At 38.2% G+C, this 144,179-nt stretch overlaps 2 protein-coding genes across 4 annotated transcripts; one reads left to right on the top strand and one right to left on the bottom strand.

The window, feature by feature from the left end:
* Window positions 1–25,754: 25,754 nt before the first annotated feature.
* On the top strand, window positions 25,755–93,197 carry LOC103761350 (protein FAM189A1). Of its 2 annotated transcripts, XM_018081510.1 has the most exons (12): window positions 25,755–25,806; window positions 46,540–46,650; window positions 53,625–53,756; window positions 65,518–65,625; window positions 72,314–72,376; window positions 74,998–75,158; window positions 75,799–75,934; window positions 81,359–81,434; window positions 84,195–84,776; window positions 88,790–88,864; window positions 89,548–89,876; window positions 91,780–93,197. In XM_018081510.1, exons 2-12 carry the CDS (start codon window positions 46,552–46,554, stop codon window positions 91,963–91,965), a joined length of 1,947 nt encoding a protein of 648 aa, XP_017936999.1. In that variant the 5' UTR covers window positions 25,755–25,806; window positions 46,540–46,551; the 3' UTR covers window positions 91,966–93,197. The 2 variants fall into 2 exon arrangements, with proteins under 2 accessions (XP_017936999.1, XP_008926193.1); XM_008927945.2 differs by lacking the exon at window positions 72,314–72,376.
* Window positions 93,198–93,468: 271 nt separating this feature from the next.
* On the bottom strand, window positions 93,469–135,445 carry APBA2 (amyloid beta precursor protein binding family A member 2). 2 transcript variants are annotated; one of them, XM_008927943.2, is made up of 12 exons: window positions 134,434–135,445; window positions 123,727–123,807; window positions 122,536–122,572; window positions 117,521–117,666; window positions 115,854–115,889; window positions 114,449–114,535; window positions 107,952–108,137; window positions 104,624–104,803; window positions 103,355–103,567; window positions 102,434–102,553; window positions 96,167–96,307; window positions 93,469–94,716 (listed from the first exon to the last, which is right to left on the bottom strand). In XM_008927943.2, the coding sequence occupies exons 1-12, from the start codon at window positions 135,400–135,402 to the stop codon at window positions 94,645–94,647; spliced, it is 2,268 nt and encodes a 755-aa protein (XP_008926191.2). In that variant the 5' UTR covers window positions 135,403–135,445; the 3' UTR covers window positions 93,469–94,644. The 2 variants fall into 2 exon arrangements, with proteins under 2 accessions (XP_008926191.2, XP_008926192.2); XM_008927944.2 differs by lacking the exon at window positions 115,854–115,889.
* Between the last annotated feature and the right edge of the window lie 8,734 nt (window positions 135,446–144,179).

Here is a 144,179-nt window from a genome sequence, read left to right as displayed (position 1 = left end):
ACGTTTGCTCCCCCAGCTGCCAGTTGAAATGCTTGAGGAGTAGGAAGATAAGGATAAGCAAATAGTGTGTTCTCAGACAGGATTCACACCTCCTCAATCCCAAAAGTACTTTCTCAAGAAATGTGCTGTCTGATCCTTCTGTATTTCAGCATCTGACAAGTGATGATCTGTTACTTCAGGAAGCTATAAATATGCAGTACCATTGGATAACAAGGTTGTACAAATGTGCGGAGAGAACTGTAATAAACATAATACTGATGAGTTCTTGCCCTTCTTTGCCTGGGAAATTAAAAGTTTTTTAGCATAACCCACCCATGTCATTTAAAAATAACTGTAACATGTTGCAGGGACAATAAATTTCGTTGTTTCACTGACCCAGTGATCTGTAGCAAGGCTTTAAGGAATGTGTTGACAGATAATGCAAGGAACATTTTCATTGAAATCTGAGATGAAAGTAGTGTTAGATGTACAGCTTCACAGTTTATAATCTTGTGGAATAGCAAATATATATAAGCAACCCTCTTAAATATAAAAGAAAATTCTCTATGGATATTTACTTTTTTGTTGTTGCTGGATTTGATTTGGGTTTTGTTGTTTTGTTGTTTCATTTGGACTTTTGTTTTGTCTGGATTTTTTGTTTGTTTTTTTTTGGTTGCTGGGATTTTGTGTTTTGTTTGTTGAGGTTTTTTTATATATATAGAGGGGATTCCTAGAACATGGTGTTGGAACAAACTAGAACAAGGTAAGCTGACAGCTGATCTTTCAAGAATGCATTACTCATAGGTGCTTGATTTGTTTGTTTGTTTGCTTTCCCTCAAATTAGCAATTAATTGTTCAGGAAGAAAAACCGAGGAGAGCCAGAAAATGCTTATGCTCGATGAGGTAATGATGTCATGGTTTTGGCATAACTTTTCTGTTTAGGAGCTGTGTCCTGATGCTTTTGTCAGGTTGCCTTGGCTGCCAGGTCGTGGTAACCTTTGTGTTTGAAGGCAGCTACCGATGTCCCTTCCTTCAGTAAACTGAACACCTGCTGGTTTTGTCATGTTCTGTGGACCTGGGATCCCTTCCATTACTCTCTTTTTCATCGTTTTGCTCCTTCATAGAAATTGTTGATCAGACAAAAGTCTGCACTATCTGATGTGATAAGTCTTGACTGTTTGATAGTAAAAGCTTGTTAAATATGGTTCTGTGCATAGTTTTTCAACGAGTTATACATTCACCATAGGGAAAAAACCAAAACAAAAAACCCGAAACAGAAAGTGTTTAACATGTAATTGATCTTAATGATATTCCTATTTCAATTATATGAGGAAGGGAAGAAACATCAGAGTCATAAAGTTAGTGCTTACAGTGTATGATGAAAAGAACAGGGTTCTTTAGAGGCCAAAATTGTCTTCTACCAATAGAATTATTTCCTTCTGCACCAACAGAGATAAAAGGCTGACTTCCACATGACACAGTTTTGCTAAGGGCATAAAAATAATGGCCTAAATAAAAATGAAACCAAGCTAGAGAAAAAGCACTGCTGAGGTGATGTTTGTGATTAGGAAGATATTTCGAGTTTTCTCCGAGTTTGTTCAATAGTGCAGTGGTGGTACCTGGGCTGGCTGGCTTGCTTAAGAGTAAATGTAGGTTTGGATTTGGAAGCTGCAAATCATGAGTGTGATCAGTGATGAAAGAATTAGGAAAAGGCTGGTTGTATAATCTCATAGAAACTGCCAGAAACTCAAAAGAAATTTTTTGAGCAGTGATCACATACTAAATAGCATTATCTTCATAGGCTCTCATCTGACTGATAATCTAAATTATCATCCATTCTGACAGTTTTTTCCATTTGCCCCTGTTGACACACAGAAGCAGCATCTCCTTCTGATCCTTATCAAGTAATTTATTTTACAAAAACTAAAATTCACACATCAAAAATAGATGTCATAACAATAAAAACTTACCTACATTATAGCAAAACCAGGCCAAAGTAAGTTAACAGGGCAATTAAAGATAGCGTGGACTCTAAAACAGCACCAAAGGCTAATTGTTTTCCTCTGTATATCATTTGATCGTGGACACAAGCTATATTGTACTTCATAGACTCAGAGGGTAAGATTTGACTTTTGAGTTTTACCGGTATAAAAATGCATTTTGAGTGCAGGTTTTTTGTTTCTGTCTTTTTTTTTCCTTTTTTTTTTTTTTTTTATTTTTCCTACAGACCAGTGGCCTGCATGAATTAAATACCTAATGGTGTGTAACTAACTGGGCAGCAGCAGTAGCTTAGCAACATCAGCTAGTGCTGATGCCAAAGAACACTTGGCTTTCATCATTTTAAAATGCCAGCTGGTCCTTTAATAATCTTTCTATATTTAGAGATTAATTGATAATTGTATTTTAGCTTGTAGACGTAGATTGGATTTCACCACCAAATTGTTTGATAAAGAATTTTGGAGGCTCCAAAGTTTTTCGGTGTAGGCATCGATATAAGATATAGGAAGGGCATGGTAGTGACTATAAATCCCCAAGTGAGATACTTGGTGATGGAGATTACAAAGAAACCTTCCTTGCTTCCTATTCACTGTAAGTTCACAAGCAAAGCTGCTTAAGTGTATTAAAGGAGTGGTAAACTGCCTTCTCTGAGAATTATGGTGTTTGCTTTATAAACAGTAATGGTCGATAAAATATGTCACACTTTCGACATATATACTTTTGAAAATAAATTCATATTGCAAACATATTTTCTGTGTGTGTTTATATACACACAGAGTAAAATTAAACATGAATAATGGACAAAAATTATAAAATTATAGACGTGTACCTGGAATGGGTCTCAATAGCTCATCTATTCTGTTTTCATTGTGAGATCGATCTATAAACAGCAGCTTCTCTATTTGAGTGTTTATTTAGATGTTCCCAAAGTTAGGTGCTAAAGGAAAACTTGTAACCTGTTAGTCAACTCCTTTCAGCATTTGGCTACTTCTGTGCTAGTTTGAATCTCTTATGCTAACTGTATATATCCTGATATGTAATGTAACTTTTTGCTGCAAGTTAAGCCTCCTGTTTATTTTTTTTTACATGTATGTGATGGATACAAGGACAAATGATTTTGTTGTTATTTATTATTTGAGGCTTTTTAACCTACCAGAAAACTTTCACTATTCTTTAACTTGATGTCCTAGTTATGGGGGCCGGGACCAGTTTATCACTGTGTGAGTATAACCAGAACTGTGTATTCTACACCCTCCATGTCATTTCTGATGGACTGTTAATAAATGAATCGTTTGCAGCAGCTGCCCAGGGCACACCTGACACATCAGGCTTACTCCTTAGTAAATTGTAGCTCTGACTTGTCATCTCTCTTGAGTTGGATTCATCTCTCCCACTGGTTTACTTTTAAACAAGCATACCTGGCTAAAGAAAACCAGAACTTTCTAACTTCACTTATAAGTAATTCGATAAATCTCTTGGCATCTTTATTTCTGACCTGCATTCTCTACATTATCTGGGCATGTTTACTGAAATATAATGGCCAAGTTGGGCAGAGTATTCTTGCTGAGAATCTTCACCAGTGCCTATTGCAGTGGAATGGATATTGTTCAATTTGTACCTATAACACTCCTCCTAATTTTTTTCCTAGATGCTGTCTGTCGTTCACTGTTCCCCTGTCCCTTTTTTATTTATGTTTTGATTCCTGGTTAAACTAATCTTCAAGTCCTGCAGTTTTCCCATTTTCTGACATTTGGGGCCCCTTCATACTTCAGTGTTAATATCTTCTTTCTCTTGAGCATGTTACTTTTCAGCAATGTTAGGACTCCCTCATTTGCAAGCATCTTTTAGTTTCCTGTTTGAAGTACTTACTCTTAATTTACCAAGGTTCTTAGGTGGTTGTACCAGCATGTCTCCCAGCTGAGGTCATGTGTGCGTGGGTATCTCACTGTTCCTCTGCAGTAATGTGTTGGTTCAGATGTGTGGTTTCAAAGTGGATTGTGCAATTGTTCCCACAACCGTGCTTTGATTCACCTTCTGGAGCTCTCTGAGCATGCAGACTGGATAACACTAGACTGGAAAGCTGTGCTCCAGCAGCGTCTCTAATACTAACTGCTGATGGGTATGTAATCCATGGGCTCAGACTAGAGCTAGGTCTGTGTTTAAAAAAAACCCAACAAAAGAAACAAAAACCACCCCAACAAACAACCAAAAAACCCAACAAAATCCTCCCTCCCCCCCCAAACAAATGAAAACACCCCATATACAAACAAAACCAAAACAAAGCCACCCACCGCCAACCTCCCCAAGCAAACAGTGCTGCTGAATTGTGGCTGGTGTGGATGTCAGCTTCCCAACAGCATCTGCTCGCTGGGAGCTCAGTTCCCAGCTTGTTGGCCCAGAATACTTGTGGATGTAGACACTGTTGTTATGAACATGGTGTTTTGGTAAGCTCTACACACTCCCTATCCTAATCTCCCAGAACAAGTTTTTTTGAGTGGTAGAAACTCTTAGGTGGTAGCTGATGGTTTGGGTCTTGTCTGTGTCACTCTGAGGTGTTCTCTGTGTTTCTATAGGCCATACTTAGTTGAAAGACTCAAATTTATCTCAGTATTTTTTTTTAAATTCTGATTTGCATTCATACCCTGGAATTGTTAATAGTATTGAATATCTGGTCATAACTATCTTTTTTGAAAAAACCATCTTTTTTGTAGAAAAGATTGGAGAATTTTTCATGAAAGAAGCTTTTGCATTAGCTAATGGACTAGTATTTTCACTTTGTGTTGATAGGACAAGCTTTACATGTCTGTCTTCAGCTTTAGCCGGTTTCATCTTTTTAGTTTAGCAGTGTTCCTCTTGCTATCCTGTAGTAATCTAACTTTCTCTAGTTCATTAGAGCTGCTCTTGGTAGTAGGTGTAACAGCTGTCACTGAAATGATTTTTAATAAGTATGTGGGATGTTTCATGTTTGTAAATCTGCCAGTTATGAATACTTGTGCGTGTTTTCTGGTTCTATTCTCTCTCTTATTGTTCCTCAGGGGAATTACTGTACAAATACTTGGAGAAAATTACTTTCTCTTGTGATTATGTTACACCACTAACTGGATTTATAAAGTGGAAGCTGGCACTATGCAACTTAAGTCATGTTTAACTCAACCTATAGCAGAAAATGACTTTGAATATTTAATAATCTTCCAGTTAAAAGTCTTCTGCTTTGATTTTAAAGATATTTGGTGTGCAACAGAGAACAAATTACAGCCTTTTACTGAAGTATTGTAAATTCATATATGTATATAGTTTTGTCATTTTTGGGATACAGAAAAAGGAAGATTCAAATTTTCAGAATAGTTTAGAAGTATTACTTATATGATTTCCTTTCAGTGTTGAATCTTATTTCTTTCGTCTCTTCAAAAATTCCAGGCTTTGACTGTATTCCAACTAATATCAAGGTTTGATAAATTAGTAGGGATTTTTTTCATTCAAAACGGGGAGGTGAATTTTATGACTTAAAAATGACGAACCATAACAGCATGCAGAAAGACAGTGTACTTGCCTCCCTAAAGAATCACTGAATGCACAGTAAAAAACACGTTTTTAGTTTCTAAATATTGACAGTGACTTCTAGGAGAGCACTTTGATGTCCTGCACAGACTGACTCACTAAAATACTCACTATGAAGGCTTAACTAGAGCTCAGGCTTTCTTTGTTTTTAAAAGTACTCCTGCAGACTGCAAAGAAATAAGGAAAGGCAAGCAATTAGGAGAGAAAATGTAATTGAGAGGGTGTATATTTGGGAAACCTGAAATTATGTCAGTGACCGATTTGGGAAAGCTTCGCTTCCTGATCACCTGTCTTGAGGCAGAAAAGACTGGATTTCTTTGGCTTACCCAATTTGTAAATCAATTTGAATGAGCTTTTCAAACCATATTTAAGGAATTTCGTTGTGTCACTACTTACAGAATTGGTTGATGGATTAGAGAGTGATTAAGAATATGACAAACTGCTTTTTCTTTGAGTATTTGTAAAGCAGCATTGTTAGTTTTTTTTTCTCCCTAGGTTATGATTGCTAAATAGGAAGCTTACTGCCAATTTCAATTGTACATATGATTTTATTAAATTTTTTGAGTACTCATAACCTTTCTGTCAGGGAGACAAGAACTTCAGTGAATACAAGAGTAACTGTGATAGGGGAACATGAGTACCAGATACTGATTTTTAACTCTTATATTTCAGGAAGATATGTTAAAGAAAATAATGATTTTTTTTATATGAGTTTGCTATCAGTGGTATAGCAAGAAATCATGGGTTCTGGAGCACAATGTATATCACAAAAATAGAACTTCATTGTAGTTCATTTTAAACTCTTTTGTCATCTGAGAGTTTTCACCATGGCAAGAGACTTAAAAATAATTTCCCTAGGGTGTTGTTGCTCAATGCTTGTTTTAATTCAGTTTGTGATACTGTAAGTACTTGTAAACACTGTTCTACCAGAGGACATAGCAGATAATGTGAGAACTGGGTGACCTTGTCAAAAGCCTGTCTGTTCATAGTGTAAGGGTCTGTAAGTGTAACAGTGAGAAATAATGGGAAAATAGCTAATATTTCAGGACAACTACCTAAGTAATTTTGGTTATGTTTTGTGTTTGTATGGTATGCCTACTTTTTAATACTGAAATGTTTTCAGTAGCATAGGTATCCATCCATGTTAGAAGCCTGTTAATCATGTATTTCAGGTGGTGTTTCCCAGACTCTCTCCAGGGACAGTGCCAAAATGCAGAGGTTTTATGTTTGCAGAGATGAGGTTTAGCCTCTGGAAAAATTTCCTGTAGATTTGAATTTTCCTGTAGGTCTACAGTCACTGACCCTGCCACCCCACCCCACCAGATTCTGTACTTGCAGTCCAGCAGAGCAGAGAAGGAATACTTGGTTAATATTTTATCTGTACTGAAGTAGAAGACTTTGTTGCTGTTTATCTGAAGTCGGCTGGCCCAGCAGATGAGATTTCATTTGGCTTTCATAAGTGCAGGGAAGTACCATTTATAACTAAAACTTATGTTTTCAGATAGCTCTTCCTTTACATTGAAGAAACTGAAATTTTAGGTAGACTGTGTTAATATGAAATACTTCTTTGATTGCTGTAGACTAGAACTGCACTCAAGTCTCAAAAATACGTTACATAATTTAAGACTCTAGAAGCTGCTTGTGTTAAAATAAAACCAAACAAAACCCCCTGGAATATATTATAATCATTTCCAAGCCTACTTCCTCATGCCATACAGGAACACAATCCATTCTTTAATATTCAAGTCGTGTTTATTTTTGTTGCCCTTCTTTCAGAGCCTCTCTGTTACTTACACATTCTCAGACAGACATTTGACATTTGGATTCATCAGAGTACATGATATGTCTTAACAAATAAATTCCTTTTTTGCATTACATGAATTGTGATATTTCTCTAAAGAGAAACATTGCACATGTGATGTAGAAAATGAATAGTTTACAAAATGAAGTCTTTTGGGTACAAACAACAGTAAGTGGTGTGTGTTGGAACAATTTATGCTTTACTGTTTCATGGGGTGTGGCAGGAATTCTCCTGTACTGGTGACAGATCTCAAATAGTTACCAAGTAAACAGGTAAGTTATAAGACATGGTAAGATATTTTTCTTAGACATGGTCAACATTGTAATATTGGTACCATGTCTTTGCAAGTCCAGATGTAGCATAATGGTAAGGGAGGGTTAGTGGGAGGGGAGTGAGGAGTGTTCACCCTGTTTAATGTCAGGGATTTAATTTAGATATCTGTTTTCTAAACCTATTGCCTCCATAGGTAGTGAAATGTCCAGAAGCATCCTAAAGAAAAAAAATGGCTTATTAGCTTTGAATATGTAGTGGTCGAGCATTTTGACATGTAATTTAAAATTTTGGAATGCCCTTTATTATATGTGGTAATAACCTGAGTAATAAACTGTTGTAAATTTTTATCATATCTTGAGATGTAGCAAGGGATTACTTCTGTGCTTTAGGAGCAGCGCTGTAGTGGTTTTTTTCTCTGCTGAGACGGTAGAATAAGATGTTAATTGGAGAGGCAGCAGTGCCAGGTTTCAGTGAACATGGTCTGCATAACTGCTAGAACAGGAACAAGAAAGTTTTGGAGTCTGCATCACTTGACATAAATTATTCCTCTGTGAATTGTGCATTCTGTCATGCAGAATCTCTGTTGCTTCTCCCTGGTTTCACTGAGCATTCAGGTGTATTTTCTGAAGTTTTCAGAATATGTCTGCATAAGACATGGCTTAGCTTTCATGTCAAATTTCTGGCCTCAAAGGGGATAAATTTTCAGCTATGCAAAAGAATATTTTAAATTTTGTTACAGTCTTTTTTTTATCTCAAGTACATTATTATTTTTTGGCCGATTGCTGGAAAAAAATCGATGCATTTAACTGAACTTATATTAATAGTTACAGAATAGCTTTTACTTTTAATAATGTTTTTAATTTGGGTTTTCATTACATATTTCTGACTTTGCCACTGAAGTTTTATGGCTTCACTGCTTTGGTCCTCTGTTTTTTATATCCCATTTCCCCAGTCCCTGTCTGCTGCAGAACTCACTGTTTAAGCAGCTATTTGCTTTTACTCTTTGTGTGTGCATGTAAAAGCAAACAAAAACTTAGCAACACCAAAACCAAACCCTACCATGAACTGACAGTGCTGTGTACCTTCTGTCTTGATAATCCACTTTTATTCTGCTACTGTTGCTGATTTCCGTGTCTCAAGATGGGAAGTAGGCTAGGGAGTCTAGAAGGAAGAGACAGGAGAGGTTGTCTATTTTTCTTATTATGAGCAGCAGTAGCAATTTTGCTGCCTCTCCTGCAGGTGTGCTGTGCTCTGAGTGCAGCTGATCTGCAAAATGATCAATAATATTCATCAGTACTGTTTCTTATAAAGCTACATTGGAATTTTAGAGCAACTTGGTTTTGAGATCTTTCTGTAAAATAAAGACTGAAAAAATGATGATCACTTCACTGTGTTTCTCACTTGTTTGGCTCTGTTTACCAGTGTATGCATAAAGAAGTTCTCTGTCCTTGAAAGCAGTTATTATAATTGAGAAAAGGCAATGAAAACACATTAGAACATGAGTGAGGGTCTACCTATCACCACCAAATTTCTGTGGCAGTTTCCATAAGAGGGATATCAGGATACAGATTAAGAATAGTTTTATGTAACTACAACTGGGATGAATTATTAATCTATAAAGGTGTCTTTTCTGAACTTATTTTGAAAAAGTACAGTAAAACTTGTTTATTACAACATATTAAGAGCAGAATCTGACATGTTGTGTAAGAAAAAATGTGTTCTAAGTTCAATAAATTTTGCAGCATTACAGTGAATTAGCAAAGAGCTATCTTAATTTGCAGAGAGTCTGAAGCACGGAAAGGTGAGACAATCTACTTAAGTGACAAAGATTTGTGTTTTTCAGAATTGGGACACCTACTATTAGCAAAAAGACCTAAGCTTTCCAGCTTTTTCCTTTGTATTTTTCTCTGGTTCTCTCTCTGATTTTTATTTTTTTTTCATGCCATTAGACCTTCCAGTAGTTTAAGAATGTCTTTAGTCATTAACTGTCTGACTGTTCATAACCCTATGAAAAACAGCATATGGCATTATGGTGTGTGATATTGGTTTTTCCATTACAAGGTTAAAGCAGTGTTTAATGCTGTGTGGCGTTACAAAGAATCTGTACTGTCTGGGAACGCTTTTACCATGAGTAGGAAAGAAAATTTTGAAGAAAGTGGGATGAGAAGACATAGGTAAAAGTTCCTTTATATACTGAATTATAAAAATGATTGAGGATATAATGATTTTTTCTACCTCTGGAAACAAAAGTAGTGTCATTTTAAGAGAGTAATTGAAGTTTCTTTACTAGAACTATTTATTGAGGGAATTGTTAAAATGAAAAAGATTCCCAATCCACTTTAATACTGACTGAATGCTGGATATCACCGTCTTTTGTTCCTGACAACCCTCATCATTCTTTACTATTCAGTTTATTCCTTTTTCTGTGAGGGGTATTTCATGAAGCAGAACCTGTGATTAATTGATGATGTCCATGCCATCTTAGATCAAATTGGATTTCTGTTATAATTCCCTGTTTCTGTGTGTTCCAGGTCTCTTCTACTGACCCTTTTGACTCCAGAATCAGCCAAATGTATTTTGTTTGGTCTTTGATAATCTGATCTCATGGTCTTGGCTAATCTTGTCTCTAGTCCTGCAGCTGAGAAGTGCTGCTGTTGCTGGACTGGCTTAGGATAACAGGGCTCTGAGTGCACGCAGATACTGTCGCTCTCGCATTTAGTTTCTCAGCTGGGACTCAAGTGGCTGCAACCAGTTTGGGTTCCTGGGGAATGTACCGAGTCCTTAAAAGTGGTTTTGCACTGAGAGACTCTTAAAATTTCTTCATGTTCCCCTGGCACTCTGTCAGGGTGTGTCATCAGGACTGACATGTTCCAGGTCTGGCGCTTTGGTGCAGTTCACTCATGTTTTGGTTATTGGTTATTGTGGAATGAGTTGCTTGATATTCACGACCGTGTTGTAGTCAGGCCAATTTAGCACTTGTCAGCTTTGCAAAATGCATTTAACAGAAACTAAATACCAATGCCAAATTATCCATCTGTACCCATGGACTGGTTTGAGGCTCATTTGTTGGAGTTTTCTGTAGTCTCCTTTTTGTACTCTTCTAAGGATAAGAGCCGGATGAGTTTTTTACAAATTGATTTACAGATTGCTTTACTGTTGTTATGTTTCATTCCGTCTGCACTAAGATAATTTCCCTGTGACCTACTCAGTATGCTGTATAAATAAAGATGAGTTTTAGGGGGGAAATTTCTCAGAATAATGTGTTGGACAAGTCATTTGTTTTCTGGCACTCAGATCATGTAGCTAAATACTGCTTACCAGGATCTCTGCTTTCCTTTCTACAGATTAGATTTACAGTGTAACAGTAGTGGTACATAGCATGGCATAAAGTCTGCAAAAGATTTTTGATGAGATGAAGAACTTAACTTTAGTGACCTGAGCTCAGAAGTTCTTCTCACTTCTAAATTTTTCTACTATCAGATTTGGCAATAATTTCTTTCTTTTGGTGTAGAAATACATTTCCTTGAAGTATTAGTTATGATCCTTGTTTTGGTGTTCAGCTCCATTATGAAAAGCATATTGTAGTTGTGAATGATTCACGTTCACTGTTGTCACCTGTTTTCCCTATAGAAAAAGACCTCTGAAAGATTCGATCAGTTGAGACTACTGTTACCCTAAAATGTTTCTACTTACTGAAAATCAGAATGAAATATTGAGATGTGGGGGCTGACTTGGATGTTTTCGTGGTAGTTAATACAGATTTGAGAGGTTTTAGGGAATAGTATTTCTAAATCATTGAATTCATCTGCTTAAAGGATCCCCTTCATTTTTTTTTTTTTAAAGAAGTGTCCTCCAAGTTCTTGACCAGGTATTTGTGAATACTCATCATAGACTATTGAATGAATGAAGACTCAAAAGAGAATTGTATTTAAATATTTTATGTATTTTTAGGCAGAAACCAGAAAAAGCAATCTCTTCCTTTAGTTGGAACCTGTACATTTTACTGCATCTGTTATATGCATTATTTTTTCCTGCAGTCTGAACTTTTATATGTTAGGGCTCATTAAAGTTTGAAGAACTATTCTTTTCTTTTGAAGTGTGAATGACTTAAAGGGAATAAGGAAGTAATCCTTTATTTTCATGAATTGTTATTCCTTGTCTCTTTGAGATTATTTGATAGTTATATTCACATTGAAGATGTGACCAAAATTTTCCTTCTGGATGCTGAAAGACACAAAGACACTGACAAAGCAGAAGCCTCACTTGTTTGTACATTTGTGTAGCATTTTTTGCAACTTCAGTAAAATCATACTACACTTAGTTTATGCTTTTGTTCCTTAGCAGCATGAGAAGAAGAAAGTTAAGAAATTATTTCAAAGAAAAACAAAGAGATGTGTGTTGTTCTGGACACCCTGTTTTATTCCATCCATGGTGACAGTGCAGAAAGTCTGTTCAGATTGAAAGCCAGACTGAAAGCATGAAAAGCAAAGTAATTTGTACTAGGGGCTGTCGTTGAAGTGTATCAAATAAACAGAATACATTTTTTTTTGTTTGGTCTTGGGAAAAGCTGAGAGGAGTTTCCCTGGAGGAAAAACAAAACACAAACAGTTCTTAGTCCTAGAAGTTCCTTTGTCTCTGGGGGGAAAAAAGTCATTAGAGAAATTCCCAACTATTGATGATAAAGTTTACTGGTAAGTAACCTCTGAAAGGAAATCACACATTTGTTTTGGTGGATTGGATTTCTTTTTTTGTTGTGGATTTGAGTTCTTTTTTTTTTTTTTTAATAGCAGGAAGACTAAACCTGTGTCCTGGGCAAATCTGGCCTGGTTGTCTAGTGTTCCTCTGTATTGTACAAAGATTTTGATATTGCTACTCTCCCAGTTCAGTAGTTCCATACAATAATACTAAATGTTATTGGTGATTATTTCCTAAGTCCCTTTTTGGTCTGCCTGCTTATTTAAAATGTGACTGCCACACTCAGAACTGCTGTGTCCAGTTCAGAGGAGAGGACCTGGAGTATGGAGAGGGTGACTTGACACCACGATAACAGGAGACAGACACTTCAACTGATCTTCTGAATCCTGCATTGCTACTGTAGGCATGAGACAAGGTGAGGAACACGTGTCTTGTGACGAGCATGGAGAGTGAGAGTGAAAAACCAAGACCTGTGCAGTTTTACTTGTGGAATGCTCTAAGAAAAGTCCCTTTCATTTCTGTTGCATCAAGGATGGATGTTTACAGTAATGCTACTGTCAAAGTAATGTTCTGGTTTACAGTAAGGCTACTGTTGACAGAAAAGATAAGAAATGTTTGTGTCTCCTCTTAAAGGCTGGAAAATTTCCTTATGAAATGGTGAGAACATTGATTTTTGATGCATTACGCTGGCATACTCTCACAGTTCATTTGCAGTGAATTTGAATGGAATGCTAAAACAGTTTTACAGCAATTTCACATCTGTTTCTTGTGCCACAAAATAACTGCAAATGAATAATTGAGATAGTGTTGTCCCTTATTTCACTGTATCTGCATAAAGATGATAACACCCCAAATGCAATGTTATCTTTAGCCTCTCTTTTGTAGCTCAAGCTATCAGACAATCGAAAGGAGGTGTTTAGGTAGCTATTTTCAAATGGAAAACTGATAAGCTTTCTTTTTTGAGGATAACAGAAAATGCAGTGAAGGCTTAATTTTAATTGTGTTGAGGTTCTTTTGTATTTAGGTTGCTGTTTTTAAAGTCTGACCCTTTTTATGATGCTGTGAGAAAATACTGTGAATTCAAAGGTATAAGTTTGTAATGCTCTCTAGGTCAGAATGGCATTCTTTTAAGCAGTTTATGTTCTAGGATTCATGGACAGGGAAAGGGATACTGAAAAACCAAAGGCATTCATCCCTTTCCATTTTATAATAGCAAATTCCTTTGTTATTCTGTCATTTATTATAAAATATTGTAATTTTATTATGGAGTTAAAGAAACTGATATCCCCAGTGAATTGTTGTGGTTATCTGTTAACCAACTAAATAATCTTTCCTTTGTGTTTGTAAGGTGAGCAAGGTTTTCTTAAAATAATACTATTCTGTTGCTGTTCCTGCCTAAACCTAAGTAGAGTATTCAAACGTGCTTTGTCATAAAAATGATCCCAAGAAAATTTAGCAAAAATTACCTTAAGAAGGTGCATCAAATTGCAGACTGTATTAGATGCTAGAAGTAACAGTTACTTTGACATTGTATAAGCATAGTGATACAAAAAAATTCCATTTTCAGCTGTTGTTCTAGCTATGTGTTTTGTAATACTGCATATAACTTTGAAGTAACAAATAAGTAAAATTGAGGTTTGTTTTCTGCTGTTCTTGCGTCGCTGCCCTGCACCTGGTGGCTCTGTATAGCTACACAGAAACAGTATGAGCACTGTTTTGGTTAGCTTTAGAAAATTGATTAAATTGATTGCTGTAAAATCAGTTATTAAGTTTGAAGAACCATGATTTTACTATAAGCCATAAGGAACAATACCCATAAGGTATTCTGAAAGTGCAAAATGCCTAAGGAATTGGGTGTAGCTCTGGTTTAACCCTTGTTCAGTGGTAATGAAATACCAAGAGGCTTGAAATGGTTATGGCCTTAGTATGGACACGCTGCAGGAAGGGATTATTTTTATTTTCCATGCTTAATTTATTCCAGTTTTTCCCACCTCATCGTCTACCCTGCTGTTTATGTTCATATCTTCTTTTGAACCGTTTGACTCAACAAGCAGCTGAGGGAGGAGGGGAAGGAGAAGGCGGAATGTACTGGCTGCATCGACTTAATTTTCGTTTCTGGTGCCTGGATGGTCTGTAACCTTGTGGCTGCATCTCCTTGATCTGTAACCTGTAGCCATCCAGTTGTCTCAGCTGCGTGGATATGTAGTGCACATACACCTGCAGAGTGCAAAGCTCGTGCTTGTGCACATGAGTTTTAGACTCACCTTGTGCTGGGATTTCTGGGAGGAGAGGAGGAGAGTTTCAGCTCTAGATTTCTAGTCTGGATGGCATATGTGTGAGCTGTCTCAGCTGAGTCTGTTTTGAGTTGGGATCTGGTAGATACCTATATGTGGAAAACCTTTCTGAAATAAAAGCTGTAGAAGCTATAGGAAAACTTCATTCTATTTAGTAATCTTTGAATCCTTTATTTGACCTTTTGTTTAATGAAAATCAGTAATGTTCCAAAAGCACAACAGAAAACACCCCCCCAAAACCAACCAAACAAACCCCCACCAACCCCAAAACATTGTCGTTCTGCTAATTTTGTAGTTGATTGTCACAGTTCTGTCAGCTTTGTGTTTTATCATTATGTGCTTGCTATGGTATAAGACAGGGTATATTTTGTGTTACAAATTAACCTGTAGAAAATTTTGCCTAGTTAAGATACCAGTATCTGCTGTACCCGCTAACCAGAGATTCCTTGAAACACGACACACAGCTCATCACATTCCTACAAATCAATAGCAATAACTTGAGAGAATCCTCCTTGACAGCACTGAAGTACTGAGGCTGATTTTCCTCCCATTAGCTGCCAGGTTGGTGTTTGAGATGAGCTCCATTTGAATGTCACTTATCAGTTATCAGCAGGCTTCAGTGTGGTCCTTGGTCTCTTGGGCTAGAAAGCCAAGTTTCTCTGTTAAGTGGTTTTGATACTTGAAGGCTTTATGTCACAACAACCATTCTTGTCATTGTTTTCCTGTCAACTTTCTCCAAGTGTACAAAAGAAAAAAAAGCTGCTGGCCAGAACAGCATTTGAAGAGGTCCATCTCTCTCTGCATTCTTCAGCTTAAAAACCACAACTTATGCTTCTCAGATGGTGATTCTAGACAGTTAACTTGGCAAGATAGCGAGAAGATGGTTCTAGAAACAGATACTGCGTGCAAAGTTACCAGCCCGTTCTATTATAAACTCTTAACTTCACTAAAATCAAGCATGGTTTTTTGAAAAGACAAATGACACCTTATGTCCTGGAATAACATCTCATCCTGGTTTGGGTTTTGAGAGCTAATTTTCAAAACTGTCTAATTTAGGTAGAATCTAAATGCCAGAGTTTCAAGTTGTACTGATTTTTAGGCTGTGTGTAAAATGTGACAGTCCTAAATCATTTGCAAGTACTTATTACTCTCTCTGTGTTGTTTTCATTTAATCTGTTTTAGTGAATAAAGTGTCTCCAGACAAGTGAAGTAGGCACATGGCTGCTTTTATGAAAATCAGTATGTTATGCTTTTGTTGAGTCTGTGGTCAGCCAGGCTGCAGTAACACAAACATTGAGAGTGTGGGAATCTTACTGGGACAGTAATTTAAAAGCTTCTTTGTGAGTTTTTTTGCAGGCAATCAGAGACAAGTAGAACAAACCAAAGAGGCTCTGTCTTTGAAATATAATTGAGTTTGATGTACTGAGTACTCAGTTTTCTTTGCCTCTGACTCTGTGGAATTTTTTGAAATGAAGACATCCAACTGTGTGATGAAGTGGGAAAATGGTCACATTTGAGCTTAATCCATTTAATATTAGATAAAGTTATAGTAGTTTCTTAGGAGCCACTTAAGCAAGTGTTTTAAAGAGAGCATAATGCTACTCAGCCTACTGCTCACGTGCACTGTGTGAAATTACTGTAACTGTAATTTTTGGTCACCGTAGTGGATCCACCAGTAAAGGTCGGACCCAATGCTAGTTAATCTGTAATCCTTGTTAAACAAGCATGCTTCACGTGGCCAGGTGAATCACTTTGCTGGAGTTTTGCTTCCTCCACAGGTGACAATATAGGTGTATCTTGTGTAGTGTAGTTTTTATTTGCCTGTTAGTGATGCAGTAAGGAACTGCTGTTTCTGCATGTCTGGGTTTCTTCTTCTGAAGAATGATTCTGTGTAACCCTGGGAACAATTTTTTAGAATAAAGTGTTTTAATCTAGTGGTACTGTAAAAATACGGAACAGCTCTTTTAGACTATAAGCTATTTTTCCTCTTAATCTTGACACAAAGTGCCTGTTATATTTACCAGAAGTCCTGACCTTAGTTGAAATAAGCCTTTGGACTCCTTGAACTTAATTTTTCTTGGAGAAAGGGTTTCTGTAGAGTAAGTGAATGTGGTTTGTGACTGAATAGCCATTAAATAATCCTAGAAGGCAGACCACAAGATCTGGCAAATGGGTTTGGTGTTAGGTGAGGTCTCATGAAAATTGGTGGTTTATTCTTGCTTTTTTTCTGAAATCAAGATGGAAAACACTTGAATTTGATGATCCACTTTGGCTTTGTAACCAGTATTGTACAGGATGTTTTTCTGTCTGTGATGTTTCAGAGTTTGTGTATTTTGACTTTGGTTATTATATATTACAACTTGCTGTTCAAGTGAGTTTAGTGTTATGCATCAGTAATCTCTTTGAATCTCTTATGGAGAGAAAGTAGACATAGTTTTAATTACTCTGCAATGTTTACAGGATTTCCATTCCCCTTGCACTAGAAATAGCTCTAGGCTTTGATTTTGGAAGTAAGGTTATGGTTTTATTCATTCACTGTTTGAACTGGTATTGCCCAAATAATCCATTGCATTAAAACTCCTAAAATAGCATGTCATGTGCTCCCCAAATCTATTGCCTGCTAACAGCTTAGGGAGCCTATACATCAGAATTAGACTTTGATTAGAGGGGGTTTGTTGCTGGGTTTTAATGCTTGCCTAATGTTTGCCTTGAATTTTTGGGGCATGTCATATGTCAGCTTTGACTAGGAAACAACTCTGCTTTTGCAAAGTGGTTCTGCAGCCTTAAGCTCCAAGTCGCTGTCAGTGTGCGACCCAAGATCTTGGGGAAGCTCTCTCCTAGACAGATCTATCCCTAGACCATTCCAGTACGTGCCTTCTCTGCTGTAAAGCTCTATGGTTTCCATTGCACCACGGGATGGCATTGAAAACTTATTTCCTTGTGGCTGCATTGTAGAACTAATGGATGATTTGTGGTGCTGAAGTGATACCCCCTCTGCTACTTACCCAAGTCCTTTGCTCTTTCTTTCCAGACCAATTAGGGATTTTTATAAGTTAGTCTCAAGGTTGTCATACAACCGATATCTTATGACTTGTATGCAGCATGTCTAAAATAACGTATTTTAAGGCTTTAATAATAACTAATGAGATTATTATAATCAAGAATAGAGTTAATGCTCTAAATTATTCTAAGCACATTACATTCTTTGTTCAGTCTGTTTTGACTCTGCATCAACATGATTTCGTTCTTGCACTTTGCTGCTGACAGGCTTTTATTTAAGAATGAGGTGGAGGTATTTCCTGATCTTGAGACATTCTGTGAACCTTAAGTTTATCCTTAAAAAAATGTAACCATTTCAAACAGAAGCCATAGTGACAAAAGACAGTGCATTACTGAGAGGCTCAGTGCAGTTACTGCACTGTGGCTCCAGAGCAACAAAAATGAAATTATTGTATCAGGTTTTTGACATGGGACAGAGTTATCCTGGAGGTCAGAGAGGACCGGTGGCTTGTACTATGCAGCTAGTAAAACGCAGGGAGGTTGGTAACATTAAAAAAGAAAAAAAAAATTTACTTTGCTTCAGGGAAAGTATGTTAATTTGTATCTTTAAATCCTATTAAGTTGCAGTTGATTCTCTGTTATCTTGTTAGAGAAGAAATTGTAATACATAAACTTGATGATCTTGGAGCAAAGTCTTTGGACTGAGTCTTACTAATGTCCTTGCTACCTGCCATTTAAAGCATTTTCTTGCCTTACCATGTTTTATTTAACGGCTTAACTTTGAGGTGCATGTTGGTTGAGTTTCTGATACTCAAAAAGACTTCCTGTTGTTAATATGTAATTTCATTAAGTATTAGTTATACTAGTTGTTTTCGTAAGAGCAGAAATTTTAAGTCCAAATGAGAAATGGTGTAGGCTTTGGATATACTAATTCTGCTAATTAGTAGTAATAAACTACCTTGTCTATGCAGTCCTTTGAGAAAAATAACTTTAAAAATTACCGGGTAGATACATGATGTCAGAGATATAAAATTCACCTTTAGAACCCTTGGATTGCTGGGGTGTTTGGAAGACAAACCTGTGTTTGATCCATGGAACTGGAGGACTAGAGAAGAGGCACTGCATTTTACGTGCATTTGGAAGCTCTTCTGAGTTTGAGGCAAAGAAAATGCTGTTGTTATCGATATTTAGATCACTTCATGATATACCTCAGTTTTCATCCCTTGAGAAATTGTGTCAGTAATTGAAAGAGCCATTGTCTCATTTCAGTTATCTAAAGCAATCTCAGTCTTCATTCTTATAATTATTGGAAGAGCCCAGCAGCAGAATTCTGATTAGTGATTTCCTAACGCTACTGGAAAACAATATTTATAGAATAATTTTCTGTACTGAGTCAGTGATACAAGTCAAGATTGATGTGGAAACAAATTAGGGAATGTCTAAAGAAATTTATCACGGTATTTTTCTTTGTCACAGCAACATTATGGATATATTTTGGGGTTTTTTTTTTGGTGACATAGAATGAAAGTTCTGGAAGTGAAGTAGCTGGGTGATACCTTTGCCTTAGGATTCCATATATTTCCATTACTTTGATACTCGAGTTAATAGTGTTTTCACATTTTTAGCCCTTGAAGAAATTTAACTATATGAAATGACAAAGAATTTAAAATGTACCAGTATTTTTGGAAAGGAAATTCAATATACTTTTAGATGCAGAGATTTTTTCCCCTATTAAAAATCATCTTTGTAATCTATAGTATAGAATGCACATAAAGACCAAGAAAATAAATATTGAGATGAGGAAAGCATTAACACTTGAGTGTACAATACCTGAATACAGATCTATCATACTGGACGAACTGCTTCTAATTTCACTGTTTTCATTGGTTCAGTGCATTTTAATTAAGCTTTTGACTGCTGCCTCAGTAAACCCTTCCTGCCTCAAAGGATCAATAAGCTATCCACACTCGATCTGAGCTACTGTAGGCATGCTGAATAGCATATATGGGCAGCATATTTCTTCAATCAATTTTTGAGAGAATTGCTTGGTTTAGCTTTCATTTTGAACATTGTGAGACATACAACTGGTTCTGCAGCAGTGTTTCTGGTGATGTTAGTCAAAAAAGTGGTATATTCTTTTGGTTCAATCATAGGTCATTCTTGAGAAGGAAAGAAGCTTCATTTCTGTGGGAAACCTCCTTTAAATTTGACAGAATTGTCCGAAATGGAAATTGCCACAAAAGCATCTTATTCATCTCTTACAATATCTCCAAAAACCTTACTCTGAGTTAAGCTCTTCACCTGTGAAACAACATGCATTGAGCCAGGTCTTCAGTCATCTGTTTATTTCAAGTTTGTTCATAAACACTCTAATAAATTTGAAAGCCTGGGGGAATTGGTTCTGAATTGCTTAGTTTCCTTTCTGTTTAAATATTTTTATGTTAATGGCTATGTGCCTTATTAATACTCATGGATTACATTATGGGGCGTATAAGATAATGTAAGAGTGTGTTCTGTGAATGTGTTTAATAAAAAACAGATTAGAATTAAGACTGTATTGTGAGACTGACATATCAGCTCTGTGGTCAATATCTTATCTAAATCCCTGTCCATTGCTTTTAATGCAGTCTTCATATTTTAGTGAAGTTGAGCATAACTGTTCTGAACCACTTGGAATAGTAACAAATACAGAACATGTGAAGTTTCTTCATAATTGGAAAATATGTTGTTCTGATGTATATGTGCTCCATCAACCCTTGTTTTTCTCTGTATGTCAATTGTTTCCTTCTAGAAGCAAATAACAGATGTGTAACAAGCAGATTTCTGATGGGTATGGAGAATATTTCATAGGAATACAAAGACAAAACAAGAAAAGCTCACCCTAGAGCTTAAAATGAGATCAAAATTATGTGCTGTTAATACATTCTGGTAGCTGTGTCAATGTATAGGTGATTTTACTGTCCTGTTCTTGTGGGGCACCAAGGGATTTTGTTTCTCTGCTTCTGTTTCCATGGCAATTAGAATTAACTTAGTTTTAGATTCACAGTGGGTAAATGAGAGACTAAGCTATGATGCAGTGTTTGTGAGTCAGGAACATACTGAGTCTTTATATAAAATAGCTCAAAACTGCTGAAATTATTGTGTTTTTTGGTCACTGATGGCTTGCTTGTATTTATCTTGGAGTGTCTGGACCTTTGGTTCTGTGTAGGCAGTCTGGTGGTACTTGTGCTCTTTGTGTTCATAGTGATGTACTACTTAAATAAGAGGGTGGTCCCTGGATTTTAGTGATAGCTGTGTGTTGAACAGTCAGTTTGCATATAGGAATATAAACAGCTATATTAACTGTTACAAAAATTCTTTAGCCTGTGACTGGTTTTTGCAGTGTTTTGAATGTGGTGGAACGGTATGACTTTCAACAGCATCTGTTTAGGATGACTGTTTTGAAAGACCATTCCAAAATCATGCCACTGTTCTCTATTTGTCCATACAGTTTTCACATGTGTACATATGCATATAGAAATATATCTAACTGTTTTTCCTCATCTTACTTGCTAATACGTTCACACCACCACCTCCCCAAGAGATTTTCATCCTTACTGTTTTTCCAGGAATTGGAATGGAGAGTAATATTACTGGTGGATTATTCCAGTCCCTTTTCAGCTAATTCCCATGCTGCACAGTTCTTTCCTATAGTTCTTTCCTATAGCTTGTGTTTAGCTTACCAGCATTTTGCACTAATGGATTGCAGATGCTGCAGAGAGTACTAATACCAGAAGATTTTGTACTCTGGTAGTAACATGTCATGCTTTTATAGTCTCTGAGTATGTGATAGTTGTGACATTTAATTTAATTTAATAATTGCATTTTGTAAATAATTATCTACCTGTTACAGGAGCAACTATAGATTTCACGGAAACACCCCCCTTGAAGATATTTCAGCTGTTAATTTAGTCTCTCTGGGAGGCACACCTAGACTTGAGGACAGTTGGGGATATCAATGCTTTTTAGTTGCTCAGGTACAATAGAACTTCACCGTGTCTGGAACATGTGAGTTGGCAAAATGAAACCTTGCAGTAGTCTGTGCTCCTGCAGCCCAGAGAGGGGGAACCTTGGGCAGTGTCAGTGGCTTCAGAAAGCTCTGCAGAGCAGCAGTTGTTGTTGTGCTTTGCTGCCAGAAGGCACTGTGGGGCTGGTGCTGTGCGTGCTGGGATTTGCCACCTTAGCTGGTGAATCAGGCAGCCCGTTCCCTGCCCTGCCCTCTGCACTCAGCAGCCTCGTGCATCTGCCTGGGCCACCATGAGGGATGTTTGTCTGATGTGTTGGTACAAACAGGCTGTTTGGGTTTTAGCTTATCTGGAGACACACATTTTTGCCATCATATGCATACTGTACATGCCTATCTGTAAACACATAAATTTAGTTCTTAGAAGAGGCCTGAGAAGGAATCTCTGCAATTAATGTGAAGACTTGTATGCTTATTTTAATGCAACTGAATCCATTGACTGGAGAATTTGTCTCGTGTTTACAAGCTGAAAAAGCGAGGAACCCATACATTTGTAAAAGAGGACCAAGCGACTTGACATATGTTGCATCAACCTGAGCAAGTAAGCAGGAATAAAAATAAGTACTAAAACTTGGAGTTTCCTGTAACTCATGTGCTCTAGACTAGAAAAGCATTGCTAAAACCCAAGTTGTACTGAGGAAAAAAAAAAAGATAATTCATTTTATTAAACAAATTAATACTTAGACATCAGTAATTTACATGTCTGTAATGTTTTTTTACCTTGATAGTGTTTCACTACATTTTAGGTTGTTTTAAGTAATATTTATATAAATATACATTTTATGTATTTCAGAAAAAAGCTTAAAGGAAGCATACTAGAGATTGTTTAGCATACAACAATCATTTTGGAGATAAAGGCTTGGAAAACACATGGTTTAAGATACATTGAAAGACTGCATCATCTGATCTGTCCCATATTCAAAGTCAAAGCCCTTTAGATTTCTAGAGACTGACTGGAGTGTGGAGGGTTGAAAATGCTGGAAAAGACACCATCAAGGGCAAATCCTTTGTTTGCAGTCCCTGTAATGGAAAGTAATTTTACCTTCTGGTCCGATCCTGCCTCAATATGTGCCTGTTATAGTAAATGCATCTTTGTCATGCACGAGCACCACTTGCATTAACGATAATGGAGTTTTCATATGCATTTGAAAGATGTTCATACCCTCTGTTATTGCATGTCTAATGCTGCTGAAGCCAATGCTGATATATTCTGTTTTTTCCTCTGTGAATCAGCACTGTTACAGTCAGCAGGTACATATATTTTTAGGAATTCTGCTTAAGGAATCTGGCAAACCTACATTTTTGAACATGTTTTTAGTAGCTTTGATTTATTTTGATTATTATGTGCTAGGGAGTTTCACTACAATTCAGCAGATAGAATTTAGGTCCAAGATAGTAGATAAATATGCTGTCCAGGTTCTGAAATCAAACCATGTTTTCAAACTTAAGTGGGCAAGTTGTTAAAATAATCAAACTCCAATTTACTTTTTATTTAAGAAAGAAAAAACCTGTGCACAGCATATATATGGTGTAGTGATTTTTGAAAAACATAAGAAGATGAATAGATTGTGATCTTGAGGAATGGGTTTTTAGGAAATGATAATGCTTTAGTTACCGGTGTAAAACTAACTCACTTATCTTGTGCCTGTGTTTCTTGGTCAAACCTGGGAGAACCAAATAAGTGTTTTGCATATTGCTTCAAGTGGAGTAAGGATTGAATATTTGGAGCCATTATTGTAAGATCTTTGGGGCCTGTAAATTACATACTACTTTTCAAATAATTCCTACTTTTGTATATAAACCAAGTGTGGTTCTACTCACTTTATTCAATGTTAACATTGTATTGGTAAGAAGTACAAACTGAAGAGAAAACAAAATGCCAAGGCTGGGTTTTTCTAGTTTGGGGGGTTTTGTGTTCTTAAATTCTTGGTTGTCTTCAATTTCAAGGTAAATCTTCTTTAGTTTTCTATTTAGATAGTCATTTGGTGTATTCTACCCAAATGCTGGAGACTAATGGGGTTTGGAAAATTACATGATGGGACTGTTGAGGTGAACTCTTATAATGACAATATTAAAGACACAGGTGGAACAGTGAGTTCTAAAGTCCATCATCAGTGCAAGTTCATCAGCTGGCCTGACTGTGCTTGACCTTTTGCATGGTGAGCTGGTACAGCGAGTGCCACAAAGCTCTCCTTTTCCAAACAAAAACACATGTACCTCTTTCATCTTGCAAGGCCTCTGTAAAGGTCAAACACAGCTGTAGTTCAGCTGAACAAAAAGGATCAGCTCCATTCTTGCATCTTGTGCAATGCCACAAATAAAGACAGGACGGGGAGAGGTTTAACTTGTGGAAGGGAGTTCTCACAGTAAATGAAAGTAAAGGTTTGCTACTCCAAAGGGTTTTCTTTAATAACCTCACAGTTTTAGCCACCCTATTTATTTAATTGAGAGCATGTTGCTGTCTAGCCTGCAGATAAACTAGCTAACCCTGTCATTTTACCTTCCTGAGTGCAGTTTCACATTACAGGACTATCAGTCCACAGACAAGTTATCATACAGTAATACTAAGCTAACATGGCTGTGTGAGTAAATTTAATTGACTGCAAAGATGGAATTCTCAGCTTTTCCTTCACTTGGCCAACATCCAGAAGAATGTAGCTTCTATGCTGTAGGAAACGCTGTAGAATACAAAATATGCACATTTGCATGTAAGCATTATCTGCACAGTCTGATATCCACATCCTGATTTTGGTTCACTTTTACTGTGCATTTGTGCCTTCTCATTTGTTGCATTTGTACTTCACTTAAAAACTAACACTGAGATGTTACTAAAAATCTTAATTTGAGGTTTTTTTTTTAATGGTGTAGCTGCTAAAGAAAACACCAAAAGGTGCCTTTTACAATGTATTGTCTTTCTGAATAATGTTTTCAACAGCTGCAGCAACTGTGGATATTGTCAATTGTGGAATATGTTTGAAATATGCCCACTGTATGAATGTCCACAAATTAGGCTTTGTGAAAACCTAAAACGAGTGCTCTACAGTCCAACTGCATCAGTAGATGGATTGTTCCCAGCCTGGTTCCCAGTACAGTGTACATTGCTTCTGTACTGGCTAGATATAGGGGCATTTTTATTTATTGTGCTCTGTTTTTATACCTAAAAGATTGCTAGGAAACTAGGACACAGTGGCAACAGTGACTAGTTGAGTGTATAAGTTACTGTTACACAAGTTCTTGGCACAAGCCGAGATGAGAAAAAATGACACCACGGACCCAGGAAATAAATACATTATTCATTCTTTTCTCTGCATTTCTTTTGTGTTCTACTTTACTATTTCTGTTAATTAAATGTTCTCATGAAAAGCTTCCTCTCCACCTTTTTCCCCCCACCCCAGGGTCAATATCCCTGACCTCATTGCTCCAGTTTCTCTCACTGATTTTAACTGAGAGAAATGTAAAGCTTGCATATTATTTTAAAATACCTAAGATCAGCTTAGGTGTATAAAGGTCTGAATCCTGCTTGCTTTTGGTCTGCAGAGTAGAGAGTAATGTATCTGTATGTTAAATACAGGTTTTAAATGAATGTATGGGTCCTTTTTCAATCACAAGATTGAGTAAAGAAGTTGTTTGGGCGGGTGAAACAAAACAAAAAGACCCTTTTGCTAATTTATCTGGATACCCTGGATGATTTTGTGATTTTCCTGTCATTACTCCCCTTTTTGTAGGCTAATTTTCAATTAGCTAAGAGACCACAAGAAAATTTCTCTTAAACATTTATTCTTCTTCAGAGTTGATAACATTTGGGACTGAGAGAGAAGAAATGTTTTAAGACATATTGTGATCTGATCAGAACTAGGTGGATCTGGCAGCTGGATAGAAATCTCTTTACAAACAGCTTAGTGGTAGTTCTGTGTATTTGTTACTGAGAATAAAAGGAAAGCATTACATTTTTAGCACTTGGTTTCCAGCATTCAGGAAATACACATCATGAATGTGTATTAAGCTTCATTTTATTGCTTACTAGTTCTTTTAATGACACTGGTATAAAACCTCATGTCCCTTTAGTGACTCTGCTTTCCCTATTACAGGTGCTGTTGTCCGGATTGATCGGTGTTGTTTCTTGGAAGAGACCACTTTCACTTGTGGTGAGTGATTTTGTCTTTATATAGAAGCCTAATAGTCATTGGGGATGATTTTCCAGTGCTGTTATGTATCCTAATATTTATAAACCCTTAGTACAAAAATTTTGTGACTTTGAAGTTGTATTACATAAAATACCTAAGTGACAATGATATTTTTCTTCTGTCTGACAAATGGACTATTGGTCTGCCCTTAGCTTTGCATTTAACTTAATTTTGCAAAAATTGCACCGCAGAGTAATCTTTTTAACAAGGAGAGGAAAAAAACTTATTCCAAATTAGTTGCTGTTCATCTTCCTCTGCAGAATGATTTTCAGATACATTATTTCTGTTGTGAGATCCATGTAGTGACTTAATAATGAAAAATTATATATTCTTTATATGTGCATGATAATAGAGTTTTAGATAACCTATTAACACAAAGTAGTATTAGATTCAAATCAATCTTATTTAAAAGGTGCGATGATTGTGTCAATAAGGACATGTTAGCAGATAAATATTGCCTTTGAAAAAGTGTGCATCTGTAACAGAGTAACAGAAAACATTTGTAGCAGTTTGTAACAGTAAAGGTAGCCCCCGGGGAAAAAAGAATATAATGGAAAGTATAAAATGCTGTATTATTGACAATAAGCTTAATTAGAACTTGGAAGTGTATCTTTCAGTATTATGAACTAAATCAGAGCTTACATCATTAGAATAGACAATATTCATGCAGAAATGTTATTCAGGCCTATTGAGACTTGGCTTCTTTGATTCCTGAACACTTACTCACACGTTGTAAGTTCAGCTGGGCTCTCAGCTATCAATCCACTCAGTGAAATATGAATAGGCAGTCATGTTAGCATCATTCAAGGAAATAAAGATAAAAGGGAAGAAACAGTAAATGGCAACATTAATGCTTGCAGAACAGCTCACCTTCCTAAAATATGCTCTAGGAAATTATTTCTTTCCAAGAGTAAGCTTAGTGCTCATGTGTTAGATCCTGATTTTCTCCTGTATTTCTGTATTGGCACTTGGTGGTGATACAATAATCGGCTGGAAGAGCAGGAGACAGGGATGATGTTTTTCACCGCTGTGTGTGATTAAGCTGTGTAACAGCCGGGCTAATAGTTTTGCAGTGGCTACATAATATCTTGTTTTTCTTGTTGAATTGTAAATACCTTTTAGCAGTTGGAACCCAGGAGTGCAGTATGACGGTTCTGATTAGCAATCAGTACTGTGTAACTTTGCAACCTCATATCAACATGCTTACGAGTTGTATTTCTTGTGACCTGTTTATACAACACATGCCAAATACATATGGTCAATGATTACCTTTTACCCTATTTTATAGTATTACAAACAACTATATAATTGATTACAGTACATGTGGGTTTTGTTGCAAATCGTTACAAAATCTGTCATTTCCAAAAGTGATTCCAGAAACATAGATATCTTTATCATTTGAAGCTATGAATAAAGGTATAAAATTAAACCATACACCTTCTGTGATTCCTGAAAACTGGTGAAACTGTTATATTTTAAGGTGCCAGTTTTCTGCATATCTTGGATTTTTGGCTAAAACAGAGTTGATAACAACCTGTGTTTTGACTATTGCTGAGCAGTACCTGTGCAGTATCCAGGCTCTCTGTTGTTCCCACACTGCATCATTTGCTTTGGCTTTTTCCTTCCTCTTTCCTTTGCCTATTAAACTATCTCCACGCACAACTTTTTTCACTTAGGCTTTTCTAATTCTCTTCCAGTCCTGCTGCAAGGGGCAGAGATGGAGCAGGTGTGTGTGTGATGCTCAGCCTCTGGCCAGGGTCAGCCCCTCACGCTGCTGATTCGGATTGACTCATCAGTATAATTGTATGGATTTTTTCCTCAGATGTCTTTTCTTTGCAAATATATTATTTTCTGCAGGCAGAAAGAGGAAGTTGAAGAAGCATTAAAAACAAACAGTAGTTCACCAACCATTAATTTCTGTCCGTATCATACCAGAAATGTGTTATGTAGTATTGGTGTAGAAATAAGTGGGTTATTGGATAGTTTAAAAGCTTGGAAACAAAGTTAAAACTGAGAATAGTTGTGTATTTACAAGATATTAGTACAAATGTTTATGTACTAAAGACATTTTACTGTGATATTAATGTGCAGAAATTAATTAGAAAAATGTCTGTATTGAAAAAAGAAATTACTAATAATTTTAAATGAATATATCCGCATACATTCTTGCCCCATAAGGTAAATGAATATGTAAAACTGGTCCAAATGTTTTTCCTCATTGATTGTCTTCTATCACTAGATATCTTTGCTGAGTGTGGTAGAAATAACCAAGCTCCAGGAAACAGATGAAACATAAAATGAGTAGAAATAAATTATGAGTAAGTTTCCTATTTTCTTCTCAGTGAGGTGGGGTATTGACACGTTCCTGGCCATGCTGCTGAACCTGAAGTCCTAGAGTACCTTAGCTGATGAGTCGTGGTATTTTTAAACTCTCGTAAGAGAATTTACGTCTGCTTTTCAGATGAAATCCAATTGAAATTTTTGAATTAAAAAAATAAGGTGGTTGTCCTCCGTCCAAACCCCACTCTTCCCCCCAAGGAGAGATTTGGTTTTGGTTACTGGAATAAAAGAGTGATCTCTGTAGTGGAGAGACAATGTCAGCATAATTGGGTCAAGACTGTAGGAGGAAAATGAGTGAAAAAATGTCCCCTGTGGGAGAAGGGCAGAGTCTAAAGGCACCCATCACCTCGTGTGTCATTGTTGACTTTGATACTTGTGTGATGTGGAGATGAGATGCAGAACATTCCTCTGCTTTAACAGATCCCTTCATCAGTCTGCAGTATCACTTCAGCGTGAGTATTCTTTGAATTCGTTGATCAAAATGTTCATTAGGAACACTTGTCTTTGGGGCTGGGGTGTCAGTTTAAAGGTTAACAAAACACTGTGAAAACACTGTGAAAACAACTGCATCTTACGTAATAGAATTTTTCTAAGTTTCTGATAAACTAGGAGATGGCTGAATGCTGAGTATTGCTTGCTTTCAGAAAGAGACTTGGAAAACTGTAGTCACTTCTACGTGGAAAGCAAATCCAGTGCTGGTTCACAAAGTAGCTCTTCTAGTATAGAGTTGTAAATTTTGCTCAGAACTGATGTGAATCCAGGCTTTGAAATTGAGAACAGAGTGTTTTTCTTTGACCTCTTTTCTGGGAGCATGGAAGGAAAATGCTCAAATTTAGAGGAGCTGAATGATAAATCAAGGGGCAGAGAATTGTGGAGAACTAGGAAAGGAAGAGGGAATTGAAATGTGAGTCTGAGGACATGAGGGAGATAGAGATCAAAAGCTGTGCAGAAGAACAAGATCTGGATGAATAGAGAAGAGTGAACCAAAACCATGTCAGTAAGAAGTCACACAATGGAATCTCTGATTTTTCAGTATGATTTTTAAAAACAGTACTACAAGCACCATAAATAACTGACTTGCAGTATATTTGGATCCTAGGTTTGAATGATTTCAGTGAAGAAAATGTAAGCTGTAAATAATCTTTTCCTATAGTTGGGACATAGTTAAGTTTTCTTTGCCTCTTCCCTTGCTCTTCTCCCTTCACTGAGGATTAGTTGTATAAAGCACTTTGGTAACCAAACTAGATCAACCATGTCTGCACACTACTGCAGCATGACTGGAGTTGTACCAACAGTCTGTGAGGCAAGTCTAAAAATGAGATTAATGTATCTATTGGTAACTGTACTCCAGGTTACATCAGTTTGAAAGCAGATTTAAAATAGATTTCTATCGAAGCTGCTTCTTTTTTATAGTTATTTCCAGAAGATTCTCAAACAGAGTAGTTAAACTGGAATGATCTTGGGGTTTTGGTAGTAAATTATCTTTCCTTATTTAAAAAATACCCAACCACTAAAGGAGGCCAGTGAATGTGGGGCCTTTTCAATCATTGTCATTATTTCATTCCTGCTCCTTCCTTACTTGCTTCCAGGGATGTATGTTCCCTTCCTACCCAGCTTCTGGTAAGAGCCAGTGGTGTGTAGGACACCTCTTGAGAGAAGTACGAGAACCTGGCTGCATTCCACACTTTATGGGAAGTGCATGGCAGAAGCTGTGGATCTCTTTTGTGTCTTCTAATGACAAATTTGGGATAGTAAGTGGTCAGATGCTTCAAGAAGGGCAATTTTAATTTACTGGGTAGTGTTCTTGGACAGGAGACCTTAGTGGAAAGAACAGCTGAAGAGGAATAGGAGAGAATAGGAACAGAACTGCAACTGATGACAGGTCTGCTTTAGGCATCCTTAGATGCATCCTGATTTAGTCATTCCCAATAAAGCTTGCAGATCTTTCTAATTTTTTTTGTTTCCTCAGCTTCTGACAGCAGTTAAAGTGTCAGTAGAAGCAGGATAACCACAGCATTCATCCTTCCCTTTTCATTAGAGTGTCTTTATGCTATAGCATAAATTTTCAGTTTCAAATACTTTAAGAAATAACCAACCGTATGAGAAATGAATGGGGATTTCTTAGGAAAGAAATTCTTTGTTACACAAAATACCTTAATGAATAACATAAATAGGTAAAAATATAAATATTTTATAGACGTTATATTTAGTGACTAGTTTTGGTTGTACTTGTGCTGACGTTTGTGTTTTGTTTTTCTGTGAAGATTCAAAGGATCAGATTTTACTGAAGTGCTTCTCGGAAAGTAGATTTCAAAGATGCTTGTAAAAGATGGATATGATTTTAGATGTGCATATACAGAAATGTGCCCTAGTCATGTTTACACAGTTATTCAGAAAATAGAAGTTATCTGATCAACCACACTTGCCAAGTCTAATTTGAACTTTGATGTTTGTGATCAGTCTGTGGAAATTAATAGCATGGAGTATTTTATTTACTATGCATTAACACAGTGCATTTCTTTAAAACTGATAGTGCGATTAAAAGTTTAAGTTTATTCTTAGGTTAAAGTGCTACAACCTCTGGATGCTCTTTCAGGCTTTTTCTGATGACTTTCTGAGGCCTTTCCTGGTGCTATGCATGGGTCATAAGTGAAGTTTCTCCTAGACAGGGAGTCACTTTGGGTGACTAAAAAGAAGTCTGTTAAATATGATGAGCTTTCCTATCTGAATCCTCTTGATAGAAGTTTGTGCTTTAAATCTGAGAGGTTTGACAGTTTTGTTTTCTTTTCTTTTCTTTCTAGATTGGGCCTTTTCTGAATTTTTGTTAGTCTGGAGCACTAACAAAAATTTTGTTAAAAATTTTGTTAGTTTGGATTTATTGACTAATCTCTTGTTATTTAAGCTGTTGGTCTTGAATTTCTTGTCTTCCTCTGTATTACCAAGTGTATGTGTTGAGCTCTAGTGCAGCTTACCACCTAAGAGTCTTTCTGCTGTGCCTTTTACAACCAGACTTGTCTATCTTGCGTTGGCCTCTTTAGCCACCAGCGCGCTTGGAGCACATGTGGGCAGAGTCCTTCCCAACTGTTCGTTCGCGAAGCCCGGCCCCAATGATGGTTGCAAAACAGAAGAGCTTTTACGTGTCTGTACGTGTGTGTGGGAAGTGGGTAAGTCAGAGATTGGCTGCAATTTTCACCTGTGTCCCTGCTCTGAGAGATGCTTTCCCAGTGTGTGAACTGCTGGTTTAGGCCACGAAATCATGTCTCCTGGTGGATTGAGTAGGGAATCTGAAAACTATGGTCTTGAAAGGTTGTAATTAGAGTGTGTGTAAACTCTGATTACATTCATGTTCCATAGTTTTTATTTGCAGGTGGATGAATGTAAGCATAAACATTTAGCTTTTTAAAAGTGTACTGTCTTGCCTATTGCTGGTTTGGGGTTTTTAATTAGACTGCTAGTTCCCTTCTTTCTTCTTTAGTATAATGAAGCAACTGGCAAAAAAACCTACCCCTAGTGCCATTTTATTAGAATATACCTGGCAGAAGAGGAAGAGGGGAAAAATGGAGAATGATCCAGTAAAGTTGTGAACTGGGAGAGAAAGAAATAACACTTGAGATAAAAACAGAGGAAGTGAACCAGAGAAATCTTTGTAATGGTGGAGAAAGCATGTCACAGAGTGAAACATGTCTTTAGAATGAATATTCTGGGACCCCTTTTACAGCTTTTTCCTGCCTAGGTCTCTCTGCATCTCTCTGATACCCTTTTGACAAAGGCTGCCTGTTCCTGGGCCCAGCTGCCACCAGCTGTCACTCGGGAGAATCTGGACTCCTCTGTTGAGCATCCATCTGCTCATTAGTTATCCCCAGTCGCAAAGCCTAAAAAGAATCACAAGCAGCTTTTCCTGAAGAGCAGACAGAGCCTGCTGGGGCACAACACTTGCCCCTTCCTAAACAGGCCCATTACCTTACAGTCTTCATTACCTTAAAGGGCACCTTCTCCCCACGTGCTCCCGCGGCATCGTGTTGCCATGGCAGCCGTTCCTCTGGCACAGCAGGGCCGGAGGAGACTGTCCCAGTTCCAGTGGCAGGGCTCTGCTCCTAAGGGAGGGTGTCGGTGAGTGCTGCACTTGCCTCTCTTCTGTCCATCTAATGCTCTTGTTCTCACATGCTTTCTAAATATATCTGCTAATGTTTTTTTCATCTCATTTACTCCTTCTTTTAGAAATGCAAGCTGCATCCCATCTGCCATTTGGCAGCCTTTGCACAGTGTAATTTCTTCAACTCTTTCTTGGTGTGAGTCTAGTTTCCTTCAGCATTTCTTCTTCCTTCAGGGTAAATTAATCTGGTATCTGGTATCACTGGAGCCTGGATAGTTTGGCAACACGGAAACTATTTATCAAACTTTGTATTTGGTTTCAAGGGGTCAGGAAACAGTAGCTGCAAAAATTTATTTTAGACAAGATAAACTGCATTTGAAATGTTTTTATTTAAAAGTAGAATAAATACTTGCATGAACTAATTAAAGCATTTTGGGGGGTGATGGAGTTGGGGATTAATACTTCATTCTTTGTGTAATCAGAACGCATGTGACTTCAGTATTGTTTTTGTGACAGATGGAAAGAAATGCGCTGTTACCCAAAGAGAATCTAATTATCCTGTGCTTGTTGAAGAAAAATACTTTCAGTGGAGTTTGTTTGTCAGGTGAATTGCAGTTTAGATCCTGAGCTAGAGATGTCTGCAATTGAGTGTTTGGGTTTCCTTGCTACAGACGCTGTAAAATCAACAACATTATGTATTCAGTTCTACTTCAGATATATGAGTAGAGGTCTTAGAAATCTTAAAGTTCACGTACTGATGATCTCCATCAAATTATTCTTGTGAGTCTTCCTTAGAGATGTGTGTGTGCTTTTTCTTTAAACAGTCAAAATTACAATGAGGTTACATTAGAATCAAACTGGGAAAAAACCCTGTCCACATTGCAGCCTTGCCTCAGAAACTGCCTGACTGAGAATGCTCATGTCCTCTTCTGGAGCTGAGCAGTCGTGGCTTGCTGACCTCGCTTACCTGACAGGAGCCTTCTTCCTTAATGAGGAAAGGAGAAGTGTTCTGGTGTGCTGGGTTTCAGAGAGACAACACAGTTGTTCATTAATGAGAATAATTGCACATGAGTAGTTAATTACTATTAATATTTTGGGACAGACAGATGCAAAGCATTGGTGTATGTGACCTTTCCTATCTGCTTCTCTCTAAGGATGTTTCTGCCAGGAAGGGCTGCTTGGGAGCTGTGTGATGCCTGTCCTTGTCAGCTGGACAACACGAGCTTTTATTTCCTCAGGGAATTTTGCTACAGATGCTGTGGAAAGTTAATTTATATGGAGTAGCATTTCACCAACACTTGCATGAATCCCTCCAGCAATGTGACACTTGCAAAAAGTAATGTATTACTTAGATGGATGAACCTATTATGCAGTTGCTATGGAAGTATAAATTAAGTCTTACGGAGATTTGTTTTAAAGTTACTAGACTACTCACACTATTAAAAAAATATAATAATTTCTATTTACTGGTTTAGCTGGCTGTTTTGTTTAAATAAGGATTGTTTCGTTATATACAAAGCTAATTTAGAAAAATGTTGTCTTTCCTAATGTCCTAAATTTCTAATGTCCTAAATGTTATCTTCCTTTTCCTCTTCTGCTGTTGTCATGGAACATTTTTGAGAAATAATGTTTTATTAGGCAACTTTAAAAAAATTTCAGTTTTTACTTCCACGGAGAGAATGTTTGAAAGAAAATTAAAGTTCTATGGCTGAGGTAGTTACAAGTTTAAAACCTGACTTATGTGGTAAAAATTCTATTCAGTAAGCATTTATATTTGAAGTGTTTATGATCACACTGGATATCAACTCCAGTTTTTTCATCTGACTGTAGAGCTGGAGCAGTCATTTTTGAAGCATTTCAAATGGACAGAGTTTTGAGTAGCGTTAAAATAGGTTAGTACTGTTTGATTTCTTTCTCTTTCAAAATAAGACTTTTAACTTACATTTCATGTGTATGGATTTTTTTATTTAGGGAAGCACTGGTGCATAAATGGAAATGTAGTGATAAAAATTAGACAGCATGAACTACTATATAAAAAAAGCAATCTTTTTGTCAAAATTACTTCTTTTGACTGCCTGCACATATAGTAGAGATTTTCTGATTAGTTTTGTTGCAGTATTAATTACAGGTCATTGGAGGATTCTTTTGAGTGCTTACTTTCATGTAGCAAACTTTGAATGAGGTTCTGTAGTGCCCTGTCTGGTTATTCCCCGTTACCCTTTTAATAGAATATTTGACAAAACTTCAGCTTGTTCTCTGCTATGAAAATAATTACCAGCAAACTTTGTTTTGTTAAAATTACTGTTGGAAGTGTGTTACATTACTTGAATACTTCAAGAGATAGCTTGAATCTTATCTGAAAAAAAAGTATAGCTCCTCTTTTGCACAGTAGTAGTCGGTAGGCCACTGAGGTTAAGTTCAGTATAAAATGCACTTCTTAAGTGAGTGAAGCTGAAAAGTTGTGTCATGTTGTCTATTTTAAATTTTAAATAAATTTAATAGCATAATACAAGGTATTGAAATACAATATATATACAATATGTATTGTGTAATTAGATAATTTATATTCTATACCATAATTTTTTGTTGTATATTTCTGTATGTGTATGGATTTGTGTATTTATTGGAAGTCCTGAAAGTTTGGTTACTTTGTAGTGAGGGATAATATACATTGGAATCTTGAGGGAGCATTTAAGGGAGCCGATTCCTGCATGTAAACATCGCAGGGGTAAGGGGGTGTATAGGTCATTTGTGAAGTAGATTGTCACAATCAAACCCCAGTGGGCCTAAGGATTCCAGCAGGCACACAAAATCTACTCATTTCAGGAACCTTTGGTGCAAAGGTCTTGAAAGCAAATGGCAAGATTTTCAGTATGAATTGGCATGAAGCAGTGGTAATGCCTTTGCCAGATCTGTGTTTGTCCTCATTCTCACATGGCAAATTGATGTTAAAACAAAGCAGAGAATATAAGGCTCCTTTTGGAAAGGATCCTGCTGCCATGTGACTGTAAAGTCCTTTTACTTTCTGCTTTCTCAGAATTTCCTCAGCTGTTGCTGTGGTCAGCAGCATAGCAAAGAATGAAAAATAGAAGCAAATATACTTGAAACCTGCAAGTTTAACTTGTGTTGCTGCTCACTGGGATGGGGGAAAAGGGAGTGGATGAGACAAAAATGGATTATTGTTAGGGCATGAAGGGGTTTGAAACAGGCTGAAGAGGCTTTTAGGTAGCAAAATGAATTACTGCAGATCTGGGTCTAGAAGTGTTTGCTGCCCTGCTAGGAATAATAGGGAAATGATATAACCTGCAGAACAACTAATAAAATAGTTGGTTTGGACTGAGTTTTTAATTTTCAAATAGGATTGAAAGTTATCTGGTACTTCATTCTCCAATTACAGCTCAAGTATTCCATGAGCTGTAAGATTGTCTGTAGTAGCTTTTGTTTAGGCTTTCAGGGGAAAAGGATAGTCACCAAGCTTCCTAGAAATTACTGCTTGTTTCTTTGAATGTACTTCAGAAAGGTGTAGATGCTAAAAGAGTTAATTAGAATCAAAATAACAGAAAATTAATAGATGCTGAAATGTCTACGTTTGACAAATTTCTACTCAGTGTTTCTAAGCTGAGAGCACAGGTCTTTATTACTAAATAAGACCCCCTCTTACACTTTCCTAAAAAATACTAAAGTAAATAGTGTAATTGCTCTTGCTTTAATACAGCATTACAGGAATAATAAACAAGTGTAGAATACAACAATACTGAACTCACTGTTGTTTTACAGTCTTTTAATCTGAGCATGATTGAGGAAATAATCTGTATGGCCATTGTTAGTACAGGGAATTTCTTGGAGGTTTTGAATGGAATACTCTTGTTATGAGATAATGGAGATTTATTTTGATACAGACAGATCTTTGCCTTTATCTCACTTTGTACTCCTGAATGTGGAGACAAGGTTGTGGTTTGGATTCCAGGTTCCTGAAAAGCCTGGGCAGCAACTACCAAATCCCCAACTTTGTTGTTGTTACTGCACAGTGATACAGGAGGAATCAAAACTACTACTGCTGGTCTTTAAATAGATGTTATTCTTTGTGATGCAAATCCTGCTGCAAACACACCTGTCTGTTGTGCACTGTGCTGTTCTCAACAGCTTTCACACAGTTACTTTGAAGATACAACTTTACTGACTCTTGGTGGAAGCTGATTGCTACTCTGACAATAAACAGTCAGAGAGAGGCATCATTTTCCCCTGTAAATTAAAACCAATATAATTGTTTATAATCTTAAATAGAATAATATTCGAAGATACAGTTGAATTTTTCCACAGAAGTTTTTTAATGAAAATATAGAAATGAAGATACAACCAAGCAACTAATAACAATTAAATTCCAAGATCTATTTGAATGAAAACGAGTTAATAGGACCAGAGTGTGGTCAATAAAATCATGTACACCAAGGTTAAGTTCAGAAATCTGAGCTATTTAGCTTTGAAATTAGAAATAGTTGCATGGATTTTAATGTTTACACCAAGGTTTCAGCTTTCTCTTACAAAGTTAGATATCCTCATTAAAGCTAGTCAAAAGAAATTTTATCTGGAGAAAATGTAATTTAATTTAATAATTTCTGGGTTCATATAATTTAGGATAAAACAAAATATAATTTATGGTTCTTAACATAAAAACCTTAAACTCTTTAACCTGATGCTGTGCCACACAACAAGGAATATTTCTGCCTATTTAATATAGAACATTGCTTTGGACCTAGAGAAAATATTTTCGTTCAAACCTTTATTTTAGTTTAGGCAAAGGACGTGGAATACTGAGTTAAGCAGATCTGAAATGCCAACACTTTTTCATTCAGTCTGTTCTTGGCAAGTATTGAGAAATAATTTTAAAAGCGTTGTAATTTAATCATGAAAAAGAAATCTATTACGAGGCAAATAACAGGAAGATAAATTTTGTTGTTTCTTCTACACTTGCAAACCGTTAGTCAACAGTTTTGGTTTGAGTGCCATTTCTGTTTAGTAAGTTTTTAAAATGGGCTTATTTAAAATTATATGTGCATTATGTATTTAATTCTATAATCTGTTAAATGAGTTTTATCTGCCAATATTTTTTTGTTGTACGCTTTATAGTTGAATGAATTACAAGGGCAGAAGGCATCAATAAAATCACGTACTATGATCAGGAGCATAAAACAGCCTTGATAAGGAGCTTCAAAACTTACCTTGGAGTTGTGGCATATAGTCCAAAATATTTCAGTATTTTTAAAATTGCTATCTGGTGATGTCTCTGTGATGCCCACTCCATCGTGCTAATAGATACAATATTCCAGTACTTAAATAAGTTTACTAAAAATCCACATTTTAGTATAAATTTGGCTAGTTTTGGCTTCCCACTGTTACTAGCTGGGTATGCTTCTTTTTACTTACCTGAAGAGCTGAATTTTGGTTTTTGTTCATGGTAGTACCTTGTGTGGGCCAGGAATTTGAGGCAGAGCTGTGTAGGCATTTTATTATAGTTGACTAGATAGAGAAGATCAGTATGCTTTTAAAGCCCTTTTTTCTTGGATTAAAAAATATAAGTTATCTCCTATAATGCAACTAGAGAAGAGGGGATAGACATTTTTAAGGGGTTTTTACATTTTTAACTACATGAAGGCAAAATTTCAGTGTTTATTGCAAACTCTTTTTTCCTGGATAAATGACTGGGGAATAGGAAAAAAAAATCATGTTACATATATTGAAAAATAAAAATATCAATTAGATAATTAAGATAAAAATAATAGTAATAATTAAAATTATTATAATAATAGAAATAAAATATAATTACTACAGCTTGATTTAGTTAGAAGTAATCTTGTTTTGAAGGGACTGTTTGGAGTATATATATAGCCTGTTATCTGTCACTCAGTGTAACAGATCAAAGCTTCGTACTTATTATTAGGGATGTGATTATTTAGGGGAATAGACAGAAAATGTTAGTCTGAAAGCAGGTAAGGAATTGTCTCAGTCTGAGGAGACTGGACTGTTTGCTAAAGAGGATGAGTTTTAAAATAGACCAAACTCCTCTCTCTCAGCAATTGTAAATTCAAAATTAAGGGGCTTTAATCGAGGAAGTGTGGAAAAAACAGAAGAAATAACAACCCTTTATTAAAAGATATATGTATGTTGGCAAAAACAGTAACAGAACACAAAAAAACCCCAACTAGACAGTAGTCCTAGAAAAAAAAAGTCGGAATGAATACTGCTCTGTCCTTCAGCGCAGTCCTGATCACGGCCGGCAGGGGGCGCTGTGGGGGCGCTGAAGGGGCAGAGCCTGCAGTACCCGTCATGGCCGGCAGGGGGCGCTGAAGGGGCAGAGCCTGCAGTACCCGTCATGGCCGGCAGGGGGCGCTGAAGGGGCAGAGCCTGCAGTACCCGTCATGGCCGGCAGGGGGCGCTGAAGGGGCAGAGCCTGCAGTACCCGTCATGGCCGGCAGGGGGCGCTGAAGGGGCAGAGCCTGCAGTACCCGTCATGGCCGGCCCGGGGCGCTGTGGGCTCCGGGGGGAGCGGTCCCGGACCGCGGGAGAAGCCGAGAAGGAGATGGGGGAGCCTCCCCTCAGTGGGAGGAAAAAGGGAAGGGAAGCAGTCCACTCCTGCGGGACTCACCGCTGTCCCAGGTGACTGTGTCTCAAAACTCCTCCCTTCTCTCCCGCCGGCATGCAACTCTCCGATGAAACACAGCAGATCCGGGCTGGAGACAAGAGACAGCTCCCAGGCAAGTCAAAGTCAGCAGTCCGAGCTGACCAGGATGAGAAGCCAAAAAACCAGATCCCCAGTCCCTCTCCCCAAATGCCTGCACGTAGACCCCCATCTCCCTCTGAGAGCCAAATCCACAGTCTGCTCTGTCCTCAGTCCGGCAGCCAGCTCCCCCCAGCCTCTGATGGGCCGTTAGTCAGGAATGTAGCTCGGCTGGCTACATCCTTTGTAAAGCTAATGACCTCCCTTCCCCCCCACTCACTCCGTTTTTCCTTGGAGTGGAGCAGGGGAAGAAAAATTCTCCTGAATGTCTAACCTATAACAGGAATGAATGTACAGTGCTTTGGCTACTCACATAAATTTCCCTTGACCACACTGTTGGCCATAAAAATGTGATGTAGCCCTTGGTGAGATGAGATGAGCTGCTTGTCTGCATTTCTGGGAAAGAGAATGCATGTCTGTTTGTGGTGGGACACTGACTTGACAGAAAACTCAGAAATCTTCACCTTAAATTCAGCATCTGGCTGATCCAACAGGTAGCCTGTGTCTGTACCCCTGACAATCTTGAATTAACTTAGTACTGGTGCAGTTACAGATCTCACTGTTCATGATGTGTGATGGCCATAAATGTTCAGATTTGCTTCTGGATTTTTCCTTCTGCATTGACAATAAGTGTTGCTGTCTGTATTCCATGTAAGCCAAAGCTTTGTGAGCAAGATACCATACAGCAGGTTTTTAAATCTGCTTATACAGTGGTTTACAGAGACAAACACATTTACCTCTGCTTCTCAAATCATAAATGTGTGTTAAAATGTATTTATTATAAAGCCCGGGCCCCCTGGTGGTCTAGTGGTCAGGATGCAGCACTCTCACCGCCGCGGCCCGGGTTCGATTCCCGGTCAGGGGACTCCCCCGGGCAGATGGAGCTCGTCAGCCCTGTAAGGCCATCCATCTCAGAGAAGGTCACTAAACAAACCTACGTTCTGGGGACCTCGCTACCACCGTCCGAGCTCGCTCAGCCCCGGCAGAGGAACCTCAGGATTAAAGGGTGGGCTCAGTTCAGCACACACTGGGTCTCACCTAAAAAATCCACTGCACAGGCTCGAAGGGTAAAGACCTTTCCCAAATCTTCGCTCATGAAGACTGGCCATGATGAAAAATTATAAAGCCCATTGACTGTATGCATACATAATTAATGTGATTGGAAAAGTCTGTGGTATCTAGTGTCAAACTTCAGCGTTTCTACAAAATTCTTCAATAATGTAAAACTAAGTTCATTCAAGGATGATTTTATGACTTTTCAGAAAACTGCAGGACAGGAATTAAGACGGAAAAACACATAGACACAGTATTACAGGTACAGAGGATTGGCAGATTTGCAGAAGCAAGCTTACCATGGCAATGCCTGTTTTTTCTCCAAGTACACTTGTAATAGGGAGAGTTTGAAGGATGCTGAAACTACAACCGTAACACCGTTGAAAGCTCAACAAAACTGATATTTATTACCAGGAGGTGGCCAACAAAACAAACAAACTTGAGAGAGAGAGAGAGGAAAATAAGCCTTCAGTATGACTCCCTAGTCACCCAGGTGTGGCTTATGAAGTTATCTTACCAACCCAGAATGCCTAAAATTCCCCAGAGCAGAAGCTGCATTCTCAGTGTCGGCAGGCTCACGAGATAGTGGGCGTCCCACAAAAGGCAACGTTGTCCTTTGATGTGAAGCTTGCTCCATCCAGAATGAGCTGTCTGCTTTTTATACAATTAACTGAATGACGTCTACCTGGGCAGGTGTGGCCAGCACCGCCCAGCTAGAGGCCCTCAGTCCCACCCCTTGGTTATGCAAGTGGGATCTCTTCTGCGCATGCGTGAGTAACTCAGGATTCCCCTTGAGCCGGCATGTTATACCTCAGGAGTCTTTTCTAATTGAGTCTGGGGGTTTACTTCATCTTTCTCCTCTTCAGTTTCTCCTTCAAGTGTCCTTGGAAGGTGATGGGCCAATCATAAGACAGCAATTAAATATAATTTATACCAGAAGCTCTCTTCAAGGACGAAGTTCCCGTTTATCAGTGCTTGTTTTCTCATAACTTGACAGGAAAAAGATAAACTGATAGGTGGCTGGGCCAAACACAGACCGAAAGTATTAACGTCTAATTAAGCCCTGATACAACACTGCACAGAAGGTAACATTTTTTCTAAGTGTGTCTTGACTATCAAACCACTGAAAACTACTTGTAGTAGTAAGTCATTCTTCAAACTGTAGTTAATATGTGCCATTCCTTTTTACTGTGTTCCTGGTGGATAAATATGATATTTATCCATATATTTATAAATATGATAAATAGTGTCATGAATCTGTGGTTTGGGTCACTTAAAGAAACACCATCAAAGGTACTGGCAAAAAGCAGGGTTTAATATAAATTTGTGAAAGAGTAACTTAACTGAGTTTGACGTCAAGGTTCACTCTATTACTTACTACACAGTTGAAACATACATAGGAAAATAGAATTAAAATCAATTTAGAATGTTTTACACAGAGACCAGAGATGCACATTATCATTGTAATGAAATTTGAAATTCTCCGGTTATTAAATTTTTCTCCTCTTGCATAAGAAATTGTGCCATCTTTTACTTCTTTAGAGTAGTACTGTCACACTGTAGCTTCTGCAATCTGTTTTTTGCTTTTATATACAGCTTCATAGAATCACAGTATAGAATGGGTTAGAAGGGACCCTAAAGGTCATGTAGGTCCACCCCCTGCCACGGGCAGGGACACCTTCCACTAGCCCAGGTTGCTCCAAGCCCCGTCCAACCTGGCCTTGGACACTTCCAGGGATGGGGCAACCACAGCTTCTCTGGGCAACCTGTGCCAGGGCCTCCCCACCTTCCCAGGGAAGAATTTCTTCCTAATATCTAGTTGGAAGCCATTCCTCCTTGTCCTATCACCACATGCCCTTGCCCCAAGTCCCTCTCCAGCTCTCTTGGGGCTCCTTTAGGCACGGGAACGTGCTCAAAGGTCCCCACAGAGTCTTCTCTTCTTCAGTCTGAACAGCCCCAGCTCTCCCCACCTGTCTCCAGAGCAGTGGTGCTCCAGCCCTGGGATCATCTCGGTGGCCTCCTCTGGACTTGCTCCATCAGGGTCACATCCTTCCTGGGGGGAGGGGGGGCCCAGACCTGGATGCAGCTCTCCAGGTCTCTTGTGAGAGTGGAGTAGAGGGGCAGAATGCCCTCCCTCGACCTGCTGCCCACACTGCTTGGGATGTAGCCCAGGACGTGATTGGCTTCTGGGCTACAAACACACATTGCCGGGTCATATTGTGCTTCTTATTCTCCAGCATCCCCAAGTCCTTCTTCTCAGGGCTGCTCTCACTCCATATTTTGGTAGAAAGTTGTATATTTACAGGAAATCAAAAATTTTAATGTTTTCTGTTGCAAATCACAAACTCTAGTGTTTGCTAAAGTTGGTTGTTCTTTTGTTTTTCCCCTTTTACCTCCTAACAATTCAAGAACAAATTGTGAAAGACACAGTAAGAGTAAAGATTAAAGATTTCAGTTTTTCAGGTAATACAATTTTAACTGTGCCTTTGGGAAATAAGATGAAAGGAAGTCTAAAGGTTATAAAAAAATTGTAAATACAAAAGAGAATAAATTACTTGAGGCTAACTGTGAAGAAAAAAGCAATAGTGAGAAACAAAAATGAAAGTGATGGAAAAGAATGGGTGGGGAGAATACATCAACTTTTGTAAATCCTTTTGATTTTTTTTGGTGGCATCCATAAATTTAAGATTATCTACTTTGGGACATTCTGACAGCAAGTGTATGGTTATATCTATTTAAGAAATGTGCAGTGAAAATTTTTCACAAATAATCTGAGAATACTGATAATTTTCTAAAAAGTCAAGTTTTACTAAAGAGAGAACGACAAATAACTTCTGTTATAGTGGAAAGATAACCTGTTAGGATTAGGGCTTACTTTATTTTTTTTTCAGTAAAGAAGGTCACTTATTTTGAGCTGTCCCTTGTAAAAGCGTGGGGGAACTGATTTTTTCATTCTGTGCAGATTTGTGTGGTGCGGTCTCTTCAGTGTGCATGTTGGGACTGCAAGGATGAAAACTCACTCTTGATATACTCTACATAATTAAAGTAGTTCTCAGAAATGGAGTGAAAAGGGGAGCTTCGTGTGGCTCTGCCCTTCCTTAGTTTCTGCCATAGCACAGGGCCAGTGCAGCCTTTTTTCTGTTGCTACATTCTGCCAGCTTTCAGAAGAAACAGAGAGGAATCAGTTGAGAAATTGATTGAACTATACATTTGTTTCGACTCTTCTCCAAAGTTTTGGAAAGTATAACTCTTCCAGCACAGCAGGGAAAGATACCTACATCCAATGTTTGGATATAGCCACAGAATAGTTGGAGTTGGATGTAGAGATGTCTTCTAAGAAACTGTGTGATTGAGGATTAAATAGAAACTGGTAAGTTGTTTGCTGTTGCCATGTATTCCTGCAATCAGATGTCCATCATCCCTGTCGTTTGGAAGTACAGCAAATATATTCCATTAAGCCTCAGCCCCCCTTTGCATTAGAATTTTTCTTCTCTTTTGGTAGAGAGCCGATGTGAAGACTTTAAATAGTTTTATTTGTAAAGACAGAAGTTATGGGAAGGCCAGGAGAACCTCTTTCTTGTAACCTGAACCTCAGAATTATGGAAACAATGAAATAGAAGCAGCAGATTAGGGTCATGAAGAGAATTAACTAGTTTATAATTACAGGTGTGAGATGACACCTCAAATTATGAGTTGTTACTTCATTTTAAATAATTGCATCTGAGCAGAGCTAATTAGTTTTGTAGAATTAGTTTAGGACTATGGTAACATTTAAGTAGGAAGTCCGTTAACATTTCTTCTATAGAGTACTTTGTGTAGAATATCAGCTGTGACTTCTCCAGTTAGTTCTGCTAAGACCATGTCATAATAAATCAATTGGTTTCACTTTTTGTTCGTGTAGTAATTCTTGGTGGCTTTGAGAGCTTAGTGATATTGATGCATCTTCCTGAATTCTAGGAATATTTTAACTTGCTTATGTGTTTAACTAGAAAGGTGGAAAACATACTGTAGTGTTAAAACAGCATTAAGATGTCATAGCCCTTCAGTATCTGACACACTGTGTTTTCTTCAGCGTAATTTTTTTCCCTTGATCACTGGGTTAACTGCATCACACACTCTTTCCTAATAATTCCGTGCTACTCCTGCCAGGATGTTGCACCGAGCTCTCAGAGCAAACATTTCGTAGCTTGCTTTGTGAGGAAAATTTTAATGTGGAACTTAGATAAATTGACTTCATGAATAATGTATATCTAACTTCATCTATGGCATTTCATAGTGTCACAATCCACAATGACCACTCTTTCACAAGGTTGCAGATACATTGGTTTTTACTGCGTACATGTACCAGTGTTAGAAAAGAGTGATTTGTGATAAAAACATTAAGCACACTGAAGATATTGTTTAATGCTTGTTAATGTGGTAATTGATACTTTTATGCCTCCTTTTCTCTGTTGTGGCTTCCAACGTGGTGGTAATGTGTCAAGTTGTGATAACAGTGGTACAAGTCTGCCCTAGGCCATCAGTACAAGGCTTTTTTGGTATTTAGCTGAGAAGCATTAAGGAAGGAGATTGGAAATACTTCAGTTACTTTTATTAGGATCTTTGTGCTCTGCAAAAGGCAAGGTAGTTACAACAGACTTGCAAAGGAACTGAGTTTTCCCTTCTAACTCCGTGCCCAGCTTAGGAAGTTCCTTGCCTGAGACACTGAGAAGTGAAACGTAAACCAATCAAATTGGGAAGACAAGTGTGAGAGAGAACTTCAGTGTTTGATATGGGACCACGTGGTGGCTGCCACCCTTAAATGCAACTTCTACAGAGAACATAATACTTAGACCCACTGAGAAGAGCAGGAGTTGTAAGAGCCTGTTACGTGATTTTGGCAGTGCTGGGTTCTTCTCTCTTGTCTTTGCCAGTGGCAAGAGGAAGAGGTTACCTTGGAAACTCTAGCAGAGGTTTCTTCATTAGTGAATGCTGATATGGAGAAAGTACTGCAGATAGATGAACCTGATGTAGGTTGCAGCCCTTGTTGTCAGATGTGATGCTTGGAAGAATCTGAAGCTGGCAACTTAAATTTTTTAAAACAAATTCTTGTCTTTTGGTTAATACTGTGGAGGTTACAGGGTGGGGTTTTTTGCCTGAAAACGCTAAAAAAACCCCCCAACAACCATTTTGGATGCAAGGTTGCAAAAAATACTCATAGCACGTGCATTGACACAAGATAACATCTTGTGAGAACAGTGAAGGGTTGTAGACTCTGGCCATGCATATGGAAAAAGATGCAACAGAATTTCTTACTAATTTCAGATAATACACTCCTGCTCCCACTGAGTTATGGCAGTGTCAACACTGAATATTTAAGGTGGCCACACACTGGGCACATGTTTATTCTTGGCCTCTTATTGCTTGTGCCATTCCCATTCCCTACATAGATTTCTGTCTGCCCACACTGGGCCAGGTTTTTTATATTTAAAGCAATAAAATTGTAATTAAGCTGATGGAATTGAGTTAATTATTGTTTTGACATGTTTTGACATATTTTGAAGTGAGGCAAAAGGAGTAATTAACACAATGGGTAATTAATATGGAAGATACTGCGTAAATTGTCATCATCATGGCCGGGCTTCGCGAACGAAGATTTGGGAAGGGCTCTGCCCACGTCTGTTGCAAGTGCGTTGGTGGCTAAAAAGGCCAATATGAGACAGGCATGTCCAGTTGCAAAAGGCACAGCAGAAAGAGTCCTTAGGTGGTAAATTCTGCAGGGCACAATTCTTTCTGTGTTGTCTTTTCCCCTCGAGAGTGATCCTGCGTGTGTTCTCAAAGGCATCAGCAGCGTTGTAGATGGTGTGTCTCCAGACCTCCTGGTTTGAGGCCAGAGTAGACCAGTTATGTTGATCATTTAATATGGAAGATGCTGCATAAATTGTAATTGTTGTTTAAATACCAAGTAATTATATGTATCCAGAATTTTATTCACCTTTTTCCCCTAACTTGTTGGAACTCATGATATGTGATATTGACAAATACTTTTCCTGTCTAGGATACCCATATCCTCATCAAAAGGGATTTAAATTGTTTCAAGATTACTTCTGTTTAAAAAAAAAACAAACAACTTTTTCAATTCCTATATTTTAGCAATGCTCATTAATAATACCCATTAAATTTTCAGAGTGTGTTATAAAAGTGGGAGATAAGTGGATTACTTTGAAATGGCTGGAAGAAAAGCATATGATAGTCAAGCTTAGTTTTGATTTAGTTTTCTCCTATAGTGCGAGACTGAAGATGTTGTGAGATTAAATACCCTATTCTAAATTATATAACATGTTGCCATCCATATAATTGTACGACAGGCTGGAAGTTCTTGAACATCTAAATTATATTTTTCCTTATTTGCCTCTAGCAGTGAATAATAATGGACTGCTTGGTTTTTTCCCAGATCACCTTTTTCATGCTGCTGTCTGCAGTGTGTGTCATGCTGAACTTGGCCGGCTCCATCCTCTCCTGCCAGAACGCTCAGCTGGTGAGGTCCCTGGAAGGCTGTCAGCTGGTGAGTAATGAAAAACAAGTCTCTTACAAAGGGCAAGGATTTTATTTTGCATTTTGTTAGGGTTTTATGCACATATTCCTTTGACTTCCTGAACATTTAGTAGAGCAATCTATAGGTATTACAACAGGAAAAATCATTTTGAGAAAAGCTTGAGGGTTGAAGTGCTTTGTCACCTCAAAAAATAAGTTTTAGTATTAGAAATGCTTGCTTCTTAATGTCATGGTAACAATAGTGCTTCAGCAAATAGGTGGAATACAGGGCACATCAGAGCAATGCAGTGATTACCATTTGGTGTCAGCAGTATCAGGATTTCATCCAATAGCTCCTTGTAGAGGCACTGTATTTCACAGATGCACTAATAGTAATGTTCTGATGTGTGTATGCTAATATTTTATTTGCCAACCTAAATTAATCTTTTTTTTCAATTTCCAAAGTAAATGTATGTTATTTTTATTAAATAAAATACAGAGTAATACAAATTATCATGATGTGGCATGCTATGGTCTAAGTTACTAAAAGTTACAGTTTACCTAGAGCCTTTATGTTTTGATCTCAGGAAAAAAGTACATATACTTTGAACTCCAACGTATTTTATCATTCAAACTTACAAAGATGTCTACAGAAGTAAACTCATTACTGAAATCCTTGATGTAAAGTAAATAATAAAACAATTATACACCCCTCCAACTTCAGGAAACAAATGACGTTGAATTATAAAATTGATAAATGGATTGGAGAATGTTTATAAATGTGCACCAGTGCTATTTTTATTATAATCTGTTAACAGACCAATCAATCTGTTTAAATCCTGCACTCACAGGACTCATTAAAAATTAGAAAGACATACACATATGCACCCCAAGACATTGATCTAAATGTTAAAGAAAAAAGACATTTTCCATTTAATGCCAACAGATGACTCCATGAAATGCTCGTGCACCTCTTAAGTCATTGTTTGATTCCTTTGTTCTGTTTGGACACAATATGTTTAGTAAAACTGAGTTCAAATAATACAAAATGTTTTAGGAAATATTTCAAAAGGCACGTGACACAGAACACCATTTGGGTGTAACCTGTCCCATGCCTTCCCCTTCTTTAGTCAGCTTGGAAGCTCGTGGTCCACGTTACTGTGGCTCCTCCTGTGTTAGGGCTGCATGTGCAGCTCCCTGAGCCAGGCAGGAGGAGCTTGGCTGCTCTGCTGGGAATTGTTCTGCTAAGAATGTTCTGCAGACATTTGCACAATGTCTGAGTTTTCCAGCTGTGATTGGAGTAAAGGCTTTATAGCCTATGGAGAAATCAACTGGTGGAACCTGGAGCTCTGCTGTAAGATGTGTGCTGCACATTGCAGAGTGATGGAAAAATAGTTTTTATTTTGAGGGGTTTGTTGGGGGTTTTTTGGTCTCTTTTTTTTTTCATTAAAAAAGAGTTGTCATAGGTATTTTTTTGTGGAAAACCTTTGAAGTGAGTTTTACAAATTTGTATTGAGATCCTTGCTTTGATATTAGGACTATTTAGAAGTACTTTGAGGGGCTACATTTGTATCAGAACTTCCCATGAAGACTTACCAAAAAAGCCTTGTATCTGTGTGGAAGAAGGAATAAATAACCTCTCAAAATGAATGCTTTCCTGACTATGTAATGCAACTATGTAACTGTATTTTGGGACCTACATGCTATAATTTTCAAACGCGGTATTTTGACCTGGAGTGTCACTGTGATGAATAGCTTAGTCTTGTGTCTAGACATCATGCTCTGCTGGTTGGTTTTCCACGTTCTTAAGCAGTGCTTCTTGCCACATCTCTCATGTAGGATTGTATCAAAACCCTAAAGAGAAACAGGAAGGAACACTGGGATTTTGGAAACATGTATTTACTTCTTCCTTGCTCAATAGCTCAAAACCGGTGTACTTGGCTCATAAATTAAAAGGAAACAGTTACATTTCATTTGTATTTCCCTGGCCTTTCCCTTCCTACTGCAGATGGAATGTGCAGATTTTCCTCTGGACTACTGAAACATTGATCTGGCTAAAGAAGATAAAACAAGGGTTCAAACTGTAGTTTCAATTTTCAGAGCATGCTGAGATACTAACTGGCTTTGCCACAGTGTGTTATACTATGTAAGGGCAATTTAATTTCATTGTGGCTGTTTATCATAACTGTATCAAAAAAAATACAGTTTCTTCTGCCCAGACCTTATTTTTAGGTTTTCCTTATTTTTAGGTTTTCCTTATTTTTAGGTTTTCCTTTCTCAAAATCACATTTCAGTCACTTTGGGGACTTGCATGTAAATATTGCCATGTTGAAATGCTCATATATATGAAATTCTAGAGTTCTGTTCTCATAGCCCACCTGCTGAGAGGGATGCTCTGCAGTGAGCAGCACTGCTTTATGAGCAGGTGCAGGGTGTGACTCAGAAGCTGGTGATATGTTATGGCGAACATATCTCATTGCTTTATTACCTTTTATCACTTTAAAAATCCCAGTTTCTTAACAACTTGTTCTAAGTGTATATTTAATTTTAATGCCTTAGCTGGCTCACTTTAGTGTTGTAGGTCTGTGCATTCCCTCACTGTGTGACTGGTTGTACATTATCAAATCTAAATCCTCTGGTTGCCTTCTAGGATACAAATGTACTGTACGGTGGTGCAGCTCTAGGAGTGAAAACTCAGCTTTTGCAGACATGTGCTTTGAGATGTAGTCAACATCCCATATAACTGCAACAGTAAATTTCCAAGCACAGTATAGTGAAACAGTCAAACTCAAAGTAAATTCTGTTTTAGTTGTGGTATTTCTGTCAAACTCATTCATGTTGATGTGTGGCTTTAAAAATTATAATAGTACCTACTGTATTGTGGAGTTTAAATTCAGCAGCATTTCACACATAGAGTAGTTATTTGAAGAAAAAGAACAGGGCACAATGGTCTTATTTTGCTTTAAACACTGGGGATTTATTGTACATTCCATAATGTATATTTTTGTGTGAATATGAGAAATGTGTTCACCATATGTTAGCATTTTGAATGTGTAATTTGTGAAGTCAGTGTTTGTGCTCTTTATCCTGCAGCTTAGCAACATACAACACTGAGGAACAAAAAAATGCCAGTAGCTTTAATGGCTTGTTAAGAGAAATTAATTGGAATTTTTTCCCCGTGATTAGCTGCATATCCTGCAGCCATAACCTCAAGATACTGATTTAAGTCCCTGATAGTAGGATGTGTACAGAGCAGTTATACACTCAAACTGTTCATTACTGTGTGTATCAGAAACATTCCTGTGTGGGAATTTCTTTTTCAAGTAATTGATCTCTAAAATTTGTGCTTAACATATATGGCTAGAGCAATTAATATATTTTAATTTATATTCTATTACTGCACAAGATAGAATATGTTTTATTTCTTCATCTTGTAAGTCACTTATTTGTTTAAAAATAAATGCTGTAGTTTTAATCAAATATACAGCTGGTTATTACTCAGAAAAGTAGTGATAGAGTTAAGCTCTGTATAAAAAGTTTGCTTATAAATTTTTTTTTGTTTGTACAGCTGAAATTGGCCAGTGGTTATAGTAACATATAAAGGAAGACTCTTTTTTCCCTCAATTATCTGTAGCTGGAATAGACAAAGCAAGGAAAAGCAGACCAAGGGCAAGTTCGCGTAGAGGTGAATGGCACTGCCCAGGTGCAGAGATTTCTTTGTGTTCCGTTTTGTGTTGTACCTGCATTCAGGTCTGTGCATATTGAAAACCAAGTTTTAGAATTCCAGGAAAAAATATATACTTTTTTTTGTTCTTATTTGTATGTCAGTTTTTAATCTTGATATTTCCCTACCATGCAACTTTATTCCTTACTGGATTTTCCAATTCTTTCTCTTTGCATAAGTTACTCTAATTCACTGAAGTTCCTTCCCATAAGCACACCAGTGAGGCTTTCTTGTACTTCACTGCCTTGTTATCAACTTTGGAATTTTTATATTTTATTTTGAAATTTTCCTTCCTTTTATGTTCCCTATAAAAAACCCTAAACTGAGAAAAAGTAAAATCTATTACTACCTTTACTGGAAGACTTGATTTGCATTTGTAATAGGGAAATGGTAGAATGTGACATAACACTGTTAATTGCTCCCTACCTTAACCTTTTGGTGAAGTGTATGCACACTCAGAGTCATTTCTTCTTTGTAAGGCACCTCTAATGCCTTGACAGAATTTGATGAATGTGTGTGTAGGTATTTGTAATGAATCTAGAGCGTCCTTTCGTTTTTTTGATCCTCTGCTACATAGAAGTCAGATTGTAATGAGTTTTATCACTTTAGAAGTAACAGTACTGTTTTTTGGCAAGACAGAATAAACTTAAAAGACAGTTTATGCATATAGGTAGCTCAGGCTGATGTTTGAAATCTTAACCGTGGGTTGGATGAGAGTGTACTTTGCAACTGTCATAAATATGAAAGTACCCAAACTCTACTATGATTACTGACTGTGCTCACTAGCATGAGTAAGACTCACAGTGTGGAACTCAAATATATGCAGGATGATAGGGGTTTGGGCAGGGGATGAAGTGAATCATGCTTTATTCTTGAGCCCTGCCAACCAAATAGAGATTTAAACACAGACAGCTTTGGAGGCACTGCTGATGTAATTGTGTCTGAGGTTGGCAAACACCAGCCCAGCAGCTGGAACAAGTATTCCCAACTCCTCCCTTGTTCCAATGCAGCTTTACTGTTAGTGCTGCTGTCTCTGTTTATGAAGCCACATAGTGAATGGCATTTGAGGTCTGATCTGGACTAAAAATAAATTACTTCTTCCCCCTCCTCCCTAGAAGAAAAAAAAAAAAAACAAACCCCGTATTAATTTTGACCCTGTTTAGGGCACAGAATAGCTGTATGAACTCTTGATCTTGCCTGTGCAAGTGTGAGACAGCAGTGGGGCAGGGATGAGCATCATGGAGCAGGGATGAGCATCGTGGAGCATGGGGGCTCAGAAGTGCTCTCAGGGGCTGTGTTGTTGAGGTCACATATGCAATGACACGTTCAACCTCTTGTCCTGCTCCCTGTTACAAAAACACAACTCACAAAGATGTCACTTCAGGAACATTGGAAGGAAAAAGTGTGTGATAGGGCAAGTTAAAACCTCCAAAAATAGTATGCTTCCAGTCTGGTTGTGAATCTTAAGTGGTTTTGAATATGCTGTGATTCTTAAGATTGTCCCTGTGTTTTGCAGGAACTTTCACTTAAACAATTAGCTTTTAAGTAATTTTAAGAATTAAATTAAAAGGAGAGTTACTGGGCAGTACAAAGTTATGGCACAGCTTTCTGAATGAATTGAGAATGTCTCATAAATGGGGAATCTTGACTGAGCCTTTTTAGCCTTATTTCTGTGACACGTGTTCATTACGTGTGATAAAAGTAGACCTAAGATCTGTATTTCATATTAGAAGTGTCAAGTACATACCACCATGAGTCAGTGACTGTCCTTCATTGAGCAGGGACAGCATGAATCAGAATAGATGATCTTGCAATAGAAAGCTTTGCCCATATTCCTCATTATAAAAACTTTTTTGCAGCTGAAGCTTGCCAGAGCAAATCAATACAGGCTTCAGTGTCAAACTTCATCAGTAGCATTTATCTGACAGCAGAACCATTTCAGGAGAGGTTTGGGAGCAAGACCTCCCCACTGACATTTACTGGTTTGACTTGAGGAGCTGAGGTCATGTGATCGTAAACCATGTACTTGGGTTTTCTCCAGATGTCTCACTTTTTAAAAGAAAGTATTAAAGATTACAGGAGTTGAAGATAAAACCCCAGTCTGAAATTGTTAAAACAGCTTTGTGAATTAAATTGTATGTTAATTAGAAATAAACCCCACAGCTATCATAGAGGTGCACAGTGTATTTTTTCTTTATTTCTTTTGCAGTGTCTATGGCATAGAGTATGACCAGTTTCTGTGAGCTGCCATAGACAATGATTTCCAGTGCTGCCTTTGAGAATATGGGAAATGGTGTCATTTACATACCTAGGTTTTTTAAAAGCCTTTTACAAATTGTACTGGGTAGAGGGCAATCTGGAGTCTCAGGCATTGAAGTCCCCTGAGACAGCATCCTGCTGTGAGCATGCTTCCTCCCAGTACACGGCAAACATTTGCACCTCATCTGCAAAAGTTTATTGTGGTTTTCAATTGACTCTTATTTTTGCTCTTCCATGTGTCCTGGTGACCAGCATGTAAGGAGAGAGTATTAGATAAGCCTGATAGGGGTGGCATTAAAACTACATATAATTAAATACGTAACTTTTAAGATCATAGGAACAATTTAAACATTTATTGAGGTCTTAAGCAGTAAGTACTTACTGCTCTGCTTAAGCAGTAAGTAAATACTCTGTTGAAATGATTGTAGGTATCTGGCTATGCAAGGTAATTCTACAAGGAATGCTGCTACCCGTCTTTGTTCAGGAAACTGGCAACATCTTAGGGAGAATTTGAATTTAAAATAGTAAACACGTATTTGCATTATAAAATTTTTTTGTGGCTTTGTATCTGTAAATCTTAATTTTTTTTAATGTAAAAGAGTGATTCAGATCTCCTACCACCCAGCCACTGTACTTCTTTACTTTGAGAAATAAAGAACTGATTGGTGACTCCTTCATATGTTTTCTGACCTCTTTCTGTTATTTTTTGGTTTTCCCCATTGGGTATGATTCTGTGTTTATTCAGTTCAGTTACTCTGGTTTCAACTGCCATTGGAAAGCAAATTTTTTTCAAAATGAGTCATGCAAGGTAGCACTCTTTGCTATTGTGTCCTCTTTCTGTATTTTACCTTGTTTTATACCTTATATTAACTAACGGAAAATATTCTGCTCCAAGATTTCTGCATAGATATTTTTATTTTGCATTTATTAGTCATCACTGTCACTGTAACTGCAAATACATGATTTGGGATGTGTGTTTCCCTTGATTTATACTTTTTCTGACCTTTTTTTTTTCTCCACAGATTAAATTCGACAGTGACGGTGTCTGTGTTTGCTGTGAAATGCAGCACCAGACATCAGGCTGCAGTAACTTGGGAGAAACCCTGAAGCTGAACCCTCTGCAGGAGTGTAACACAGTAAGGCTGACCCTAAAGGTGAGGCCCAAAGGAGAGGATAACAGTGTATTGCAGTTTTAACTCAGCAAGGCAGAAGTGTCTGATGGAAGAAGTAGCAGTTGGTGTTCTCTGTGTTCATCCACTTTTACATGCAAAAAAAGTACCTTTATCCAGCAGAATGTAGTGCTTCTATGCATGAACCATTTTACACACAATATCTGCATTTGTGTGGGTAACTCTCTTGTTAGAGATTATTTAAGAAACAGAAGTTAGAATGGGTTAGGACTGATGCTGGAAGGGGCAAGAACAGGGATCTGTCATGTTGCTGTTCAAGGAAGGTAGGATCAGAGGTGGTGGTGTTTATTCATGTTGTGGTAGACTAAAGAAACAAATCACTGCAGAATGATGAGCTATTTCATGCTGTACTGCTAACTCAGAAGTAGATTACAAAAGGACATTACTTTGGGAGAGGATAGTAAGTGTTCTTTCTGGATAATGCTGGAAACATGCTTATAGACTGCTTTGCAATATTATAAGAAGTTTAAATCTTGCATTTTGTGTTACACCTACCCAGATAAAAAATTGAGAGCAAATATTAAGAATACTGTATGTGTGCATTAAAGTTCAATGTAACTGCCCACATCATTGTTTTGCTTTGTTGACACCAAACGTGGTGTTGTTTTGAAAATTAGTAAGAATTCAGTGAAAGAACTGGTCAGAAAAAGGAACCCCAGCCTAAGAGGCAGATATTGATTCATTCTAGGTTTAATTTAGTGATGAACAGAACTATTCTACATCTGGGACTCTCAATTCAAAGTATGTATTTTAATAAAATTAACAGAAAATACTGGAGTAAAGTAGAGAAAATCAATATGAGAAGGATCTTAGGGAGGTAGTTTATAGGGTGGGGCCTGAAAAAGCTAAGTTATATTGATATTTGAAGATACAGTTTAAATTTCAGAATAGGTAGAAATCTTTTAAGAGGTATGCAGTAAATACCTAAATGTTCTTTAGCTTTGTTAAGAAAAAGAAAAAAGCTACCACCGAGTAATAGAATCAGGTAGAAGTTAAAGTGTTTTTTTTATGGCCCCAAAATTAAGGAAGAACTCAGCTTCAGGTTTTGATGAGGATGATAAAGGAGACAGAGCAAGAACCTACTGGGTAGCAGGAATTTACTAAGTGGAAAAGAAGCATAACTTGACACAGCTGGTCAAAACATAATAATAAAGTGCTGCTCAGGATGCTAAATTCAGGGCTGTGTTCTGTCGTGCAGTCTCAGTGAAATGTGTTACGAGAAGGTAACTTCTCAGAAGGACATTCCTCAAAATATGACAGATGCAGAAATATGAACCTGTCATGCAGGAAAAGCTGACTGGCTAATTCCATAAAAATAAAGATTGAGGGAGCATATGGTTGCTTCCTGTAAATATGTTAGTAACTTAAACTTTAATGAGAGAGAAAACAACCATTTACCTTTGAGGACATTGTCAACATATGAAGTGAGTAGAAGTGACATATGCTGAAAATCAGGGTAAGGTTTCTAACCAATACAGCTATTAGAATACAAACAGAAAATGTAACATCTTTTACAGTGTAACTCAGTCATTTATAAAGGGAGTTGCCATGTCTGCTTATGCTAGAAGAGAATGGATTTAAACACAGGAGTTCCCATGAACATCACCTGAGTTCAGTTTTAATTACGTTTAGAAGTTTTCATCTAAGAGTAGTTAGGAAATAACTTTTTCAGAAAGTTTCTTGCATCTTTTTCAGTTTTAATTCTAGATTTGCTTTCTGTTTGTCTTAGTGAGCTCTCTATAGCTGTCTGTAAATTTAAGTACAGCATTCTACTAAGCCCATACGAAAGAAAGTTACAGCTCATAAGGTAAACAGCTGAGAGTGATACAGCTCACCCTCTTTAATTGCAATTAACAACTGCAATGTGATTTTAGGGGAACAGATGTTTAGTACCAAAAGCTCAATTGTGTTCATTGTTTGGGGAGCCAGAGGGAGAGAAAATCTAGAGAACCAGAGTTAAGATTATACCCCTTTCTGTATAACATTATGTAGGTTTCATGTTCCTTCTCTTTATTAAGAGTGAGGTAAAAAGCTCACATTTCCGTTAAGCCATCTCTGTTTTTTAGTGGGAGCAGCTGTGGAGCTGCATTGTGAACAGAACAATTGTGCATGTATCACCTGTCTGATCTTGTTCCCAGGCAGCCAAACAGGACAAGGAAAAACAACAGTGGCTACTGATCTTGTGTATGTTAAATTGTGCTGGGATCATGCCTTGCATGATATTGAGTAGGGGCTTTTATAGTTGCTTTGAAAAATCTCTAAATTTTTTTTATTTTTTGTTGTTTCTGTTCTGAACCATCTCTTCACGCTCCTTTGTAAATCAATCCTTCTTCCTTTCAAACCCTGAATAAGTTACTGAAACCAATATCTATAGTCACAACTATATACGTATGAGTATACATATATACATAGATATGAGTACTGATTGCAAGTGCTGACTGATCTATAAGATGAGTGCTAATTTCTGTGATTGTTTGAGTAGTGGAATTTCAGCACAAAATTGTATGTTACAGTAAAACGGACAAAAACACTGCCATTTCACTGTTGTAAAGGTTGGGGACTCAACCCATTTCAAGGATGGTGAATTGGTGGGGTTGGGGTTTTATTTAGAAGGTATCATACTTGTAGTCTGGTCTGCACACCTCCAGTTCCAATAGCACAGTTACATGATGTGCTGAACTCCCCAGCTCTGCAGGCACCCAAGTGTGACCCATCTGCCCTGGTTTGTGATGGAGAGACTTTCTGGTTACTGGTTTTCACTAGAAGGTGCGTTTGCTACACAGTTTCCTGCAATTAAGTAGTCCTAAACTGCCCCAGAAAATAAGATTCCTTGCTTTCCTCTGGATACTCAGGGTCAACGATCTGTGCTGCTGAAGAATGTCGATGTCTCAGTATCTGGATTTTTTACAATAATCAGACTTCTAGAACAGTTCTGTCCTGTGTTAGGAAGTTACTTGATTTATTTCAAGCCAAATGAAAGCAAAAGCAAGTCCTACATATTTACAAAATTAGTTAAGAAGGTTTATTAAGAGTCAGATATACAGAAATGAAGTGATGGCTCAGATGGGATGGCTTTCATTAACATCAACGTAATCTGTTTTTCCACAGTAAATGTCTTGGTTTATGGATGAAATTTTAAGGAATTGAGTTTTTATTGTAAAGTTAATTGAAGTGTGAAGACTGAATTTTTCTGACAGCTTTCATCTGTGTCATGGTTTGAGAGCCCCAAAATCTAATTCTCGAGTCCAAGCCCCCCTCCTACATCTCAGCCCAGTGTGAGATGGGTTTTCCAGACAACACATGAGACTCAAAATGGGGAGAAAGGATTATATTACAATGACTGTACTCTGTACAAATGAATATTATAACACATTACACACAAAATCTCAACTATCTCTACCATGATAAAACAGTATTTACAATGGATCAAATCTCTTCTCTCTCCAAATAAAAGTCGAGGAGGGAAGAAGGAAGAGATCCTTTCCACTTGGAAGTGTCTCTAGGGCAGCAGGCTCTCTTCTTTCATGCAGCAGCTGTAGCTGGATCTCTGCCAGTACACACGAGGGGGGTATCTAAGCTCCTCTCGGCCCTTTGACTCCAAGCGAGGGTCTTCTCTTCCGTGGGCTGCGTTTACCAGGACAAAAGTTGCTTCACCACGTCATATCAATGAAGTACAGGAGCCTTCGTGACGGTCCTTATCCTCAGGGGATTCAAATTCCCTTACAGAGCTTCTGTGCTCTGTCTCAAGGCAGCGGGGGGGCAAAACCCTCCTCTGCATTCCTTTGGCCTTCCCGGTCCAGCTCCGGGATGCCTTGAGCTTCTCTGCTCCTTTCTTTTCGGTGCTGTAGCACTCTAAGACTCTTCTCAAGTAGGAGTCCATCATCATCCTCCTCTCTAGGAGGTCTCAGAGGGGTTTGGGGAGTTTGTTTCAGTTCTTACCCAAACTCTCTCTCTCTCTCTGTAGAGTTTAGTTCTCTCTCTGCTGCTGGCTCTCTCTCTCAGACAACTCTGTGTCTTCCTTGGCTGCATACTGTCTCTGCTGCTTCTCTCTTTATCTCTTGGCTCTCTGCCACTGTCTTCTGTATGCTGCTGCCTCTGCCGCTGCTCCGGTGGAGGAGAAAAACTTCCAGCTTCTCAGCTACAGATGCTTAGTCCAGTCTAACACTGTTCCAAGTCCCTGTAGCCCCCCAGCCGGGTCTGGGGGCACTCAGCCCCCAGTGGGGCTGGGGGCCCCTTCTCGTGGCCTCAGAACATGGCCACCTCTCCAACAACAACTACAATTACCCTTCTTTTGCGGTCTGGCGATATGTTTATATTTTGCAGAAGCACTCATTGGTTCAACCCCCAAGGGTAACCACCCCCTGGGGGTTTACCATTTTATAACTTTAGGGAGAAAACTGTTTTTCCCCTCACCACAATCTGTGACAATTATTTCTTCTTTCTAAACTCAGAGTATTCTGAACTTGTTAAAGACATACGTGCAATATTTTGAGAGGGTGAAGTTAGGTATTTGGAAGTTTCAATTATTTTGTAATGTACTATTGCTGTCTAATACTTGCATGTAAGAAGAGAATGGTATGCTGCTTTGGTTTAGTAATGATCCAACTGAGTCTTTTCAATTACTTTTAACAGCTTACTCAGTCCAGAATACCTGCAGACATTTGCTATTTAAAGAATTGCTTTCTCTTTTACTTAAAGTGCATCTTTAGAATGGTTTTGTGACTACAGAAGCAAAGAGAAAAGCTGATTCACTCCTCTCTGTTCAGCATAAGTATTTGGCTTGGAGCTGCTGAAATTCAAGTACAATATAAATATTAAATGCCTTTTCCAGGTTACTGATTCTATTTGTAAGCTAGGCATCATTATTAGAGATTTATGTACCTCACAGTTCTTGAAGTCTTCTGTGTGAATCTTCCCTTTCTTCTCCTTTGAATCCAAGTTAATTGTTACTGAGTTTGTTGATAACCAATCCTACTCATATATATAATTTTTTTTCCATTCGGAACATACTTTCACTTGCACAGCAGAGAAGGATGACTCCTAACATGTTCCTTGGAGTTATGAGAACAGGCTTTCCTCAGATTTGCTGTATGACCAAATGTAATATTTTAATTTTGGTGAATGACTTACCTGAAAGACTTCATAATCTACTTAACCTTGGATAAAGCTCAGTGTAGAATGAGTAATTTCCTGTCAGATTTTTAAATGCTGGATTTGTTTCCCGTTACTTTACAGGTAACTGAAAATACTCCCTACACTCAAGTGTATTTCCCACACTAGATACCATCAGAAATAGAGAGCTTCACAGTGGGCTTTGCAGTCTGAAGAGTTGCACTACTTTTCCTTCCTCCAAAGTTTTGTTCCTTGCTTGGGCAACAAGTGTACATGGATGTAAACCTATTCCGTGGCTGAAAAGCTGCCTCTGTGAATGACTGAAATCTGTTTATTACATTCTTGTTATTTTGTGGAACCTTAGTCTTTCAGGAGTCTCCAACTCTCGCGTCTCCAATACTAAATTTATTGCAGACACCTGAGTTCAAAGACATGCAAACTCTCATGCAGGCAGAGCAAACCTTTTTGAGTTTACTTTTCTTAAGTAGCAGCTATGCACTGCTCCCTTAAAAATATAGTAAATATTTTAGATGCAGGTGAAATAAGGAATTATATTATACTTCCGTACCTGAAATCTATTTTTTGAAGTGTTCTCCATGTCTCCATTTACAGTTCAATGTGCGTTTGAGACCTGTATGGTTCAGAATTGATTCTTGAGTCTTCTCCGTAGTAGAGCAGCTATTTTTTCTGGTGTTTTTCAGACGTATCCAATGAGAACAACTGAAGTTATAATTTGAGTTAAAGGATTGTTGTCCTTGAATTCATGAATAAAAGAGGTACAGTGACACTAATTTCATGGATGAAAAAGCTTTACTGCTCATTATGTCTTCTCAGGATACAGTAGTATGGGAAACGAAGCACCATAATTGAAGTCAATCAAGGAGAAAAGAAATCATCTCACAGAATTGCAGAAGTGAAGCTGGTTTTAGCCATTGATTGGTGTGGATGTTTAGATCCATGTGTTCAGGGCTACTGATTACACAGTGTTCCTTTTACACATCAGTGAGCTTATTTTGCTCCTTTTATTGTATATTGACTGAGGTCTCAAAAGTGCAAAGAACTTAAGAACCTTAAAGATTACAAACCTTTTATTTCCACAGGAAAATAATCTATTGAGCCAGCAAAATATGAGTGTGTTGTAAAGGGAGTTGCCAGTTCAATACTGTTGCACAGACTGGAGCTCATAAGTAATGGATTTGTGTTATGTAACTTTTTTTTTTTTTGGTAATATGAACCTAAGGAACACATTTCAGAAAACATAATAAGTAATTTAAATGTTGTAAGTAAATGTGGAGACAGAGGAGTAAGTGGGGACAAAAGGCAGTTATATGTACTTTATCTCCTTCTAGAGCAAAATAGGTTTAAAAACAGTTTGTGAATTCTCTGTAAGCAGCACAGCTGGTTAATTTTCTGTATAATACTTGACAGAGTGAATATTTTGTGGTAATAGTGGTTCATCTGTGTGGTAGGGTCAGTGTTGAATGTCAGATTCCCTGGTTTGATGTTCATGCCTGTAACTTAATTGACAGTACAGTTCATTGCTATGATATGAAGAAGCAAGGGAGTGATTAAATATTTACCAATATCTTCATTTGAGTTGTGAATATGTCCAGAGATTCCTGTTTTAGTTTGGCTTACTTGATGCTTCTGAAAGGCACCTGATTTTAGAGAGAATTCAGCTCTAAGTTTGTTTTCTAAGATGAAGGAACTCTGTGGGTATGGCCCACCATTAGAGCCAATTGATCGTATTCCAGTTTTGCTTTATATTTTTTGTGACAGGAAGTTCAAATTAGGTCTTGAAGGGCAAAATTTCAGAGGGGTGAACACGCTTGCAGTGGGTGTTCTTTGGTTATAAAGGACCCAGCTCTGCCACTGCTCCCATCATGAATGGAGGACTCATGCCATTGTAATTTTTCATTTTAGATTCTATCTCATTCCAGAGATTTTCTTTGCTTCTATCAGGTGCTAACAGCTGTTTTAAATTGCTTTGTTAAATGATTGTTTCTGCAGTTGAGTTGTCAAAGTGACAAATCAATCAGCAATTTTTTAACTTATTCCAGTTTAATACCATCTGACTGCCTTATTAGCCACCAGTTTGATGGAAAACAAAGAAAATCAGTGTTAAGGAGAAACTGCTTTTTAACTATATTACAATATGGTTTTTTTCATATGATGTTCTTACCTAATTATATCCTAAAATTACATTTTTTTAATATGAAATAGTAAAAAAAGTATTTCAATTAAACATTGAGATTTTCAAATATACTCGGGTTTTGTATTACAGCTCCTATTATATTGTATTCTGTAGGCTTTTGGGCTGCACATTTAGAGAACACAGATTTTTTTATATATTTATATATTATTTTAATTCTGCTAATAAGGAAGAACTTTAAGATGCAGTAGCAAAGAAATAGTGTCCAAAAAATAATACTGAAAACAGCTTAAATCAGGAAAAGAAAAAGAAAAACTAGATGTTCTCTCCTGAAGTTATGGGTGGACATATGAATGAATGATAGTGTGAAGAAGATTTGAGAATCACAAGTATCCTCTGGAACCACAGCATAAGTCAAAGGTGTCTGTTACTATGGAGGGAAAACATAATGACACAGTTAATTTAGTAACTGTTTAACTGTGATAGGAAAGGAATACTGCAACCATGAAATCTTGATTTTTCACATATCAGTATTAAATTTTAATTCAGCTTTTGAGGTTTACTGAGAGAGCTACTTGGGAAAATAACTGGCCACAGAGAAACAGCTCCCAGTGCTGTCTGCCTCCAGTGGGTATGTGTCTGGATGGATCTAGGCATGCTTCCAGGCAATTCCGACAGCTGCTTCCACTCTGGAGGGGATTTGTGTCCTCTGCAGTTAGAGTTGAGGTGTATCAAGAAGATTGTATACGTAACCTGTAGAAGAATAATTCTACCTAGTACCTTATACCTATCAGAGCATTAATTATCATATAAACATGCTGAAGAATCAGATTTTTGTTTTAAAAATGCAAAAGTACCCAGAAAATTCCATGTAAGAGAAGATTGGTTCAGCCAGTTCTCAGGAGCAAATAATCATATTTCATACCATTACAGATTCATGTGTTGTATTTTCTGATTAGTGTTGTTGCAGATGTCAATCAAAAATCTGTCACTAAATCTCCTTGATTTTGTGTTTAGTATAGATTTCCTGCTCCTTTAGACACCTATAAATGTAGCTGTCTGTGGCCGGGTGCTGTGGAGAATTAAGATTGTCCCTGTTGTGGTTACTGCTTTTTCAGAGAGATTTCCTAGAGGACATGGTGTCCATTTGTCACTGTGTTTCAGCTGCAATCCGTGGAAGCACCTCCACTGCCCCTCTGGTAGTGTTTGGCCATGGAGGGCTTTAGATCTTAAAAGCCTGTTCCTGCTAATTTTTTATCTATAGTTGAATAAATGGGTGTCATGAATTACCTAATTATTTTTTCTCCAGGGCACAGGAAGTAAATTCCTTGAAAATGGTAAAATGCCTGAGGCTGAATAATGTTTGCAGGGTGTGGGGGGGAGTGGGGAACAGAGGAGAAGGGATTGGTTGTGTGTTGATTCTTGTTTGAGTTGAAACAGATGTTAGGAAAAGAAACCAAAACAAATAAAGAAGTACTATTGCTTTAAGAAATATCTAGTGATGGTAAGGATACCACTGTCATTGCTCAGTTGTTACAATTTTGGCTGATAGATGTCTGCTCTCTATGAATCTTTGAGATACATAAAATTCTGCATCAATGCATTTGAAACATCCTAGTTGTATCTTCATCTTCCAAAAGGTTGCATTGGGAACAATAACTTGTATGCTTCGTGTGAAAAGGGAGTGTGTGGAGAGAGGCTGTTCCTGTGGACAGTGATCCCTGCCCTGCATCCAAACAATGATGCTGAACAGCAAACAGGGAGCAGTGACCTGAGGGAAAAGTCCCAAACCACAAAGGAGTTGTGATCATTGTGAGTGTCCAACCTGGGACACTATTGCACCTCAGGGTGCTTGCAGAGTCTTACTTTATGTCTTGTTTCACGACAGTTAGCAGGGAATAAAAATTAAAGCAGTCTGACACTGTCAGGAGAGGTTTTCTGGGATTACTGGTAAAGAAAAATAACTGAAAATGAAAACATTACTTGGTTTTACTCTGTGCTTTGCAATATGGGAGGAAGTAATTATGAGGGGACATTTTGTCCTTTTGAAATGGATTAGGTTTATTCCTTATTTTTATAAATGAAAGATAAGTGTAATTGAAAATGAGCCTTGCTTTTAGCTTTTCTCTGATAAAAACAGTTGTTTTTTTATGATGTTGCTTCTGTTCTTACCTAGTAGCAGGATGAAGAGGGTAGTATTTCCGTAGGAAAGGATCTGGGGTTATGTTGGACAAAAGATGAATCACTGATGTGCTGTTGCAGAAAACCTCGTTCACCACTGCAGGATGTGTAAGGGTGAGTGTAGCTTTTAAGGCACTCGAAATAATCCTTATGCTACAGTCAGCATTTGCAAGGCCTTCAGTTGTGCCCAGTTTAGGATTCTGCATTTGAGGAAGAATGTGAACTAAGATGAGGTGAACCAAATGAAATTAATGAAAACAATCAGAGCCCTAGGAAGGTGATTTCACTTGAGGATTGGAGGAAATGAGGTTAATAGGTAATGAAGTAAAAGTGGAAAAGACTTAAAGAACTATAATAGAGTTTAGAGGTATAAAAGTCTGCTGTGTAATAGCCTGCTCTCAAAAGCTAGAGAAGAAAAGGAGCAATGATTTTCAGCTGTGAGATGGACATAAGGAGGACACGGATGGTAAAGATAATCATTGGAATAGTGGGATGAAGCTGTAGGATCTTTAGGAACAGATCAAAGAAACATCTGTCATGAGTGTTAGAGGCACAGTTGAGTCTGTCCCAAAGCTTGTAAAGTTTTATGAGGGTCTTGGAGACACTTCAGATCCTAATTTGGAGCTTCGATGTAGATTTTATTATTTGGCATAAATGGTATTAAGTTATGCACTCAGATTAGCTAAATCTAAATCTTTTGGATCTAAATGACTGTATTAAGCAATGAATGAAGTTTCTTACTGCCAGGAAATAGTCCTATTTCTACCCTAGATCTTGTCTCTGTCTTGGTGTTCTTTCTGTAGGTCTGCGTATGAACATATGAACGTGTAGGGTCTCTTTTTGTGCCATGGTTAACTAACTGAGTCTCTAGGGATCACCTTGCCTTTTACCTCCATTTGAATGCTCTAAGTGGGTCTGTATTTGAATGAGTCCTCTGTATCACCTTCTATATGTGAGTTAGAGATTGGCCCTTCCAGTGTTTGCTGTTGATGCTGATGATTCATTATTCCCTGGCTGAGGGGCTGGCCAACAAGACAAGACTGACCAGATCAGCAAGAGCAGATCTGGCTCAGTGTAAGCTATTAAATGACCGAAACTTGTTGGCCCATTTATTGCCTGCCTGGTTCCCATGGCTGGCATTTTCATCTTCAAATGAAGGTCACTCAAGGAGCATGCAATTACAGTGGTAGAAGTAAATCTGCAGCTTTCTATCATTTTTTTCAGTATTGTTGGGAAAAAGCGAGCAGTGCATTGATTTTTATAGCATGGAGGTTATTTTATGCAGTGGCAGTGACTGAAATACTCTTTTAACTTAGATCCTATGGAATGTTCTTTACACGGTGAGTGTTTTTGCTTATGGTATTGTAACAATTTTGATTTTGTTTTTCATCTGTTCCCTCTGCTGCTTTTTCTCAAATGCTTTTTACTGACTGTTCAGAATACTAACTGAGCCACATAATTGCCACAAGTACAACAGCTATGCAATTGCTGTACAACGATTGTAGCAGCTTTGAAATGTAGTCAGCATGCTAAATCAGTGTTTCTTTTCACTGGCTGTTGGGAAAGTAAATACAAATCCAGTGATTGGAAGAGAGATGAATGGTTTGTTTTTAATTATGCCATTGCTAAAAAAATGTTTCCATTTTAATTCAGATGTTTCTTTTATTTTATTCTACTTAGTAAACAAATGCTATATGTTCTATTTTAAATGTCTTGGGTTTTTTAAAAAAACATGGGCCATATGCCCTCAATTCATCAGCAGAAGGTAGAATGCCCAGGTGTAATCACTGCTTTTCTGTAAATCTAAAAATGTTTCAGGTGCCTGAAGTATGTGACACAGGATAACAGTCTCTATTTCATACTAAAGTTGATTTTTTTTTAACCCACAACTCCAAGTTGTAGATTTCAACTACTGAAAACAATGACATTTCTGTGTTGTTTTTAATCAGATGTCTCCTTCATAGTATCTTTCTTGTGATGGCTGTAGCTTGGAGTCCACTGTGAAAGCAGTAATTTGTCCTTTCTTTCTGGGAACTGGAAAATTGAATATCAATATTTCTGAGGAAATATAGCAAAGAAGGGGAGGGAAGATAGTTTTTTCTGTAACTGTTCTCTTTGCAGATTGCTTTAAAAAATATTACAAGCTAAATGAGTTCTACAGTTATTTGAGACCACATTAATTGATAGCAGTTGACAGTGATTATTATCACATTCCTAAAAACTTTGTGTCCTTCGTGTCCCTGAGTGGAGAGATGATATTCTGCTGCCTGTCTCTTGCAGGACCTGTTGTTCAGTGTGTGCGCTCTCAATATCATCTCCACCATTGTCTGTGCTTTGGCAACAGCAATGTGTTGCATGCAGATGGTTTCTTCTGATCTTCTGCAAATGGTGAGTATGTTTCAGTGACAGCACAGGATATTGTCCAACATAACATATTGTCCTTATCTGTCTCTATTCATTTGCACCTACTCTTTGCTTGTAAACTTAAGCCTATTTGTGTGTCTTTTTGTGCTGTTAGAACATGCGTGCACATGGGTGTATTTTTTTATCTGCATATATCTGTATAATATAGCATATAGATGTATGCAGTATGAATAGTTACTGTGTTTAAAATGTTTATGGATTATATTAGAGGGTTTTAATCAGGATTTTGCAATTGGGAAGATGTTATTTTTGTTAATGAGGTTATTAATGAGGTGCAGTTATATATGCACATTAAATTTTCTCTCATTACTTGTATATTATCTCCAGTTTCCTCACTATCCAGTACCATTACTTAGCTCTGAGATATTAGTTTTCATTACTATCTCGATGTGAGAATTCTAGAGAATGAGATGTATAAGTTCAAAGCTGGAACTTTTCACAACCCTGTACCAATAACAGTATTTTCATAAGGAAAACGTATTCAGCTTCAGAATAGCACTTGTGTTCAAAACAAGAGGGAAAAGAATCATTAGTCTTCTGCACAGTTAGCTACATCCCAGGATACTCTCTTGTTTTGGTGGACAAAGACAGCTTTCCTATCCCAAATGAGTACTGTAGTTTACAAGGTTTCAATGTGATGTTGAGACGCAAAAAAAGAAGAAAAATTTAAAACCTTTGTATTTTGCAGTCCAGCTGTACTGCTTCTAACCTCTCTCTATTGCTGGCTAATCTAGGAAATCATCCTGTTTAGTAAGTGAGGGCAAGCACACAAACCTGATAGCAGTCATTTGTGCATCAAGTATTTTAAAAGTTTGCATGGATGGAAGACTGGCCCAGCAAATTGTCTTCAAACCACTTAAACAACACAGAAAGGTTGTATGACCTGCCATGAAGGCATGTGATTGCTTTAAAAATAAATAAATAAATAAACAAATATAAATACAGTAGGTGCCATGGGTATTGATTTAAGTGCATGAGTCACAGAGATAAGACTGTCCTTTCTGGACAAGTATTCCAGTCCCTGGGTTACAAACTCAGTTAAAGAATATCTTTGGTGTGTGATCTGGTGTTCGCTTCGTATAGTAATGGATATAGCAAGTTAAGCACATGTGTCTATATAATGACTACAGGTAGTGCTTAAATGCATTTTTTCTTATAGCACTCCGTGTGTGCATATTGTGCATGTTGGTAGAGACTGGTAAATGGTGCTTATTTAATAACTTTGGATATCAAACGATTGACAAAATCGTTTCAGCTGATGACACGTACTTTAAATGTTAAAGGATTTTTTTCATATTCTGGGTATTTTTTCTTTTCATACAGTCTCCCCCTCCATGATATTTGCTGCAAGAATGCCCATTGACTAAAGAACTTTTTCACCTTGCAGTGGTGATGAGGAGATGAAGAGATCATCACAACTTCAAAAATATGTCCAATGTAAAATGATAGCAGTGATCCAGAACCGTAGCCATATATATCCCAGGAATCTTAACCTCCATTTAATTTAATGGTATTTAGCAGTGTAAGAGGAATAAAAATGTATAGATAACAATGAACCAAAACCAATGTTAAATGCTTCTGAGGGACATATGCAAGAAGCAGTAATCTCAATAGGAAGTCGAATTCCTTAAAAGCACATTATTTTTCTCTCTGCCACCTCATTCTTGGCGTCTTTTAAACTCTTTCTTTACCACCTGGCATTATGTTCATTTGCTTTTGCTTCCCATGCTTTGTCCTTCCAGCTTTTTTTCTTCCTGCTTAGTTGTCCGTGCTCCCACCCTTTCAGCTCCATCGACAAGAATTTTCTTCCCTCTACACAGAAGAAGGGAAATATGTATATATCTTTCTGCTCAATCCCAGTCTTTTCTTGTTTCTCAGTTTTTCCCTTTCTTTTTTCAGGTTGCTGAGCCAGATTCCTACCAGGCCTAAGTGAGCGTAACTTCCCTGGGGCTACGCTGACTTAGACCGGCTGAGATTTGACCTGAAGATTTCTTTTTCTTTCACTATTTTCAGCCTGTTGTCCCATGACCTGCATTTCCCTTTTGCTCTACTGCACCCAGAAATCTGATCGACTTCCTTTTTTCTTGCTTGTTAATGCTCGATTTGTGCTTTTCCCTGTCGCTTTTCCCTGATGTGTGCATCTGCTCTTAGCCCGGTTGTACCATGCTGGAAATTTAAGACAAGCAGCAGCAAGAGATACCACCCCTTAGATGAAAAAGTTTTAATTATTCTACTGATGCTTTTACTCTTGTTCTACAGTATTCAAGAGCTATGAAGGCTCTCCTGTAGCAAAAGCAAGAAGAGGCAATGGGGAACACCCTCCTTGGCCATCGCTGGGTTATCATTAGAGCGTCAGTTCTGTGGGTCACGTGCTGTATTAGTGTTCTTGGCTCAGAATTTAATCAGTTAGGATGGTGAATTTTTGCAAATGTCAAACAATTTCAATTTATTGCTTAACAGCATAAATTAGGTGTATAATACAGTCTCAAGGAAATCTACAGCAGTGATTCTGTGAGTACATGCTTTGTTGCTGAGTTTTGCATACAGTGAGGGTCTGATTCATACAGGCAAGCTGACAGTGTTTTATTGGAAACTACTATCTTCTGACATACTGATCTGTAGTAAAAATGTCCTAAAAATGTAAACACAAGCTCTCCAGTAGTAAGCACAGATTAAATTTTCCAATGAATTCAAAAAGGGGGTTTTGGTTTAAAAACAATTCTACCTAACAAACCTTTGGTTTCAAGTGTTAAGGAAAAAATACTGCAAAATATTTTAAACTATTTCTTTGCTTTATATTTTATTTTATATTTTATTCTAGATTGTTCCTTATTTACCTTGACTGTTTCAGAAAGTATCCCAAATTTTTCACTTCACTTTAACCTTTCTCACTGTGTTGCTCAGGCCAAAAACCCCATACCAATTGTACTGAAGGTGCAAGAGTAAGCAATACCATAATTAAATATTGAAATAACATTTGTTACGTGTTTCACGAGACAGTTTAAGGCTGCACTGCATTACAGAGCTTCCCAGAATTGTTTATTCTATGTACTCACCCCTCCAGGAAATAAATGTGAATCAAATGAGATTATATCAAAGTTCTGTAATGTGAAGAAACCTCTCTTAATAACCAGACTGTCACTTCCATGATATTTGATTTGTTGCCTAAGGCAGTTTCAGTTTGCATTTTGTCTGATGAATGGCTACTGCAAAAATGCACCCTGCATTCTTCAAAAGGTAGCTGCCTGAACTAAACAAATGAATACAAGAAATGATGCCCACTGTGGCCAAGCTAAATCATGAAGTATTACACCTATTCCACTCCTCCTTCCACTCCACATATGTTCATACAGTACTTATCCTAGAAGTACTGGCACTGATATAATTGAGTGTGTTCTGATTTTATCACCATCACTGTTAGTAGCTGTTCATGTTATTTGATACCTAAAACCATCTGTTATTTTGTAAAGGAAATAAGGTAATGATGACACATGCAAGCTGTAACATTTAATTACTGTTTTCATCAGTCATAATGATAATTCAGCATGTGATTAACTTAATAGGCTCTAGTTAATATTTCTACTCAAACACCTCACATAAAGCACCTCTGCATGAGGATAACATCTTGCTGGTATTGTTTAACCCCCACATGCTGATGAAATAGTAATAAACCCTTCAGGGTGAAGCTTCACATTAAGTGAGAATTGATTGTACATTATTACATATTATTATTTAATCTAATTACATCAAAACCTAAATATTAGGGGGTTTTGGCACAAAGTTCACTTACAGGTACTGTAAAGCCCAGAGGACAGTACCTTTAGAAATGTGCATTGCGAATTATGTACATCCATAGAAAGATCCTAAATGTAAATATGGTTGGGTAAATATTCCCTTCACATCCACGACAAATAAAATGGTAAACCTTTGGTTCAGGAAAGCTTTTGACATCTTTAACAAATATGCCATTTTTTATTAAACATTTTTTGGTAGAATAAGTATATTTAATATTTAAGACTATTTAAAATATGGTCACTACTTTGAGAACAATTACGTTGTCGCAGACCAATCCCCCTGAGACTACAGAGCTAGTGGTTTGTGATGGTTGTAGGAACAGCAACTGGAAACAATGGAGCACAAAAATTTGAATCTGTTTGCCTTATCAAAATACCTGCAGTGTTGCAATTTCCCTTTAAGATCAGGAACAAATTAGAAGAGTCAACAATGGTCCTTCTATTCTTGCAGACAGTTAGAAGCTACATTTCCCTTTAGGAGATACTGATTCCAGTGTTTCAGAAAAGGAAAACAGCAACCTGTCCAGGAGGAGGACAGTTAATTGAAGACAGAATTATAGACCCGAGTGTATTGCAAAGAGCTTCTACTCAAGATAACGTGCCAGTATTTAATTATATGCAATTAGAAATTTTTATTTCCTATTCTCAAGAATTAGCAGATTTTTATAAATGATATATAGAGACTGAAATGAAAATAATGAATTTAGGGTCTCCAAAGGATGCATTTTGAAGTTATACAGTACATTTATTAAATATGATGTAGAAGGCAGAGGTAATTATATGCAGATATGGGAAAGATTCCAGATAAGAAGATTCCCTCAGAGCACTAGTCGTGCACTTGCTGGTTTAGATAAGTCATAATTGCTGAGCAGTGAATCCCAGCAGTGTCATTTCCACGGGCCAGTAGTGCTGATCAGCTGCAGGATACATAGACTAGAGAATGTCTGTTGATGTTCGGGGGGAGTGTCCCATGTCTGGGAATACTGATGAAGAGTTCCTAATCTCACAGACCTTGGGCAGAAGGATGTACACATGGTACCACATGAGTAACTGTTTCATTAGAGAATTGTATTTACAGGTCTTACCTGCTGTTTCTTCAGCTCCTTAACTGGGGCTCCTCCATCAGCTCTTACTTCAATGTACAAAATATTCAGAACATAAATAATAAACTCCAATCATTCTCGTCACTTCAGTGACTGACTTTTAGATGACCTGTCAGTGAAGAGCTTGATATTCAGTCTGGCAAAAAGAGAATGAGTTTTCCAATCTTATTCATCTCTATCTAATGGTGTTCATTTCACCTTGCTGGGCACAGAGCTGTGTAATCGTGCCCAGCACTGCCTTCCTTGCCGGGAAGAGGCAGCTGCAGTGCCTTGCTGCAGGCTGAAAGGAGCAGAGGGGTCACTGGTGTCCAGCCTGCGGCGTTCTCTGTGTCCAGTTCTCAGTGCTATAGTACACGGACCTGGGAGCAAACCTACCTTTTCAAAAAACTTTTGCCTCTTCTGGAAGTGGGGTACTTCTAACATTTGTGTTTCTGATTCTCTGCTTGCTAACAACTTGCTGCTGAGGACTAATTTCTGTTTTGAATAAGAATTGGGTACAAAACCACAGTGTTATACAACTTTCTTGTTTGCTCTGCTGCAACCGGATGTTTTATCCTTCCCTCATAACTGCAAACCAAATAACCAAATAAGTGGTCCTATTATCAGAGCTGTTTAAATAAGGCTGTTCCACTCCTTCCAAGTTAGAGGTGCCCAATTAAAACACAGAGAATTCCGTGTGCAATGTGTGCACTACATTACACATCATTTAACACATGCTCCGATCTGTGTAACGGCCTCTTGGGTATCAGACGTGTTTCACAGACTAAAGTAAGGCCTTCTTTTGACCAAGGATGAGAGGACACCTGCATGAGTGTAATAGTTTGAATGCCAAGCTTCAGACATAAGATTAGTGATTTCCTAAAAGAGCATGAATTCTAGATCTGTATTTCATTGCCTGTGAGATTTCTGAAAGCTCTTAGCATCCAACAGCTCCAGGAGGTCAACAGAAATGGTGGAGTCTCTCACATTTCCAGAGCTGGGGGGTTTCTATTTATGCCTAGTAAATATGTTTGTAATATTAATTGATAACTACAAAGTTTTGCAAAGCTTTTTAACACTGTTGGGTATTTAGTGTTTACCAGTGGCGGTGTTTGCTGTTTATCCTTGTCTGCAACCATTTTCTGTCTGTTGCTTCTGCAGTGGTTATTAATTTAATCCCAAAAGCCTATCTAGGAGACCTGCTTGTGAGAATCGTTTCATAGTGTGTGAGTTGTGTCATAGTGTGAGCTGCAGTTTTTGAAATGACATTGAGTGCAACTTGATCTTGTTTGTACTGGTGACTGAACAGGCCAACTCCATTTTCTGTCTGGCAGTTCTTATTATTATCTGTCCTACTTGCCATCAGCATTTTGAGACTGATTATTTAGTTATAGATGTCTTATAATACCAGTGATGTGTGTTTCCTTGTGAAAGTATTTGTCAGTGTTTCTTCACCTAGTCTAGCTTTCTCAGCCCTTTGCATTTTCTTCCTGTGTCTTTTTCTTCCTGTGTCTTTTTCTGACCTGTGGAATTTGCATTAACTCTGTGCTGAGCCCCTGACAACCTTCACTATTTAAGACTAACCCTTACAGATTTTTGAAATACATTTTATTGCAGAAAGAATAAGCTTTTGCAGGCTCGTAGAGATTAGTAGGTAGGGTAGTATGGAATAAGATATGATTTAACTCCCACTTACTAGCTTTCCAATTGTTTTCTCAAGGGTGTCTGTTCTTTGTGGTAATCCCTTATATTTGCTATTGTTTCATTTCCTGCTAGTTTCCCTCTTACAGCCTTTTTCACTTTAATTTCTGTGCCTTCCAGCAGGATGATATCACACAGGTAAACTGTTGTTTATAACCCCCCCCAAACATGTGCCTTTTCATGTCCATTCTGCTTCTCACTGTCGGTGTTGGTCACAGTTCGCTGCCATGGTTTGTATTCCCAGTGGCGGTTCTTGAAAGGGATGCAAATGGTCCTGCTGTTCAACTGAACTGCACCTAAACATTAGGGCTTTTCCTTCTTGAACCACAGCCCCTTCTGCCCTGTGTAAAACCTCTCCCTTCTGTCACATTCCCCAAAATGTGTGCTGATGGTTCCCTTGCTGTCAAAGTGCCGTGTGTTTAATTGCCGTGTTCTGACCTGTGTTAAGAGCATCACTCCCAATACGTGACTGAATGAAACCAGCTCCAGGGAACTCCAGAATTGAAGGGATGGAGCTCCATGTTCTCTGGTGCCAACCAAAACTTGGGTTCCATGGCAGTATATGGAAGCAGTCTGGGAGAGAGTCAGGAAAGAAAATTGTATGGTTTCCAGAGAGCGAAAATGACCCCAGATTACCAACTCTTCTAGGAAAATGAGTGCAGTCCTGAGTCTGATGGAATCAAGTAGGGTACAAAATGTGACCTAGAGTATACAGATATTTGTCTTCATTATGATAAATTTTTATGCAGATTTTCAGTAGTTAAATTGAAGTTTGTCTTGCTTCCTTTTTTTCCTAAAAGATTCTTCCATGTATTTGGGACAGTGACAGAATGATGATTGCAGAACTTAGGGCAGAAGTTTGGAGTTTAATGGTTAATGTTAATGTAATATTACAGTTTGGGAAATGGCTGTTTAAAGATTAGGTGAGTTTAGACCAAATGACTGCAAGAATGTTTTTTTCTGTAAGACAAATAGAGAAATGTCTTATTGTACCTGGGATAACAGCATCCTACCTCATATGAAAGATGAAAGAGCATCAGACATTTCATGTAACAAAGAGTAAATCAAGTGGATGTCTCATGTCTTTTTTTCTATGCTGTGCCATCAGTAGAACACAATGGTTGAGAGTCCTTGGTTTGCTGTAAGATGTAATGATATAATGATATAATATACTCTGCAGAAGAGGTTCTCTATTAATAGTTACATGTGAAAATGTCTCTGGAGAGCTGATTAGTAAGCAGCTAATAGTTCATTTTCACAAATGGTTGAAGTTGGTCCTCCTGACTCTCTGTTGTGTTGTGTTACTACAGCTTTGACCTTTGAAACAACATACATGGAGTTTAATAGAATTAAGATGTAACTCAACCTTTTAAACATCAAAGACCAGTATTATTTCTTTCGTAATGTAAATTCAGCAGAACTACACAAAGTTAAATTTAAAAAAAACAGTGATAATAAAATTGAAGGTAATTTACCTTCTATTTGCTGGATCTCCTAAGTTATAAGCATTTTCCCTTTTGTTTCACTGCTTCCTAAATTTTTATCACAGGTTTAAACAAATAATAATGTAATGAGTGAACCTACAAAGACATGTTGTCTTGTTCCAGTATAAAAAAGGAATGTGCCTCCAGCAAAGTTTCTTAGCTGACTTGTTTTAAAATGCAGGAGATAAAGATCAAGTCAGCTACTGATCCAAGAAAAGTGATATGACAGCAGAAGCTTGCCTAGAGAAAAAAAAATTCTTTTACGGTTTTGGATTGTCTTTTGATCCCCTTTTATCCATGGGGACCACAAAGAGCCAGGTCAAGGTGGCTGTATTCCATGTGATCTGCAGCATGGTCCATATTTGATCTTGAATTAGCTTAAGCCTTTCCTAGGACACTTGTTTACAGTGTTTCTGAGATCAAAGGTATTGGAATGGCTTCCTTAAATCCCTGCTCTGCTAGAAGCTGATGAGGTTGCTGTCATAAATGTTGACAGTAATTCTCAGTATTATTAATTTTTATTGTTCAGTGTAGTTGTTTTCTTTTTGGTTTTGAGATGTTTATGTGGAATGTGTTTTTCTTACTTTCATACCAGGATTTAAAACCTTTATACCACATTTAAGTGTGCAGTGTATCACCAAACACAGACAACTATTAAGTATATATTTTTTTACAAGAATAATAAAGAATAGTTATAAATCACCCTTTTGTTGGAAGGGAAAAATAGGTGGGCTATTTTTAGTTGTTTTATTCAAAATTCAATGAATATGTGGTAGCCTATTTCTAGTTAGTTTTATTTGGGTTTGTTTTGGAGGGTGACATTTGGGGTTTTTTCCCCTGTAAGCGCAGGGCACTTCAGATGGGGAAAAAAAACATCCATGTTGTTATTTTAGTAGTTTTTTTCTATTGTTCATCAGTTATGAAAATACAGCTGATTATGTGGTACTATCATAAAATTGTATACAATGTAGAATTATTTCTTGAAAAGCTATTTGATTTCAAATGTCTGTGTTCTGCATCCTAAGAGTGACTCACTTGGAGGCCCAAGGCCTCTCTGTCTTTAGTCAAACCTTGTGTTGTATTTTGGCAATCTGACTTACCCTTCTCAACTGATCCCGAGTATTCTTATGGTTCCAGAAGTGCCTCTGATTTCAGTGTGGTTATTAATGAAATTGGATATTGGTCAGGGATGGTAATACTGAAATTTTATGGACATTTTTATTGTTAGTGATGATGTTTCTGCCATCTGAAGGAACTTGACCTGTTCATTTTCAGTTTCTGCCCCAGAGGCCGCATTCTACCAATCCTGACTGCATGACTCCACACGGGACTGTCCTGCATCAAACCTTGGATTTTGATGAGTTCATACCACCAATCCCACCTCCACCCTACTACCCCCCAGAATACACCTGCACACCAGTGGTAGAGGCACAGAGGTGATTCTTCTTCTCTTTCTTACAGTCAGGGTGTAGTTCTGAGACTAAGAAGCAGACCAGTGGTTCTGCAGACTAAGAAGATCTTTCAAAGAATATAAAGGCAAATCATGCCCTTCACTTACATTGAGTGCTTTTTTCCAGAGAGATTACAAATGGTTTGTTTGCAAACTTGTCAGGCTACATCTGGAAATATTTGTGTTAAAGCTTTGCTGTAAAAGAGAAATGATTGAACTTAGCTAAGACAAGAATAACCATATCTGAACTTAAAACAGAGATCATCTTATAGCTGACCCTTTCACAATTAACATTATACACTTGAAGTTGAATATGAGATTTAATTCTTTAAGGAAGTCATTGTAGTTTAAATGTATTAATGTGGAATAGTGAAGGACATTAATGATGACACAACAGGCTGGTGGAGATGGCTGGCATCCTAAATGAAATAGAGTTTTTAAAGCTACCCCGTGAACTAGGACTTCATTTTGGTTGTCTAATAAATTTCTTCAATTTAATTCTCTGTAGTGTATTGGCTTTGAATTCAGAGAAGGCTTTACATCACTGTGGTGTAGGTAATAGTTTACCAAACAAATCCAATGCCATTTCTTAATTATTAAGTTTGCTTGTTTGTGTTTTTATGCAGAGGTCTCCATTTGGACTTTCCTCATTCCCCGTTCGGTGCTTTGTACGAAGTAACCATTAATAGCCCGGGAATGCTGTATCCAAGTGAACTGCCCCCTCCTTATGAGGCAGTGATGGGAGAGATGCCTGCCAGTCAGGTAAGGAAAGCCAAAAGAAATAGTCTTCAGATTTCCATGATGCAAAACAATTCTAGATAAATTTTGAGGAACAACCATTAGAAAATACTTATATTCTTTAAAAACATTTTTCAGACCATTTTCTTTAAAAAGGTTTAACTAACACTTAATGTGTATTTTCTTTGTGTTCTTGTGCATGATTTCATCCATTAAAAAAGTTGAATGATACTGGACTGTCAGTAACAAAAACCTAGAAGAATGGATTGGAATCACAGAAACATGGTGTTTTTCCTTATTTGAGGATAATAGTGTTTTAAAATAACATTACACTTCTCAATTCCTGTAGATAATAAGTAGTATTGATTAGGGAGCAAGCAGGTTTATTTTCTTAAAAACCCTTAAAGTTGTAAAATATTTTTTATTCCAGCTGCTGCTAATATTGAATTTGCCTCGCTGTAATATACTCCATTTCGTGGTAGCTCAACACAACAGTGTAGGTTTAGTAAGGAAAAAGGTAACTGTGTGTCTTGTGACATGCAATGCTAATAACTTGTGGGTTTTGGGTATGTGTATATATAGCACAGTGCTCATGAACACTTGGATTTGCCTTGCGTGTGATCCAAGCCAAGATAATTATGAATTGCCATTTTACACTTTGTGTGAAACTAGAATGTGGTCTTGAAAATTTCTAAAATAAAAATCTCTGTAAATAGCCTCAGATTAACACAGTTAATATTTTCAGTTCCCTGCTTTTGTCAGATTTCAGGTCATGTCCTGGAAAAATCCTAGAATGGTATAGATCTATACCTATAATGGTATAGATTGTCAAAATGCTGTGCTCTAGTGTTGACAGGATGCCTTGAACCCAGTGCCAAATTTATGCTTTAGTAGTTGCAAAGTTGCAAAGATTTGAATGATAAAGAGATAGGGACTTATTCTTCCTATGAAACAGCAGTGAGTAGTTCCCTATTTATTGATTAACCTTTTGACTTTACAGCTTCTAATAAACAGTTGTTATGTGGCAGAAATGCTACTCCTGAGAGTGCAGAACACCTTTATCCTGAACTTCGAGAAAGGATCCAGTATACTTCAGACAAATATTGATATTACACTTTTTGCCTTATTTTGTACTGTACAGTATGGACTCAGCTAAAACTGGAATTATAATGTATCTGCATATACAGCCAAAGCTAAGTTTTGCTTGAAGTGATTTGTGGTAATTGAATCATCTATCACAAAAGGAAAATACTTAAAATTGCTTTTAGAAGCTGTAATTTCTTGCAGGCTCCAGGAGTCAAACACTCTAGATAGCGCTTATGAGTGGTTAGTAGTGCACTGTGGAAATACTTATGTTCAGGTTGCCAAATTGTACCCACATTTCAGAGGGGACTACCTTTTCTTTCCCCAGAATATAACACTGAAAAGTTTGCTAGTGATTTATTTCACACTGGGGGAAACACAATTGAAACTCAAACCGAAAAAAATCACATGAATTTTTACTATTATAAACAAGAAGATTATTAAAATAATTAGTACAAATGTCTGAGAAAAAAGAAGACTGAGATGCAAAGCCCACAACAAAAACGCAATTAAATACCTCCAAGACATGCCTAACTTTGTATTGTACCCTCCACCTGCCACGATAAACATAGCACTAATTTTCATTTATTTGGCTATAGTTAAATGAATCAGCATAAACTGAGTGTGATCACTGTGAGTGTTGTTTTTTGCTGAACAACAAAATCGGAGTTTTCAAGGCCATCTCCTTTCTAAAATATTTTTATCCAAGTTCCATCCTTTTTCTTCTGCAGTAACTTAGATAAACCTGCAAGTCTTGGAGAAATTGATATTTTTTGGTGATAAAAAAACCTGGCAAAAGTGATATGAATCATGCATGGTCTAGAGGGAAAGAGAAGGATCATATCTGTGATGAGAATTTATATGTGGTACTAAGTAAGAATTAGGAAAGTGTCTATTAATAGTTAAGCACAAAATAATTTTAAGCACTCTTGTAATTGAGACTACTCTTTGCATGAGCATTAACATCTAGCAGCACAGTAACACCAGCATGTAACAGAAATATAATTTAACATCAGTAATTTGAAGATGCACTGTCATGCCCTTGCAAGAAGAGTTTGAGCCTTAATAAGTAGATGTATTCACTGTTAGGTGTTTGTTTGTTTGTTGTTGTTGGTTGGTTGGTTGTTTTTGTTTTGTGGGGGTTTTTTGTGTTTTTTTTTTTTTTGACATCTGGGGTCAGTCTCAGCATCTTGTCTGTTCATCTCTGGTCACCTGAGTTCCAGAAGTGTTTCTTCTCCTCGCCAGTGAAAATGAGTGGTGACTTTTCTTTTGGAATGGTGATAATTGTCCGGTTTCGGGCCCCCTGGTGGTCTGGTGGTCAGGATGCAGCGCTCTCACCGCCGCGGCCCGGGTTCGATTCCCGGTCAGGGGACTTCCCCGGGCAGATGGAGCTCGTCAGCCCTGTAAGGCCATCCATCTCAGAGAAGGTCACTAAACAAACCTACGTTCTGGGGACCTCGCTGCCACCGTCCGAGCTCGCTCGGCCCCGGCAGAGGAACCTCAGGATTAAAGGGTGGGCTCAGTTCAGCGCACACTGGGTCTCACCTAAAAAATCCACTGCACAGGATCAAAGGGGAAAGACCTTTCCCAAATCTGCGCTCACGAAGACTGGCCATGCATACAATTGTACAGTTTCTTACCAGCAGGGAGTTTATGTATGTCTGGTAGTTGCTGGTTCGGAGAGCTTGTAGGAGCAAACTGATCCCAGGTGCTGCTCAGCAGTGAGGTTCCCTGGCAGTGATAACCAGAGCCCACACAGTGATGCTGGAGCCATGGACTTTTCTTGACAGCAGAAGCTCTAATGTAGTTTTGCAGTTAGTGTCCCAGTTAAGCTGTAGATGGAGAATGGAGCCAAAGTCTAAAACAGTTTTAGGTCTACAAGGGGAACAAAATGGAGACCTGAATTCTTACATAATGGAAGTGCTCTCCTAGAACATGCACCAAGCACAGCACAGTATGAACTGAAATAATGAGATTTATAAATCCTTCAAAGGCAGACTTTGCCATGGAAATCATGGCAGATTTAGCTATAAAAGTGCTTCTGGGAACCATTATGTAATAATGTCATAACTGTAAACCTTTTACAAATAGTTTTTATTTGTTTTTAAATGGATTGAGGTCCTTAGAATTTTATTAAATTATATCAAATTAGACTCAGTAGTTCATTAATTTCATGAGCAACAAATGTCAGTGCTAATTTATGTGACTGCATCAATATAAAAACTACTGTTGTCATCTGTACTGATTAAGAATTCCCATTCCATGACTATGAAAAAAAGTGGTTTTCACACACAGTTTTCCATGCAAAGTATCGACTAGGATATAAAAAAGATGAGAACAAACAGATCAGAGTTCAGTGACTTGTTTTTGTAAGGTTTACTCACCAGTAGGCTCTGCAGGCTTGTTAAAAGCACCAGTTTTCTTGCATTTTCCTGTTGAAAGCTCAGTGACTGTCTTTACCACCTTTGTGTCTTAGGATGTGCAGTCAATAAGGTTTTATTACCCCTGGCTGTGTAGGAACCTGTATGAAACCATGTGCCTTTTCTATGTGAACCACAACTTGGACCTGGCTTAAAAATTGTCAGTGTTACCTCCTACAATTAAAATTGTGGTTCTCCTTCCCCCCCAGGCAAGAAGTTCAATCAACCAAATGCATATAAAATACATTCAGCAGTTACCCTGAGAGAATCTAGTGTCAATAAATGTTTCAGCACAAATATTCAGTAGATATTTTTCAGTCAGCAATCAGGTTTATGAAAGCACCTGGGTTAAGAATTTATGAAAGTGCCTAGAACCCCTAGATTTTTAAAAAGAAACAAACGCCCTTAAAACATTATACTGTTTCTTCCAAAATGTAGTTAGTCTGAATTTTCTCCAACAACAAAGAGAATTTGAGAACACTTCTTACTTTTCCAGTTAGTTCCCAGGAACGATCTGCAGCTTGAAGGGACACCACATTTTACTTTTTACCACTGATGCGATACTCTGCTACAAAAAGATCTTTAAGAAATTTCCAAGGGAATTGTTTAAAAATATGAATGGTTACACATTTTCTTCCCAGTCCTCTATCCATCTATTGCTGAGTTTAAGTATTTCTGGCACTGTTCTTTATTTAGAGTTGTATTTACTAACACTTAAAATCACTTTTAAAAACTGAACTTGTATCACAAAAATTTCCCTAATCACTTGCTCATAGTAAGCTATAGATAGGTAGGTAGGTAGGTAGATAGATAGATACATACATAGATAGATAGACAGGAAAAAATAAAATATTGAGCACAGTTAGTTATGTGTATATATGTGTGCTGTATCTACACTGGCATGTGAAATGGAAGCTCTTTCCATAATAGCTTCAGACTAATCGTGTCACAGCCAGTTTTTAGAAGACCAGATACAAATTAAGTGCTTGACACAAAGGTGCACACAGAAGGGACTGATGCTTATTTCTAGACTGTCACCAACCATAAATAGTTTTACTAGTTGATTGTGGCCCTACAGACAGAAGGAGATAGGATGCTTTCTGCTAAAGATGGTATCAATCTCATTCCTTTTGACCTTTTTTGTTGTTACCAGCTATTTATTGGAATAATTTTTTTATAATCACATTCCCAAAGAACTGCCAAAAATCTATTGAGATTGGTGGCAAGGTCCAATCCAAAATCTATTCAAATCAATAGAAATAAAATTTCCTAAATTTCAGGTGTTTATGGGTGCAGTATTTCCAGGAGAACTGATTCTGTATTTTGTTCACATGATTCTCAAAAGCGAAGGGCAGTTACCCACTTATGTCCATCCCTTCAGAAAAAAGGTGAGTTATAATATTATCAGCATTCTGGAGAGCACTCTGCACCAGCCCCTTGGGTGGCACCGACGTTATAGGGCTTAAAAAACACCAGGAGTTAACATCCCTGCATATAACCAAAGAGAAATACTTCTCTTGTGCTCGGTTTTGTGGTTTCTGTTTTCCTCTGTCCTATTTTAGGGTGATATGGTGTGAAAATAACCCAAACATAATATGGAAAAATGCAGACTGTAGAAACAGAATTTACTTGTAATAAATGCATTAGTTTTAAGCATTGCAGTCATCAAGTTTTGTAATGTGGGCCTGCAGCTGCCTGTGAATTCAAGATTAATTTACCTTGTAGATTCTCGAAAAGTGAAAATTGTGTTAAGTACATTCCTTTGCCCTGCATTTGGTTCCTGACCCAAAGATGTTGTAAAATAATTTAAATCATTTTCAATCTGAATAGCCACTGATACGAAAGCTATTCGATGTTGTCAGGTGTATTCTGCAGATCAACAGTGCCACACTTTGTTTGGTACAATCCAGATTAACATGCTGTTTCACTAAAAATGTTCATTTAGGTCTCTGGTACCGCCCAGCAAGTGTCTGACTCAGCCCTGGGGGAGAGGAACGTGACCCCGGACTTCAGCACACAAGGTGATCGTGGCACTGCTTTTGTCTACTTAAAGATGGAGTAGGAGTTTTGAGTGGACTTTTCCTTTTCCTCTGCCCTTCCCAGTGGAGACAGAAGGATTTGCTTTCAGATTATTCATGGCACGATGAACCTTTTCACAGTCAGGAGACTGATGCAGCTGGAAATGCAGAGCAGAGTTTTGCTAAACCAAGCGTGGTCTCTAAAGCCCTTCGAGGCAGATATGGCGACTGGCCTTTCTCTTTGAAGAGTCCTGCCCATACCTGCAGCTTGTTTCTCATTGTCAGCAGCCACAGGTGCCTTCCTGATAGTCCCCCCAGGCCTTCTCCATATGGTAGTTTCATGCATGGCTTCCAGAAGCCTGAATGGAAGCTTGCTGCCTGAAGCATAGATGTTGGGAATGCAAGTAGATGAGCAGTAGCAGTATAGAGCCTGTTTGTTCAAAGTTTAAAAGTCAGTACCCTTGCCATGTCTGTTGCTGCAGAGAGGCTTTTTAAACACTGCAGCCTCAGTTTGTATGAAACAATTATTGTAGTTAAATTTCCATTAAATGCTTTTCCTCTTCATATTCATATTGCATTAATAAGCAGACTGGCACGTGTTCTCAGTACACTCTGGGCAGAGAGGTGGTGGCAGAGTGGTCCAGGAAACAGAAATGGTGCTCTCTTGCCTGACCTCCAGCATGGGACTGACAAGCCTGGCAGATCAGCGCAGAGCATCTGTTCCTACATGCACAGAGTATCTGTTTTGTGGAGTAGGATTTCAGTTTCCAGATCCACCCCACCAGTGATCACCTTTAACCACTGCTAATTTATTTTTTTTAATTTTTAAATAATGTTTGAAAACTGCAAGTGTGTGTGTTATAACTGAGGGAGACTGAAGGTGTTTTGTAAGAGCTGCTGTGAACAAGGGCTTTGTCTAGAGAGCTAGTCCCTAAAGTTTTACGTCCATCTGGACTTCACATCCACAAATGACAGTCTAAATTTTAAGGCCAATTCTAGAGGTTTGACCATTGGGAAGCAGTGGACCAGCTCTCAAGCCAGGGTTTTGACATTATGTATCATGCTGTGTGCACATGAAAGGGAACTAAGGAGGTCTTCAGCATGTTTTATTCGTGTAAAATCAGTCAGGTACTACCATTCCATGTCTTCTGAGCAGTGATTGCGTCTCATCTGCTTCAGACCCTTCTTTCTGCTCTCCGTAGTACCAGAAAAATCATGTCAATGGAAGAGCAGAATAGTTAGAAGCCGAAAATACAGTTTAAGGCCCTTAAGTCCAGATAGCAAATAGTACAAACAACCACACTCCTGGTTATTAATTAAATTGAATCATACCAGAGTGTGTTTGGATAGTGCAGATCTGTGCCCTGAAAACAGGCACAGACTACTGGATGCTTTCATTTATCCATACAGACTTTATAAATATTTCAAAGCTCTAGTTAAGGGAATATGTTGCAAAGAATTATCTATGTAAAAATGTTTGTGGACACATCACAAATATAAATAGTCCAATAAACCACTGCAGCTTTACACCTAACACATAATAAATGGAGCATATTATGCATTTTTGGCACAATGTAGATGTGTAAATGTATTTTCACTATTGATTATTATGCCCTTTTTGACAGTGTAAGTGTTAGAAATTTATTTCCTGGAAACCCCAAAAGAAAATCGTGATTCATTTTGTGTACGAAGAAAATGTTCTTCACAAAATCTAACCTCAGGAATATTTGATTTTTCTTGTGATAGTTAATTTTCTTATACTGTAGAAAGCTTTCTGCTTTCTAGACCTCAAAACACAGGAACACATAACAAAAGTTCTGTAATTCTGTAATTCAGAAAGATCCTATTATTCTATTCCTGAAGGAAATAGGTAAAATACATTTGTCTCATCAATATGATTAGTAACAGCTGTCATGCAAAAAGAACAGATCAGAACCTGCTGAGCTGAATAGAATTAGGTGATTTTTATTTTGTAAATATTTTGATTTTAGATACAGGACTTTCAGGAATTCCAGTCTGATATGGGAAATGTTGTCTACACTATTGGAACTTGGAGACTGGGTTATCTAGTTTTATTTTCTTTATTTTTCTCATGACTTTAGGAATAATGCAGAACCAAATATTTGTTTTCATAGGGTATTTGTAGACACGACAGAGAAAATGACAACAAGCTCAGTTTTTAATACAAAGGGTTCAAAGATGATGTGACCTTATGTAGAATATTTAGCTTGTACCTGAATCATCTGTCACAAATGTTGTGTGCCAGAGATGTTCTATGATGGTGAATGCTTATTTGTAAAGACCTTTATGCTTCAAGGAAATGTTGGTTGATTGAATAGTTAGGTGCAGAGCTAACACTGACAGGAGCAATAGGTTTAAAAGTGATCAGAGCCGTGTTTTCTCAGCATTTGTATAAAGTTTTACTTTCCCTGCCACAGGCAATCTCTCTTTGTTTACCAGAGAAACCAGTAGTGAAAGAGCTACTCCTGTCCAGATGTAGTTGCAGATAACACTTTCATACCAGGTGCTCAAACATGCTTATACTGGAGGACAGCACAAAATTGTCTTTGCTGAAGGACATGAGAAAGAAGGAAATTACTTCAGTGTTTTTTGCTTTGGCATTCTGTCATCTGAGAGTTTTTGAATAATTATTGATGTACCTGCTGATTACTGAATTTAAATCAGTACATTGAAAATGGGGCAGGAGAGGAGTGGGAGGAAGGCAAGAAGTTTTTATTAGTCTCTGAACCTCTTGTTTTGCAGTTTCTGTTGAGAGCACCTCTCTGTTGGTCTCTGAGGCTGTTGATATCCCCGACCGCAGCTACTCCTCTGAAGATCTTTGTTCGCTGGAAGTTCAAGGATCTCTCCACTCTGCAGATCTTTCTCCCTACTGTATAACCCCCAAAGGGGCTGCAGACCAGAGCTGCAGCCCCCTGGATTACCACACTCACTGCAGGTTCCACAGAACTCGCTCAGAGGGTTTTCCTGAGGATGACAGTTCCCACAGCCGAGCCTCCACAGACAGGGCTCACAGACAGGAAAAGAACCGTGCCCATGGCAGGCCCTTGGACTGTTCCTCAGGGAATTACAGCCCCTCAGAAAGAGAACTGCAGAGTTCTGCTCAAGAGAGCAATGCCACGGCACCTTTGAAGGAAAAGAAAACCTGCTGTGTGGACTTCAGCCAGCCTGTCCCTTTGCAGACCTCTCCCTGTTTTGGACCTGCAAATACTTCATCATACACAAGTGGCCATGAGACTGCTGTGCAGCAGCACATTAGAAAACACCCAATTTCAAACATAGTCCGATCAAACAGTGCCCCCGTGTCATGGTCGTTTGTGACAGAAGGTAGGTGTAGAACAACAGGGCTGCAAACATGGAACAAATGAGTGGTGTGTGATTTATGCAGCAAATGGTGCTACTGGGAATTATATACAACGTTCCAATGAGGACTGACTTATGTGTGAAGGCTTTAGTTCCATGCATATTTTCTAAATATGAAAATTTTTAAGAATGGAAATGCAAAAATTGACAGTGAAATTAATTTTGGCTTTTCTAAATTTCCCCGTTCTTTCTGTAATGCTCAGAAAACCATGTGTTGGGTAGCTGTCTCCACCTCTCAATTACTGTTACATTGAGAGACTGAACTAAGAAGTTGAATGGTAGCTGGTGTCTCTTTAGGAAACTGTTACCTGAGCTGTCACACGTGTAATACAGCAGGTTGTATTTCCCAAAGGTGACACTGACATTGAGAGTATTGGGGCATGTCAGGGCAGTCAATGTGACCAGTGGCAAGTTGGAGTGTAGGGTGGAAAGTTTTAAGGACAAAGAAATGAAAATGAGGCACATGACAAGATGATAAATGGAAAGGAAAGCTTTTGGCTGTGGAGGATAAGTATCTTGTGCTATAAATCTCCTTTTAGACAAGTAGGGAAGACAAGAGTAGATGCTGACTGGACGGTGTATTTTCATTAAAAAAATCTGCTTTTTAGTGAAAAAGAAAGGGTTGATTTAGTAGAGAATAATAGCAGGAATGTAGAACTGTCTAAACCATGTGGAAAGAGCAGGTTTTACAAAAGGATGTAACCTGTTCAGAGAGGTTCAGAAGGGTAACCTGGAGAAGTGCCTTGAAAGTAAAGATTTTAAAGCTTTGTAAGATGTCAGAGATTATGCTGTTACAAGATCTGTTCCTTGGGCTTTCTAAGGGATCTACAGGAAGAATCATGTGACTAGCTCAGCAAAAGTAGACAAAATGTTGAAATAACTAGTTTCCTTTAGTATGACATGTTGGTTCTGTTACACTCCTTGCATCATTACTCTGTAGATTTCAGACCCCTCATACTTAGCTCAACAGTTGAATGTGGTTTACCTTTAGAAATCTAGCCCCCAGATCTGGGCCAGGAAAAGCAAATCTTTAATCTAGAAGTCTGCTTTTATTTTATGACATTCTGCTAGGATGTATGTGCTATGAAACTGCTGTGCAGACATTAAATAAGAATTTCTGAATCCTTTCTACTGTGCCAAAGACAAGAACAGCCCTTTCTCTTCTGGATGAGGCTCTGCAGCTTTCCAATATTGTGCTCCCTGTGCTGGGTGAACAGTGTTTGAGAGGTTGCTGTAGGCAGCCCTATCCACGTGTTCTTGCTGCCTGCTGGGACACCTGGTACAACAGATGCTCTGCCTTCTTTTTCAATGTATCCTAAATACATTCATCATCTTTTCTGGAGAAGTGGCATGGGGGGACACCAGTTGAACATCACTGAGATGTAACTGGGCTCACCAAAAATTGTAACAGAGACAGAGAAGGTCCTAGAAATAGGTATATACGAGGGAGGGGGAGTCAAGAAGTGACTGTGCTGACCTCATTTGCTGTTCTTTCACTGCCCACAAAAGACTCTTTAAAATGAAATCCTTAAGAGAAGCCGTTGAGTCTAGATATGCGTATTTCTTTCATGTATATGTTTGGCAAACTACAGTTTGCAAAATTTTAGTCTGTGAAGATTTTTAAAACTTCACATTGCTTCCTCTTCCTTTTATTGAACTTTATTTGGAAATCATAATAGATCAGAAGCAGCCCTATTCTAATATCATTACTGACTGTGTTTGTAGCAGCCGTGAAGCATATTTTTCCTAAGCTGTGACAAACAGCTGAAGTTCTTTACAGTCCTAGTAACTTTAAAAAGGCATTTGATCCAGATTTTTCACAACTGGCTATTGGTTCTACTCACTGTAGAATTTTAAAATATATCCACGGAGTTGACCAATAGGCAAAAGTTAAAGAGAACCACTGAGCTCCCTCCATCAACCCAGAAGAAAAAGGGTTTTCAGATTTTTTTCAGTAACATACACTTTTCTTTTAAAATTGTCCTGGAGTAGAAGAACTGGTCAAACAGACTGACTCTATGAAAGACAGAGCTGGAACCTACATATTGTTAATACTAATGACTCATGTAAGGGACTGTGGATTTTGGAGAACTGAGGCTGGAGGAGCTTCAGCCATGTTCACAAAAGGCAGAAAACAGTGGGCAGATTATACTTGTGGTTTGGGTTTATCTAAAGACCCAGTCTTTCTACTTTAAGAAAAAATTATTAATTTATCTTCTGACTCACCTCCACATACAAGCCAATGTGAAGAGATTCAGAAGCACAACCTTGATATTTACTGTGTAGACGTTTGTTAAATGGGTTTTGCACAATGGTGTGATTGCACTGCCCACAGTTTGGAACATAAATTATTTGACATGCAGATGTGGCACATGTGCGACACAACAGCAATGAGATTTAAGAAATAAATAATCTGGACATTTTAGTGCTGGCATAAAACTGTGAGCTTTTTGGTCAATAAAACACAATTCATGTGCTTCAAGCACATCTTGACGTGATGGGGTCTTTGTGGTATGTACAGTCAAATAATTCTCCCATTAATACTTTAATGTGAGCTTGATTATTTTTTAAAATATCTGTCACTTCTAGTGGAGAAATTATAAGTGAAAGTTTAATAGGTGCCATTATAGTCCCTGTATAGTCCCTGGACAACACAAGTATGGTGGGTTCACATACCATCTCTGTCAGACATAGTTCCCACTTAAAAAAATTATTTAAAAGTTAATAGTTTGCATGTTTTTTCTGTCCTTTCCCTGTAAAGTTTATCATAGCAAAGTAAGACAAAATCAACCTCTAACACAGAGGTTAACAAACCTAACCTAACAAACACAGATGTTTGCTACAATAAATTTAATTTATAATCAGCTATGTTAGACTGTGTGACTGTATCAGTTTGATTACTGTAGCGTTTGTGTTCCACATAATTCAGGGTAATGTCTAGTGGTGTAGTTTTGACTCGCTGTAAGTACATTAAGCAGTATAGTAATGGATGGGAAGACAGAACCTCTGAAGTGTCTCTCTTAATAAGCATGCTATGATTCATGTGCAGCAGTACTTCAGCATAATAGAGCAAATTAAAGACAGAGTAGAAGCTGTCTCTCCTAATTTCTTACAGATTTTCTATGTTTGTAGCACCTTAACATCTGTTTCCTTCATTTAATTATTCACTCTACCAGAGAGGATTATATGGGCTTTTCATTATAAACTGTCCCTGGAGATATGGAAGAAAACCTCTTCTAATCCACCTAGAAGTTCAGTAGAGTTTTCAGTCTTGGAAGCAGATGTAAACAGCCATAGCATAAAACTGAAAGCTTGTTCCATCTTGACTGTCAGAAATGGAAAAGAGTACAGTGTTAATTATAATACAGGGTGATCTCATAGGTGTTGATCCTTGTGTTGGCATCCCAGAAACTATCCTTGGCAACTGTGTCCAAAGCTGTTTGCAGATGCTCCATAGCCCCCTGGTATTGACTGGCTCATCAGGTACCACAGTGGTCACCTACCCATTAATCTAATCAGGGGTGTATGACACTCATCCTGCAAAGAATGAGAATATAAAAAAGGAGGTAGAAATACTGAATAAAAGACTGATTTTGTAGAAATAAGAGGGATCCATCTTTCTCGGTTTTCCTATTTTCCAGTATAAACTCTGTCTGCCAAGGAAGTATAGAAAAATCTGAGGGTTGCCCCTAGTAGGGAACCTTCCAGAGCTTCAGTGCTTAGGCCTGAAATATTTAGGATTACAGAGGAAACCATCAAGCAGGAGCTTTATCTTCCTATTTGTATCTATTTAAGAGCTCATAGGACATTTCTGTGTGTAGTATCTTCTCTTTATGAATATTGAAAGCAGTATTTCCTCTGAGTAGTTTCATTCTGTAAAGGAGATAGTAAAAGATTCCAGTGTATTTTAACTTGTTTTGGGCAGAGGACAGCACAGGTTGACTTTGCTCCTTCTGTCTCTCTCTCTTTGGTTAAAGGTGATAATTGTGCCTGGACTCCTGTATGCAGCCAGTGTCAAGATGCAGGATTATCTCCAGCTACAGTAGAAACAGGTGAGGATCAGTTTTCTAAAGCAGGATATTTGCTTCTTTTCTTTTAACAATAATTAAAAGCTTGTGATAGAGAAATGAGCTTTAGAAAATTTGGGGCAGAAAAGCCACTTAGCTAACAGCATACATATATGGTGTACAATGCTGATGGAACCAGCCTTGAATGAAAATAAATGCTGCTCTCTTTTAGATTAGTATTTTTGCTTTCCTTATGTTTCTTACTAATGTCTCTTCTATTATTCACTGCATATAATTTTCTAGGCCTAGAAACAAGCAGAATTTTAGACTTATTTGGGGAAGGGGGGAGCTGGGCCTAAAACTTTACGAATTACATATGTAATACAGAGTAGGTCATGTTTCTCCTTATCAGTAATACCAACTGAATTCTCTGAAGGTAGAGGTAACAAAAACATCTGTGATTTATGAAATACTTTACTGCGCACTCACTCATTCTCAAGGCAGTCCTCCTTGGTCATGGGAAAGTCTTAGTCTTGACTCCTGGTTAAACTTACCCATTTTGCAGTGTTTCCTTGATTGCATGTTTTTGCTACTCTTCAAACAAAACAGACATTTTATGACAAAATAAAAACTTTGTGACAATATTTGTTTTGCCTTTTTTCTTTTCTTTTTTTCTTTTTCTTTTTTTAAACTATTACTTTAAAGATATTCTTCCCCCCCTTTTTTAGTTGCTGTTTCTGGTTCTCATATGGCTGCCTCTGCCTGTCAGCATTCTTTGAGCAGTTTCCTACCAACTGGAAAACAGAGGGATACACGGAAAATTGACCTGCACCTAAAGCCAAAGGCTTTTCACACAGTCTCAAAAGAGCGGCCACACTCCTTAGTGGACCTTAAGGCCTATAAAGACACAAAAATTTTAGTGGCAAAATTTTTGGAACATTCAAACTGTAATCTCCCTCCAGAAGTACGTCACGTAGTGAACAGCATCCGTTCAGTAATTAAATCTGATGAGAGACACATGGAAGAAGCCATCTTCAGTGCCAATATTATAGACCAGGTAGGCCACCTGTGATGTGTTCAACTTTGATAGACAAGCCTTATTTAAATGTTTCTGCCGTTTTAACTACTTCAGACAATTGCTACAGAAGTTCTTTTATAGTAACATGGTATATTTTCGTAGTAAGGAATAGTTTATATTTACTGGGCAGCAGTGCATTTTTACAGTGAAGCATTATAAATGCATTTAAAATCACTCAGCTTGGCTTAGTAAGAACCTAGGAGATCTGTAGGGAACTGATTTACATGTTGATAATCGTCCTCTCCTATCTCCAATGTCTTTCTGGACCTGTGACTGTTCCATACATCAATTTGGGATGTATATATATGGAGATAGCCAGAAGTGACTTGGATCTGTTGTTTTTTGAGGCAAATGTATTTGTGCAGCATAAGCTACTGGCTGAAAAGAATGGGTAGGTATCCAAGCAGGGCCACATCCATCTCAAAAAACAGTGCAGACCAGAAGAATTATAATGGTCCTTGCTGGTTTTAAGAAAAAGAATTGAGAAATTGTGCTTTTCCAAATGAAAGAATAATGCTGCTACTCACCCTGAGTGACAATAAAACAGACATAAGGTGTGGAAGGAATCCTATAAACTGAGGGAATTAGTGGAAGCACCTTTTAATATCTCATGCATATTTAATAATACATCATCTTTTGCAGGAAGAAAGGTGGTGAATCACCTCTTGCAAGTATTGTTACCAGAATGACAGAAATTATGTTCTTTTACCTTGTCCAATTGGAAAAGCAGAATTCTCTTAGCAGGATGCCTGTAGAGTTTCCAGAGCTTGACAGATGACTAAGGATACACCCCGGGGGGCTGTTTCTCTCCCTTCTGAGACATTGTAATTTCTGGGATATTAGTCAGCTGATCCCGAAATGAGGGAAATTGTCTAAGTGTTGAACTAGGATGTGGTAACACTTGAAAAGCACATGAGAGAGTTTGATGTGCAGCAGGAACCATGCAGCACTTAAAGCTTGCTGCAAGACTGCTTTTGCTCCCTGTGAAGCAGAACACAGAAGCAGCACTGGATCAGTGCCTGTGCAGTCACACGGACACAAAAGCTGCACTGTCATGATGTCCTTAGTGCTGGCAGTATAGGGGGAAACTGTAATGATTTTATTGCTTTACAAAATGCATAGCCCATTAAATCCCCAAGGTTAGAAAGCTGAAAACAATTTTCTTTACATGAAAAAAACCAGTTGCTCACACTTTGAGTGCTTATGTAGATCACAGAGCCAGAACTAGAAATCAGTAGCCCAATTTTTATCCTGTATGGATTTCTTAGATCCAGGGAGACATACCTTTTTTCCCATTAAAGAAATTGTTTTAGTAGTTATATTTTTTCAGACAAAAAACATTATTAATTCGTGAAGGCCCAGGGCATCCCAGCAATCTACTTAAGAAGTCACAAAATTTTTGGTGAAAGAGTTGTGTAATTCAGAATTGTGAGGTAGCTTAACAATTCTATTAAAACTAAAATGCTTGTTTACCAGGCTTGCAAGGTTTCAGTTGTCTATTACCCTCACAAAGCTAGTGAAGTATCTATCTCCTAAAAGAAACAGCATAATTTGCTCCAAACTTCTATTTTCCAATTACAAGAGAGCGCTGCTACCTTTTCCGCAGATTTCCTTGCAAATACTTGTTTGCACCTGTGTGGACAGCACCCTGCAGTGCAGGCAGAAGCCTGGCTGTGCCTTCCAGCCCTTAGCCCTGAGCAGGTGGAAGGACAGAAGTGGAAGGGGCTCTGGAGGGCTGCACAAACCCCCATCTCCTCTGGAAGAGTTCCATCACTGGATAGCTTAAATGAAATATTATTCAGAGACTGAACCTTTTAAATGAAAACCTTTCTTACCCTGTTTCCCCCATTTGTTCCTTCTCCACTCCTGCCCTTTCAAACAGGTCATTACGAGTTCCCAGCAGAATGTGAAAACCTGCAGAAAGCGCCTTCGGGAAGATCTTCACCTTCAGAGCTGTGGTGCTCTGAGCTCGCCAGTTGCCTTCTCACATAGGTCCCACATCTCCCGAAGTTTAGAGCGGGACAGGCCCCACAGTTTAATTGGAGTTTGCCGGGAGACCATCCTTTGATAACATTCATAGGTACGTGATTCCAGCAGAGAGAATTGTGGAAGAAACCAGGACTGGGAGAAATACAAATAGTGGATGACTTAAAAAGGAAAAAGTGTCTTTCCTTGGAATTCCACTTCTTTCCAACAGCAGGATGAGAACACCTGTTTTTCTGAATGTAAATTTCAGCCTTGATTTTTGCAAAATTTTAATTGATTTATTAGTTAAGTCATAACAAGTGTTTTCCCAACTGGAAATGCATTTATGTCACTGTACTTACAGAAATGCTACTGATGCTGCCCAGCATTTCTTGAAAACCATTGGAAACCCACCAGAGACTGACTGTACAACTTTAAAGTTGTATTTAGTTTATGTACCTCAAAGTGTTTTAACTATCGTCAGTGTTTTAATAAAAAGTATTTCTGGACTTTGCTTTTTCAACAACTGATTTGGATAGAAATGTAAAGGGGATCCACACACACATAACAGTGCTGCTTCTAATCCATTTTCCCAGTGTCCTTCATTCCAGACTAACTGATCTGTCAGATTAAAACTCCTCCCCCCCCAGTGTTGCCCTCTTAACCTACAGGACTGGCTGCAGTGTGGTTTATTTTTGCTTCGTTCTGAATGCCCGTGAGTTTATTCCAGCAGTAGCATCTGGTACTGAGAAATGAGGTTTAATTACTCTGCAATGTGTGGCCAAAAGATGCATTAGGGAAGAAGACTTTGAAATTCTGCATTTCCAAAAAGCACCTTTCGCAAACTTTTTACCAACACCAATAGCAAGTTAGATGAATTTTTATCTAGCAGAGCCTTGAACGTTTTTTCAAAAAGAATTTTTACTCCAATTAGTAGTTTTGACAATTTTATTACTAAAACATGTCCTTATGGTTCTGCTGTGTTTATGATTTATTTAACATTGATCTTAAAAAAAATATCAGAAAGTAAATATCATCAACACTAATTTGATTACCAGCATAAACACAGGTCTGCCAGCAACGTCTTCCAGTGCAAGCTTCATCCTGGCTCTCTCAGAGGAAATTGGAAAGGCTTTAAACAAAAGGTTCTCATAAAGAACCTACCCCAGGTTGGTGTTTCGGGGGGTTAATTGTTTTGCAGCAGTGCTTGGCAGGAGCGTTACTTTCCATTTGAGGTTTAATCATATACTGGTTTCATTTGTGTCACTCTGAGCTGGGCAGACATCCTGTGAAAAGGTCACAAAGGAATGTAGCTGAAGATGGGTAGTTTAAGTCTTACAGAATCATCCATTTTAATGTATTTTAATTATAGCATGCTCCTATATTGATGTGAAGTTACAGTGACATCCAGTGGCAACAAGGTTTGCTAATTGAAAGCATCTACTCTCAAGATAATAATGATATACAAATTCCTAATTCAAGAGATTAATTCCCTTTTAAAAATTAATCTGTGACCTTTGCAACTGCACTTAGATGAAGAATTAAATGATCTTCCACTTGGATTTTTTTACTATGTAAACTTATAAAACAAACAAAATAAGCAAGCTTCCTTTCTTAGTTCAGATTTATTAGTGATAGGTTAATTCTTTCCTAAGGTCAGTTGCATGCAACACACTACTCCTTAAAGTACAGTCATCTAAAACTCTTTAGTTACTGCATGGTAAGGCTTCTTAAGTCACAGTGTATTTTCTTCAAGGCCTTGGCCGAAAGAAAAAGTATTAGACAAAGTTACACCAATTAACATTTATCTCATAAGGAATACAACTTTACTACTAGGTTTGTTATCTACACACATTCTAATACTGCTGATGGTGCTAGGTTATTTGTCAAAACAATTTACATTCAGAACACATTGCCTTAGGAATAAGAATGCTTTATAAAAGACAGAAACAGGTAAGCATGGCTTTCCCATTTTGAGCTAATATGAACAAAAAAGTAATATGCAAAAATTAAAGGGAAAAAAACCCAGCCCAACACATACAGTACACAGTCTGTGCAATAAGTTATCCATGAAATAACTCTGTTAAATCATAAAAATCACAAGCATTAAAAATAAATATGTATCTAAATAAATATTTTGATTTTAATCTTGTGGCAATTATTCTTTATTTAGCATATGAAACACTTGTTACATGTTCACACCTTGCCAAACAGGTTACACTTGTCATAACAATACCAAGTACTACAGTGGTTTTCTTTACATTAGAATCTAAAAGTTTTAACTGCACGCATTCCTTCCCACTGAAATACCACCTATTCAGCACCAGTTTTAAAATTATGCAAAGTCATCAGTATTGGACCACTTTATGGGACTGGGATTTTTTTTTAACTTGAGGCAGCCAGAACTTTCTCTAATTGCTTCTCTTTGCCATTTCCTGCAGTCTCATTCATCAAATATTCACATTCACTGTGTTATCAAACAAGACAGACATACATCACTCCACATAAAGGTTACAAATAAATATGTTTTAACTTCTATGAGAAAAGAGTTTAGAAGATGTTGCAAAATACTTAAATGTTTACAAAGATTTTTGTCAGTGATTATTGTCCTTGACCATCCTTCTCAACACTTTTTGTCAAAGAAATAGAAAGGAAGGAGAGAAAAGCAGAGACACCTGTCTGTTCCTTGTTCTGGAGTCCTCGGGTCAGCTTCCAAGCCTTTCATTCATACAAAATACAAAATTCTCTTCAGCTATGACAGCTTCAGCTTGGATGGAAAATGCTAAATGTACAGGGGGGTCTCCTGCCCAGTTAGAAGCCTGAACATGGCTGCTGGCATAGTCTTCATGTGTATCTGTCAATTAATTACACATAAATTAACACAGTTGGTACTAGTTTAAAATAATCCATAAGGCCCCCATCTCTCTCCTTGTGCTCTAAGTGCATTTTTTGTCCTGGTTTCTACAGATGTGAGTGTTAGCAGAGTTTCTAGTTCAAAGTTCTCCAATTTCAAGATGCTGGTTCACTGTCTTTGATTTTTTGTGGGGGTACTTTTATTATTTATTGATGACAATGACAGGATGCAACATTGTATGACACCTAAACACTTTCTGTTGTTACACTCTACTCCGATTACAGCCCTTAAAAAAGAAGCAGCACACAAACCTCTGAAAATTCATTCTGCTGTTCTGGTATTAACTGAACTTAAGATTTTTTATTCTACCTTCCTTCCCTGTGGGAATGTCATTTCTTATGTATTTTCTCCTAATTGAATTATGACCCTCTGAACACAACACTTGGACTTTACCACCTGATGTTTAAATGCCAGGCAAGAGTTTGGTGGAGCAGGTTCTCTTGTGGCTCCTGTACTTCAGTTCTTTCTACAAGGAGTGCTGTGCTCAGTGCCAGAGGGATTTTACAGATGGGAAGGCTAAAGGCTCAGTTAACGAGGGTTCTGTCAGAACTGTACGAACGGCTGTGAGTACCTATCAGACAACACAAGAGGAAGGAAAGGAAACTTTACTGATAACATGGACCCTCACCAGCCACGTGCTGCCTTGACATCTTGTTCTCTTCATGCTGTAAAGAAGTTCCATGCTGTCCTCTAGTGAGGAATTACCCAGCACAGAGGGACACGAAGGCACGGTGGGGCTGCTGAAAGGTGCGGCTTTGCTCCTGGCAACGGGCACGTTCTCTGGGTTATCTGTCAACTATCACTTCCCACAAGGAAACCAGCTTGCTTTAATTTTTGGCAAAGGAACTAGTGGGAGATCTGGCCAGGGTTGTGTATGAGACTACCACTAAATTCAGAAGGGATTTTGATAAACTGGAGGATCTTGCTCATTTGTTGCTGATTTCTCTAGAAAAGAGAACTCTTTCTCTGGAAAGAGGTGTCTTAGCTTATTCCCAAAGTTTGGAAAATAAATTATTAAAATGTCTATCAATTTACGTCTCTCAGCCCTTTGAATATTCATTTATTTCTATGGCAGATACTGTAGTGATAAGCCAAAAGACATTTCATAGCCAACATGCTTGAGAGTTTTATTCTTTTAATCAACTGGTTTAATTCAAACAGTAGGTTGAAAGTACAGAATTATGCCAGGAGCTTTTGAAAATGAGTGAAAAAAGTGCAGTGAATGTGCATCTAATTGTTCAAAAAATGTTTTGTTCATTGTTTCTCATTAGGGCCTAACTCCAGTTTACTGAGGTGGTGGCTTTAATGCTATGTTAAGACATTCTTTTCAACTGAAACATACATATTTTCCAACTCTTTTAATTCCTTGATAAAATACTTGCTTCCTTACCTCTCCTACTGAATTAGACAATGCTTGTACAATCTTCTCATGAGCTGTAGCAACGACGCTTTGGCCATTGATCTCGATAATACGATGTCCTACCCTGACCCCTCCCCTCTCTGCTATTCCACCTCGCATCAAGCTGCAAATCTGCCAAGAGAAAGCAAAGTTTACTGAAGGTCAGAAATATCATAATGTAACAGTTACTGGGATTTAATACATAATAAAAAATGGTGACACCGTAAGGATTCCAGAGGATGCCTGTGGAAAGTATTCATCAATACTGTGACTTTTTAAATGTTGGGCTACTGGCTTGTTAGGGTTTGGTTTATTTTCAAGATTTCTGCTAATTACAGTTTTCATTTTCATTCTCTTGGGCTGAGAACATAAAAATATCTGTCACAGTGACACAGGTAGTAGCCCTGCAATAGTGGGGAAAAGTTTTATCCACTCCCGGAACAGGAGAAGAAAGTGATTTTTAAATATTTCTGACTGTATACTGGAAAACATAAAAAATGATAAAGTAAAATCTAACCTACAACAGCAATTTTTTTCACATGGAAAAAAATTATGACATAAAGCTTAATCTTTAACCCTGTGCAAATGCAGACTTAGGCTGAAGGAAGCTGCCATACAGACATTCTATCCTGAAAGCTGGAGGTCTGTTAAAAGGGTCACAAAGACATAAGGAAGATACAAGGAAAGATCTACCTCAAAGATCTAAAGAAGAAATTTTTTATGATGAGGGTGGTGAGGCCCTGGCACAGGTTGCCCAGAGAAGCTGTGGCTGCTCCATCCCTGGAAGTGTCCAAGGCCAGGTTGGACGGGGCTTGGAGCAACCTGGGCTGGTGGAAGGTGTCCCTGCCCATGGCAGGGGGTGGAACAAGGTGATCTTCATGGTCCCTTTCAACCCAAATCATTCTGTGAGTCTATGAAATGTGCAAATTCTGTTTCTTTTTACAGGCTGCCCTCAGCATTGTGAAGTATGACATCTTGTTTTCTGGGCCTCTGCAGAATGGAAATGGGGCTCTGCTCTCCAGGGTCACTGCTTTCCTCCACAGCCATGGGGAGCTCAGGAGGAAGAAGGCAAGTTAGGCCACTCTCAGCTGGCAGCTGAGGTACCAATAAAGAACAGCACAGAAGTGTTGAATTTTATGCCCTGTACAACAGGGTAATAATTCTACAAGAAGAGTTACATTCACCAGACACAAGTCCCAGCAGACACTTCTACTTAAATTATTCTGAGGTTGCAATGTGTGTAGTGTGCAGGAAGAAAGAAAAATCTCATTCCAGTATGGGGAATTTAAAAGACTGTTCCCTCCTCAGCAGTGGTATCTGTGCTGCAACAGGATCCTCCCTGGCACACTGGACAGATGTGTATTAGACAGAAATTGTTGGTAAATTACTTAAGAAGACTAAGCTCATGCATCACATAAGGCATATAATGTATAGCTTGAGTCTCTGGAACTAAGCAGAGTTTAGCAGTGCTGAGATTTACCTTTTGTTTACCGAGAAAAACGTATTCTTGAAGGGAAAGAAATGAGTGCTGGAGCATCCAATAATGGATGTTTCTGCAGTTACTGTCAATGATTAGAATTATATCCCAAGAATTATGATTTGCAGTCATTTGCTCAGAGCTAAACACAAGTATAAGATGTGGCTTGTGTCCCAGTGAGTTTGTCATCTAATTCAGAAACACAGGATGTGGGGAGATGGCCAATCTGGAATGTATTGAAGGTGAAACATTTTCTGTATTTGAATGGAATCCTTTTCTGCATGTCACTAGCAGTTTTCTTTAAATTCCTCTTCACAAATAACAATGCTATAAAAAATTAAATCCCTGCTTACTCCAAGTTCAGACTGATATAGGGAGTAAAAGATAGTTATTCTTCATTTATAAAAAGCTTTTCTCAGCATTCAGGAAAAAAACATTCCTCCTGCAGTGAGATTTATCTTCCACTGTGCCATCTCTAGTGGCTGAGTGTTACCTACTGTGGTTCATAAAGTATTTCTGATGGGCTCCTATGGATAGAGGCACCATCAGACCCTTCACAGAACCATGTCCTGAATTTCAGTCACATACAATATATTGTTTTGCAGTCCACCTTCTAATCATATACCTAACAAGACACGCTACTACACAGATCTTCTCTTTTACAGAAAGCTCAATTCATCACTGTGAGAACAGCAGTTCACTCCTTGCTTTTGGGGAATGTGTGTAATCAGAAAGGACAAAAAGCAGCATGTACCAAAAGAAACACTGTAAATATATTTTGTATGGTATAAATGAATATAGAGACAGTACAGCCAGCTGAAATAAAAGCTTTTGGAGCAAATGGAAACGTGACCCCTCATCCCACTGGCATAAAGCAAAAGATAATGGCTTGCATATGTATGCAGAGCACCTTTCACTGTGTGGCTCTCAGAGCACTTTTAATACCATCTCTTTAATACCACCAGTTTCTTCTTTCTATCAGCCTCGTACATGGAAAGTGGTCTTCTCATTCAAGAACATGACCCTCTCCAGGGAAGGCAGTCAAGCTTCCTTTTTGTGAGCATTAACTCTTTGAATGAGGTTGAAGGAGAAGCAGCCACAGGCTGATGGCTCTGCCCAGCCTGTCAGGGCCTGGAAAGCTGCAGCCAGAGAGCACGTGGGCACAAACACACTGTACCCACAGCACACACTTACCTGGCTCCTGGATTTGCAAGGAACTAACTCAAAGCAACCTTCAGTCTTTTGTCTCCAGCCAGTGGAGCTTATGGCATGTCAGGCTGACAAGTTTAAACTGAGCAGTACCACTAAGTAAATATGATTTTATTCAACCAGGACTCTTTAACATGCTCTGTTTGTTGAACATGGCAACAGCTGTAATATTATTAGATAAAGCAAGACAGATCTGGATCTTCTTGTAAGCAAGAGTCTATCCTCTATTGACTGTGTAAACTGAAGGAAATAAAAATTAAAAAAGAAGAAAAAGAAAGGTTTAAACCATACTGGTTCAATCTATTCAGGTGTAACAATGGCTTAGACAAGCTGCAAAGCATCAGATGTGAAACTTCAGCAGCTTCAGTTTTATTGCAACTGTCCATCATGTAGCAAAGCACAAAGGATAAAATAGTGCTGGGCAAACTGTTTATCCTCTGTAAATGCCTTAACCATAACCTATTAAACCAGGTTTCTCCCCATCTCACTCCTATATCATGCTATTTAAACCCTGTAAATTGTTTCTCCAGTTTAAATTATAATAAACAAAGGCAGGGAAGAAAGAATGAACTGTTCTGTCAAGTTTTACCTAGTTTTACCGTATTTTTATATAGAATTGTGCTAGGCTAGGAACAGAATAGATATGCTTCTTAGAGAAAGAAGATCTCTAAGAGAAGTCTGAGATCTGGACTGAGAAATGGTGCTTTATCAGCATTAAAAATACAACTGGTAATACACAGATTTTTCATAATCTAGGAAACCATAATGTGATACAAGATGACCACTTGTATTTAAATAACATCATTTTAAAAGAAGTGTAGCATAATGATTTTCAGAAAGTGACTGATAGGTCATCTTATGTTCACCTCCCTGTCACACAATAGTCTTACTTGTTTCATATGTATGCACAATATTTCTTTTCCTTAGTACTTTACAGTTCAAACTTTAGATTCTTTTTTATAACTATGCAACAAAATTACATCGGTAACTTTCAAAAGCCATTAAGAGAATTTGCATTTACAAGAGAACTTTTGCGAAATTAACATTCTGATTTATGCTGTTGTGCTGTTCCCTAACTAGAACTTCCAAAAGCTGGCACTACTAGTGCTCCATGGAGCACAACTCCAGGCTTTGCATTAATTAAACTGTACACAATACAGAAAAACCAGTCACCTGCAGCAGTCCAATGTCTGCATCTGCCTGATATCCTATGCAGGCAAAACAGCTCAGATGGTGCTTTTCTGTGTCCAGGTTATTTATGGGCTACTCCCTAATACAATAGCTGTACATCCTGCACAGATGAGATAGGCAGGGTGAAAAAGCTGCTCTCAGAGGATGCACAGAAACAAGTCCCAGCTGCATGGATAATGAGGTAATGGCATACCAGTAAGAGACATTTAATTATAGCCATTCTGGCAAGCCATTTATTTCTTTGCTGTGCTAATGCTGAGCCAATGAAGAATAACGATATTATCATTTCTGAATCCTATCATAATTTGTAACAATTGCTGGCAATTACAAAACTACTCTTAAAAAGTTCGGTGCCAAACTGCAAGAGAGATACTTTGCAGAGCCATATTTTCACATGTTAAGTAGAGGGAGTTTATCAGAGGAAGGATTTTACAGGCTCAGATGCTTGTCTATATAGCAGCCTAATAGAAGATGTTAATCTCCACTTTTTGTTCATTGATTTTTATATTCAAACATAGACTTTTCATAAAGGAAATGCATTACAAGGCTTTGTTTTTTTAATCTGAAAATTATTTTAATGCAGAATTTAGTGAACTTTATATTGGGTGTCATCTAAGTGTCACTCATTTAACTGGAATTAATGATGATCCTCTAGGGTGGTGACTAAGACAAACAGCCAATAGATGGAGGGAGCACACTAGGACAGAAAGCAACCAAAGTCTGCAGAATTTACTGAACTGAGACTCCAATTATGTAAGAGATGATTAGCTGGGACAAGATGAATAGGTTGTGTCACGGACTCCATGTCTCTATTCCATGGGAGGATGTGGATGCTTCTAATCCACCCTGGCCTGATTCTTTCCCACAGCCCTGACCCAACCCCCACCAATGCTGAGAACGGGCTTCTAGAGACTTGAAAAATGCACACTGAGAATTACAGATCCTGGAATATATTGTCTTTGTACCATAGCACCAGCTGAACACACAAGATTTACAAAGGCTAGCAATTAGTGCCTCATGCAGTGTTATGTGGCACCCTCTGTGAGATCACGTAAAACCAGATCCCATTCCTTTCATCCTTCTTATGCCAAGACTTGGGCTTTGCTAACACAAAGTGAGCTACCAGCAATAATCATACCCATGTAATATACACAGAGGGGAAAGGGGATTAAGCACAGGCAGAGGGGACAGAAATACACCACACACCTGATTTTTCTCCACTCAAGCATCAAGAGCATTTATACCAAACAAGACAAATACTCTAAACCTCCATTTCTAAAGGATGTTAACCTGGGGTAGGTATCACTTTGGAGTGCTTCCAGCTGGACCAAGGCTTGTGGTGGTGTTCTTTATACCAGTCTTTGCTGACCACAAGGTAATGTGGGATCTTAGGTACAGTAATAGCTGAAAACCCCCTCCTGAGCCATCCACAGCTGAAGTGCAGTAAGACCCATAAACCATGTCCTGTAGAGTTACCTGCTACTCTTCCAAGGGTGGCAAACAGAAATCTGGCAGCTTCAACTGAGGAGTTTCCCAGAGCAGGGGAGCAGAGCCCACAGTACTTTGGGATGTGCTTTTCTGTGTGAGTAGCCTGACTATTTTTTTTCCTAGACTGGAGGAAGATAAAATGGTGATGGTCCTGCACTACAGACAATCTCTAAGGCTAATATCAGCCCCCAGAAAGGCCATGGACTGCCTGAGCTAGTTGTGTGGGGAGTTTGCTTTAGAAAGATATTGGGGAAGGGCTTGGGAAGGAAGAACTACGAGGACCCTGAGCTGCACAGGGTAAGTGTTACCTGCCACATTTGTTCTGTTTGCTGCTATCATTACAGGGAAGCTCAGCATGCAGAGAAGGGATACCTGGGCCACAACCTATACAATTACTTGTAGTGAGAGGTGTTTAGTTTTAACAAGAGGAGGTCACAATTACATTCCCTTGCCTACTACCCTGTGCTCCAAATAAATTAGGTACAGCAGAAGAAAAATTAGAAATCTTAGTGAGTGTGTGCTGAAATTTTTTAAAAAAAGAAACAGGATCAGAGCTAAGATTAGAATGTCTTAATTGTAAAAACCTGTTCCAACCTAACTTTTCCTTGCAACTCTGGCACACTCATGACAGTTAGACATGAATTAGCTGATCCAGATGTTGCACCAAACAATCTGGACTATAAATCTTGTGGCTGTATTATACAGGAAAATCCCTCAAGAATGTTCTCCCTGTGTTGTCCTTACTCAGAGATGTGATTATAAGGTTTTAATAAAGGGATCACAGTACAAGAGGTGAGGTTGTGCAAAATTTTTTTTCAGTACTTCAGTGTGCTTCTTGAAAGAAGAAAAAGAAAGGGAAAAAAACAAACCAGTGATTGAACACAGAAACTTACAATTCCATTCTGTACACTGAAGCCCAGCTGGTATTTTAAGTCTGGCCGTTTTATGAGGACAGTAGTAACAGGAGGGCAGCTGACAATATTCAGTTTGACTTGTGTTTGATTCTTGAGTCCCTGTAAGACATTCCAAAAGTTAATATTTCTGAAATAGATCTTAATTTTCTCTCATCTGTGATTTCCTAATTGCAAGAGTGTAAAGCAGCTAATCTGAGAAAGAACAGCTAGAGTTAGTAGAAATTTGTTGTTAACTTAAGAGATAGATTTCTCTTATTTCATTTATTTCCCAAGATATTTGGCCCCCAAAAAATCAAAATTTTGCCTTTAATTACTACAAAAATTTGAAGACAGTTATCAACAAAAAAACCTGACTACTGCTTGCCTGACTACTACTACATCTGGCTAATTAATCTCCTGTTGCTGCTCTTGGTAAATCTGCACAGACATCAGATTTAGTCTCCATGACTAAAGATAATGCATTCTGAGACTCCATTGTGTTTGGGCAACCTTCATATACTCACTTGATCAGTCCTGCAGTCTACCAGCCTCCATCCATTTTATCTGCACAGAGCCCAAAAAAGCATGGGAGATTTTAATCCTCAGATTTTATTCTGGAGGCTGTGGGGAAGCCTGAAGCTTTGAAGACAGCTAAGTAACTTAATTTAGGCAGACCTGGCCTCATTTGTTATAGCCCAGGAAGAAAGCTGCAGTCATACTCTTCAGCCCTAAATTTCTGTACATTATCACCCCTGAATCTCTGTTTTTAATTCTGGGGGTTTTTTTAATGACAGATTTACTGGGGTTTTTTGCAGTGATATGAAAGACTGTATCTGCTGGAAATCTACAGGATCACTTGTCAGATGATTACATTTCTGATGGCTTACAATCTACAGCATAAAATTGTAAGTTTGGGGGTACCTTTATGATCCCTTGGCATGTTGCAAGAGGTAGGCCAACTAAACTGGTACCATTAATGGACATAATCTGGTCTCCAATGCTTAGTTTTCCTGAACGGGCTGCAGGGCCTCCGTTCATCATGTTAGCCAGGATAACGGTGGGTAGAATGGATCCCCATCCAGATTCCACAATCACTACCCCAAGAATTTCTCCCTTCTGTTTTTCTATCTGGAGCTGCAAGTAAAAAGAAAAAAAAATTTTTTTGCTTTGATTTGTCTAAATTTGAGCATGACTATCTCAGTTGTTCCTGAATAACATCTACAAATCACAAAATGGACACTATTCTTTGTAGCAGGACTTCAAAAACACTGTTAAAACTGTGTAACACATACCTATTTCTTTTCAGGGTTATACTAATTTGTTGCAGGTCCTATAGGTCCTTCCTTATGGTAAGTAAAACACATATTGGTTAACTCTATAGGAAATGGTGGGACTGGATACCAAGTGAATGAATGCTGAAGAAGTTTCTATCCTTGGAACCTGGCAGCCAGAGGGCTTGTGTTCAGCTCCACTCTTGCCATTTGTGCTCAGGTTGTCTCTCCATCTCAGGGTTTGTCTGTCCTTCTTCCTCAGGCAAGGATCTCTTGATGATTATTATTAACATTATTATTATTATTAACGTTACTGAATATACTTGTGCCTAGCATGTTAATGTTAGATCCCTGATGGAATGGAAAGGAGGACTTCACCTGAAGTATGGTGATGTCAACTGTTCCATAACCACAGCATATCTAACATTTATAGAAGTGGAGTAAGAGTTTCCATAGAGAACACACTCTTTAACAAAATACTGGGAATTATTTTCTTTCAAATGTGAAAGGAGGGGAACACCCCTACTTACAGGAATCATGATGACCAGCTGTCTTTCGTTGAGACTTGATTAAGGCTTTGAACCAACCAGCATCCCACAACGCTGTTGTCTCTCTTTCCATACCAATACTTTGGTAAAACTTAAAATAACCTTACACTGTGTACTGTGAATAGTACAGACCTTATCTACATCACATGTAAATGCACTTTATTACTGTTCTGATCAATGGAAAAAGAAAGGCCCTGAAAATGAAAACACGAAATTCTAATAACTTATAAAGCTGATTTTAGTAGCATCAAGAAGCCACACATCTTGAAATTCTAACGTCGTCCTTATAATGCCAAATGGTATTTCTGAGAACGACATTCCTCTGGAAAAAAAATGGATCAATTTGAAATGAAATTCCAAAACTAGTTTACCTCTTTGCAGTTTTCTGAATTGGAGAAGTGTATGAGATCATCATTGTACATCTCCTGGGTATTGATGATGTCACTGTATTCTTTCTGACTGAGATCCTCTGGGTTAATTCCATTGGCTCTTAAAAACTCTTGGTAAGCCACACTGAAAGCCTGCCCAATGGACTGAGCAATCAGCTGTGCCTGCAATGGAGAACAAGGCACAGCTCAGAGAAAGGGTAGAGAAACAGTTTACCACAAAAACACGAGAAACCAGGAGAGAGACTGGAATTTAAAGCACTCAAAATAAAGGATTCTGCAAAGTTTCTGCATTAGCGTGGATATAAAGTCACTTTAAGGTCTGTTGTATGTAAAGCATCCATTACATCCAAAATCAAATTGCAAACTCCATTTAAAACCCCTGCTGATCTCCTTCATGAGTATGTTTCAGTAGCAAGCAGCCATATGCTGTCCATGTACTCCTTCCAATAAACACTGGAGAGCGCTGGCTTAGTACCAACATGGAACAGAGCTCACGGAAAGGACTGTCACAAACCCTGCTTCTGAACACAGTCTGTTTGCAGGAGTGATGAGAGAAGGGATGCTCTGCTCTCACATACCTTCACAGACCTGTGCACTGATGATTTTGGTTGTCGTGTCGCCTGCTGTTTTTGCACCTTGGTTTTATAGGACTGAAAACACTGCTTGAATAGAACCATCTGCTCTCCTATCACTGCCCCTGTCTCCTATTCCCAGCAAACCAGTTCCACCTCTACTTCCCCACTGCACATCTAGAACAGCCATTCCCATTAACACCTCAACTGGCAATGTCAGGGATGATTTCAAGAGTGCAGCCAGAGCCATGATTATTGCTTGCTAATGTTGAGAACACCTTTCCAAAATACCCCATCTTTCTTAAATTTTGGAGCACTTATCTGCATATTCCACTAGATGGCAAGGGAACACAGAGCAACAGAGGTAGAGATCAGGAAAAGGAATCTGTAGTCCAGTTTTTCCACACCTGAATTATTTTTTACTGCAGCTCACAAGAGAATGCCACATTGAGTTTTGTATATTTGTGGGTTTTGGGTACTGAATTCTCTCATCCAGGATATGAGTAACTCCTAGTGACAGGAGAAGAAGTTAATTGCATCTCACAATGGAACTCCATAAAAACATTACTAATCAAACCCTTATTCTAGAAATGCAACACACCTTCTTAGACAGAAGGTACATGCTAAATGCATAGGGTTTTCTGGACAACATTATAAATCTGTATCTTCTTACGATCTACTGCTCGGGGGTTTTCTTTGATGCTAAAAGGCGGTTTTATTATTTCATTTGTGCTGCAGTGCACAAAAGCACCAGTCTGTCTGACTGGAAAATTATTTTAGAAAATCAAGGACATAAATAGCCTAGCCAGTCACAAATTGTTTTTTCATCTTTTAAAACATGTTTTAAAATTTTATCACTATACCAAGAGTTTGGTGGTAATATGGTGGCATAGAAATAATCCAGAACATTTTCATGTCATTCCATTAGTAAAGTTTATCACCAGTCCTTATTGACTTCTTTCAATCTCCAGTGCCATTGCTTTCTCTGTACTTAGTCCTTTCCATTTGCCTCCATTCTACATTCTCAAAACCAACATCTCCAGATGTCATACTTTATTCTGTTACTGCTACTAACAGCTAGTTCTCACATCTTAATTTCATCTGTATCTCCAAGGTCTTGTGGCTGTTTATGAAAGTCTTCAGCATTATGCACAACTTAGAGATAAGGTAATTAAGTTGCTTGAATAGGCCACCCCAGCAGAGCATTGACAGAGCTGAGATAACCAGGTCTCAGAACAACTCCAGTCTAGCACTCTAACCTTTAGACAATTCCACTTCTCCTTCACAGGCTTAATTACTTTAAAATAATGAAAATCATTCCTTAGCTCAAAAATATGCAACTGTGAGTTATGACTATCTGAACCACAGAACTCAATTATTTTTAAATGGTATGACAGAAATGATATTTAAATCTGTTCCCATATAATAACGATGAGAAATGTTTAGTATTGCCTCTTAGTGTCAAGTTAGAAACAGACAATAAATTTTGCTCTTTCCATTTTACTAAGCTTAGTATATTTTTCCAAAAACATTTCAGGTTGAAGTCCCCTGGTCTCCCACTTCAGACACAAGTATCAACTTTGCTACAAAACCAAACCTGCATATATAACAGCAGTAAAGCAGGGTCATCTTCCTTTGCCACAAGAGGAATGGGATGGCACGTCAGGGCTTTTCACAGTGGTGAAACAGGATGTACAGCAGAGATGGACAGAACTCTTTTGCAACCACTACCTCTGCAATCCTGTTTTGAGAATGGCTCCAGGTTCTTTCACCTTTTAGTATTTCTGATGCAAATGAAAATTAGAACGTAAATTCTGAAGTGGTCACTTCTTTCTTTGAACAGACTTTTAACAAAAAAGCGGGTTAGGGCTAAGACAGCATTGGACTTCAGAGTATCTTATGGCATAAAATGACTGAAATTATGTTTGCTATTGTATAGAAATACTAAGGGTAGTGAGAGTAATGCCCATGAAGAAATATTTCTATAAATACTGAGAACAAAACTATCTCAGCTCTACCTTCCAGTACCTGAAGGGAGCTTACAGGAAAGATGGAGAGAGACTTTTGACAAGGCATGTAGTGACAAGGCAAACAGAGTAGGTTTACATTATATATTAGGAAGAAATTCTTTACTGTGAGGGTGGTGAGGCCCTGGTACAGGTTGCCCAGAGAAGCTGTGGCTGCCCCATCCCTGGAAGTGTTCAATGTCAGGTTGGATGGAATTCTGAGCAACCTGATGTAGTGGAAAGAGTCCCTGCCTGTGGCAGGGAGATTGGAACTAGACGATCTTTAAGGTCCCTTCCAACCCAAGCCATTCTATGATTCTGTGTAAAAATTCTAATTCATAATCTTTGCTAGGGGTGGAAAAAGAGAACTGAAAAATAAACAGCTGAATGTGTTCTTAAACATCAAAGGATCAAGTGTCATGTTTAAGAGTATGATATCAACTCGAGGTAAATAGGGAATAAGGACAGAGTAAAGGACAGCCTTGTTCCAGGCCTGCCAAGTTAATGTTCTCAGAAATTTGGCTTCGGTTTGAAAGAGGTCCAAAATGGTTCCACCTCATGCCAAGATTCTGGAGGCATATGTGTGTCTTTATGCGCCAACCTGCTGGACTAAGGGCAGGGTCATCTAATCCAGGATGGATGAACAATATGACATCCCATAAATTAATTCTGACTTCAGAGATTCTCTACATGACATATGTTATTTAAATAAATTTAATTCCATTTACTTACATCCTCTGATTCAAAGACATGGCAAATCATCTTGTACTGCTTCTTTCCTTCCTGGGCCCCGGGAGTTGTTTCAATGCAGTCCTGGGAAGCCGACCTTGGCATGCGGCGCCGCGCCATGAGCACCACGATGTTGCCGATGTCGGCGATGTAGGAGATGGTGCGCAGCGCGTGGTCCATCATCGTCTCCTGCCAGGAGAAAGAAAGGAGGTTTTCTCCTGTGCTACAAATACTGCATCTTCCCTCTCCTTGATGGCCTGTTGCCTGAGAATGACAAAAGCTCCAGAAGCACTTTCTTTGGGCCCAGACCTGATATTCCCTACGCAGCTGGATGGGCCCGAACTCCCCATGGAAGGCACAGTGGCTGTTCACGGCTTCAATGGAAGTGTTGCCCCAGGAAATACAGTGTGGTTGTTACTGTAAAGCAATAATGAAGAACTATACTACTAAATATTTTCATGCTGTTGAAAAATTCTGTTTCCCTCTTTTATTGGTTTTGCTGAATGAAACAGATGCATGTCACAATGACAGAACAAGTTTTACAAAAATCATAGATATTATTGCTATTATAGGATATGATTTAAACACCCAGGACATTATAACATCTTCTCTTATCTCTAAGGTAACATTTTCTCATATAAAGCAAAGCAATACTTCCTTTGTAAAGAGTTATGAAGGCAGTATTTCACCTTCTCTGTAGGCAGAACTCCTAACACTTTTTTTGGCTACCTACATATCTCAGACCAGCTTGGAGGAACTGCTATAGTGTCTTGGCTTACAGTCAAAATCCTCTTCCAGTCACTCTCATTATGCTGCCCATTTGGTTGTGCTGGAAGAACTCAACTCAGAAGCCATTGCCTGTGAGAATGATTTTAAGTGAAAACCTCTCTAAGCTTTATCCTAATGAACATTGCTCATGTAAGTACACCTAAAGAGAACTAAATTTAAAAAACTTCTGTCTCAAATCCCTGAGCTGTGCATCTTTTTAATTACTTTAGCCTTTTAAACTCTTAATTTCTGCCATTAGCAGGGAAATCCCAACCTCCTACTTTCAAATGTTTTTCTCCTGGGAATATACCATTATTCAGTGGCTTCGACTGAGTTGCCTTGGACAATGAAAACTTGAGTGAGTATCTGTAGTCAGAGAAAGACGTCACTATTTTGTTCCAGCTATTACTATTTCATCTTTTGTTTTTATCTCCAGTTCATGCTTCTATCAATGGTTTCTTATATAAAAGAGCAATGGGGTCCCAGAAGGAAGAACCTTCAAGGACATTTTAGAACAGTTTCTGTGCTCTACTAAGTATAAACTTGTAGTAAGTTTTATTATTTCTGAACTCAGAATTAAGTATGAATAAATTAATGTGGCTCAACAGCTAGCAGTCTCATTTTCATTAAAAGGTTTCTATATGTAAAATAATGTTATTTTAATAAAACAATGTATGTGACACTGCTACAGCGATCATTTCAAAGGATGTATTTGAGACTGCAAAGACAGAATGATATACTTGTCTGCGTCAATGTTTTAGACATTTGTACCTTCATAGAGGTTTTATCTGAGATACTGTATAAACAACCTGATTTCTCCTTTAGTTTTTTTAAATAAAAATAAATAAAAAGGTACAACTTCTCTGTTTCCCGAAAGGTGTGCTGTTATACAAGATGTTTCATAATATAAGAAACTTTTAGGCTTAAAATGAGAATTTCAGAAATGCTCATGCAATCAAGAAATCTGATTGACTGTGTTTCCATTCAGTGCCTTGAAGAAAAGCACTGTTACTGAAGTTTGTGTATGATTATGGAAGAAGAAAAATTTCTAGAGAAAAAGGTAATATAGTTTATGTTAGTAATGCTTGTGTGGCAGATATTTTGACAATTTAGATAAAATATTAGAAAAGGCTATAAGGTATCAGGACTTAGTTATAAGGATCCCTAGAAGCCATAAAGTGGCATTTGAAGGCAGTGTTGATTTATATTTTTTCCTGAGGAGACACTCCAGAACTGTATGTTTTCTTCATTACGTGACTGTGCTGTCCCTCTTCACCCTAAATCCTTATGCTAAGTACTTAGTTCAATTAGGATAAAGCTTTCTACTGCAACAAAGACCAAGAAAGTGCCTCCAAACCACGGCATTAGCTTTGTTTTCTATCATTTCTTAACATATTTTGCTCTTGTAAAGATGAACTGTTCCTTAAAAAACAGAAAGAGCCCATCTGAAAATTGCTCCTTGCTGGTGTTACTGGTCAGTTTGGAGAGTTCTTCCAGACTTTTATGTAATGCTCAAACTAGAAACAACCAGAAGCATAGTAGTTTTACTGGTCAAACAAGCTGAGGATATGTTTTGAGCATCCCTGTCCCTCACCCTGGACAGTTAAGAACATCTCTCAAATTCTGCCTGAATTTGAATTAAAAATGTTGTATAAGATAATTCGCATTTTTTAATAATTTATCTAAGCAGCAGCATTCTTCATATAAACAGCTTGGCATTGGTTTACCATTAGTTGAACAAACTTCTAAAGCCTAAGAAGAAAGACTGTTCCTCGAGTCAACAAAAGTAACTGTTTTAAGAATTTCAGTACAATTTAACTTGACAGAGAAAAATACAAATTACCATTGTTTCTTGGAACCACTTGTCTTAAAGTATGAAAAGATGGTTAAGAGATGGTTAGGGGTTGCAGGGGCCCAGGAGGATTTCCAGCACTTCTGTCAGTATGGAGAAATCGACATCCCTCAGCAGGATCTTGGCAGCACTGCAGAGATAACTGCCTTTCGGTAGTGTGCACTAAGTGTTGTGTAAGGGTGTAATCACACATGCAGTGTGCAAAGAGTGGGTGGACTCAGAAAATGAAGGCATTTAATGTCCCCCTGCCAAGAGAGTCTTTCTGTCCATATCATCACACAGAAGTTAGTCAAAGAGATTTTTTTTTTAAATTTTTCCCCTTGTTGGGGTGAAAGTAATCATTCCCCCCAACACTCTCACATTTCTCCTGTCTAGTGCAATTACAATAAGGAATGAGGCAAATATTATCTAGTGACTGTAAACATGTGTTTACTTTTGAGTTACTTGTGACTTGACTTTTTCCTTTTTCACTCCATATTCCATTATACACACTTTTCCATTACCATATTACTTTCCCATGAATCCCTCCATCTCTGCCCATTTGCTTCTCTGTTCTTTCCCTCATCCCTTTCCTAGTCCCATCCATTCCATCCTCGTTACCCTTATATTTGTCCTTAGAAATTCTGACTCTCTCAGCCTTTCTCGAAACTACTGTTCTGTCTTCTCCTGTCTAGATTCCCCTTTCTCCCAGAATCTCCATTTTTTTCTAAGGAATTCTTTTAGAATCCTGTTTGTTGCACCTCTTGAAACCCAAAGAATGCCTGAAGGAGAAAACCTAGGCATTCTCCTGAGCTTTCAAGTGATGTAGTCCGGTGGGAGTGCGACTTAGGCAGCCTAACGAGTCAGATAATTTTATAGAACCAGTCATCTACCAGAAGCTCTACGCACACACATTTGTGATCTCTAGATCTTTCTTTGCTAGTTTTCCCAGTTGCTTCACTCCCAGCTTCTGTTCACTGAATGAGCAGGAAGCTGGGACAGGCTGTGGCATTTCTGCTGGTGTTGTGCACGGCCTGCGAGTCCACGGAGCTGTGGCACAGCCAGGAATTGCTCTCATTCGAAGGCAGCCAAACCTAGGGCTGCTCCTACCACATGTACACTACACAGGGGCTCGACTTGGGCTGAATGTATTCAGGAACTAAATGCATAAGCAACCAAAAAGTGGCAGGGTGCCCTTTCCTGGTGTTCCTGAGGGCAACAGAATCCCCACTGTTGGCTCTGTGCCAGCCTGGCAATGCACCTCTCTGGTGCTACCAGCATTGTGTACCCTGCTGCATGGCATTTTTTACATGAGAATTTCAGATTTTGAATTGGCTGTTACCTCATGTGAGCTATACAACACTACAGATGGATTAAAACATGTTTGGCACACAGCAGAAATAGGTTTTATATAATTGATAAAGCCATGAAAGTACAGATTGTCTCTGCCAGCTGCCACATCAGCTGAAATAATCTATGATAATTGCACCAGTCAGGAAACTTCACTAGCACTGAAAAATGTGACCAAGCCAAAAATGCTAAAAAGCCATGGGAATAAGTTTGTTACGGCACTGAAAGATGCACTGTAAAAAACCAACAAAAAACCAACCAAACAAAAAAACCCCAACAACAACAACAACAAAAAAAACCAAAAGAAACCACCCCAAAGAACCAAAAACAAAACCAAAAACCCAGGGAAAACACCAGAGAGCTTGGAATTATAATAATTTCCAGTGTTACTATTTTCATCTAGTTGAACAGCTCAAGACACCATTCATCACTGTGCATTGCATTTTGCATCACTAGAAATCTCAGGGATTCAGAAGAATAAGATGACAGTTTCTTTGACAATGTTTATGGTCTACCTCAAAGGACTTTCCTTTTTTATTTTTAAAAGGATTGGTGTTCAGCTGAAATGTTGAACTATTTAAAGAATAAGAAGAGGGACTTCCACTAGGACTAATCCTTACTCAACAAAAAGAACTTACCTATTTACTGCCACACATTCCAACTATAAACTGTAGCTGTTAATTTATCAATAATTGTCTGTAGTCATCTTTAAACTGATTAGCATTTTATTTTCTGCTAATGCTAACATACTCTCTGGATGATGCATATTTACCACAAGGTCAAAACAAGGCTGAGCCATAACAAATAGAGGTATTGCTTTTCATGGATGAAATTCAATATCAGATGATTTATGGATGGCAGACTGTAAACATTGCTGCCCATGTTAGATGGGATATTCTACTCCTCATCTGGCTCTTCCTCTTGGGAGTTCTAGTGGCATGTTAAGGACATCTGCTTATGTTAGCAGAAAAATAATCCATTTCCTGGAAAAACTATCATTACCCTCACATTCAAGGTTAGTAACGCTCTCCAACATTTCAGGAAGAAGTAAGTGCTTCATGGTTTCCTCAGAAAAACAAATTATATACCAATCGAAAACAAACCAAAATCCTAAATGTAGAGTGCTGCATTTATTTTTTTATTCAAGTATCTCTTATAGTTTCAGCTCATTTCTTCAGTTAGCCATATTTCTGAACTCTGATATAACCATTTTCTCTTTCCATCTTCCAAGTTGTTTATGAAAATACTGAATTTCTTTTGACAAGAAGTGTGCTTGTGAGTCTCACTCTGCTCTTCACCTCTTTATATTGCCATATAAATGGCAATATATAAGACATAACCACAGAGAAATTATTTAGCCTGCTTCTATTTCTTGTATCTAGATCATATGATCTAGAAAATATTATATGACATAAAAGCCTTATTTAAATCAAGAGGTGGTGTGTGCTGCTTCTGTGCCATGGACAAATATATTCCCCATTCCAAAAGAAAATACTGATTTGACATGATTTACTTCTGACTAATCTGTGCTGACTCTTGCTCATCTCCACTCACACGAAGGGTGTGCAAGTGCCTCCAAATGGTTTGTTTGTTTTGGTATCTTTCTGACAGTTAAACTTATTTACTGTAATCCTGTTTTACTACTAGAAAAAAACCCAAACCTAAATAATAACTTCCTAATTCTAGAAGAGTGTCATTAAAAGGATAATATAAGGTCACTCAAACCAGTTTTCCAAATAATACAAGATGAATTTTCTAATTTGGCTGTATCTAGCTTAACTAAGCACTTTCTACATGGCTTGTTCTTTAGTGTAACTTCAGGTCTAAAAATTTTTCAACTGCATACAATGGAGTTTCTTTGTGAAAACTAAAGAAAAAGACATCACTAAAATTTCCCTTTTCAATACCTCTCATAAGAAGGAGAATTTAAAGACTTTCAGTAAGTATGATCAAAGTCTAAGACATCTTGTGAGATTAGTATGCTAAATATTGGGATTCACGTATAAATTATATGTACTTAATTGTAAATTCCTTAAAAAAGTCCTTACGAAGATCACCTCTTGTGGAATACAGAAGTATTCCTAGAAGATGAGGCTGATCACTGCTGTGATCTCCAGATGCTGCTTTTATATGAACAACTAATAATTTACCTTAAGCAGGAGGATGGTGGCTCAGATGTGATTTATGGGAAAAGAAAGAGATTAAATGTTAAAAATGGCAAGATATGACTGGCTTAGTCAAAGCAGCAAATGACTTCCCCGTTGGGCTGTAAATCTGGGTTCTGAAACTGTTTCAGAGGAACAGTGTACATGCATTCTGAAAGACTTCTGAATCTTTTTCTAAATTGAATTACAGCTCTCAGCAACATGCAGACATCTTCCAATACATCAAATATGCAAAACTGGTGTCAGTATTACTATATTGGCAAGTGTTACAACAACAGGAGCTCTTTCTGAATATTCTCACAGCAGTGAATTTATCCAAATTTAGGAAAGTGCATATACTGAGTCTAACTCAACCTTATTCTTGAAGAGTTTCAATCACAACTTACCTGTGTGTCTGCATTTAAAACTTTGATTCTCTGTGTGGAGATGAACAGATCCACTTCAGTCAAGGCCTGGGAATCTCCCTCTGAAGTCTAAAAGACAGATGCTTTGTTAAAGGGGATTTTTAATTCTCTCTTTAGAATTACAAATTCACTCATTGCTCCAAGGATAATGTGATGTGAGGCAACTGCACTTTAAACCACTAGAGAGATGGCTATTCAGAGGTGTTTCTAAATACATGCAAAGAGTACATTTACTGCATAGGAGTGAAGCATACTCTGATTTTCTGGGAAAGAGGGAATTTTTGGAGCCTCTGTGACTGACAGCTCAAGTATTAAAATTCTCTATTTACAGCCAGAACAGGAGAAAAAGTATTGCTGTTTTTTCCCCATTTTCTCACTGATACAGTTCAGTACTTGAGGCACCAGAAGTGAGAAAGTCGGAGAACTGAGAAGGTGACTTAGTCCCCACGAGCTGCTTTGCCTTTGCCATCTCAGTGAGCTCACCAAAAACAAGAGCAAGCTGATGCTCAGTACTGTGGTGGGGTTTAGTGTTTGTTTTTGGTTTTTTTTTTTAGATTTTTAGTTTATTTTTTTCCTAGAAAATAAAGAATTAAGGATTGAACTAATATTTCTCTCGTATCACAGAAAGCCATCATTTGATGGCATCCTCAACCTCTGAGCACTGCTCACAAGGGAAACAATTCCATATCCCATTAGAGAACATGGTCACAGAGCAGGGGGGCATCAGCCTCCAGGTCAGAGACTGGTTCTTTCACAGTTCAAGGAAGAACAATGTATTTGCTGTTCTTTTTTTTTGAGTTATAAAGTCTTAGCTATGCCTTTAATTCATTCAGATTAATTTTATTTGAATTTTCATCCATCAAAATACACAGCAAGCACATACTTTGGCAGAGATGACTTGTATTGCTTCCATCCTTTTAGGGATATTTTTGCCAACTGTATTTAGTTAACTGAGGTATTGTTAACTGAGTGAAATGTTTCCTATATGAATTGTTCCAGCTACTATGTGGTACATTTATGTTGTTTTCAAATATCAACAGTAATAAACATACAGTAAGTCACAGGCACAGGAAGTACATCTTCCTGCTTTGGTTAGTAAAATCAAAATAAGCATTACATTTAGAAAAATCTCCCACATAACAATGGCTGTATATCTGGATTAAACAAATCACAGGTATTCAACAGAAGAAGGGTAGCAGACAGGCACTGCAGCAAACCAATAACAAAGAAAATGAGTTCATTTTACTCCATTCACCATTCTACTGCTTAACAAAGAAGAAACCAAAATGACAGCTTTATGAGGATCCATAATGAAAGACGTAACACTCCATGGAAAACAACAAAAATGTAAGTAAACATTAGCATTCAAGAAAAACAGTTTACACACCGCTTTTTTCTTGATTTTAGCCGCCTTTTGCATCCTCTGAGGAGTAGCATAAAAAAAGAATGCAGACAGGTGTACACACAAGGAAAGAGAAAAGACAGTGTGGGAAGTCAGGGAAACCTTTTGACTATGAATCCAGGCTGTTGAAAATTAAAAAACTGGGGACAGTGGTAGAAGAATGTGCAAGAGAGAAAGATTTGCTTATACCTTATGCACTTCTCAAGATAATTGGATTTAATGGCATTATGCATGTTGTCAATTGATTACAAAAAAACTGGTACCAAAGTGTTGACTATTAACAGCTACTCCTCACACTTATCCTGCTAAATTTACAGCAGTGGAAAATGGCAGGACATGCACTATCTTAAAGCCAGGGTTTTCTATCCATATTGATCATATGTCTACATGTAACTGTTGAACAAAACATAACTCAGGCTCACTTCCACGACTATCCAAAGTAGTCAAGTACCTCTGACAGATCAAGTTTGGTAATAAAATACAAAAAAGTTCTTAAGGATTTAATTGCAATCAACAAGTACTTACTGTAGCTTGAGACATCACAATATGCTAAACAGAAACTCAAAGGTTTGGAAAGTTTAAAGAATTGGACATTTCCAGCGTTCCATTTGCTTCAATCATCAATCATGACATGTCTCTTGCTAAGTAAGTGGTTTTTTGAAACTGGTTTTCTTCAAAAACATGCAATTTTTAGCAATTAAATATTTTATTGACTAAGCACATACTTTTTCTCTTAGCATTTAAACCTGCCTCTTTCTAACCATGTGTTTATTCAGATGAGGTATTTACAGCAGAGTCACAAAAAATTTTAAAATAAAAATATTCTACTTGGAGTATCAATCAAAGAAATACTTTCTTTACACAGCTGTATGAAGCAGTCTATGCTACATTAGTTACAAAGGAATTGTTCACTGTAAATAATACCAAATCCAATCACAACAGTAAGGAATGTTCTTGTTCTAAAAAATTAATAATTCAATATATTGAGAGCAATCTTCTCAATTTGTAGTAAGTTAAAGGAATTAATGACATGTGACATGAGTAAAACCACAGCCAAAACAAATATCCTGTGCTTTGCCACTGAAATATTTTCTAATTGCAATCCGTAACTTGTCTTTAACGACTGAATTTGTCACACAGCTTCCAAAGAATTTTGAATAGACTCTGGAATAATTTATATTTTGCTCCTTAGAGATGCTGTATGTATTTTTATAACAAGCACTGGAAAGTAATGGTATTTACAGTACTAGATCTATACTCATGTATAGATACATACAGAGACTAGAGAGACAGATTTATATGCCCTTCCGGCGAGGTGTGAGCTGCAGCCCTGCCCTGCTGGGGCTCAGCTGGGCCAGCTCAGGGGGTCTCCCCAGCAGAGCAGTCCCTACCTTCACTTGGCTGGGCCAGTTCAGGGGGTCTCCCCAGCAGAGCAGTCCCTGCCTTCACTTGGCTGGGCCAGTTCAGGGGGTCTCCCCAGCAGAGCAGTCCCTACCTTCACTCAGCTGGGCCAGCTCAGGGGGTCTCCCCAGCAGAGCAGTCCCTACCTTCACTCAGCTGGGCCAGCTCAGGGGTCTCTCCCCAGCAGAGCAGTCCCTACCTTCACTCGGCTGGGCCAGCTCAGGGGGTCTCCCCAGCAGAGCAGTCCCTACCTTCACTCGGCTCACGGCCTCCTGCGCCTGCATCATGCGGATGTTTTTGGAGGGGTTGCGCTCCGAGAGCAGCTGAGTGGAGCCCAGGTAATTGGCTGCAAAGATGATCCCATCGATGAGGTCTTCGGGTTCACAAGGGCCTGGAACTGACAGGAGACATTTATTGTTACTGCCTTGCAAAAGAGTGGAGAAAGAGGAGACACTGAGTAAGGGACAGTGCAGTTTGAACAACCGTTTTAATACCGTTTTTAATGTGAAACAGGTGAAGAAATCTAGTGCAAAGTAAATTCTGTTTTTCCCTATAATTATTTCCCACAAAACCCCAGCACATTAACTGAACATACAGTATTTATAACATTGCACAATGGTTTGACTATGGAATTCTATAGGAGAATAATTGGAAAATTCTTCCTGTGTTGCACTGCTAAACACATTAGGATTATTTACAAGTTTCAGAAATGCTAATAGGTATCTTTACCATAACTTTCTTACTATTTATAACTGTTACAGAGCATGAGCTAAACTTCTGTTCGAATACAGATTTGTGTTTTCACTTTTTTTTTTTTTTGAGATGTTTGTAAAGTACACAGTCCCTAAACCTCATCTCTGGCAAAAATACTAATGAACAAAGGGCACAAAGGTGTACTTTGCTTCAACAAAAGTCCAGCGTGAAACTCAACAGTTAAGAAAGTTTGGGAAAAAAGCAAAGCAGGCCTCTTGATACTGTTTAGTCATGTGTAAGGCCTGAATTCAGAGAAAGTTTTCTTTAAACCTTCATTCAACAAATACACTTAGTATTAATTACATTGTGACTTCGATGAAATTCTAACATTATCTTGCATTTTGCAAGTTGTTTCTTTCAAAGGATGCATCATCTTCTTCATTAAGCTGTTAAGCTTTACATCTAACTTGAGTAGATCAATAAAAAACAGCAATTCCAGACTTTGGCTGAAATCTCTTGATAGCGAATATTTTTTGTTTCTTGACAGTTTTATAAAAGGAATTTGCTTTGAACTAGATCAACTTGCCAACTCCTAACACATTTCTGGAAGTATATTAATCTTGTGTGAGGAGGAAAATGACACCAAAAAGGAATATTAATTTAAAAAAAGAAGTTTATTGTTCAGTCTTCAATTTATTTATAATCAATTCAATGTGGAAGATTATTATGCAGAGAAGGAAGAATTTATGGCATGCTGTTGCTGATTAAATGTACTGAAAAAGTGTTTCACACCTATAACTTTTAGTGAGAATTCCTATTCTTCATTTTCCCATTCTAATTTAGCAGAACTCTTCCAACAGAAAATAAACATGATTAAAAGAAGTGACTCTCCTCTTCAAGCAATACTTCCCTGCAGTTCACTGAATGAAATCAAAATGAAAATTCCACAAGAACTCCATTCCTACATCTCTGTTCCTCTTTGCTTTCATCTTTGTACCATTACATTTTCCAGCACATGGAGCATATATTTGATATGATACCTCTTCTGATGGTGTTGGTCATATGTTTTTTCAGGCCTAAAACAGTCTCATACATCTCTACTTGATATTGGCACCTTGTTTCAAGGGTAGCAGAGAGGGAAATTAATTAAAGATGGGAGTTCAATGTTAAGTTAGCAAAACTTCATTAGATAGCTGCACCAACACGCTCATTCAAAATTAAAGTGTCTTTAATTTTGTTTTCCTTCATTCACTTCAGGCTAAGTAAATCAGGCTAAATTGAATCCAGATTGCTTTAACTCTGAAATATGCTTACCCATATAATGTTTAAATCAGTTTAAGTAAACTCCTTTAGTAGGTAATTTAGATTAATTTTCTTGAAATACTTTGTGTCTGAAGACAAGTAAAATTCAATTCTTGGTGCAAATTCTAATACACTCATTACTACATCAAGCAAAGACCAAAACTCTAAGAGTCTGCAGGATTTGTCAACAAAAAAAGTTGTGCTGGCTATTTGAAATATATCCGTCCCTTCGTCTAACTCCTTTCCATCCCAAAAGCTCTGGATGAACTCAGGAGTTTGTTTTCTTTCTGTGATTCTGTTTCTCTTCAATTATTTCCAAGTATGTTGAATTTGTCTCACTTCTGGTGTACCTATGCTTTGCACATCTTTAAGCAAGACATTTCTGTCTTGGTTTCCCAGTCACTGATAGGCTACACAACAATTCCTTCTCATGTCTTGCCTGTTTGGTGACAGCAATGGTGCTTTTAACTAACTTGTATGAATAACTTCTTGAACATGGAAATAACCTAAGATGCTAAGCAATTTTATAATCCTAATGTTATTTATTGGAATTCTTTAGAGACTGGGGTTTTTTGGATGGATATAGTTTCATCATTTCTTCATGGCATTAGAAAGTGATTTTTTGTGGAATCATTATACGAGCAGCAACATCTGCTACATCATATATAAACCAACAATGTAAATCAGCAATGTAAGCAGTTGTCAGGTAAAATAAGACATCTGTGGGAAGGGTGGAATGGTACTGAAAATTGCCAGGGTCAAATTGGGTTACCTGAGTGTTTTCTTCCCTTATCTCTGTCTGCTTTAAATAATACAAAAATGCAGACTTGGCTGAGGTCCCAGCTCATCAGAGCACTTAAGCACGACCTTGACTGTAAGCATGTGTAAGGCTTACTGATGAGGAAGGGAAGGAGGAAGAGATTTCAAACTTGAAGGTTAGTTCAATATCAGCAAAGACTGGAATTTTATGTTGAGTACTGGTGCTTAAACATTAGGTAACTATTTCTGAAAAATCTAAATTTCTGCACCATCCTATCAATGTAATAGAGATTACTTGGTTTTCTGCTGATCTATTAATGCAACAAGTATAAACATATTTCTAGACCAAGTAGACTAGGTGTAAACATTTTAAAATTAACGTTTGTATTCATAAAATAAGAAAAATACTCAGTAATTCAGTATAACTGAATTTAATAATCCTTTAATACATATTTTTATATCTATCTAAAATCATGTGTAACCCAAGGATTCAGACAGTATTTAGAAACTGCACTCAGAGCACTGAAGCACCTTCAACTTCCTGCTGCCCTATCACACTCCATGAAGTCACTGAGGGCTTGGGATATGTGGCACTGCAGCACATTTTGCATAAGGAGTAAATGGACACGGTATAAGTCACGTTTCAGAATGCCTATCTACAACTTCCATATTTTGGCTGATTACTTTACTTCATCATATTTGTTACTGTGCAAGGGTGATTTCTGGTGATACAACAGAGAGCAAAAAAGCCAGAACCACTGAACATGGAACTAATTACCACTACAAGCACGTAGTGGTATCACTATTGAAACAATTCCAACAGCAAAAGGACACATTTCCAACATTTTTGGGCCTGTTATCTATTTTTTTACGTTCACATGCATATGAAAGATATTATGTATTAACAGAGACACAGATATAGCTCCTGTAGTTAAGGAGTCATATTGAAAGTGCTTTAAACACGAATATCAATATAACCAGAAGATGTTTGTGGTATGACTGTCAAAGCTCAGGGAAGAACAGCAGTGTTGGCTGGTAGAATCTTTTTTAACGTGCAGAAGGGTCTCTACATACAAACTAATAATAAAAACTGTGATTTTCTTTGAATTCAGAGAGCAGTCATGTAAGCTATCATAATCTCCTAGTGGGCCATGTATTTATTTGTGTTAGACAATGCCATCTAATACCGGCAACAGAGAAAACCTAACAGACAGCTTATTTTCACATGCTGTGCAACTACAGGAAAAATCAGAGAAAGCAAAATGATTGAACTAAAAAGAAAGGTATTGTGCTATGTAAAAGGGTATTCTGACCCCTTTCCAACAGAGTACTGAGATGACTGCTATGGAAAGAAAAAGACATAAACTTTTTATCCAAACAAAATTAAAATGTGCAGTTATATCTGCAAGTGCTGCAAGGGGTGAATTCTCTGGCCTGTTTTAGAGCTCCACGCTGGCCTTGCTTTGTGGTTGTCCACTGGACAATCAGTTCATCACGAAGTACCAGCCTGCTTTCTTGTCTCTGCCCCCCGTGGAGAATGCATTTGAATTTACCTCTATTTAGGGCCTGTTAGCCAGTACATGCCAAGTGTTCCATGTAATGTCCCTCAGATGTCAATCTCAAGGGACAATCTCTGATCTTTCCATTTGTTCTAGCTCTTTAAGGAAATTACTGAAAACAGAAGATGCATGTCAATCTGGTGAGATCAGGGACTAAAAGAAATATGTATTGGACACTCTATTATTATTCTAAATTGCATTTTTTCCTGATTTGAGAATGGCATTAAAAATTTAAGTTTTATGGTTTCTATTGTGTGTGGTCATGGCAGATCTAAGGGGTTAGATCCTTGGACGTCTCCTACTGTTGTTTCCCACTTCACAGTGTAGACAGTTCCTCTGCAGGAAGAGCTCTATGCATTTCCCCCCTAAAAAGTTCTTCAGCTGTCTGTGAATCAGAGAGTGATAATGTTTTTCAGTACAATCCTAATTTAATTCTGTCCACCTTCTTGTGTTAATAAATTGACTTATTTTTCTTCGAACAGAATATATGTAATAGCAGTGCAAAGGAGATGGAAAAAACATGTAAAAGCATTGTTCTCCTAAACAGAGGACTGGATTACTGGCTTTTTGTCAGTTCAGGAGAACCTTTCCATTTGTGCTGACAACTGAGATTTCCAGAGTGCAACAATGGGCCATAAAGAACCCAAGGCTCTATATGTTCATAACTCTCCACCCTGCTGGGGCCCACTGTTACCACCTTTTCTAACCCCTTCCAGATTTGTAGTTGTCTCCATCTTCACTTGAATTTTTCTGCTCCTCCTTTTTATCACCACTATGCTCCCATTGCCATGGGGAAGCATGAAAATGTTAAATACTTCCATACCTCAACTTCTCAGTTTTCTGAAAAGTTTTCTCTTGGGTTTGACTGGTTTTTAGAACTGTGATCTTTAATATATATTAAAGTATTTGCTTTCACTTTGTTCTACTTTAACTATGGATGATGTCAAACTTACCATCAACAAAACTTGGAAAGGAAGACATTTTCTTTGTCTGTTGAGAAATAAAAATGGTATAGTTGTAACCAAATAACTTTCACACAATGAAGTGAATTCATATTATATTTAAATAGCTGACCACTGCCACACAGCCACTATTCAGCACAGTGAAACACATTACATCACAGTCATGAACCCAACCTAAGTGTTACAGAGTGTACCTGGAATCTATTTTAAGCAGATGCCAACACACAAAAAAATAAGGGAGGCAGGGTAAGACCATGAAAATGATCTAAGAAGTCAGCTGTCAAATGAGCAACACAAACCAGCAATTCCCAGTCCAATAATTTGTCCATAGATCACATTGCCTATTAATGATATATCAATTTTCCAATTAAGAACATTTAACAAAGCAAGATTCTGGGTCAGTGAATAAAAAGAACTGCCCCTGACTGCACAGTATACAGCACTACACCTGATCCTAGCAGGGGCCACAACAGTGCTCTTTTTTTACACTACTGTCTCTATTCTCAATAAACAAATACAGTCCTTCCATTCCTCATCTTTTGCCAGTCTCCTCAGTCAATTCTGTTTCCAGGAAAGAGACTGATTTCTCCATTATGGGAAAAGGCTTTAGAAATGTGTCTCTTCATTAATATAACAGGCTACAGGCTAAATACGTTACGTTCTCAGACAACAGACTTCTGCTTTTAAGTCTGAATATCATTCCATTGTGTCTCGCCTCAAGCATAACTCATTCTGCTTTCTTAGATGTCTTTGCTCCAGCCCTCAGTCCAAGAGCAGGTCTGTCTGTCACTGCATCTCTTCACAGCTGACTGAGCCAGGACTGACACTGGGAGTGGGTGCGGGAGGAACAGAAGACAATTTCTTCTTTATGCTACTTTTGCTCTCCAGTAATCCAAAAAGAGAACTTCTGAAGTGTTCTCCCTATCTCATCAGAAAATTTTAGACTTCAGTACATGCCACGTACAGTTACATAAAATGAATGAGGCAGCAAAAATTCATGGGTATAGTTCAAAGACTTTTCAGAGTAGGCAGACATGGTATTTACTGTCAGCTCAGGAAAAGAAACAGAGCCTAAGTATGAGTGTGTGAGAGGGAGAAAGCTGACAATCTGATGCCTGCTTTCCCTCGTGGAATGCTCAGGAAGGCAGACAGCAGGGAGGCCTGGCAGCCCAGGGTACCTACCTCAGGTGTGTTATTATTGTCAACTGGCCCATTGAGGTCTGAACGCTGCTGCTTCCTTGGCTGTTCCAAACCATTGCACATCTGAAAGAAAAAGGAAAGGATTTCAGATCCTTTTGTTTTCTGAAAAGCTTCAAAACATAAGTGGAAGTCAATGGTGCAAAGATAATTAGAAAATTCTCACCAGTTTAAATTTACTTAAAAAAATCACAAAACACTAACATATGAAACTCTATTTAGCATGTTCTCTATTACTTATCTGTAGTTATTTATGTACAATCAATATTCATTACTGGTACAGAAATATGAAAATGTGATATAACAGAATTTCCTATTGTAATTTAGCAAATATTAGTTTCATACAAAAATGTTGTGTTTACTTAAAATAAAATACCTACTTTGATAATAAGACACTTCAATTATCATTAAGTAGCAGTTATACTACTGATTTAAATTTAAATAATTTTAGTTCAATGCAAATTTTTCACGTGAAAGTGAGTCAAATGCTGACATGTTCAAATTATTCAGAAACCAAAATCAGAATTTTTACATGTGCTCATTCTCCGTACCAGATATAATCAAAATAGTCCTAACAGCCATCTGAAAAACAGAATTCCAGCACTGAGTATAGGATCCTGTGTTTGTGGGAGATACTTCTCGGCATCTCCTTCCTTTTGGGGCAAGTAAATCTACAGGATGCTGGCAGCACAGCTTCAGGCTTCTGAAGAAATGCAGAAGAGAAAATACACAAAGAAAATACTGAGGTTTTTAAACTACAGAACATAATTTTTTTTCTAAGTTCCAGTCGTCACAGGGGCAGAATTTCTTCTCCCCTGACACAAGTCACAGAACAGCAGCACCCAATGCAGGGAGTGCCCGTGTGAAGTTTGCATGACTCAGATTTTCAGTGTCAAAAATCTGGAAAACCAAGGTGATTTCTGGAACAAATTTCAATGGTTTAGGATATTTCATTTTCCTTTTTTCTTAGTTTCTCCGTTATGTATAAAAATGAGTGCCTAAATGTTGTCATAAAGCTTCCCAAATAAAAAGTTGTATCAACAACTGTGCAAATGGAAAACACTGAGCCTCCATTATTTGAAAAGGTCAGTCTGAACATTAAATGTGAACATAACTCCTTGTCTTCTGACTTTCAAATACAGTATAAAGCTGTAGTGAAAGAAAGTCTTTATGTTCATCTCTACACAAAGTACTCCCTATGACTAACACTTAGTCAGCTGAACAAAATATATTAATGAAGCAAGCACATTAGAGCTATTAGCTCAGTAATGATAATTCTGAGGTAAAACAACATACACAAACCAAAGATTCACCCAAGTAGTAAGCAGGAATTTAAGAAAGAAAATACCATCTGAGAAACACACAGAGCACCATGACTCGGGAACCCACTGCCTAATGCCAGTCTATGTGGCTGTAGCAGCTGAGAACTTCCCATATCCCTGCCTATAAACATTACTCTGTTTGAGACAAGACAAATCTAATTATATTGCATGCCTAAACTAATATGGAGCAATCTGTGTTGATGTGCAGTGAAATACATTAATGAGGTAAACAAATATCTAGAGGTCTTTAAAACAACAAGCATAATCATTACACATTATTCCCTAAAATAGTAGGATTTAGATTAAGTATCCTTTAAGCAGGGATTATGACATGGCCACAATGAAGACACACTGCTGTAAACACTGACAGCAAATATATTAACTCCAGTATGTACAATAGAATGTTAATACTTTTAAAGCACTGATAGTTTTCTGATTAGCATACACTTGACTAAACTGAAAATGCACCTGCATATAAAGAAAAAATTGGTTGTCTGCTTTTGTAAGCATGGCCTGCATGCTGTAACATTACTGCAACACGTCTCTGTCACAAATCTGACACGTTGATGAACTTATTCAGCCCTGGGGATCATAACACCAGTCGTGCTCAGTGGTAACTGTTGCATATGTAATTCCATCCAGTCCTAATAGAAAATATGACTAAACACTTGGAGGACATTTCAGTTTTGATTTATACATAGATGTACTTTACTGGAGCTCCTATTTTCAAGATTTTAGGAATATAAACAAGCCTTATTTGTTTATTGTTTCCTAGTCACATATGCAGTAGATATGTTGTTACTGTGTATTGTCTGGTTCCAAAGAGAAGTCTGTGGAGTGCATGATGAGTTGGGATTAATCACACCACCTTCACAAGGAACATAATAAAAGTTTTTCCTTACTATCTGGTGTCTGAAAATGAAGGCCATTTTTTTCCCCAGAGTTTTGCCTGTGTGTTCAGGAGCTCCAGGCTACTTACACAGCATCTCCAGTACAAAGAATTCTTCCATGTCCTTTAGGCACATCTGTGCACACAATATGTTCCACCTCTGGCTGATCTATTAATGCTTTTCTATTTAAAAATGCTGCAATGTGGAGGGAAGGGTGCCACTGTGAGTGCTTCCTCCAAACAATGCCAGGACTGTAACAGCACATTATTGAGGCTGGAGTGCAGCACAGCCTTCAGCAGCAGCACAGGTGAGGGGAGCTGGGCCTGAGACTTTCTGTGCCCAGCAACTGCCTTCAGCAAGAAGGACAAGGAGAAGGGCTTCCCTTGCATTCCGTAAGACTCACAGTGCCAAAGGACACAACCATGCAGAGCAGGCATGGCTGTACCTCCCATGCACAGGTACAAACCGTGGAGTCTTGGACTTATGGAAGGAGATGCTTCTAGAGCAAGGATGAAGGGACTGCTTTGGAGCTTCTTTATGGTCTCATTGTGAGTAAATGTAAATTCCGTTACTCAATGTGGGCGGGAAGTTGGTTCATGCTCCCAAATGATCTGACCAATGCCAAATAAATTATCATATTTGATACTTCTTTCTTCATGTTTCTTACAGAATTTCCAATTTCTGCTGTTGGTTTGATTGTTACAATAGCTAGAAAAATCACATTTGTGATAATACCCTTATAAGGTATTATAAATAATTTATACCCTGACTTGCAAACTAGAATAGGACCAGAAATCTGGAATTGACTGCATATTAACACAGAGGTACAGCTATGTTAAAAGTCTCTCACCCTAGGATAAGATTCTGATAAGATTCTGCAAAAGAAAGATATAAAAATATTAAAGGCGTAGTGTTATTAATACTTTTGTCTCTGAGCAATACTTAGACTGCCTAAGTATCACGTGAAGGAACATAAAGCAGAAGAAAATGCCATTGTTAGGCTGCAAGGAAAATGAGACTGCTTCTTTGAGGGCACCAAAGCATCTATGGAAATCTTTTCACAGCACTCACGGAGCTCCAGCCCTGGCCTGATGATTAATTACCAGTCCTGGGGCCACTTGGGACCTCCTCCTCCCACCAATCTTGCAGCACCCAGATCACCTTCATAACCCTCCCTCAGTCACAAACAGCCCTCCTCTCCAGCTCAGAGGAGCTCTGTTTCTCCACACTCCTGTTGTTTCCTCCAGTGTAAGCTGTTTAGCTTGGCAGCCAAAAGCTCATCTCAACACCACCGGTCCTCCTCAAAGCTGCCACCTGTGATCCTGAATGCTGCTGTGGTGCTCAGCACTTTCCTGCTGGAAAGAAGCAGGTTAGTCCCTTTCTTAATTTATTCAGAATCTGTCTCAGAGAGGAGCGCAAAGGCGTGGTAAGGCTTTATTACTATGTTTAAATATTTGAATAATGAGGCTTATGATCCATACCTGCCCATCCTTTAGTAGCAACGCTGTTTAATATTATCAAATAACGTGTTCAGAGATTAGTGCACTGGCTTACATCTTCTGAAATTCATCTTGAAAACAACTAAGCTTTTTGGAAAAGAGATGTCTTGTGGTAGGTTCCAATTGAAAAAGTTCCTTGTGGTAGGCTTTAACAACAAAAAACCCCAGCCTTCTTGGGAAAGAGATGTTTTGTAATACATTGACTAGATTCTAAAGGTACTCGTTGCACAAGGAAACCAATAAACCTAATCAGCTTGTGTTATGACCCGCCCCAGGAAAAGAGGGGGGAGGGGGTAACCCAGGTTTTATCAAAAATTCCTTTGGGGTGGATTAAAGCGAAACGACACTAAATAATCGGTGTATGAAAACATATATTGATAAGATTTATTTTAACAATTTTGAATCAATAGGTAAGTTAACATTTTTGGGTGCTGTCATAACTTTTCTGGGGAGGAGAAAAATGCATGGGGGAGAGAAAGGCAGGATAAGAGCAAGGGAGAGTAAGGGAAAGAAAAGCTGAGAGTGGACAGATGTCCATAGTCACCGCCCACGGGGTCCAGCGATGAAACTTGATAGTTGCAGCTTCCATGTCTGTCACTTGAAGTGGTGGCCTTGATCTGCTGGGGGTGAAGGAGGGAAGCCCCCACACTCCAAGAAGTTATGAATTATCATATCCATGGTCAGTGTCACGGGCCATGCCTCCTGCCTCCAACCTCTCCCTGGGCCCTGCAAGAGCTGCCGTGTCTGCCCTGGTTCCCACCCTTTTCCCGACTGGTGGGGGATGATGGGCTCCCATGGGCCATCAGAGGTACAGTGCAACAGTCAAAGGCCTGCAAGCTCGGCTCTTCCCGCCTTTTCGGGCTTGACATCTTCTGTGCTGGAGGAGGGGGAATGGGCCCAGTTGCCCATCAAAAGGTCAAAAGCCTGCAAAAGTCTCCTAGAATGCATAAATCATCAAACACTTCAGTGTCTGACAGCTTGTCATCCAGGTCTGCTGTCCCTCTCTAGAACAAAATTAAAGTAGTTATTACCTTTGCCACTTAATGACAAAACTTCATTTTCTAGTTACTGTGATGTTATGTTGCTTTCTGAAGACAGTTTATCATCCTGGTGTTTAACCAGTACTATGTCTATAGAAATGCATCAAGGTGCATCTAAACCATCTGAATGAAGAGACGGTAGCCCAGGAGCAAGTCTATTATGGCAGTACTATTTCAATGAAATTACACATGGAAAATAACCTCTCTCATAAATGCTGGTTATGTGTAGTAGGAATGGCTTAATGTACCTTTACTGAGCTGCTGAATCAGTTATCCTTAACATCAGTAACACACTACTGCAGTAGGAGCAATTTGGCCCAGCAAGATACACTTAAAATATAGACTCTGAATGAGGTAGTTCTTGACTAGCTGAAGGATTTCTGATTATGATAACAGGAAAAGGGGTCAGACCTCACACTTTGTTCTCTCACAAAGATTCCATTACTTATGTGCTAATTTAGCGGTGATTCTAGCACATGTCAGAAACGAAGAGAAAATATTTGTAAGGAGTAGTTCAGTAAGCAAGTCAAGTTACAGTACAAACTGGCACTGTGAAAAGAGGAATCAGAGTAAGTTGAGAGATCTAAGCATTCCACAAAACTATTTCAATACCCTATCAAATTTCAATGAACTTTAAAATAATTGCCAATTTATTTTTATCACCTCAATGAACCAAGTTTTATTTGCTTTGTCCTTGCATATATTTAAAATTGAGAACCAGCCACGATAAGTTTCAGAGAAATAGCTCTGCTGAATGGTGCATTATTATGTAGGTGTAATCTGGAGTGCATGCTGTCCTCTGCTTTAAACTTCTCAGAGAAGAGTCTGTCACTAATGCATCTTTAGGTAACAGAGATTGATTTTGCTGTCCACTGGTGTCAGGAGCCAACTGCTAAAAATCTGTGACTCAGCCAATTAGCACAGAGAAACTGGTTTTGTTGGAGAATGTTTGGACTGTTTAGCACTTTTCAGTAAGTACTTGGTAAGTTTGGGAACTGTCACTCAGTAACAGCTAATAGGAATTACTAATTCTGCCCCACAGCTGCCTAGAACACATAGGAGAATGCACCAAGCTTTTTTAATACTCTTCATTTACACCCATTTGTGTTTGCTACAAATTCTATCAAATGTATCCCATAATATTCAAACTGAGTTCCAGTAAGACATTCCTAAAATACAGGGTTTTTTAAACTATCATTTGAGCTGCTTCACTGTTCTAATGGGGAAATTTCTTAGGGACAAAAGAACAAAACAGAAACAAAAAAAAAAGATGATTTTTAAAATTTTCTTTCACAAATTATTTTACTAGTATTTTATCTGCCTTTGGATGTCCATGTTGAAGTATTACAGTATAGCCTATATGGAAATTGTGAAAGGAGGCTTAGCACTGCAGAAGCTCGTGGTGTCCCTACCAGGGAAGTTTGTATAAGCATATTTGGTTTGGTTCTCAAATGTATCACAGTGATATAAAAGTATGATTCAAAAATGAGAAGCAATAAGATTCACGTGCCACAGGCAGCATAATTAAAAAGTAGACTTCCCCCTAAGGTCGTTCTTCTTACTGGTGATAATGGCAAATCCCTGCTTCTTCAAAGGGATATAGGTGGGGTAGGGTGTTGGTGCTATTAAAAACATTATCTTTTATTGTTGGGAAATAAATCTGTTTGAATAGGGTAGGAGAGAATACACATTCTCAGGACTCTGAAATCCACCTAGAGGAGACGTTAAGAACAAAGGGTTATTAAATGGTCAGTGCTCAAGTGTTGAGTCCCAGAGTTTAGTCCCCACTGAGCAAAAGTAGCTCTCAGCCATGCCAGTGTTTCATAGAGGTGTGACTGCAGTTGGGACGAACAGACTGAACTCTGCCACATGAGGTTCCAGAGAGGAGCAATTATTTAACTGAACTGCATTAGTGCAAAAGACATCTTCCTTTGTATTATTTCAGCTGCTGTCCAATGTTTTGCTAACTTTTTTTTTCTTCACTGCTTCTACTCCATAAAAGAGTATGGCGTAATAAACACTTGAAGAAAAGTACAAAGATCAGTGTTTACAGAGCCATTGTGCTGTCTACTCTCTTATATGGATCTGAATCTTGGGTCATCTACAGCCACCACCTGCGACTCCTCGAACGCTTCCATCAATGCTGTCTCCGTACAATCCTAAACATCCACTGGTCAGATGATGTGACCAATCCATCTGTTCTAGAACAAGCAGCAGTCACAAGTATTGAGGTCATGTTGCTGAGAACACAGCTGTGCTGGGCAGGGCACGTCTCCAGGATGAAGGACCAACCACCCCCTCCCTAAGATCTTGCTTTATGGTGAACTTGCCACCGCTGCCTGCAAGAGAGGAGCCCCAAAGAGACGATACAAGGACTGCCTGAAACAACATCTCAGCCTGGGCCATATTGATCACCATAACTGGTCTACTCTGGCCTCCAATCGGGAGGTCTGGAGACACGCCGCCTGTAACGCTGCTGATGCCTTTGAGAACACACACAGGATCACCCTTGAGGAGAAAAGACAACACAGAAAGAATTGTGCCCTGCAGAATTTACCACCTAAGGAGTCTTTCTGCTGTGCCTTTTGCAACTGGACATGCCTGTCTCATATTGGCCTTTTTAGCCACCAATGCACTTGCAACAGACGTGGGCAGAGCCCTTCCCAAATCTTCGTTCGCAAAGCCTGGCCATGATGATGTTTACTGGTTATTGAGGAAATGTCTTGCATACAAAATATTAGCATTTGTCATATGCTAAGAATTAATAGCTATTTATTTTAAAGGAATGTAAATATATGTTATATATCAGTTACTGTTAACTAACCTGAAATTTTACACAGTAGTAATACTACCTAGGTGAGGCAGGAAAGGAGGAGAGGAGAAGAAACATGAAAAAAGCTAAGGACAGCAGACTATGTGCATAAAACAACAAAATGCACCTTCCTGTTTGCTCATATTTTACAAAAACTGACATACAGATAGTATCTTCATTTAACCTGAAAGCATTCAAATCTACATTTATTTAAAGATAACTGAGGTGAAAAAGTGCTCCACATGTAATGTCTGCCTCTGTCATCCCGTTCACCATGGTATTTTGTACTGGGAGATGCACACTTATAGTAACAGATCTTCTAGCAAGGTGACAAAGCCAAGGATCTTCTAAGCAAATTCTTTGCAAACAGTAAGCTTAGCAAGCAAATGTACTGACAACGGCCTTGGGTTTTTTCCTTTCACTATAAAAGAACTTGAATTATTGTAGTTAAAATTTTGGCTGTCTTGGTTTCAATAATGAGACACAGGTTCATTTAGACAGTACTCTAACTGTATCCATCCCTCAGGCACTTTATAGTAAATATTGAAAGACTCGAATGCCGCAGAAGAGAGACAAAATCCTCTGGAATTTACCTAAATTCTTTGAGGTCCAATTTCAATTTTAAAGGTCCAGCTGCACCTTTTGTTCTGGACTATTACGGACGTATTAAGACTAAAACTCACTTTGGCAGAAATGGGTACTGCACTCTTAGTTTAATGCCCTCAAAATAAGCCTGATTTTCAGATAAAGCTTAGAATAAGCAACCTGTAGCAGGTGAAAAGAACAAAGCAAGGTAAGAGCAGTCTTATGATGCACATATTGAAGTAATGTTTGCCAAAGATTATTTAACTTGCCTTTCACTCTTACACCCCTGGAGCCTCAGGGTGGGCAGGGGGAGAATCACATCATGCCTCCATTTGTGAGCCTGAGTATCTCTGTAAGAAATATGACTTTACACCTTTATTCCTCAGAGGTCTATGTGCTCTGCTCTTCAGTGAAGATGCCCACAGCACTTTGCCATGTCTCCTTCCTAATTAAATGCACGCCTTGTCACTCCGTGTTTAGCCCTGTGTGCTGATCTGAGGTCGGTATCTGTACTGCTGCACCTCTGCTTTCCTTTCTTCAGAGCTGAAGGAATGAATGCTGGGCACTGCTCAAAGCTCCATCCATCAGCCAGCAGTTCGTGGTGCTATGAGTGACTCTGTCAGCTCAGGGGGCTCCTGCCAGACAGCGGCTGTGACCTGTCACAGCAGCACCTCCTCCATTATTAAACAAAATGAAGGCATTGGCCCAAGACTGCCTGGAAATAACAACTAAAGCTCAGACAGGCCGTTCAGGAATATTTGGGTCCTTTTGTTTCATTTCACATCAGGGGCAGTTACATCAATATCCCAGTGTTGCACAGCCCTCAGTTGTTAGCAGTCTGTCAAGAATGATCAAGGTACAATGCAATTCAGCTCAACCTCTGATAAATAAACTTTGAAAGAGTACAAAAAGATGTTGAAATGAAAGTCTATTTTAAATTTTGTTTTGAATAGGCAATCATTTGGTGGGGGAAAAAACCAACCATTTTAGTCAAGTATAGAAGAATTCACATTCTTATTCAAGAGCTCATCTTCTCTTTTGTTCTGCAAATATTTTAAAATCTTGCAAGCAGCCATGCTCCCAGTAGCAGCTGCTGGTGTACTGTGCTAGAAAGACTATCACTAGTCTAAAATATGCCAACTCAACTTCTCTGCTCCCAGCCAATACCTAGTAACTATTCAAACAATTTAAGACCATTGGGCTTATTCACACAGCAACTTTTATGCTGACAGTAGGGCCCTGATATAGTAAGTTACACCATTTGGTAATAATTATACTTCTGAAAATAGACTGTAAAATTAATATTAAAAACTTGCTGTAGATATGGGTAATCTGAAAATATTCCCCTAAGCTTTTTTATTCACAGTTATAATAAAAGCTGACCTGTTTCATCAGCATATACTTTAACATTTCATTTCCTTTTACTGTTTTCTGGATGAATTAACACTTTAATATCTGCTTTTAATGAAATCACCTAGATTAAATTGTTTAACTGTGGGGCACTTCACTATAGAAAACTACATTTATAGATTTGATAAAGCTGAAATAGGAAACTTAGGCATCTGAAGCTTAATAAAGCATTTTAATTAAAGAATTCACTTAATCTTACTAGTATCTCATCTAAATACAAGTTATATTTTACCTCTTTTAGGCAGATCTCTCTTCATTGCAGAAGATAACTAATATTCAGCTGCATGTAACTTTAGAGATGCAAAGTCAAAGCTTTAAACTGACCTTAGGTCTCTCTAAGGAAGTTAACACATTCAATTTGAAACTTCAGGGGAAAAAAGTCACACTTCTGTTCTTTAGAAAAGCTTGAGATTCATTCTCAGACTCTCTTTTTCTGGCACTCAGCATTAGAACAAGAAAAGATTATGCATGACTTAAATTAACTTCTACATCATTCCTGTGATAAAACTACTTAACAGCATTTTTAGTACAAGTAAAGCTCCTATTTATTCCTTCTTGTCAAGGTCAAGATATGTCCAGCTAGGAAAAAACCACAGTAATATACAGGTACTCCTTGTAGTTGCTTTTAACATGGGCAGTATCTAGCCTTGACATATGTTCTATTGAAAACAAAAGTAATCACCTGCTAAGGCAATGGTACAGGAAAATGTAAAAAAATTCAATTATTTCAGTGCTGACCTGAGTTTTCAATTTCCCTGGTGTGCCACTGCAGAATGAAAATCGAGCAAATAAACTGGTTTTGCCCTATGTTAATGGAACACCTTTATTTACCTAGAATTGTCTGTTCTCTGTGCAAAACCTCTTTGCTAGTTCTCTATATATACTGATTACATTCAGCACCTTTTTCTAAACACACCAGGTGATTATGTGGCTGTGAATGCAATAACAGTAAAAGTAAAAATATTGCTTATAAATATAATAATATATTTATAAAAATATTGCATATCTATAGTATCTTTATAAATATATATAAAGATTGCTAATATATAAAAATATAGCTAATTTTGTTTGGAATAATTAATATAACACTTGCATAATATCTCTGACAGTCTAGTTAAACAGAGCACTTCATACCTGCTCTTGGGGCCACTTCTGTCTGTCCTCTGGGGTTCTTGACTTTGCTTTAAATCCTCGATGCACATCTCCACTGTGCTTAGAGGCGGATGGGATATTCAGTGATTTTGGCCTCCCCTCGTGCCTGTTAGCACTGTGAACAGCTTCTCCCTTTGAACAAGTCTCTTTGTAGTCATGTGCCATGTTTTCAGTCCCCGTGTGCTCTGGACTCATTTCTGTTGTACTATTAATACTGCTCATGCTCATACTCATTTTGATTTCTGCTACAATTTGGTCAATGTCCTCTTCCTGCTCTTCCAGCTCTGCATCTTCTTTTCTGGAATGGTATGGTGACATTCCCTGTGAATTGCCATTAGCCTCTGCTGGGTAATAGTCCAGATAGTCACCTTCACTTTGACAGTACTGTATGTTTTCTTCTTGGTCTTGAATCTCCAAAGATGATGCTTCATCCTCCAAAATCTGAACGCCGTTATCTTGACCCTCCTGCCACTCTTGCCTGTCCATCACCTCACTTCCATCTTGGTGCTGAATTTTACCTTCAGCCCATTCTTCTACAGCTTCCTGACATTCATCTGTTTCAACGTGGTGCTCCTCGTGGGGAACGTACTCCTCCCCATTGCAGTCCATCCCTTCCAGGTAACTGTCATCCTCGGGACAGTATCGAATGTAGTATGTGATCCCCTCCTCTTCTTCTGGCAAGCCTTCATCGTAGTCCTCCTCCTCGGAGGTGTTGTTGACATAGTCAGAGCTGGAGTCCCCATCTCCACTGTGGTCATTGCACTCCTGTTCCACGGGGGGAGGACTGCCTTGTCTCACAGTTGCTAGCTGTGCCTCTTTTGCTGCATAATCTTCAATAGGAAGGTCACTTTCTTCACTTTCAGGCTCCCTGCTGTGAGATGAAGTAGGGCAAGCTCTCACTCTGTGATCCAGCATGCTGGCTGTGGTGCTTTGATGTTTCCTGTTTGCCATAGCCAACTCCTTACATGACAATCATTTCTAAGCAAGTACTGTAGGGAAGATGGAAAAACACACATTCAGGAAAAGGTCATCAGTAGAGCTCAGTGATGTTAATAGGAAGCAAACTGATAGATTCATTTGGTAATAAGCATGTGTTTGTAGATATTTAAACCAGATTCAGACAGCTAACTTTTAAAATGCTTGTGCTGTGAAACCATGAAATCAAACTAATAACTTGCACCCTGAAAGGAACAGATCAAGAGAAGGATCTACATTTATAATAAGTGTATTCTAGTGTAGGCTCTCTTTTGTCAATTTGACAGAGAATTAATCCTGAACCTTGAAATTAGTTTTCAATTTCTTTTTCTTGCCAGTAAGGGGTCATGCTTTGATCGCTATGCAGTAAATGGGAGTTCTTTTCAATTTTCAGCTTAGGCATTTCTTTAACGTGTACTGAAAGCAAACATTTAGAATCTGACCTGCTCTTACCAAAACTAAAGGAGAATAATTCTATTAACTTGGCAGCCACACAGGGCACTAAAAGATAATGTACTGGTATTAAAAGCATTATTTTTTTAAAAAGCACTCACTATTAGCCATTACTAGCTCGATGCCATGGAGCATTTCCCATTCTTAAACCAAATATTTCAGTTGGAAGGGACCTACAATGATTACCTAGTCCAACTGCCAGACCAATTCAGGGCTGACCACGTTAAAGCACGTTTTAAGGGCCTTGTCCAAATGCCTGTGAAATCGCTGACAGGCTTGGGGCACTGACCGCCATCGTAAGCCTGTTCCATTTACCTTCTTGGTAAATGTCTTCCTCTTTCTACTGCCCAGTCTGAAGCCATCCTGACACAGCTCTGAACCATTCCCATGCATCCTGGCACTGGATACCCTCTCCTGGGAGGAGAACTCAGCACCTCCCTCTCCACTTTCCCTCCTCAGGATGCTGTGGAGAGCAACGAGGTCACCCCTCAGCCTCCTTGTCTACAAACCAGACACCCCCAAAGCCCTCAGCCACCCCTCACAGGACACTCCTTCCAGCCCTTTCACCAGCTTTGCTGCCTTCCTCTGGACATGCACAAGAACCTTAACACCCTTCTAAAAATTATGGGGCCCAGAACTGCACACAGTACCCCAGGGGAGGCCACACCAATGCTGAATGCAGCAGGGCATTTTATTTACAATAAAAGCTCACTAATTCTTCCTGCTAAACACTTTTGAATACCTATCTTTATAAAAATACTGGATTCTAAATAAATAAGCAGAGATTCTATGAACTGTATTAAAAATAGCCAAAAAAAACCCAAACCAGCTAATTCTAGGGAGGCTTGATAAGTATGATCTGCTGTGTATGATTTGGAAGAGAAAAACAATGTATTTTTATTGTTATGTTTCTCTGTGTTTCATTGTTGTATCCTTATGATAAGCTTGACCTGTGCAGTTACTTCATCAGGGTGAACTGAGCTCAGGTTTCTGACTTGCACCACACAACTTCATGTTTTACTTATGCACCAAACAATGACATATCAGCCAATCACATGAACATAACCAGTTTTCTAAGTCTTGTGTGCACACATAAAGCAATAAAATTAGCATGGATTTAGAGGATTAGAGTAGCTATGTAGAGAAGAATTTCTTAGGCATCATGAAATTGTAAAAAAAATCCTGTCACTGTAACCTAAAACCTCCTAGATATCCCTGCAGAATTTCTGATATCACAAGAAAACCCCCAAACCTTAGTGTGAGACAAATCCAGGGATGTGATATATCTACGGATTATTGCAGTGACATCATGTGGCAAATCTATCCTGAAATATGGATTCTAGGTTCTGAGAGACAAAGCTGAGATGCATGTTAGTTGCAGGAGGAGACATGAAAGGAATCCAGCATGTGAAGCTCTTTTTAATTATTGACACCTTGCAGAATTAGTCTTGACAAAAAGCTCTAAAGTAAATAGAGTATCTGAAGAGAAGTTTAAAGGAGAAAATCAGAGCAGAAGGCAAACCTTTCTCAGTGATTACCTGCCCCTCCTCACTGTTAGAAGAACTAGCAGACTTGCAAGGTTTCTAACATGATCTGTATGCCCACTATGATCCCTTTAATAAACTAGGGATCCGTTTTAACTTTGGAGTCAGTTATAAGAAACTCAGACCACCAAGCAATCTGTCCACTAGGGTTGCCTCTCCTTTAGCCAGCTCCACTTACTGCAAACTACGGATGTTCCCATACTGTGACTGCAGCATTAACAAAAATTTTACATTGGATCAAAACAGCAATCTAGTCACAGCAGTGCACTGCTCTGCACAGACTGCAAAATGCTGCCGACAAGCAAGACAAGCTGCTTGTAAGACCAGATCAGGCACAAATAAGCACACTACATAAGCATGCCTAAAATCAGGTAAAACAGAGTGCTACAAATAATATTTTTGAATGGCGTTGCAAGGAAACTACAGAGATCTCATGTCTTAACCAAAAATTATTTCTTGTCAAGAACAGAACAAATTAGTGTCTCTTGGGGAAAGAACAGTTCTCATCTGCAAAGGCTTCAGTCCTCTAGTAATTGAAATTGTTCTTCATATTAAGTAGTACATAGAGATTTACAGTGCAGTTGACCCTGGACACAAGTCACCACAGTGCAGCTAAAGACACAGAAGAAAGGAGCATGTGTTTGAAACTCATGACTCAGATTTTCCTAAAGCATACGGAGACAAGAACCCTTTTTTTAGCCAGTGTAATGGAGTTTTTCCACCCACATCTAAGAATCTTCACTTAGTATCCAGGCCCTGGTCTCACTACAGTGATAGACTTTTATAAATTCCAGTAGGGAATGCTCAGAGATGTTACTCACCTGCAGGAAAATCCACTGTGTTCTAGGTGTTGAATAACAGTGCATGGCACAGGAAGCTGTTTGAATGTGCTCTGAGAGCCAAAAGGAGGTGGACAAGACAGGGCACGGGCCTGGAGGCAGGGATGGCTGGAGTGTGCCAGCTCCTCCAACAGCTGTGGGCACTGCCAGCCAGGAGCTCTGAGAAAAGTGTTCTCAGCGGGGCAGCATCAATGTCATCAATGACAGCAGCTGCAGTTCTGCCTCCCCAGCCACCTCTAAAATGCAGCACAGGCACCATGGGAGGGATGGAAAGGAGGAACTTGGGGAAATAGTGGCAGACTGGAAACTTTTTGGAGCATAGGTGGTTAAGAAGTAGAGAAAATAACTCTTCTCAAGCACTGACATCCTAGGACATGGGAAACGGGTTTTCAGTAAATTCAGTCTGAGGCAATGACTGACGACAGTGCTTTACCCCTGTATGCTGGAATTGAGGCAAAATAAGCCTGATTCTTTGGTAAGAGGCAAGGCTGATATTAATGTTATGGAAACTGAAGTTGCAAAGCAATCTCTGCACAACAATTATAATTCTAGTTGGCCTCCTCCGTAATCTTCGCAGACAGGCACTACTTTTTAGGGAACAAAGTACTGAAATAAAAAGGCATCATTTGTTATTTTGAGCCCATGAATTGCAGGCTGAATGTGCACTGATTATACCATCTTCAACTATGAAATGTAACTTCTACAACTGTATGGACACATTGGAATTACTGAACAGAGTTTTCAAACACAAGTCTGAGAAATGCTCTTTATAGAGCTGCACGTACATTTCTGTCAAGGAAACAAACAGCTGTAGTTTAACTCAAGTATTAGGCAAGGTAACCTAGTTTTCTTCAAAATATCTCTCAAGCTTCCTAGAAAAATATTTTAGTCATAGATTAGGTTTAGCATAACCTAAATATTTTAAAACCTAAAAGCGTTCTAGGCATTTTCTAAGCTGTTTTATTTTATAACAGCAAAGTTACTGAGGAGCACAGGTCTAAACTTTTTTGTCTCCTCACCTACAGAGACATTAGTTTACCTAGTGGTAAGTTGATGACAATTAACTGAACCCCACATATTCAGTTTTTAAAAGAATAAAACCAGAATTTGGACTTTTTTTTTTTTTTAGAAATGCCATAGATACCAAATTTCTGCCACATGTTCTACTATTTAGACTACTTTGGAAAGCCTTCTGAGTCACTGACTGCAGAGATTTGTCGCGACAGAAAGCTCTAGACACCTCAATGTGAGAATCCAGGAACTTCCTTTATTGTAGATTGACAGCAGCTTAATATACACTCTATAATAGGTTCATGAATATTACAGAATTTAGGCTCATTACTGGTACTCAGTTAGGTGGTGATATCATTTTAACTGCTTTCCATTGTTTACACAGGTGGCTCATTAAGTGCCTTTGTTTTGGTAATGCCTAGCTCCTGTTTTTCAGCTCAATTTAGAATACCCAAGGACACTGCCGCTTTCTCACGGCCCTGATATCTCAGACTTTCTCATGGGCCTAGTCAGACTGCTTATACTTTAGCAGTAGTCTTATACTTTAGCAGCTCATCCATAGCCTTAGCCATGTTCATATGTCCTCGCATTTCTAACCAATCCTCTACAGAGATTATTACTTTTTCTAATTTTTTCAACATACTTATGCTGTTACAAGTTTACATTGTAACTGATATGTGAATGTTAGCTAATGTACTCTTGAAATTGGAGAAAATACTGGATTTCTATCTAATACTACTCCAGTGTCAAAGTGAAGAGAGGAGTAATGATTTCCTGGATCCAGTGGCACTTTATCAATAAAGGCTTCAAGTAAATTAACAGATCACTTCTTCTGCTTAGTGTAAGACACCCTCCTCCTTCTTGTCTCTCACCTCCCTCCTTGATAGTAGAGAGTTAGGTCAGACTTCTGTATCACTCGAAGTGCATTTTTCAGCTTCTGGCTGGGGGTGGAAAGAAGAATTCCTGGGAACATGGCAGGGTCAGTGCTTTATCCTTCTTTACCTTCCTTAGGATTTAATAATTTTATCTTGCTGAGACAAGCAAACCCCTATTTCAGTTGTACAGTACATACTGAATCTCTATCAGTGTTGTCAAGATCAGCGATTACGGGACCTAATGGTTCTCAATAAAAATGTTTTTCTTTCAATAATGGTTTTGCTTTATTTTTCTTAATTTTCCCTGCTTCAGCTCAATGTTGAAAAGAAAATCAATCTGCAGAATTTCTATGTAGCAGTAAAGTGGAGTATACACAGGGGAACCAATTTCTTCTGCTCCCAGAAACAGGAGTACTGGTTTACAGCGGGAATTTGTTCTAATCAGTGCTCATTGTAGTCACTAGCTTTCTCCTGAGTTCCTTGTACCTAATCCCAAACAGCTGTAGTGAGGGGTTTATGGACCTTAACACTTCTACATCTTTTCACCTGTGTAGAAAAATACCTCTACTTTCTTTCCAATGAAAGAGACTAATTAAACTAGCAGTAAAAATGGGAAATGGTATGCAATTGTAAACATGGGGATAAAATTAAATACTCAGTATAGTCTTCCTGGCTGTGTTTAAAGAACTGCTTTACATCCATCCTTAATTCACAAACTGAATAGCATTTTAGTGGGAACAAAAAAAGCACTTAGTTTTTTATAGCTAATGTGCACGGTGATCTGAGGGGGTAGGGAGCATTGTTAGGTTCTTTTGACAACAAACATACTACTGCACGCTTATCAACAGCCAAATGATTTTTGAGCCCTGCTGTTGCAAATTACAGGTGAACCTAAGGGTTTTACTGGCCTCAATTTGATGTACTCACTTTATTTTGCAAGGCCTCTTTCCTGTGTTTACTCCTTTCCAGGTTCCTTTCTTCACCTACTTCTCAGTCTCCTTTCTCCCACACTTCAAATATCTGCTCCATTTGTCAGTTTTGACAAAATTCAGTCCAAGTTTTGCTTCCCTGAAACTGCTCAATACCTCCTATTTTCCCCAGCCAGCCAGTGCAATCTAGCTGCTATCAAGGTGGTTCTAAAAGATATCTCTACCCTTTAAAAGGCAGCTTCAGATGCAACACAATTTACTGTCACATGAGATTATACCATGTATGGCATACGGGCTGCTCCTATGCTGCTGAGCTGGGGCTTTGATGCACTGCAGACTGAAGCTATTCCATATGTCAGCCCTATACATTCATAATTCAGAAATGCTGTAAAAAAAAAAAACAACACCCAACCCTTTTAACACAGACATATGTTTAGAACTGCTACATTTATCAAGTTACTCACTACACCTGTAACTGAGATAACGGTATTTTTCAACAGAACTGCATCAGAAAATTCATGATTGCAGGGCTTTACACTAATTATACCATTCTCTTCTCGAATAAAGAGATAAATTAAAGTGGAAAAAATCTACCTTCAATTCCTTCAGAACAATTTTAATATCAAACTAATAGTATATCTCAGTAGGCTTTAATTACAGAAGAAATAGTTAATACTCCCATCTGCTAAGTTGGTCGAGAGGAATTGTGACTGAACCTATATTGGGAACCAGAATTTTTAATAAGCAGATAACAGAACATGAGTCTGCCATGACTGTCAGATTATGCAGTCATTTGATTCCCCAAGGCCAAACTGCATTAACTTCATTTTTCAGTGGAGCTGACTCTCCAGACCATAAGAATTCATCGTGCAGAAGCAGAGTGCAGGATTACCTGCCAGACCTTCTAAAAGCAGGTATAAATGGGATCCTTACTCCCACAGGAGCTCTAATGTGCCTGTGTCCCTGCCAGCAGACTAAGCTGTGAGCAGGGGTGTCAGGAGGAGCACAGGATCTCTGACAGAGGAGAGGCAGAAGGACACACGGCATGCGAGGACTGGGCACGTTGGTCCCCCATGCACACGGTGAGCCTGTGGAACACTGATCCAGTCCCTGGATATCTATCCAGAGGAAGACTGTCTCCTACAATCAGGACTACCCCAACACAATTCAATTAAGGTCATACTATGTCAATCTGAGTGCCATCTCAATGTTACTAAAGTTGGGGAGAGTTTCTCGGTGTAAGGCTGGCACAACCTAACACTAATTATTAGTCAGGCCAGTTAGAAAATGTCTGTTTTTTTTCTCTGAAGCCTTTGAATTTAAAACAAAAAAACCTCATGTATATTTCTTGACCTCTTCTCAATAGTGATATAAAAATAAGAGTAGCAAATATAAAATGTCGATATAATTAAGAGCAACTTGCTATCTAGGTTTTCTATCCTTTTTCTTTATTTAAAATCAAATCCAACAAACTTCAAGTAAGAAAATACATTTTAAAACACTGTTTTTTGCACCAAGCAGAAACCTTTTGGGATTCAGAAATGTATTTTCTTTTGTCCTGTGAAATTCCATTCAAAATCATTTTAATCTGACTCCTTTCCTGTTCTATGAGTGCCTTTAGAAAATGATGACAATTTGTCAAAAAAATTATAAAATCAACACTGTAGTCAGATGTCTTTGGGAATTTCTTTCTTCTTTCCTGTCTCAGCTGAGCTAATGTCAGGCTGGGGCTCCCCCAAGTCTAAAGGAAAGAAAGCACTTTACACACTCTGAATAAACAAGCAGAAAACCACCAAAGACATCTTTTGTGATGGGGGGGAGAAAGAAGAGCTGGTCCGTGTTCCCCCAGTGCCTCTGATTCACACAGTAACTGCTGGGAGTTGGATACCAAGCTCACCTGCAGAGGCTGAGAGCAGTTGGGATTCATCCAACACTGACCCTGCAGCCAGTTATGCACAATCCCTTGTTTTCAGTAAGGACAAAAAAATAAGAAAGTTACAAATCAAAAATGGAAACAAAAGTTATTTGAATTTTTTAATTGTTGCAACAACATGTTAAGTCTCAGATTCAAGATCTTCCTTTTAACCCTAATTTCTCACCCTCACACAGTGTACAAATGTTATACTTTTATGATAACACACTATTTTGTACTACCTGCCTTCTAATTTGTTAAAAGCACAGCTGGAACAGGCCAGGAGGAAAAACAGCTAAAGGCAATGTTGCCTGTGTATTTTGGTGCTGAAAAAATCTCCAGAGCAGTTAATTAGGGGTGAGATAAGAAAGGGTTTATTTGCCAAGGCCCGAGAGGTTACATTTTATAGCATTATCCATCCAATCCCAGATGTGTCCACCCTTTGGCCCTTCCTCTGGACCGCCCCGGGCCCTCCTCCTGAGAATTGGGTCTGGGGTCTTTTTGGGACCACTTACTTCATCATCTTCAGCCTCATCAGAGCACAAAGGGTACATATTTACCTAATTTTTGACTGTATTCTGTGGTTTAGGCCCTGATATGCTGTTCTCCAAACAGTCTAGGCCTTTGCCTTGACAAAAGACTAAACACTGCTACTGAATTCAGGGGTAGGTTTGATATAGAAGGCATAGAATGGGGTTAGGGAATGTGTAAACAAGGGAAAGGAACAAGGCAAAAAGGGGTTTCTGCTTTTAAAACCTACCTATAAAATTTATAAGTTTTACAAATATTAGAAAAATAAAAATCATTAGGGGCTTAAGGCATCAGTTACTATAAATTTGGTGCTATTCAGTGTTCCAGAGCTTCAACTGATCATCTAAATATTATTTTAATACGCTTAATATAACTGAAACATAGAAAATAAGATATTTGCATGGGAAGCAGAGAAAGAATGATTCCTAAAGAAACGAGGGAAGTGTGGGGGGGAAGTGAAAACGAACAGCATCTAAAAATAGATGGCATTAAAATACATTACTTGCTAGTTATCTCAACAGTAGCCACTAGGGTCTTCCTGGGTAGCTAAGGCCAAAAAAATTCCCTTATCATTCTCTGCTTACTCAACTGTGTCTGAGGCAGTCACAAAAGATAATATTTTGGGGGGGAAAAAAAGTCACTGAATAGACAAACAGGAA

Source organism: Manacus vitellinus, unplaced genomic scaffold (genome assembly GCF_001715985.3).
Source record: "Manacus vitellinus isolate BGI_N305 unplaced genomic scaffold, ASM171598v3 scaffold_53_pilon, whole genome shotgun sequence".
NCBI classification, from domain to species: domain Eukaryota; kingdom Metazoa; phylum Chordata; class Aves; order Passeriformes; family Pipridae; genus Manacus; species Manacus vitellinus.
This window is presented reverse-complemented; position numbering and strand designations above follow the sequence as displayed.

What these genes read in the sequence shown, in the direction of transcription:
- LOC103761350 (XM_018081510.1), top strand. Translation starts at nt 46,552, where the DNA reads ATGCTGCTGTCTGCAGTGTGTGTCATGCTGAACTTGGCCGGCTCCATC. An exon ending in CTTCTGATCTTCTGCAAATG is followed by an intron (nt 65,626 to 72,313) that starts GTGAGTATGTTT and finishes ATTTCCTGCTAG; the next exon opens with TTTCCCTCTTACAGCCTTTT. An exon ending in CCAGTGGTAGAGGCACAGAG is followed by an intron (nt 75,159 to 75,798) that starts GTGATTCTTCTT and finishes GTTTTTATGCAG; the next exon opens with AGGTCTCCATTTGGACTTTC.
- APBA2 (XM_008927943.2), bottom strand. Translation starts at nt 135,402, where the DNA reads ATGGCAAACAGGAAACATCAAAGCACCACAGCCAGCATGCTGGATCAC. An exon ending in TTTTAAATGCAGACACACAG is followed by an intron (nt 108,138 to 114,448) that starts GTAAGTTGTGAT and finishes TTCTCCTGGCAG; the next exon opens with GAGACGATGATGGACCACGC. An exon ending in CATGCCAAGGGATCATAAAG is followed by an intron (nt 102,554 to 103,354) that starts GTACCCCCAAAC and finishes AATGTCTTACAG; the next exon opens with GGACTCAAGAATCAAACACA.